The sequence below is a fragment of the Oncorhynchus clarkii genome, chromosome 20 (genome assembly GCF_045791955.1).
Source record: "Oncorhynchus clarkii lewisi isolate Uvic-CL-2024 chromosome 20, UVic_Ocla_1.0, whole genome shotgun sequence".
NCBI lineage: Eukaryota > Metazoa > Chordata > Actinopteri > Salmoniformes > Salmonidae > Oncorhynchus > Oncorhynchus clarkii.
Genome location: NC_092166.1, coordinates 30,525,868 through 30,670,046, shown reverse-complemented (window position 1 = coordinate 30,670,046; position 144,179 = coordinate 30,525,868). Strand labels below are relative to the sequence as shown.

At 41.3% G+C, this 144,179-nt stretch overlaps 1 protein-coding gene across 2 annotated transcripts; it reads left to right on the top strand.

The window, feature by feature from the left end:
• The first annotated feature begins 38,034 nt into the window (after window positions 1–38,034).
• Window positions 38,035–140,025, top strand: LOC139376183 (corticotropin-releasing factor receptor 2-like). Of its 2 annotated transcripts, XM_071118461.1 has the most exons (13): window positions 38,035–38,501; window positions 50,661–50,754; window positions 60,969–61,088; window positions 108,295–108,380; window positions 117,020–117,126; window positions 117,554–117,671; window positions 117,779–117,932; window positions 128,044–128,104; window positions 129,068–129,140; window positions 129,300–129,385; window positions 133,170–133,305; window positions 134,847–134,888; window positions 135,612–140,025. In XM_071118461.1, the coding sequence occupies exons 1-13, from the start codon at window positions 38,460–38,462 to the stop codon at window positions 135,750–135,752; spliced, it is 1,260 nt and encodes a 419-aa protein (XP_070974562.1). In that variant the 5' UTR covers window positions 38,035–38,459; the 3' UTR covers window positions 135,753–140,025. The 2 variants fall into 2 exon arrangements, with proteins under 2 accessions (XP_070974562.1, XP_070974563.1); XM_071118462.1 differs by lacking the exons at window positions 38,035–38,501; window positions 50,661–50,754 and adding an exon at window positions 60,513–60,857 and having other exon boundaries at window positions 135,612–139,099.
• The last annotated feature ends 4,154 nt before the right edge of the window (window positions 140,026–144,179 follow it).

Below are 144,179 nucleotides of genomic sequence, written 5' to 3'. Positions count from 1 at the left end.
CATTCTGTATACTTCTGGCCCTTCTTTGGACACTGTGTTAACAACCCTCCAGGCAAGCTTCAATGCCATACAACTCTCCTTCCGTGGCCTCCAATTGCTCTTAAATACAAGTAAAACTAAATGCATGCTCTTCAACCGATCGCTGCCTGCACCTACCCGCCTGTCCAACATCACTACTCTGGACGGCTCTGACTTAGAATACGTGGACAACTACAAATACCTAGGTGTCTGGTTAGACTGTAAACTCTCCTTACAGACCCACATCAAACATCTCCAATCCAAAGTTAAATCTAGAATTGGCTTCCTATTTCGCAACGAAGCATCCTTCACTCATGCTGCCAAACGTACCCTTGTAAAACTGACCATCCTACCAATCCTCGACCTCGGCGATGTCATTTACAAAATAGCCTCCAATACCCTACTCAACAAATTGGATGCAATCTATCATAGTGCAATCCGTTTTGTCACCAAAGCCCCATGTACTACCCACCATTGCGACCTGTACGCTCTCATTGGCTGGCCCTCGCTTCATACTCGTCGCCAAACCCACTGGCTCCATGTCATCTACAAGACCCTGCTAGGTAAAGTCCCCACTTATCTCAGCTCGCTGGTCACCATAGCATCACCCACCTGTAGCACGCGTTCCAGCAGGTATATCTCTCTGGTCACCCCCAAAACCAATTATTTATTTGGCCGCCTCTCCTTCCAGTTCTCTGCTGCCAATGACTGGAACGAACTACAAAAATCTCTGAAACTGGAAACACTTATCTCCCTCACTAGCTTTAAGCACCAACTGTCAGAGCAGCTCACAGATTACTGCACCTGTACATAGCCCACCTATAATTTAGCCCAAACAACTACCTCTTTCCCTACTGTATTTATTTTATTTATTTATTTTGCTCCTTTGCACCCCATTATTTTTATTTCTACTTTGCACATTCTTCCACTGCAAATCTACCATTCCAGTGTATTACTTGCTATATTGTATTTACTTTGCCACCATGGCCTTTTTTTGCCTTTACCTCCCTTATCTCACCTCATTTGCTCACATCGTATATAGACTTGTTTATACTGTATTATTGACTGTATGTTTGTTTTACTCCACGTGTAACTCTGTGTTGTTATATGTGTCGAACTGCTTTGCTTTATCTTGGCCAGGTCGCAATTGTAAATGAGAACTTGTTCTCAACTTGCTTACCTGGTTAAATAAAGGTGAAATAAATAAAATAAGTAAAAAGATAGCAGTCGGTAACACACACACACACACACACACACACACACACACACACACACACACACACACACACACACACACACACACACACACACACACACACACACACACACACACACACACACACACACACACACAATGGTAGTTATGATTAACCTAGTGGAACCAACCTGATTACTCTGTTGACCTTTTTATTTGACTTAAGATATCATAAAATGTGAAGTGAAGTAGAATGGTGAACACTGGCTGGTATCAAATGTATGAAAGTAATGAAGTGATGATCTGTATTTATACAAATTATGAGCCTGTGAAAGCTGTCACCGTTAACAGGTGAAGGTTGCTGGCCGGATACAAGTGGCTGACTGTTCCATTCATAGGAACGCTCACAGCAAGGGCACGTATGCACGATGCTGATCTTGTCTATGCTGCATGTTTGGCTGCAAACTGGACATCTCTCGAACAACTGCAGCAAGCAATCTTATGTGGTGTTGACTGGGAGGGCATGTGACAGGGTGATATAATAGACAGCCAAGTGGTAAATTGCATTTTGTACTAAAGAAAGGACAAAGCTTTTTGCTAATGCACTTCAAAACCTAAATGAATGTACTAGTTGTATCGACTTAGATAGGGAAATAGACAGTTTTCTTTTTTACTTTTCACATAACACACATTACCTGTTGTTGTTGAGGAAGCCGTCTGTGTCATCAGGGCAGTAACTTGGGTCAAAATCAACGGTCTCATGATGGGAGACTCTGACAACAACGGCCAATGTGTCAAAAGGGTACTTGTGTCACATAACATACTTTTATTCTGAGGTCTTGCCTGACAAGTTGTAAAATAGCAAGTGAACAGTGAATTAAGTGATTTTGGAGGTTACTAAACCATTGCAATCACATTGCTGGACATGTTGTGATATCCAACTTTGCTCCTTCTGGTAGGTCCCAGCATTCGTTCATGACCAGGGGATAAGTCTGGCACCCAACTGTACACTTTGTCAAACAGAAAAAAAGGGTCAATGATTGTCATCATGCCTCAATTATCAGCATAGTTCGAGAAATAACGTAATCTCATTTGGAAGCTAATTCTAATGCTTTACAGATGTGGACTGACTGGCTCAAGATTGGATTAGATTCAGGCGGGTGACACCGTTACCCTTTTCAACCAACTGTGATGTTTTGCTTTGGTCCTGGGTTGGTTTGAATTTTTGCTGATAGCTACAGTGCCTTGCGAAAGTATTCGGCCCCCTTGAACTTTGCCACCTTTTGCCACATTTCAGGCTTCAAACATAAAGATATAAAACTGTATTTTTTTGTGAAGAATCAACAACAAGTGGGACACAATCATGAAGTGCAACGACATTTATTGGATATTTAAAACTTTTTTAACAAATCAAAAACTGAAAAATTGGGCGTGCAAAATTATTCAGCCCCTTTACTTTCAGTGCAGCAAACTCTCTCCAGAAGTTCAGTGAGGATCTCTGAATGATCCAATGTTGACCTAAATGACTAATGATGATAAATACAATCCACCTGTGTGTAATCAAGTCTCCGTATAAATGCACCTGCACTGTGATAGTCTCAGAGGTCCGTTAAAAGCGCAGAGAGCATCATGAAGAACAAGGAACACACCAGGCAGGTCCGAGATACTGTTGTGAAGAAGTTTAAAGCCGGATTTGGATACAAAAAGATTTCCCAAGCTTTAAACATCCCAAGGAGCACTGTGCAAGCGATAATATTGAAATGGAAGGAGTATCAGACCACTGCAAATCTACCAAGACCTGGCCGTCCCTCTAAACTTTCAGCTCATACAAGGAGAAGACTGATCAGAGATGCAGCCAAGAGGCCCATGATCACTCTGGATGAACTGCAGAGATCTACAGCTGAGGTGGGAGACTCTGTCCATAGGACAACAATCAGTCGTATATTGCACAAATCTGGCCTTTATGGAAGAGTGGCAAGAAGAAAGCCATTTCTTAAAGATATCCATAAAAAGTGTCATTTAAAGTTTGCCACAAGCCACCTGGGAGACACACCAAACATGTGGAAGAAGGTGCTCTGGTCAGATGAAACCAAAATTGAACTTTTTGGCAACAATGCAAAATGTTATGTTTGGCGTAAAAGCAACACAGCTCATCACCCTGAACACACCATCCCCACTGTAAAACATGGTGTTGGCAGCATCATGGTTTGGGCCTGCTTTTCTTCAGCAGGGACAGGGAAGATGGTTAAAATTGATGGGAAGATGGATGGAGCCAAATACAGGACTTTCTGGAAGAAAACCTGATGGAGTCTGCAAAAGACCTGAGACTGGGACGGAGATTTGTCTTCCAACAAGACAATGATCCAAAACATAAAGCAAAAACTACAATGGAATGGTTCAAAAATAAACATATCCAGGTGTTAGAATGGCCAAGTCAAAGTCCAGACCTGAATCCAATCGAGAATCTGTGGAAAGAACTGAAAACTGCTGTTCACAAATGCTCTCCATCCAACCTCACTGAGCTCGAGCTGTTTTGCAAGGAGGAATGGGAAAAATGTTCAGTCTCTCGATGTGCAAAACTGATAGAGACATACCCCAAGCGACTTACAGCTGTAATCGCAGCAAAAGGTGGCACTACAAAGTATTAACTTAAGGGGGCTGAATAATTTTGCACGCCCAATTTTTCAGTTTTTGATTTGTTAAAAAAGTTTGAAATATCCAATAAATGTCGTTCCATTTCATGATTGTGTCCCACTTGTTGTTGATTCTTCACAAAAAAATACAGTTTTATATCTTTATGTTTGAAGCCTGAAATGTGGCAAAAGGTCGCAAAGTTCAAGGGGGCCGAATACTTTCACAAGGCACTGTATTACACTGTTTTAGTCAGATATGAGTTAGCTAGTACCACCATAGCTGCATCCAATATTTATTTGTGCCCTTGACATGGATTGCACCTCGGAGGCTAATGGTTCTGTTTTGTCTAAATTACACAACCTAGTGTCATGGAAATACGATGACATTGTTAAAGTAGGCAAATAATTAGTAGGAAACAACTTTGCCATATTATGATGTAGTCAACTTTACTTTAGAGAAATGGCAATGTTACCATTAATGTAACTAGCAAAGTTAGTCAAAAAGAACTAGCGATGCTGGCTAAGGTTGTACTGCATCTCTAGTCAATCTGGCAAGATCACAATCATGACAAATGGTTTTCCTACTAATTATTTGTCTTCTTTTGAAATGTTATTGTGTTTACAAGCTAATTCTGAGTTGTATTGAGGTAGGCTAACGTTAGCCAGCTAGATAGCTAGGTAGCTAATGCCAGCTATGCTAGCGATGATAGTGATAATAATTATCAAAATATACATAAACAGATACATAACCGTCAGTCTATAGTCTAGCGACCGGTATACTCACCACCAATGGAGACCAACGAACTCTAACCACCTATTTCAAATGATATGGTTCTTTATCAGGGCATGCAAACCATAGTTGTTGTCTGTGCATCCTGCTGGAAGCATGCATTGCATGGTCAACCCTTATAGCTAGGGCTTTTCAGTCTCAAATGGCTGTGATCCTTTGAACGCATTGGTTGGGGGGCGATGAAACAACGGAGCCCAATTCAGTGAAGGAAAGTGAGGAGCGATTTGCATGTGGAGTTTGGCAAAAGGTGCCAAAAAATTATCCAAAAAAGGATCCTATTTACACTTTGTAGTCAATTGTGACACTAGATTAAATGTTTCTGACTCATATTGATGCCACATAGGCCGTTTTCAAAGGGATTAATTGTTTTTAGGGGCAGTCGCTCTTTAAAAACATACAACGGTGGTTATAAGAGTTCCACTGTCGTGTGCCAGATATTGTCATCCAGTCCTTGCCTTGGTTAGTTGTATTTGATCGTATTTAAATTGTTAGTGTATTCATCAGGTTTTTAGTGAACCTGAAACCTTGTTTGTGAAGAAGGAACTCTATCCATTCTATAATGAAATAATAGCTCCTACTCATCAACAGCATCCATCAATCCATTCAGGGAACATCAATGAGCACAACATGACATTTGTATCTGGACGGAACACAAATAACAACCATTAGCTTTCAGCTATACTCAACTTGAGCTGCTTCATAAAAACAAAAGTACTTTGTTGTGTGCCACTAATCATTCCCCTTCCTTACAAAATGACAACAACAGTATTCACATCCCTGTAAGAAAAACATACATTTTTAAAAATATGTGGTTGGCTAGAAATGCCCCACTATTGTGATCAAAATCTAGGCTTATTGGCTATGAATTTAACTTCTGTGACTTCATACTCCAGGAGCTCTTTCGTGATGATTATGAATACCTTCTTCATACAAATGGCAGAAAGAAGAGTTCTGTTTACTCTGCCAGTGAATAATTAAACCGACTTACTCTCTCATGTTTCGCTTTGGAAGTGGGGTGGCAGTGCTACAACACTAGGCATTGGAGTAGATTGAAGCTCACACACTGTCTCTGTGTTTCTCTCTGGCTATGCCACTGATTGCTCCCATAAAAGAAAGAGACGTTTCAGAGCCGAAGGTAAAATAAATCACTATCTGACTGACATGATGAGGGAGGAAGGTGGTTTCTTTCAGATGAGTGCATGGCGAACTGCAGGCAGTGTATCAGCCGGTGTAGAGAGTCAGAGTAATTGTACAGAAAACCACTATCTGGTAGGCGTACATGCCCCTTGTGGCTCAGTTGGTAGAGCATGGCGCTTGCAACAACAGGGTTGTGGGCTGGATTCCTATGGGGGACACGTATGAAAAAGTATGCACTACTGTAAGTAGACTGGATAAGAGTGTCTGCAAAATGACTCATGTGTGGACAAAAGACAATTAATAGTGATATTAAATAATGTAATATAGAATAATGCGATCAAATCAGTACATTCTGGGTAGTTTACATTTAGGATAGGCATATGGATAGTTTATTGGTATGTTGGACAAGATGGAAACTTTTAATGAATAACACAGCAGGGTTGAGAGAGAAGGAGCTTGGAGAGTGATGATAGCAGTCATGGTTGGTTGACGGTGGCCCGTTTGGCAGGAGAGATAATTGGATCGTAAAACAGGCCTAACATCTTCCTGCCAGAGATGCTAAAGACACTGGGCAAATACAGAGATGCTAAAGACACTGGACAAATACAGAGATGTGCAAATGGCTCTAGACCAACAAATCTGTGACCTGTGGTAAAGCAACTGCTAGTACTCCTTTCCATAGACACAGCAGTTACAAATTGACACAGTAGTTACAAATTATCAAATGAATTACGTATTTTGATTGCAGACTCTATTTAATTCATATCGCACTTCCACACAGCAAAATGTTAATACATACTGTAAACGAACAATCTATGTTGAACATTTTACAACTTTGAACCGATACCCAGTCCCCATACAGATAAGGACAGTTCTATTTCCAATGTCTGTTATTTCACCTGGTTTGCCAGTATTGGTATTTCACTTAGGTATACTGGATCAAACACTGATAAGAACAATCACTCTGAGTAAACTAAAGTTGAAGCTTCTTAAAGTTTAAGTAGCTGTTACATTGCCTGTTAAAACATCCTGATATGGTTAAACTCAGCTTGCATAAAATAGATACAAATGATGAGTGCATTTTTCCCCTGGTATTTGACTTAATACAGTTCCTCCACTGCCAGCCAGGCTAGGCATAGACGGGTCTGAAGTTTACAAATAATTGGGTAATTATCAGGATGAGAGCTTTGCTAAGCTTATCTCAAAATAAATCATTAGCATGTCATTATAGTCTCCAGAGCAAGAGGAGAAAATTGAGATCATTAGAAATAAAGTGTAAGAGAAAGTGAGATGCAGAAAAGAGAACCTGGAAAAATAATTTGTACAGTAGCCTAACTTTCACGCAATGCTCCTGATCCCCCTCTGGCGCTCGAGGGCGCCACGCTGCCCATCATTACGCACACCTGTCACTATTGTTACGCGCCTCAGAGCTTCATTGGACTCACCTAGACTCGATCACTTTCTTGATTTCCTCCTCTTTATCTGTCTATTCCTCAGTTTGATCCCCATGTCAGCATTAACGTTGTTATGTTTCCCTTGTCCAGACGTTGCCCGTGTTTTATTTCATGTCTGTTATTTATTAAATATTCACTCCCTGTACTTGCTTCTCGTCTCCCAGCGCCAAATTCATAATTTATGAGTGGCTGTTTATTGTCCCCAGCACAAGGTGCACCTGTGTAATGATCATGCTGTTTAATCAGCTTCTTGTTATGCCACACCTGTCAGGTGGATGGATTAAAATGCTAATTGACAAGGATGTAAACACATTTGTGCACAATATTTGAGAGAAATAACCTTTTTGTGGGTATGGAACATTTCTGGGATCTATAATTTCAGTTCATGAAACTTGGGACCAGCACTTTGCATGTTGTGTTAATATTTTTGTTCAGTGTACATAAGACCTACATGTTATTAGAAGGGATATCCAACCCTTATTTTAAATCATTTAAGACAGTCTTGTTGATAGTTCAGTCCAAATGTCTAACCTTGCTTTTGTTTTCTAAAGAATGTGATTGACACAATGATTCCCTGGGGACAGGAAATCTGCTTAGTGAGTCACTAGCCGTTGTTGGATGCCTCAATTAGGGATTTAGCATAGTTGGGGATAAGCTTTTAATTAGATTGCCTATCTGGAGCAATTGCTATGCATACCAGATGTTGTCTTGAGATTTCAAGGGCATCGATGATAAAAGGATCAGTTGGTGACAAAGGATCTGCAATACTATTGATTTGGTCATGTATTCCATTATTTACATATGCTGAGTATACAAAACACTAGGAATATCTACCTAATATTGAGTTGCAAACCCTTTTGCCCTCAAAACAGCCTCAATGCGTTGGGGCATGGACTCACAATGTGTTGAAAGTGTTCCACATCGATGCTGGTCAATGTTGACTCCAGTGCTTGCCACAGTTGTGTCAAATTATCTAGATGCCCTTAGGGTGGTGGATCTTTCTTGATACACACAGGAAATTGTTGAGCGTGAAAACCCCAGAAACGTTGCAGTCCTTGGTACATTCAAACCGCCTTGCCCATACTACCATACCCCGTTCAAAGGCACATGAATCTTTTGTCTTGTCCATCCACACTCTGAATGGCACACAATCCACACAATCCATGTCTCAATTGTCTCAAGGCTTAAACATCCTCACCTAATGTTTTGTACACTCAGTGTAAATAGTATAAAGATCTTCTTCATTGAAATGTACAAAGCATTGGACTCTACTGACATAAATGGTCTTATCAGAATTCCAGACATCCTCTGCTCCTCTCCTCCATCAGACAACTCTCTATTTCTTCTTTATTGTGTTCTGCTGCCTCTATGATCTGTTGCTGACACATGGGACTGCAGAGGGGAATATTATTACGTGTGTCCAATGACATAAAACAGGTTGGAACACACGTTTTACAACAACAAAAAAATTACTACTAGCCAAAGAAGAGCAGAGTGACTGATATCCCATCTAAGTGTGCATAAATTGGTAATGATGACCAAATGGCCAAATTGTTTTGATGATTTTATAATTTGTTGAATCATTTTTGCAAATGATTCAACATGTAATGTACTATAATAAGAGTCAAGCTAGCATCTGCTATTCTATATCTTTTCAGATTTAAATTGTAGTGTTTGTTTTTTTTGGGGACTAATACTAATATAGGTTTTTTTGAGATATAGTATACATCAGCCATCTCCCACACATCACACCTCCTCCTCCATGCTTCACAGATCATCCGTTCACCTACTCTTTTTCTCACAAAGACACGGTGGTTGGAACCAAAAATCTCAAATTTGGACTCATCAGACCAAAGGACAGATTTCCACCGGTCCACCACCCATTGCTCGTCTTTCTTGGCACAAGCAAGTCTCTTCTTGTTATTGGTGTCCTTTAGTAGTGGTTTCTTTGCAGAAATTTGACCATGAAGGCCTGATTCACACAGTCTCCTCGGAACAGTTGATGTTGAGATGTGTCTGTTACTTTGTGAAGTAACATATCTGTGAAGCATTTATTTGGGTTGCAATTTCTGTGGGGCAGTTAACTCTAATTAACTTATCCTCTGCAGCAGAGGTACTGTAACTCTGGGTCTTCCTTTCCTGTGGCGGTCCTCATGAGAGCCAGTTTCATCATAGAGCTTGATGGTTTTCGCGACTGCAGTTGAAGAAATGTTTAAAGATCTTGACAATTTCCTGATTGACTGAACTTCATGTCTTAAAGTAATGATGAACTGTCATTTCTCTTTGCTTATTTTAGCTGTTCTTGCATAATATGGACTTGGTATTTTACCAAATAGGGCTATTTTCAATATACCTTCCCTACCTTGTCACAACACAACTGATTGGCTCAAATGCATTAAGAAGGAAAGAAATTCCACAAATGAACTTTTAACAAGGCACACCTATTAATTGAAAAACATTCCATGTGACTACCTCATGAAGCTGGTTGAGAGAATGCCAAGAGTGTGCAAAGCTGTCATCAAGGCAAAGGGTGGCTACGTTGAAGAATCTCAAATATAAAATATATTGTAATTTGTTTAACACTTTTTTGGTTACTACATGATTCCATATGTGGTATTTTATAGTTTTGATGTATTCACTATTATTCTACAATGTAGGTGTGTCCAAAATTTTGACTGGTACTGTACATGTGGTGTCACATGGAGATTTGCTCTTTAATTTCCTGTCCCTCTGCTTCCTTAGTCCCAGGATGCAGCACAGAGCTGTTTTCCAAATCATCCCCACAGATGAAACTTCTTACTGCTTTTCCTCTGGTGGACCCAGTCACTCAGACGCTTCCTTTCTCAGAATACAACATAGCTAAAATTCTAGTTGATAAACCTTTACATAATCAGAATTGCTTATGTCATAGTAAACTAATGTCAACAAATAGTGATTTCTGGGGAAATTTGGTGACATTTTTTTAATAATGTCACCACTATATGTACAACATAATATGGCTGTACCAATAGCAAAACACTTTTATGAAGGTACGCTTCAAATTGGAGATACAGATGTGTTCATTTTTTTTATTTTTAAGATATTGATCTCCAAATCGAGCACTGCACCTGTACACAGCCCATCTGTAAATAGCCCACCCAACTACCTCATCCGCATATTGTTTTAATTTTTTTGTTCTTTTAGCACCCCAGTATCTCTACTTGTACATCATCATCTGCACATGCATCACTCCAGTGTTAATGCTAAATTTATTATTATTATTATTATTATTTATTATTATTATTATTATTTTGCCACTATGTCGTATGTATTGCCTTACCTCCCTAATCTTACTACATTTGCACACACTGTACATAGATTTTTCTATTGTGTTATTGACTGTACGTTTGTCTATCCCATGTGTAACTCTGTGTTGTTGTTTTTGTCGCACTGCTTTGCTTTATCTTGGCCAGGTCGCAGTTGTAAATGAGAACTTTTCTCAACTAGCCTATCTGGTTAAATAAAGGTGAAATATATATTTTTTTTTATTAAAAAATGATAGATGGTTTTGTAATATATTTCAGCTTCGATATTCATAGTGTTAGCTAACAGTATAACATATCAAATGTATTTACTCGATTATTCTACCTGTTGTACAATTATGTCAAGTGAAGAGATTTACTTTGTTAGTAGTTTGATGTAATAGAGTATTATAGCATTAACAGTGTGAGCCAACAAACACAGTCCCCATTTAATGACTCAGTCCTGGCAGGCCTACCAGTTATCAGTGTAGTGGGAGATCTCTCCAGCAACTTCCATGCTTCTACCTGACCTCTAACCTTTCACTGTTCATGGATATTTGTGTCAAATACCCTGTTACCCTACACACTTGATTTCTACAGCTTGAGCTAGATTTTCATGTATCTGGCCATGCTCTTAATCCATTGAAATCTGACTCTACCTTCAATACTACAGAAAACCATTTATAAAAGCTTCCAATATTTGATAGGTGAATTGCATACAGGGTTGGAAAGTAATTGATTATGTAACCAGCAAAATGTTGTAATCAGATTACAGATACTTTTGAAAAACTAGATGTTTGCAAAAAAAAATACAAAATGACACCTTTCTGTTTTCTCAATAACATTCAAATCAGCATTGTAAAAAAGGCGCAAGTTTAAGTTTGTTCCACCTGAGCGAGTCTTGCCACAAGTCAGATACCACTATGATGACACACCAAATGTGTTTAAAATATTACAATTATTTATTTGAATTGCGCGCCCTCCAATTTCACCGTACGTGTTCGGCTGGTGTCCCGCTAAGGGGAAAGTAATCCAAAAGTAACTGAAAGAACAGTACAATCCAAAAATCAACTGGTCACATTCAGGACATAATGTTGTAAGGACTGCTTGTGCAAAATGATTCAGTGAAAAAACAGTGTGGCCAGCTCGAATGCTGACTGTTGCGTCAATCATAACTGTTCCAGTCACACAGGTTTGAGTGTGCATTGCAGGGACAACTGCAACGATCACACCTGTGTGTTCTTACGTGTCAAAGATTTTTTTATAATAAAATAAAAAAAATTAACCTTTATTTAACTAGGCAAGTCAGTTAAGAACAACATCTTATTTACAATGACGGCCTACACCGGCCAAACACAGGCCAATTGTGCACCGTCCTATTGGACCCAATCATAGCCGGTTGTGATACAGCCTGGATTTGAATCAGGGTGTCTGCAATGACACGTTTAGCACTGAGATGCAGTGCCTAAAAACACTGCACCACTCGGGAGCCCTAGTTAAAGTTAATCTGACTATTCTGTTAACATTGATTTAATTGACTTATTTCAGCAATTTGGGGGGTTTTCTGTATATTTGTCCAATGTAGGTGGGGCATATTATTCTGTTTTACTATTTCTCCTGAATCACTATAAGAAATACAATAGTTTTTCTTGAGTGCATATCTAACAAAGCCAAAGTTTAGGAATACAGGTGAAATCAGTTATAGACATGTTGGTGTAGCAGGAATATCAGAATGCTGTGAAACAATAGGTTGTAAGATCAAATTCCAGGTGAGGACATGTTCAATAATAATGAATGTATAAATAAACACAGGCAATGTAGTCATGTGTGTCAAATACACTGAACAAAAATATAAATGCAACAATTTCAAAGATTTGATTGAGGAAACCAGTCAATTGAAATAAATGTGTTAGGCCCTAATCTATGGATTTCACATGCCTGGGAATACAGATATGCATCTTCTGGTTACAGAAACCTTAAAATAGAAACCTTAAAATAGAAGATAGGGGCGTGGATCAGAAAACCAGTCAAAACGATCTTTTGTGACACCATTTGCCTCATACAGCGTGACACATCTCCTTCGCATAGAGTTGATCCGGCTGTTGATTGTGGCCTGTGGAATGTTGTCCCACTCCTCTTCAATGGCTGTGCGAAGTTGCTGGATTTTGGCGGGAACTGGAACACTCCCTCAAAACTTGAGACGTGTGGCATTGTGTTGTGTGGCCTTTTATTTTCCCATCACAAGGTGCACCTGTGTAATGACCATGCTTTTTAATCAGCTTCTTGATATGCCACACCTGTCAGGTAGATGGATTATTTTTCCAAAGAAATCCTCACTTACAGCGATGTAAACAAATTTGTGAACCAAAATTGAGAGAAATAAGCTTTTTGTGTGTATGGAACATTTCTGGGATCTTCTATTTCAGGTGAGGAAACATGGGACTAACACTATACATGTTGCATTTATACAGTATGTTTGTTCAGTATATGTATTTTGTTCCTGTCATGACTCTTCTTCTTATTGCCCTCTCATTTGTCAGTACTCTATCTATCTCTAGGTTGTGTGGTTGGTTCACTAGATAGAGCTCTCTCTTTTTCTACCATCATCTTTCCCTCTCACACCCCCTCTCCCCTCCTCTCTCTCTCTTCAGCCAGGCCACCACTTCTCCTAATACCCAGTATTAATCCCCTCCCTGTAGCCTTGGCAACAGATTCCTCTGAGGTGTTGACATTAATATGGATATTCCTCTGTTTCGCGAAACCACTCTGCCCTCACCGCGTCTTACTCCACCCTCAACCCCCCCCTCCCCAAAACCCTGTTTAGACTGACAATTTACAGTATATTTCGTATTCTCTCTTGTCCTCTCTGCCAGATTGTGCCTTCTCTTTGTAAAGTGTTGTCTCGATTTTGTTGTTTTGCCGAAGCAATTTGGTGTTCCTCCCTCTGCTACATTTTGGGTTTGGTCAAGCACAGCATAAGTAATGTAGAGCCCAAAGACATCTGACGTCAGAATCACCTTTATTTGCTAAATACATTTGCATGTACAGGAATTTGACTCAGTGAAAATGTGCTGCTACAGAGTTACAGACAATAAACAGACAGACAATAGACAGAAAATGATTATAAAATATATAGTCGCAGAATTTACACAATCCACTACAGACTATACTATAAAAACTATAAGCTACACCAGTGGTCACGAACCTTTTCTGATTTTAAATATTTTTTACATTAACCTAATTAAAACTGTTCCGTAGGAATGAGGTTTGTGCAGTAGGCCTAATACATTATCACGGCATATTGGTTTTATGCCTGGCCTGCCAATATTGCTCTTCTCAGACCATATTATATTTCAATACTCGAGCTTTGATAACAGTTGGTGTTGCACTTGTGAGGCACAGCTGAGCATAAATTGAAATAATATTCAAATAGTTCACTTTTGTTTTATTTTACTGGACTGATGCTACATGCATTTGATGGTCATAGTGCTTTTGAGACAACTGTGGACTCAAAAAGACATAGTGATCTCAGTGATCTTCAGGTCAGATATTGAGAGCTCTGGAAAGTTGCCAAAATTTCTGGATTGGAATTCCGTGTTGGGTGACCATAAAAAAACAATTCTTGTTTTTTTTCCAGAGTTGTCCGAGTTCCCAGTTGTTTTGAAAATGTCGTGGAAATTACCACCAGGGACTCAACGTCAAGTTTAAATTAAATCATTGTTTATTATCAGCAAGCTGGAGAGCTTACAAACAAACTTAATGCACCATAGTACACTTCGGTTGGGAACTCTGCCGGGACAGTCCCATTAGTTCTGTTATATGCGGCTATACAAAAAAGATACATACTGCAGGCATGGTTCATAGGGTTGGTTCCTGCATGTGAGTGGCACCGTCTCCTATCTTAACTTATAGAACATATTCTGGGCGTTATGCCAAAAGGTCTGAGGAAGGGGTCATGACCTCTTTGATGGGGCCCATGCCCACCTCTCTGATGGGCAATTTGTCCACAAGCTATTTGATTTCTTCCTCTCCCTTGCTGTCTATCCTGAACCATGTTGAAAGAAATTACAAGTTTTCACACACACCCTTTGACCAATTGTGGTTACCACTATGTGAAATCAATTAGCAATGACAAGTAGTCATTATGTATGGCTATAATTTAGATGTTTATACTTTACAAACTTGTGCTTTTTCTGTAGTTCTGTGATTAACCATTAAGCACAGTTGGATTAGGTGAAAATGTATTTAAACTAATGAGAAGAGAATCATATGAAATCTATTGTGAGCATTGCATTGTGAAAGGCAATTATTTTATATGAAAGGTATTTCTAGATGAAACACTGATTATGTTTGGTGAAAAAGATGCTATGTGATTTTGTGTGTTGTATTTAGTCAATTCAAAAAGTGCTTAAAGTTTTGGAAAAAAATGCCTTTTTGATTATATATTTTCTGCTAACGATGCCTGCAGTACCACGGTCGGCTTTGAACTTCCACGGCTTCAATGAGAGGGGGCAGTAGTTCTCCCCTGGTTGGTGGGCAGGATGGGGGGTGTGGGGGGTAGTTTGTAATTTGTGATCTTCTAAAGACCCCTCCAGACAGAAGAGCAGTCGTTAGTGGAAAATTGTGACCCGTTTCAGGAATCTAGGCATATGTCGCAGGTCACTACGTCACACGAGAACATAACGTGTTATTTGGCAGAATGCCTTCTGGAACATGTGAACTTTCATGTGCCTTAATAACAAACTTGTATTCAATCTGTAAATATGAATAAAATTGTTAAATTACGAGCCTAGTAGGTTTAGCCACAGAAAAAGCGATCAACCTTCCCGCTAGCCATGATTGGCTGATATAACGAGTTGGCTGGACATGCAGAGAGATTAGTTCAGATTGGTCTGCCATATAGCATGCTTCTGTCTATTTGAGTTGGTTAGTATGTGTAGGTAATCCTGTCTAATGCAGCTTTTTTTAAATGTATTGCTTAGTAGAACTGCATAAGTGTTGATCTCCACTTTCTGGAGGACCGAGTTTTGAAATCAGTGGAATTAGAGTATGATAGCTAAAGAGATGGAGAAAACACCTGTCTCCGGATTACATCTTCAAACTAAGGGCAACCATGGCATCCGTGACAGGGAGAAGCATCCAACCATAATCTATACAGGTACGATAGCTAGCTACATTTTAAGATATTACACGTTTCTAACTTTGACAAAGTTGTTTTAATTTCAAGTTAAAGTGTACTGTTAGCTAGCTAGCTAACGTTGGCTGGCTCGCTAGCTAATGTCAAATGTATGATCTTATTATTCGTATCTCAGAGCCATTTGCTTGGCTAGTTATAGCCTAATGTTAGCTAGCTAACATTGAACCTGGTTTGTTAGCTACCCGCAGATTAATGCGGGGTAGTAACATCATGAGTTGGGATTATGGTTCATTGTTTAGCTAGCTAGCTACATGTCTTAACAAAAGACTCCACTATGCAAGTATCGATTTCAATAGAATGTCACTGCGACAACTGTTCATAGACATAGCTGGTAAATTCGCTCTGGCTATTTAGTCCGATTTCAGACCACCGGTAATATAGTCTAGATAGCGACATTTTCACATATTACACGTTTCAAATTTTGACAAAGTATTTTAATTTCAAGTTAAATTGTACCTTTAGCTAGCTAGCTAACGTTAGCTGGCTAGCTCGGTAGCTAATGTTATGTGTATGATCTTATTATTTGTATCTCAGCGCCATTTGCTTTGCTTGTTATAGCCTGATGTCAGCTAGCTAACATTGAACCTGGTTGGTTAGCTACCTGCAGATTCATGCAGGGTAGGAACATCATAAATTGTGATTATGGTTTATTGTTTAGCTAGATAGCTAGCTACATGTCTTAACAAAAGACTCCACTATGCAAGTGTCCATTTCAATAGAATGTCACTGCGACAACCTTTAGCCAGTTTACTTGGGTGCTTGACTGCTGTTGTAAGGACAGAACGCTGGAATCTATTCTTAAAGAGATTGGTGGAGCTAAAGCATAAGAGGGCGAGAACGATGCTGAATGGGTGTAGATGAAGAAGAGCTCTCTAGTAGGTACCAAAACGTTCAAAGAACATTTTCTCAAAAGCGAGGTTACAAGTTCATCAACTTTCAAAGCAGAATTTGTTCCTCAAATGCAGTGCATGATATACCACTTTGCAGCTCTGTTTCTCTGCGTTTATCCAATGTAAAAAACACAATTTCAAATTTTGTGCAGGCATAGATGTAATCAAAATAATTAACGAACAAACAAAACCTTCCTCCCAAGGATTCAACACTGCAACCTCCTGAAGTGTAGAGCTTTTTGTTACACAGAGCAATGAGGGGTGGCAGGGTAGCCTAGTAGTTAGAGCGTTGGACTAGTATCCAGAAGGTTGCAAGTTCAAACCCCCGAGCTGACAAGGTACAAGTCTGTCATTCTGCCCCTGAACAGGTAGTTAACCCACTGTTCCTAGGCAGTCATTGAAAATAAGAATTTGTTCTTAACTGACTTGCCTAGTTAAATAAAGGTCTAATTAAAAATGTAAAAAAAATGAGAAAATGACTTTGAAATGAAATCTATTGAGATGTTTGAGACTCTGTAAAGGGTTTATGTCATTATAGTGACATAAAACAAGGAGTGATTTAGTATCAAAAGTGACATATAACTAATATTTACGTTTATGTAACTACAATGACAGTATACTGTCATATTCTAATGAGACCATTTTGCAGCATAGATAAGGAATAAATAAGAAATGTAAAGGTTAGCTTTGTACTCTTTACAGAGATCTCCGGCTTTCTAAGGCATCAGGGTCTGCCCTTTGTCTTACACTGCATCCTTATAGGGTTTAAACACGAACATGGAAAGAGTGGAAATGTGGAAAAGGAAAAACACTTTTGTAATTTTCCTTCTGCTTTGATGGTAAAGGTGAAGTGTGGTTTGTTTTTAAGTGCTGTTGTTTGATTAGTCATTATCTTCTTTGACAGATGGCAGTCTTTTCATTTACAGAGGCCTCCGATCAATGTTTTTTTTCCCAGAAGTCCTCTATCCTCCATTCCCAAAGTCAGTCAACACTTCAATTCGATAGAGAGGTTTTGGATTCGAGATTATATGTTGTTCAGTTTTAATGCCATCCAGACAGACAGCACACATGACTATAGTACCAGGTGAGTCTTGGTGAAATGATGCAGACAGGCGCATCACAGTTTCAAGGCAAGAGTCTTGTGAGTGGCAAAACTCACTTTGATCTTTGAATACACACTGGATTCCTCTATACTTGATGCACTAGAAAATGTAATACTAATCCAGATGGAGACTTGATGTAAGAGACAACACAGTTTTAATTGGTAACTAAATTGGCTGCACAGAAGTTAATTTTTTTTAGAAAAGCTATCGACCTTGAACATGAAAAAGTTTAATAAAATAAAAGTATTACTTCTACAAAAATCATAAACGTTTCTTGTGGTGCACTGCTCTCTGAACCACTCTTCAGAACCCACACAGTGATGTACCCTTGATTGAGAGAAGTGTTTCTATGTTTAATAAGCGCTGTCGTTATAGTGGACCCAGACTGCTGGAACACACGCACATGTGCACGCGCTCACACACACACACGCGCACACACGCACACACCACACACCCCAGTCTGTCTGATGATGTTACTCTGATGAAAATGCCCTCTAACTCAAAGGACTGTGCCTGGTCCGGAAAATGGGCTATCGATTTCAGGCTTGAAAAATAAACATTGAATGAACTTCCACATCATTGGTTGCTGTAATGTAAGGAGTTGTGAGAAAAAATTGTTAAGGACATTAGATGTTAGCTGCCTCCCTGATCTTACGTTAAGGGTTTTCTTCCACTTTTCTAAGGACTACCACTTTCTTATAAGTACATACAAATGGTTGCACTTGTTGTAGGTGAGCTGTATTGTATTATCTTCAACCTGCTCTCCAACCCCATTTCTCTAGCTCTACAACCTGCCTCCACTGTGGTGGAACCTGCCCCTCCAGTTTTGGGCTCCTCAGTCACCTCCAAAATAACCCACTGTATTTGACTGCATGCGACCACTGCTGATTATCTACGTAGGAACAACAGAGATGATCCCATCAAAGAGAACAGAGATAAGGTACCACCCCTCAATCACAGCAATACCCCCAGCCTTTAACTTCCAACCTGACATCACACTCTTACACGCTGCCCAAACCGGAAGCGCCGCGTGTGCGAGTGTTGCAAAATCAATGTACACATACAGGTTATTCAATCATTACACCCACACTGCGCGCACGCGCCAACAAGTGTCTGCGTTGCCGGGCGCTAAATAGAAGTTGCTTCTATTTGTGACGCAGAACGCGATGCAAGTCCTACCTCTTCCATCTCTTCATTGGCTTTTAGAAGCAGATACCCACGTGCCATCTCCTCATTGGTTATACCCACGTAGGTGATTGAAAGATGAACTGAGGTCGGTTGTGGTAATTCATTTTATTATCAAAGTTAGTTGCCAATCGCCATGTAAAGTCAAAAGAACAAGAAAGCCTGGAAGGTGGAGAGATGGACTACAAACAATTTGGTTGACCGTTTTGTGTGGATTAAATGTCGGAGTAGAGGATCTTGTTCATTTTCGGGTAAAATAACAACTCAATATTTATATCCCAGGACAAATTAGCTAGCAACAGCAAGCTAGCTAGCTAAATAGGACAAATTAGCTAGCAACTGCAAGCCCCAAATTAATATAATTGGTTCAGAGTTTGATATTTCAACCTGTGTGTCGTGATCGCGTCTGGTTTTGGGGGACAAAATCAATTTGTGCACAATGGCGCACACGCCCGTCCAGTCTGGGCATGGTGTTAGGGTTAAATCCTCAGCCAAATCTGATGTGCTAGGAGTCATAACGATTTTTTGTTGAGTCTTGAGTTTTTAGAATATACAGCAAAAATAAATATACCACATTGGAGAATTCTGCTCAGAAAAAAACATTGGGCCATTGCTTTGTGTTGGGCCAGTAACCAAAAGGTCATTATGTATCCCCAAGCTGACTAGGTAAAATATATGTTGATGTGCCCTTGAATATGGCACTTAACCCTAATTTGCTCTTATAAGTTGCTCTGGATAAGAGTGTCTGCTAAATTACTAAATTGTCAATTTAATAAATAGACAATAGAACAAGTTAAAAACACAACAACATTTCCATTTACGTTTCGGGATACTTAAAGAGTTGTGCTAATTAAGTGGCAAAAAGTAAGGTATGAGGAACTGTTTGTATCGTTCAGACCTGGCCTGTGAAATAGAGAGCAGGTTTGCATTTTGTACAACGCCACTGCCACAACCACACAAATGGCTTGCAGGTGCATGAAATTCCAAGATGTTTGCGAGCGAAAACAACTTTTAAGTTCATAATCATAAACTGACTGGAAAGCAGCAAAGCCTTGAAACTGTTAAAACTCGGCATCTGTTCACGTGTCAAAGTCCTTGGATAAGATAGAAGAAAGTTGTCAAAACTGTGGGAAATGCAATTTGCATCTTGAAAATAACTTTTTGAGGATTTATGAAATAGTAATGTAATCTGTCTGGGGGAATGATTTAGCAGAGTCACACTACAAATCAAATCAAATCAAATCAAATTTTATTTGTCACATAAACATGGTTAGCAGATGTTAATGTGAGTGTAGTGAAATGCTTGTGCTTCTAGTTCCAACAATGCAGTAATAACCAATGAGTAATCTAACAATTACACAACAACTACCTTATACACACACGTGTAAAGGGATAAAGAATATTTACATAAAAATATATGAATGAGTGATGGTACAGAACGGCATAGGCAAGATGCAGTATATGGTATAGAGTACAGTATATACATATGAGATGAGTAATGTAGGGTATGTAAACATATAAAAGTGGCTTTGTTTAAAGTGGCTAGTGATACATGTATTACATAAAGGTGGCAAGATACAGTAGATGGTATAGAGGACATTATATACATATGAGATGAGTAATGTAGGGTATGTAAACATTATATTAAGTGGCATTGTTTAAAGTGGCTAGTGATACATTTTACATACATTTTTCCATTATTAAAGTGGCTGGAGTTGAGTCAGTATGTTGGCAGCAGCCACTCAATGTTAGTGGAGGCTGTTTAACAGTCTGATGTCCTTGGGATAGAAGCTGTTTTTCAGTCTCTCGGTCCCTGCTTTGATGCACCTGTACTGACCTCGCCTTCTGGATGATAGCGGGATGAGCAGGCAGTGGCTCCGGTGGTTGATCTTTATGGCCTTCCTGTGACATTGGGTGGTGTAAGTGTCCTGGAGGGCAGGTAGTTTGCCCCTGGTGATGCGTTGTGCAGACCTCACTACCCTCTGGAGAGCCTTAAAGTTGTGGGCGGAGCAGTTGCCGTACCAGGCGGTGATACAGCCCGACAGGATGCTCTCGATTGTGCATCTGAAAAAATGTGAGTGCTTTTGGTGACAAGCCAAATTTCTTCAGCCTCCTGAGGTTAAAGAGGTGCTGCTGCGCCTTCTTCACCATGCTGTCTGTGTGGGTGGACCAATTCAGTTAAACCGTGATGTTTACACCGAGGAACTTACTACCCTCTCCACTGCTGTCCCGTCAATGTGGATAGGGGGGTGCTTCCTCTGCTGTTTCCTGAAGTCCACTATCATTTCCTTTGTTTTGATGACGTTGAGTGTGAGGTTATTTTCCTGACACCACACTCCGAGGGCCCTCACCTCCTCCCTGTAGGCCGTCTCGTCGTTGTTGGTAATCAAGCCTACCACTGTAGTGTCGTCTGCAAACTTGATGATTGAGTTGGAGGCGTGTGAACAGGGAGTACAGGAGAAGGCTCAGAACGCACCCTTGTGGGGCCCCAATGTTGAGGATCAACGGGGTAGAGATGTTGTTACCTACCCTCACCACCTGGGGGTGGCCCATCAGGAAGTCCAGGACCCAGTTGCACAGGGTGGGGTCGAGACCCAGGGTCTCGAGTTTGAGTTTGGAGGGTGAGTTTGGAGGGTACTATGGTGTTAATGCTTGGCTGTAGTCGATGAACAGCATTCTCATGCCCATATTCCTCTTGTCCAGTATTCCTCTTGCGTCGTCTGTGGACCTATTGGGGCGGCAAGCAAATTGGAGTGGATCTAGGGTGTCAGGTAGGGTGAAGGTGATATGGTCCTTGACTAGTCTCTAAAGCACTTCATAATGACGGAAGTGAGTGCTACGTGGCGGTAGTCGTTTAGCTCAGTTACCTTAGCTTTCTTGGGAACAGGAACAATGGTGGCCCTCTTGAAGAATGTGGGAACAGCAGACTGGGATAAGGATTGATTGAATTTGTCCGTAAACACACCAGCCAGCTGGTCTGCGCATACTCTGAGGACGCGGCTGGGGATGCCGTCTGGGCCTGCAGCCCTGCGAGGGTTTGAAGGAGAGTCCACAGGTTTTGGTAGCGGGCCATGTCAGTGGCACTGTATTGTCCTCAAAGCGAGCAAAGAAGTTGTTTAGTCTGTCTGGGAGCAAGACATCCTGGTCCGCGACAGGACTGGTTTTGTTTTTGTAATCTGTGATTGACTGTAGACCCTGCCACATACCTCTTGTGTCTGAGCCGTTGAATTGCGACTCTACTTTGTCTCTATACTGACGCTTAGCTTGTTTGATTGCCTTGCGGAGGGAATAGCTACACTGTTTTTATTCGGTCATGTTTCCGGTCACCTTGCCCTGATTAAAAGCAGTGGTTCGCGCTTTCAGTTTTGCGGAAATGCTGCCATTAATCCATGGTTTCTGCCTTGGGAATGTTTTAATAGTTGCTGTGGGTACGACATTGCTGATGCACTTGCTAATAAACTCGCTCACCAAATCAGCGTATTCGTCAATGTTGTTGTTTGACGCAATGCGGAACATATCCCAATCCACGTGATCGAAGTAATCTTGAAGCATGGAATCAGATTGGTCGGACCAGCGTTGAACAGACCTGAGCGCGGGAGCTTCCTGTTTTAGTCTCTGTCTATAGGCAGGGAGCAACAAAATGGAGTCTTGGTCAGCTTTTCCGAAAGGAGGGCGGGGGAGGGCCTTATATACGTTGCGGAAGTTAGAATAACAATGATCCAGGGTTTTGGTAGCACAATCGATATGCTGATAGAATTTAGGGAGTCTTGTTTTCAGATTAGCCCCAGCTGTGTAGCACCCACTTGGGTGATTCTTCAGCAGCACTGGGCACCAGAAAGTTCACCAGACAAAGTTCAGAAAAGTAGCCAGTCTTCCTCACTATGAGCGCTCTGCTTCAGCACTGCTGTATTCCTCCATCTCACATTCCTCTCACTTTTCAGGTGACTTTTCGAATTGGCAGCCAAGTGAAACAAAAAGCTAGCTCGCTAGCTAGCCAGCCAAGCCAAAAAGTGATACCCTGTCAGTCAATCTGCAAATCCATGGCTCAAAAACACCAAAGGTTATAAAACGTTATACATGTAATCTGCACTGACATTTGCAACACAGTAACACAACAAATGTAATTCTACATTTCAAAGGAAAACTATATATCACACCTGGGATTCGAACTTTCCGCAAAGAGCAACATTTTGTTAGATATTTTGGGAATTTTCTTTCTTATTGGTCTATTAACTAATTTACCGCCTGGTGACAAGTTTTTGACTGCACTGGGCCTTTAATAGGGACGCTTTCATTAAAAAAGTGTGCTATGACTTAAACTACATATACATTTATTTCTATTTTTTTTTATTTAACCTTTAATGACGTCCTACCGGGGAACAATGGGTTAACTGCATTCTTCAGATGCAGAACAACAGATTTTTAATTGGCTGATGCGGAATTTGTTACAGGGAATAATAATGTACAGTTGGTGTAGTTAGCATAGGGCAAAGTGTGGCAGGTTATCTGATGGGAAAAGCTAACATTTAACTTTTTATCACGTTTTTAATTGGCTTAATTGGATTTTGAGACAGAGAAAAACGTTTTCTAATGTTTGCAAGTATGGACCCCAGGTGACAGGTGTCATGTGAGCAGCTGAATTTGATGGCTGTTGTGGATTGGATGAGTATGTTGGACATTGGTGAATGGACCCAAAGAGGAAGACAGTGCGCAGCAGCTGTTGCCTAGCCTATCCAAAGGAATTGATGAATGCCCTGCCAACTTCATATTCCAACTTAATCTTCTGCTTCATGGTTCAGTTAGCACACTGATACTTCTTTTATTAACAGTATTTATGTTTTCATCCGAATGAAATTTTGTGGCTTATAATGACGTTTGATATTCTTCAACTGGGCGGCACATATGAAATTCTAGACTGATTTTGTTGTTGATGTAAAGCTGACATCCAATTTCCCACAAAGCTGTCATGAAGCATGTTGCATCACTTCTTAATAAATTAGCTACACTGTAAAACTTTTCTGTAATTTCAACAATAAAACACTGTAGAACTAACAGTAAAATACCTTAAATGTGTTTTAAAGAATGAATGCTGAATATTGTGATATGATATGGGGCGGGTAGTTAGGCAACACACTACCAGGTTAACCTTCCACACTCAACACTCCATCCCCTTGAATAACCGGGTCAAGGGCGGTGCTCTGCCAGGAATCCTTGATATATGCTGTTGCAGTGTGGCTATGTATTCAAGGCAGAATCCAAAATGGCAGCATGGCAAGTCATTTGTCTGTGACTAGCACTTTTTAACCTACTAATATTACTAACAACCTATTCATTTATGGTGGAGCAAATCTCCAATTTTCTTGTTGTGTGGTGCAAACTATTTAGTTTTGCTGGTGTAAAGATCACGGGTCACCCTCAACTCTGATATTTGTTATCACTATTTGCACTTCCTTACTTGAAGTTTACCAAAGTAACCCTCTCTCTGGCTGGCCTGGGTTCTATTCTCAGCTTTCCCTCGGCGGAATGTCTCGTCCAAGCTGCTCCTCTTCGCTCTCCGCCTGGCTGTCAGCTCAACAATCCCCAACCTGTTCTCTCAATCGACCCCTACCCCCAATCTACTCACTACTCATCCACTCACACACTCACATACAGATCCATACATACACACAGTCCTTTTGTACCCTTATCTTCCTTGGCCTCTATTTCTTACATCTCTCAGAGAAAATGACACATTTCATGGTATTGCTTTGTGCACTGACTTTACTGAACTCTGGAAAAAACGAACATTGTCGCTGGGTGAGTACATCTGACAATGTGCTCTCCCGTCCATTAGACATGTTGTCTGCGGGAAATCGCACTTTTTCACTCGGTCCACTCTTCCAAGTGCCGATGCATTTCTGGCATGATGTGAACAGTACAAACTTGTGTCACTACCAAAGTCTATTGGTTTTAAATGTTTTGTATTGTCTGGAAACTCACTTGTAGAATTCGTTTGCAGTAGGTCTCTTAAAAAAGAGAAGCCGTGCAAGGTTATTAAACAGAGGTGCCTAGTTATTCTTCTTTTGTTGATATCAGGTAACGTGCAACCTAACCCTGGACCTGATATGCAATGTCTCCAAACCCCCTCTGATTTTAAATTTAGATCTGGTTTTGGTATTTTTCATTTAAATGTACGCAGCCTGTTGTCTAAAATTTATGGGGTTAGGATTTGGGCTAAATCCACTGATGCTGATGTAATTGTGTTTTCTGAAACCTGGCTCAGCAAGTCTGTTCTTGATAGGGGTAATGTATAAATGGTTACTGATCGAGTTAAGAAAGGTGGGGGTGTGGCTATGTATGTACAGACTAAATTCCTTATAAGTGTGGCAAAGTCTGGAACTATTTGTAAACATTTTTAATTTCTTGCTTTGAATCTTGGGGTTTCAAAGGGTCTTTCTATAACTGTGATTGGCTGTTATAGACCCCCCCCCCCCTCTGCTCTCTATAACTGTGATTGGCTGTTATAGACCCCCCCCCCCCCCCCCTCTGCTCTCTATAACTGTGATTGGCTGTTATAGACCCCCCCCCTGCTCTCGGTGATGTATTTTCTTCTCTGATGCACCTTATGTCTAAACTTCTTTACAGTGAAATTATATTGATTGGTAATCTCAACTGGTGTTGGTTTAAGCTGGTGTCTGATGATTTTAAAATATATTGTAATTCTATGTATCTTACCCAGTTGATTAACTCACCCACCCGCCTAAATCTCATATGTCCAGAGAAATCTACCCTGATTGATTTGATATTGACAAATGTGCCACATAAATATTCTGCAGTTGGTGTTTTCTGTAATGATTTAAGTGACCATTGTGCTGTTCTTGCTGTTAGAAACACCAAGGTTCTGAAAACAAGCCCACACTTTATTCGTAAGATACATTTTAAGAGTTTTAATGAGCAGGCTTTCTTTCATGATTTGTTTCATTTTGACTGGAGCAAGATTGAGTTTATTCCTGATGTGGAAACTGCCTGGAAATTATTTCATTGTGTATTTTTTTTCCCAAATAGTAAACAAACATGCCCCATTCCACAGGTTCAGAGTTAAAGGGAGGGATAATCCATTGTTCTCTTCTGAGCTGTCTTGTATTATTCACAAACATAATCTAGTCTGGGCTAAAGCAAGGAAATCATGTTCTGATGCTGAGTGGCTTCTTTTTAGGAAACAAGTGTTCTTCTCTTCTCAGGAAGGCCAAACTGAAATGCTAAATTGTTTCAATGAGCCCTTTGTATCATCTGGAAGACATTTTTGATTAAGTATCCTCTGTTTATGTACAGTCCTGTGTGGATGAACCAGTGAGAGCTGGTCAAACTTTTAGCTTTTTGCCATTCTCAGTGCAGGAGGTACATCAAGCCATGAAATTCTTAGATCAGAGAAGGCCTACACGTCCTGATTTTCTTGATCCCTGCTTTTTTTTAACTGGCAGCTGATTTCATAGCTGAACCACTTACATATCTGTTCAGTTTAACCATGGAATGTAATGAAATTCCAAAGATCTGGAAATCAGCATTTGTCCTACCACTTTTAAAAGGGGTAGATCCAACTCTTTTAAACAATTATAAGCTGATCTCAAAGCTGTCACCCCTGGCAAAAATACTTGAAACCCTTGTTAGTGAACAGCTAAAATAGTTTTTATATACTAACTCTATTTTATCAATGTACCAATCGGGCTTCAGGAAGAAGCATAGCAGAATAACAGCAGCCATGAATGTTTTAAATGATATCATTTCATAGAAAGTTAGCAAAAAGAAGATAAGATCTTGCTACCATGGAAAGGAAATACATGTTTATTTGTGGAAAAATCACACTGTTTATCTCTTTAGTCATATCCCTGTATCCCAGTTTACCTTGACAGGAAGTATAAAATATTAAAGCATTAGACCTCTCATTAAAGGCTTCAGTCTTATAAAAGTTATACTTAAATCTGAACGGGTTTCTAGCAGAATAGTAAGAATGTCTCACCCCATCTTCAAGAATGCCCTTTTCCCCTTTATTCAGACTACAACCTCTCACTTTTGGAAATGAAATAATCTCCTAAATATCGCTATTTTTTAAACAAGCCAAAGAAAGTTAGTTGCATTTTCAGTTTAATCCACCAGACAAGACAGAACAAATAATAACACAAATATTATGGTTAAACTCGAATACACGTGATATGGGTTCCACATCTTTTATTTGTGAAACGCACAAAAACAATAAAGAGCAAACGACACGTGAAGCTATGGAGTGCTCACAGGCAAATACACATAAACAAGATCCCACAAAAAACAGTGGGGAAATGGCTGCCTAAATATGATCCCCAATCGGAGACAACGCTAAACAGCTACCTCTGATTGGGAACCATACCAGGCCAACATAGAAATACAACAACCTAGATTACCCACCCTAGTCACACCCCGACCTAACCAAAATAGAGAATGAAAAGGCTCTCTATGGTCAGGGCGTGACAGAAGAAGAAAAAAACGGAATAATCTTTGTAGATGGTATTATAACTTGGACTGAGGGAGTTATGTCAGACATGCAGCTAACTAAAATAAAATATATTGAAATTGCAAGTGGAAGGGGGAGAAAGTAAGGATCTTGTCTGTCGGCGCTGCAATAAAGACCAAAATTGATTATTTAAGCCTAGGGGTTCCATTCGCTGAAAAGGCAGAGCGTGAAATTCTAAAATATTTGAAAGAAATATTTAACTGTCATACATTCACAAGTGAATTCAGAACACGAATGTAAAAGTGCTTGATTGGCCCAGCCAAAACCCAGACTTGAATCACATTGAAAACATGTTTTCAATTTGTCATTATCGGGTTGATTGATTGATTGAATTTATTCGACTTAAAACAAAAATACATACATAAGGGTGCTCCAGCTGGTGAGGCCTCCACATACAATTTAAGAAAATCATCAAGGACAACACAAGTAAGTTTACAAGCTTATTTCCAAAGCTTGTGGTCCTTTATTGTGGCTAGATGGGTGGGAATTAAAAAAATATTTAATCAATTTTGCATTCAGGCTCTAACGCAACAAAATGTGGAATAAGTCAAGGGGTATGAGTACTTTCAGAAGGCACTGTATGTATGTGTGTATGCCCACACGTCAGCCTCTCCTACACCGCCTTTTTCTTTTCCGAATCTAGGGCCGGGTCCTGTGCCTCCGACTCATTGAAGATCTTTTCAGTCACAGGAAGCGATGGAGGAAACATTATATACAAAAGAAGTGGAAGATCAGGACATAAAAACACACAAATACGTCAGGCGGCTGCGGCCACTGTTGATGAAGATGAGGAGAAGGAAATGTCAACATGTCGAAGCCGGCTGGTGACAACTCAGAGGTTACCAGTTTCCTTGATCAGACTTTTGTAAAGTCAGTTAAAGTTTTTTTTTTTAATGAAGATACATTTGTGAGGTCAGCTGCAGTTTTGCAGAAGACTGTGGGGTTAGACAAGTTGAGTGAGAATAAGCGTTTCCGCTCGATTAAACATGTTGCAGCAGTTACATCAATCAAAAAAAGATTGGAAAACACGGTTAAATGAAGAGGGAAACAAAATGGTCCTGCTTTGAAAGACGTGCAGGTTGTAAAGGCTTCGTAAAGCCTTCATAAAGCCATAATCACAAAATAGTTGTGTTACAAATCATCTATAACCTTATGTTTTGCTTTATAAAAAGTTCATAAATGTGTCACAAATATGGCATAAACCTGTGCTTTATACTGGGTGGTATAAGCACCGCTTAATAAAGGCCTTATAGGTCATATTAAACAAAGCATTCAGAACCCTGCCATTCATCTTGGTAGAGCATTGCAATGACAGGATATTGGGTTCGATTCCCGGGACCACCCACACGTAAAAAGGTATTCACGCATGACTGTAGGACATTTTGGATTAAAGCGTCTGTTATTTGTATATATTACATTTCACTCAAAATATTTCTAGCACGGCTGAGTCACTTTCCCTTATTGGACCTGACCTCAACTTTCCCCAAAATGCTATGCTGCAGGATGACACACTCCAAAGTGCAGTCATGCACAGCAAAAAACTTCGTTAGGGCATTTGTCAAATGCATTTGTATTTTTTGCCTAATTGTTATTTTCCCAAATTCCATTTTATTGGTTTTGTTTTTCTAGGTTTCGGATTTCCCGACATTGTTTCTGTTTTCCAACAGTTTTTTCATAGTTTTTACTAGAAAAACAACATTGGATTTTCTGTGTTCACAACAATGCTTAAACCACACCAGGGGATGACCTTTGAGGTCTGGAAAAAATCAAATAAACTTATATTTTTTTGTGTAATTGCCCTTTAATTCAGTGAGAATGCCCTGCACTTTTATTTGGTTAGCTGGTTTTCTTTAGTGCAATAGGCGCACATGATTCGACCACCAATGAAATGGGTGGAGTAAAAGACCAGCAACACCCCATATTATTCAGAGCCCCAAAAAATGACACATTATGTACATTCTACAGACCCTAATGATATACTTTTACTGCGGCACCCAGAATAGTTCTTGCTCTAAGGCAATATACAGTGGGGCAAAAAATATTTAGTCAGCCACCAATTGTGCAAGTTCTCCCACTTAAAAAGATGAGAGAGGCCTGTAATTTTCATCATAGGTACACTTCAACTATGACAGACAAAATGAGGGAAAAAAATCCAGAAAATCACATTGTAGGATTTTTTTATGAATTTATTTGCAAATTATGGTGGAAAATAAGTATTTGGTCAATAACAAAAGTTTATCTCAATACTTTGTTATATACCCTTTGTTGGCAATGACAGAGGTCAAACGTTTTCTGTAAGTCTTCACATAACAATAACAAGGACATATACAGGGGGTAGGGTACCGAGTCAATGTGCGGGGATACATGTTAATCGATGTCATTTGTAAGTGGCTATGCATAGATAACAAACAGCGAGTAGCAGCAGTGTAAAAACAAAGGAGGGGGGGTTCACGTTGTCCGTGATCAGGCCTACCACTGTTGCGTCATCAGCAAACTTAATGAAGGTGATGGAGTCGTGCCTGGCCACACATTCGTGGGTGAACAGGGAGTACAGGAGGGGACTAAGCATGCACCCCTGAGGGGGCCCCGTGTTGAGAATCAGCATGGCAGATGTGTTATTTTCTACCCTTACCACCTGAGGTTGGCCCGTCAGGAAGTCCAGTATCCAGTTGCAAAGTGAGGTGTTTAGTCCCAGGGTCCTTAGCTTAGTGATGAGCTTTGTGGCCACTATGGTGTTGAATGCTGAGCTGTAGTCAATGAACAGGTGTTCCTTTTGTCCAGGTGGGAAAGGACAGTGTAAATCTTTTGAGGTGGTATGTGGTATGCAAATTGGAGTGGGTCCAGAGTTTCTGTCCTGATGGTGTTGATGTGAGCCATGACCAGCCTTTCAAAGCACTTCATGGCTAACGACGTGAGTGCTATGGGATGGTAATCATTTAGGCAGGTTACCTTGGGCACAGGGACTATGATGGTCTTTTTGAAACATGTAGGTATTACAGACTCGGCCAGGGACAGGTTAAAAATGTCAGTGAAGACACTTGCCAGTTGGTCCGCCATGCTTTTAGTACATGTCCTGATAATCCAACTGGCCCCTCGGCTTTGTGAATGTTTCCCTGTTTAAAGGTCTTGCTCACATCGGCTACGGAGAGGGTGATCATACAGTCGTCCAGAACAGCTGGTGCTCTCATGCATGCTTCAGTGTTTCTTGCCTCAAAAGGAGCATAAAAGGCATTTAGCTCGTCTGGTAGATTCGCATCACTGGGCAGCTCGTGGCTGGATTTCCTTTGTAGTTGGTAATAGTTTTCAAGCCCTGCCACATACGACGAGCGTCAGAGCCGATGTAGTAGGATTCAATCTTAGTCCTGAATTGACGCTTTGCCTGTTTGATCGTTTGTCTCAGTGCATAGCGGGATTTCTTTTAAGCTTCCTGGTTAGTGTTCTGCTCCTTGAAAGCGGCAGCTCTAGCCTTTAGCTCGGTGCGGATGTTGCCTGTAATCCATGGCTTCTAGTTGGGAAATGTACGTACCGTCACTGTGGAGACGATGTCGTAGATGCACTTATTGATGAAGCCGGTGACTGAGGTGGTATACTCCTCAATGACATTGAATGAATTCCAGAACATATTCCAGTCTGTACTAGCAAAGCAGTTCTGTAGTGTAGCATCCACGTCATCTGACCAATTCTGCATTGAGAGAATCACTGGTACTTCATGCTTCAGTTTTTGCTTGCAAGCAGGAATCAGGATAAAATAATGGTCAGATTTGCCAAATGGAGGATGAGGGAAAGCTTTGTATGTGTCTCTGTGTGTGGAGTAAAGGTGGTCGAGATGTTGTTTTTACCTCTGGTTGCACATGTGACATGCCGGTAGAAATGAGGTAAACGGATTTAAGTTTGCCTGCATTAAAGTCCCCGGCCACTAAGAGCGCTGCTTCTGGATGAGCATTTTCTTGTTTGCATATGGCTGGTTGAGCGCGGTCTTAGTGCCAGTATCGGTTTGTGGTGGTAAGTAGACGGCTATGAATAATATTGATGTGAACAATCTTGGTAAATAGTGGTTTACAGCTTATCATGAGGCATTCTACCTCAGGTGAGTAATACCACGAGACTTCTTGAATATTATATTATTTAATATTATATCCACCAACAGCAGTTATTTGCAAATAGACACACACCCCCGCCCCTCATCTTACCAGATGTAGCTGCTCTGTCCTGCTGAAAAACGGACAAGCCAGCCAGCTCGGTATAATCCATGTCGTCGTTCAGCCAAGTCTCGTTGAAACATAAGATATTACCGTTTTTAATGTCCCGTTGGTAGGATATTCTTAATCGTAGATCGTCCAGTTTGTTTTCCAGTGATTACACGTTGGCCAATAATACAGAGGGTACTCACTCAATGACGAATTCTCATGAGGCACCCAGATCTCCACCCCCTGTATTTCCATCTTTTCTTTACGAGAATGATGGGGATGAGGGCCTGGTCTCCGTGAGGTAGTATATCCTTTGCGTCGGACTCATTAAAGAAAAAATCTTCCTCCAGTTTAATAGAAAATTACTTAAGTAAATGTCTAAAAGTATTTGGTTTTAAATATACTTAAGTATCAAAAGTAAATGTAATTGCTAAAATCTAATTAAGTATCAAAGTAAAAGTATACATTTCAAATTCCTTATATTAAGAAAACCAGACATCTCCATAAAAGCTCCAACACTCAGACATTATTTACAAACGAAGCATCTGTTTAGTGAGTCTGCCAGATCAGGCAGTAGGGATGACCAATGATGTTCCCTTGATAAGTGTGTGAATTAGATAATTTTCCTTTCCTGCTAAGCCTTCCAAATGTAATAAGTACTTTTGGGTGTCGGGGAAAATGTATGGAGTAAAACGTACATTATTATCTTCAGGAATATAGTGAAGTAAAAGTAAAAAGTGTCAAAAATGTAAAGAGTAAAGTACAGATACTCAAAAAAACTACTTAAGTAGTACTTTCAAGTATTTTTTACTTAGGTTCTTTACACAACTGCTCCTTTCAAAAGTACTGGCTGAAATTATACAAAACTTCCAGAAAATATTTTTAACTGTGTGTTCTTTGGTCAACAGATGGCTGAGACAAGGACTGCCAGACCATCAGACAAACGAGCACAGTCAGTGAAATTTAAGTCAGCACACACAAATCTTTTGATGGGAAGCTACAGGTGGAAATCTTCAAGTTCCTCTGAGTACACATCATTGACAAACTGAAAATGTCCATCCACACAGACAGTGTGGTGAAGAAGGGGCAACAGTGCCTCTTCAACCCCAGGAGTCTGAAGAAATGTGGCTTGGCACCAAAAACCCTCACAAACCTTCACAGATGCACAATCGAGAGCATCCTGTCAGGCTGCATCACTGCCTAGTACGGCAACTGCACCACTCGCAACGACAGGACCCTCCAGAGGGTGGTGTGGTCTGCCCAACGCATCACAGGGGGCAAACTATCCTGCTCTCCAGGACACCTACAGCACCCGATGTCACAGGAAAGCCAAAAAGATCATCAAGGACAACAACCACTCGAGCCAATGCCTATTCACCCCGTTATCATTCAGATGGCGAAGTCAGTACAGGTGCGTCACATCTGGGACAGAGAGATTGAAAAACAGCTTCTATCTTAAGGCCATCAGACTGTTAAATAGCCATCACTAGCACCTTAGAGGCTGCTGCCCTATATACTGTATATAGACTTGGAATCAATGGCCACTTTAATAATGGAACACTAGTCATTTTAATCATGTTTACATATTTTGCATTACTCACCTCATCTGTATATACCTTATTATATTCTATTCTATTGTATTTTAGTCTACGCTGCTCCAATATTGCTCGTCCAAATAGTTGTATATTCTTAATTCCATTCCTTTACTTTAGATTTGTGTGTATTGTGTGTGGTGTTGTGAAATTGTTAGATATTACTTGTTAGATATTGCTGCACTGTTGGAGCAGAAACACAAGCATTTCGCTATACCCGCAATGACATCTGCTAAACATCTGTATGTTTAATACAATTTGATTTGATTTCGGCAGGATCATTGAACAGCTATCTACACATTTATGGTGAAATGAAGTCACAGCGGTTTAGCTAACTATCCCCTCAGGTGCTAAAGATCACATCACGTTACAGCTCTTCATCATGCACTGTACTGTATTTGCCCAAAAGTGCCAACAATTGGAAAAGATCCACTCAATTAATATTTTATATCAATCTTAGTCGCTAATAGCAAATGGTAATGATGGCACTCCATCCCTGTGGTTTGGTAGATTTTACTTCAAAAAATATTATTATTCAGATTCCTGGTAATTGCCTGGTCTTGCATGGGCAGGTTTAATTATACTGATAGAGGAACCAGCAGCCTAGTTAGTTGGATTTGGAGTAGCAACATTTGAGATGGAGTATTTGTTCAGGTACAAATATGGTGGAATTTTTTATAAAACATTTACAAATTTCCTAGAGAAACTTAATAGTACAACAATAAACTTGGCCAATAGCAAAATATTAGGCCTAACAATAGCAATAGATAGACCGCCAATATATAACTCACTCATCTGAGTGCCTTCAGAAAGTATTCATACTCCTTGACTTATTCCATATTTTGCTGTGTATCAGCCTGAATTCAGAATTTTTTGCAAATGTATTGAAAAATAAATACTGAATGATCTCATTTACATAAATATTCACGGGGCGGCAGGTAGCCTAGTGGTTAGATTGTTGGCCCAGCAACCAAAAGGTTGCTAGATTGAATCCCCGAGCTGACAAGGTAAAAATATGTTGTTCTGCCCCTGAACAAGCAGTTAACCCACTGTTCCTAGGCTGTCATTGTAAATAAGAATTTGTTCTTAACTGACTTGCCTAGTTAAAATAAAGGTAAAATAAATGCACACCCCTGAGTCAATACATGTTAGAATCATCTTTGGCAGTGATTACGGCTGTGACTTTTTCTGGGTAAGAATATTTGTATTCTGTATAGTGTTCCCTCTTTTCACTCTGTCATTTAGGTTTGTATTGTGGAGTAACTACAATGTCGCTGATCCATCCTCAGTTTTCTATCACAACCATTGGTGAAAATTCCTGATTGGTTTCCTTTATCTCCGGCAACTGAGTTAGGAAGGACGCCTGTGTCTTTGTAGTGACTGGGTGTATTGATACATCATCCAAAGTGTAAGTAACTTCACCATGCTCAAAGGGGTATTCAATGTCTGCTTCTTTTCAAGGCATTGTGAAAACCTCCCTGGTCTTTGTGGTTGAATCTTTTTGGAATTCACTGCTCAACTGAAGGACCTTACTTAATTGTATGCCTGGGGTAGAGAGATGAGGTAGTCATTTGAAAATCATATTAAACACTATTATTGCACACATGGTGAGTCAATGCAACTGATGATGTGACTTGTTAAGCACCTTTTTACTCCTGAACTTGGTTAGGCTTGCCATAACAAAGGGGTTGAATACTTATTGACTTATACACTAAAACATAATTCCACTTTGAAATTATGGTGTATTGTGTGTGTAGGCCTGTGACACAAAATTACAATTTATTCAATTTTGAATTCAGACTGTAACACAACAACATTTTGAAAAAGTCAAGGGGTGTGGATACTTTCTGAAGGCACTGTATCTGGCAGAACTAGTATAAATGTTACCTGAACGAGCAGCCCTCCCTGAACGATGAAAATGGGAATCTTGAAAATGTACAAAAATGTATGCACTCACTACTGTAAGTTGCTCTGGATAAGAGTGTCTGCTAAATTACTCAAATTTAAATAAAAATATGTGCCATAACCTGGCAGAATCCATTAACACCTTTAAAGAGGCAAATTCTCATTTAACTTTTATATTACACTTTACAATAGGGTCGATCAGGGTTGGTTGTGTCACAGTGCAAATTACTCCCAATCTAAATGGTGCTGTATAATCAGTTTAAGGTTAAAATGTGTGAACTATTTGAAAGAACTCATCCACCTGGTCAATTCATGTCACCATGACAAAATGACATTGAGGTGAGGGGAATTTGTGGTTTTCATAGGTGAATGCGGAAAATATATATATTGGTATTTTCTTTGTAAATGTTTGAATTATGTGAGTATCCATGTACAATGATGTGTGTTGAAAATAGGAAATGGAGAGCTATATTTCAAACCATTTGGTCAGGGAGGTGACCAAGAACCCAATGGTCACTCTGACAGAGCTCGAGAGTTCCTTATCGCTGCAGCACTCCACCAATCAGGCCTTCATAGTAGAATGGCCAGGCGGAGGGCACTCCTCAGTAAAACGCACATGACAGCCCACATGGAGTTTGCCAAAAGGCACCTAAAGGACTCTCAGACCATGAGAAACTAGATTTTCTGGTCGGATGAATCCAAGACTGAACTCTTTGGCCTGAATGTCAAGCGTCACGTCTGGAGGAAACCTGGCACAATCCCTACGGTGAAGCATAGTGGTGGCAGCATCATGATGTGGGGATGTTTTTCAGTGGCAGGGACTGGGAGAATAGTCAGGATCAACAGAAAGAAGAACAGAGCAAAGTACCGAGAGATTCTTGATGATCATCTGCTCCAGAGCGCCCAGGACCTCAAACTGGGGCGAAGGTTGACCTTCCAACAGGACAACAACCCCCTAAGCACACAGCCAAGACAACACAGGAGTGACTTTGGGTCAATGTCTAAATGTCCTTGAGTGGTCCAGCAAGAGCCCTGTCTTGAACCCGATCTAACATCTCTGGAGAGACCTGAAAATAGCTGTGCAGTGATGCTCCCCATCCAACCTGACAGAGCTTGACAGGATCTGCAGAGAAGAATGGGAGAAACTCCCCAAATACAGCTGTGCCAAGCTTGTATCGTCATACGCAAGAAAACTCGAGGCTGTAATCGCTGCTGAAGGTGTAAGTACTGAGTAAAGGGCCTGAATGCTTATGTAAATGTAATATTTCAGGCATTTACATTTTTCAGACATTTGCAGAAATGTCTAAAAACCTGTTTTTGCTTTGTCATCATGGGGTATTGTGTGTAGCTGGATTATGGGTAAAACGATTTAATCCATTTTAGAATAAGGCTGTAACGTAACAAAGTGTGGAAAAAGTCAAGAGGTCTGAATACTTTCCGAATGCTCTGTATCCGTTGATTCTTGAAGAATATACCTTAGAAATGCCTCATGAGCTTAGTTCAACTGTCCAACCCTATCAGAACCCAAGACATAAGCTTGTTGTACTCCACTGTTTGTTAACAATGCAATTGTAAACAAACACTGAAAAGCCTCAAAACATGGTTAAATGGGTACTGAACTTCCTTATTTAGCCTCTGTTTCAATTCTCCGCATTAGGAAATTTGACTGAAAATGAGATTTGGGTCTTGATGAAATACTTTGATGTGTGTGCCTCTTGTGTGTGTGTTCGAACCTTTGTACTTTCACTCTGCCAAAACAGTACACAGTTACAGGCACTCACCTTTCTAGATAACTTGAAACAATCTAACCAGGTCTTGTGTCTGGAAGTAATCTAATAAGCTAGCCAACTTATTTTGCCAGTTAGCTTCTGCTGGCCGGTGTGCATCAGTAGCAAAATTGGTTTGACTTTGGATAGCCTATCTCAGGGTCTAGTTAAGAACTGTCAATAAATTACACAATGTAAATGGGACATTTTCATGTTTCACATATTTTAGTTCTCATTAGATGCTTTCAATATTCATATATGAATTTCTACAATTTATAGTTGGTTTGAGGTTTTTAAGTCATTGAAATATAGAGTTATTGGCATTTTAAAATATTGTCCCATGTACAGTACGTTGTGTAATTTGATCCCTAATTGGCCCAATAGGGATATCGGGTCGCATGCAACTGTGTTCCTGAATTGATGATTACTTGGGTGCTGTGGTGGGCATGTGGGCAGGATTGAAATAAACCCAACCCAAAGAAAACTGTTACGTACCCCTCATTCCGTCACATACCATTTTTTCCTAATTCTCACAAATCTCCGTTTTGGACGAGACAAAATTATCTTATTTACACTTTCTAGTACATTTTTGACAATACAATAAATGTTTCTGACTAATATCAAATAGGTGGGTTTCCATCAGAGAAGTTGTCTATTGACTTCCTTTGCTCTTTAAACATGATGTCATTCACAATTTGCTTAGTGTGATTACAACATTTAGGTGGGTCTCTTGAGTCTCTAATTATGATTTGTTCGTTTGTATGTTGTTACAAGACAAGATATGTAGCTCTACAATGTGATCTATTGAAACAGCTTCTAGCGAGATTCTCCCACTGGTTTAGTAGTAATGGATTGTATTACAAAATCAAACCCAAATCCTTAAACCCAGATTAGTTTATCCACTTCAGCTGCTCACCGCACAGCAAGAGAAACCCCTGGAGTTATTAATCACTCTGAAACAAACACACACACACTCACACACACACACACACACACACACACACACACACACACACACACACACACACACACACACACACACACACACACACACACACACACACACAGAAAGCAAGCAAGCAGACAAACACTGGAGGCTAAAAAATTGTGTGCTGGACTTTGGAATGTCGTCTTTGGCAGAATGTCCCAAGACCAGCTGATCACTGAGTGGTAGGTGAAAGCTGGGATAAATGGGAGAGAACTATTTGGCCTCACCAGTTGATCTGATGGACTCATTATACTAGAGCTTATTTTTTTCCCAAGGATTTACTGTCTCTGCTATTACTTTCTGTTAGCTTTGCTCTGCTCCATGTCTGAGATAACAATCTTTATTTGTGTTTTTTAGAAGCCAGTTAGATCAGATTCTGATCCCTGACAAGAGAGTACATGGCGGCATGAGGACATTCATTTTTCAACAGTTAATATCTCAGTCTTTTGGTTGATCTTTTCTCATCTTTTATTTGTCCCTTTCTGTCTATGATACAATTGAGATTTCTGTCAATCAGAAGTAAGTGATTCAGATTTGAGGTGTGACATAGACCATGGAAGATCTGCCTCTCTTTTTTGGATTATGACATCTCCTAACATGATTTCAGCATCAACATGAATGCTGCACATATTTTGTTACTTCTGATACTGTTGTATGTAAGTATTTCAACACTTTCTTAACTTAATTTTCCTGGGAGTTTCCTGCATTTCAATAGTTACACTTTATTTGAAATTAAGCTTTTACATTGACTGAAGGCAGTACAAAAATGCCTTGGAATTATTTGACTCTTCTTCATTTGTATTCCATTCCTCCTACCTTAAGCTTCTAAATTGCTATACACACATTCAGTACTTGAAAACAAACCAGGTACATGTTGAGGGACCACATGGATCACTATCTGACAATCCACTGCCTGACCCTCTACTTCAGAGTGAGATCTTCTACTTCAGAATGTGACTTTAATTTCCATGTCCATGGTTTATCTATTCTACCTGCATGGCATGCAATTCTGTTTGAGTTTGGAGAAGTATACTTTTGTGAGACAGCATGCTGTCCAGATATTATTCATCAAAACTCAACTTCATGTTTGAATCAGATCGGAATTGAATATACGTTATAGGCCTACATACATGTATGGGGTTCATTCTTACTAATTATGAATGGTTTTAAAGAACTGTAACTTACAGTAACTATAACATACAGTAACGTATTCAAACTTCACAATGATTGCGCTATACACGTGCAAATACACACACACATACACACAAACACACGCACGTCATGGAAAATAAAATGAAAGTGTTCCCTAAGGAACTGTGTGGGAAGGTTTTCTAGAATTTATGGGGCATATCGTGGACATTTCCTACATCATTTTGCAGGTGGAGTAGAATCATTTTAAAAAGGGGACAGTTTCCCAATGCACTTTTAAAGTACAGGTCAATGAGTTCTTTGTTCATAAAGTTATTTTTGGGGGCTTCAGATGAAAAGGTAAATAGTAATTATATAACGTAAGTGAAACCTGTGCATGGCTAATTAGTGTTTAACAGTGTGTTCCAGATCCAGGTAATGATTTAAAATGCAGTGAAACCATTATGAAACACGAGTGCAAAGCGTATCTAAAAATACAACACTGGAGTTTCTTTTCTTGACACTTTTGACAGGAGCAGCAGAGTCAATTGAGCATTCTAATTGGGATTGCTGTGCTGTTTATTGCAATCCCTTAAAACCTCTTAAAGGATCCGCCCCTTTTTTAAAATGTCTGTCTAAAATGACATACCCAAATCTAACTGCCTGAAGCAAGGATATGCATATTCTTGATCAAATTTGAAAGGAAACACTTTGAAGTTTGCGGAAATGTGAAATGAATGTAGGAGAATATAGCACATTAGATCTGGTAAAAGTGAATACAAAGAAAAAAAAAACAGTTTTTTTGTATGTTTTTTGTACCATCATCTTTCAAATGCAAGAGAAAGGCCATAATGTATTATTCCAGCCTAGATGCAATTTTGATTTTGGCCACTAGATGACAGCAGTGTATGTGCAAAGTTTAAGACTGATCCAATGAACCATTGCATTTCTTTTCAAAAGTTTGTATCAAGACTGCCCATATGTGCCTAACTGGTTTATTAATAACTTTTCAAGTTCATAAATGTGCACTCTCCTGAAACAGTAGCATGGTATTCTTTCACTGTAATAGCTACTGTAAATTGGACAGTGCAGTTAGATTAACAAGAATTGAAGCTTTCTGCCAATATCCGATATGTCTATGTCCTGGGAAATGTTCTTGTTACTTACAACTTCATGCCAATCGGATTGGCCTACGTTAGCTAAACTGTCCCGTGTGGGACCCACCGATCCTGAAGAAGTGTTAATGTGACAAAGAAAGACTGTAAATTATGATGACTCCACTACGTGTGAAACAGCCCTGGCCTGCACTGTAGTAGACCCTGTAGACAGAGTCTTTAGAATGGCTTCCTCCTCCACAACCTCCCAGAGGTCTCAATCTAACCCCAGAGGAACTCTGCAGCTTCCCTCCTACCATCAGCTTCCTCTGTGCCCCAGCATGTCCTGTCCCCCGCTCCCTCCAAAAAGGCCATTCATTGTACAGAACACAGCTGGCCCTCCAGCTATAACATTAGGGCTTCCCTTGCCCACTGTCTTATCTGAGCATTAGGTTAGTGCCTGTCAAAGAGGGATGGATAGAAGAGAGGTTGTTGTTGCTTTGGCACAAACACAAATGCAACCATCTGTAACCTCTTGCTGCCACAGTTGCCACACTGTCATATCTGACCACCAGTCGTCACATGTAAGCGATTACAAAAAAACAGTAACTGTAATACGTTACGTTACCAGCAAAAATATAGTAATCAGATTAGATACTTTGAAAAAGTAGATGATTACTTTGAGGACTACTTTTAAATTCAGAAAGGATGCTTGCGTAAAAAAATATTTGACACTTCTCTGTTTTCTCAATGACATTCAAATCAGCAGTGAAAAAGGTGCAAGTTTATGTTTGTTCCACCTGAGCGAGTCTGACCACAAGTCAGAGACCACTATGATGACACACCAACATTGGTTTGATGGATTGCAGGAACAGAGCAGGAGTAAGCTACAGTCCAAGCTATGTCTTCCAAATTGTGGCATCCAAAGATTACCCAACTTGAATAAACGCTTGGAGGTAAGGATGACAGCAGTGGTGTAGACTACGGCGATATGGATATCACTTATTATTAATATCTACACAGGGCATTGATGTGAATCACACTGCTGCTCTCTCATTTAGCTATTTGCGCCTTACGGATTGTGGTTGTTGTGGATGGCTGTTCACAAATCTAAATGTGTATTTGAACCCAATAATGGTTGAATTCAAGAAGTTTAACCCTTGTGTTGTGTTCATCTTTTTGTTATTCACCCAATGTTTGCGGGCCATAACAATTTATGTAAAAATACTTAACACTTAGATGTTGACTTATATTGATTACAAGCAATATAGACAGCATACATGGTTAATATTTGCCATTTACCTCTGCGAGATCACATTTATCAATAAATCAAATCAAGACATGGGTGGAATAAATCATGTTTATCTTGAACAAATATAAATTAAACAAGGTTTTCATCACTATTGATGTTCATTTCTTTGCATTGAACAAATTGGACAAATTTTACATACAGTATTTTATGGAAATTATAAATGAGCCCCATGTAACATAAATTAAGGCTGGTTTTACACACCACATGAGCGACAGTGTTTCACTGTGTGTGTTACAAATGTATTTCTTCCACTTGATGCATGTGTACTGTGTCTTCCTGTCCTTCTTGGGTGCACATTTTACTAACATCTCACTCACTCAGTCACATACATAAACTCAGCAAAAAAAGGAACGTCCCTTTTTCAGGACCCTGTCTTTCAAAGATAATTTGTAAAAATCCAAAGAACTTCACAGATCTTCATTGTAAAGGGTTTAAACAATGTTTCCCATGCATGATCAATAAATAAACAATGAATCAACATGCCTGTGGAACGGTTGTTAAGACACTAACAGCTTACAGACGGTAGGACACTAAAGAGGCCTTTCTACTGACTCTGAAAAACACCAAAATAAAGATGCCCAGGGTCCCTGCTCATCTGTGTGAATGTGCCTTAAGCATGCTGCAAGGAGGCATGTGGACTGCCAGGGCAATAAATTGCAATGTCCATACTGTGAGACGCCTAAGACAGCGCTACAGGGAGACAGGATGGACAGTTGATCATCCTCGCAGTGGCAGACAACGTGTAACAACACCTGCACAGGATCGGTACATCCAAACATCACACAACATCATACAATTATGATCAAATCGGAGGGCCTGTTGTGCGGACCTCTGGCAGATTCTATGGTGGTGCCACATGGTTCAATCCTCGGGCCAACTCTCTTCTCTGTATACATCAATGATGTTGCTCTTGCTGCTGGTGATTCTCTGGTACACCTCTACGCAGACGACACCATTCCGTATACTTCTGGCCCCTCTTTGGACACTGTGTTAGCTAACCTCCAGACGAGCTTCAATGCCATACAACTCTCCTTCCGTGGCCTCCAACTGCTCTTAAACGCAAGTAAAACTAAATGCATGCTCTTCAACCAATCACTGCCTGCACCTGCTCACCCGTCCAGCTTCACTACTCTGGACGGCTCTGACTTAGAATATGTGGAAAACTACAAATACCTAGGTGTCTGGTTAGACTGTAAACTCTCCTTCCAGACTCACATTAAGCATCTCAAATCCAAAATTAAATCTAGAATTGGCTTCCTATATCACAACAAAGCATCCTTCACTCATGCTGCCAAACATACCCTCGTAAAACTGACCATCCTACCGATCCTCGACTTCGGCGATGTCATCTATAAAATAGCCTCCAACACTCTACACAACAAACTGGATGCAGTCTATCACAGTGCCATCTGTTTTGTCACCAAAGCCCCATACACTACCCACCATTGCGACCTGTACGCTCTCGTTGGTTGGCCCTCGCTTCATACTCGTCGCCAAACCCACTGGCTACAGTCACCATAGCAGCACCCACTCGTAGCACATGCTCCAGCAGGTATATCTCATTGGTCACCCCCAAAGCCAATTCCTCTTTTGGTGGGTCTTTCCTTCCAGTTCTCTGCTGCCAATGACTGGAACGGACTGCAAAAATCTCTGAAGCTGGAGACTCATATCTCCCTCACTAGCTTTAAGCACCATCTGTCAGAGCAGCTCACAGATCACTGCACCAGTACATTGCCCACCTGTAAACAGCCCATCTATCTACCTACCTCATCCCCACACAGTATTTATTTATTTATCTTGCTCCTTTGCACCCCAGTATCTCTACTTGCACATTCATCTTCTGCACGTATACCATTCCAGTGTTTAATTGCTATATTGTAATTACTTCGCAACCGTGTCCTATTTATTGCCTTAACTCCCTTATATTACCTCATTTGCACTCACTGTATATAGACTTTTTGTTTTATTTTGTTCTACTGTATTATTGACTATGTTTTGTTTCTTCCATGTGTTGTTGTATGTGTCGAATTGCTATGCTTTATCTTGGCCAGATCACAGTGGCAAATGTTCTCAACTAGCCTACCTGGTTAAATAAAGGTGTAAAAACCTGCGGGACGGGTACAGGATGGCAACAACAATTGCACGAGTTACACCAGGAACGCACAATCCCCCCATCAGTGCTCAGACTGTCCGCAATAGGCTGAGAGAGGCTAGACTGAGGACTTGTAGGCCTGTTGTAAGGCAGGTACTCACCAGACATCACCGGAAACAACGCCGCCTATGGGCACCGTAGCTGGACCAGACAGGACTGGCAAAAGGTGCTCTTCACTGATGAGTCTCGGTTTTGTCTCACCAGGGGTGATGGTCGGATTGGTGTTAATCGTCAAAGGAATGAGCGTTACACCGAGGCCTGTACTCTGGAGCGGGATCAATTTGGAGGTGGAGGGCCCATCATGGTCTGGGGCAGTGTCACAGCATCATCGGACAGAGCTTGTTGTCATTGCAGGCAATCTCAATGCTGTGCGTTACAGGGAAGACATCCTCCTCCCTCATGTGGTACCCTTCCTGCAGGCTCATCCTGACATGACCCTCCAGCATGACAATGCCAACAGCCATACTGCTCATTCTGTGTGTGTTTTCCTGCAAGACGGGAATGTCAGTGTTCTGCCATGGCCAGAGAAGAGCCCGGATCTTCTTTGTGTCTCAGTTGTTGAATCTTGTTGTGTTCATACAAATATATATGCTGAAAATAAATGCAGTTGACAGTGAAAGGACATTTCTTTTGTTGCCGAGTTTAGTTACTTACAGCAGTCCAAGGTGCCCGAGTCAGACACACACACACATGCGACAACATCACTCACACTTATTTCCGGTATTGGAGTTGTTGGTTCTGTGGGTCGGGCGGATCGGGCACCAGCATCCTCCTCCTGAATACAACTCACAACGGATGCAGAAGCTGGGGTTCTTGGGATTTGTTGCCTCCTCTGGATTTGAGGTCTTACCAATCCCTTGCCCAGCTCCTCGAGAAAGAGCCGTCTTCTCTGGAGCTTCCCTCTGTTCAAATCTGTGTTCCACACCATCCAGATGACAAACGTGATGCACGCCGAGATGTCCAAGATGAGATGTCACCAGCTTGTCTAAATTGTCCACCCCTCATTTTGTGAAATTGTAATCCATTATGATTTCTGTTTTTTGTGTTCCTGGCCACAGATTCTCCCATCTCTATGCAGCATACTCATGAGTACCACATTTTTGCCGTTCTTTGGCACGTAGGACACTAGGGACATGTCGGGCGTGAACACAAACTTAGAGGAATTGATAGGCCTGATCCGCGTATTCAACAGCTGAGGTGGGAGCTCTGGCTTGTTTTTTTGGTACTGTTCGTACCATCGACAGCTTACTCTTGAGGAGCTCCTGTCCCATCTTGTGCGAAGTTAAAAAGTGTTTGCATGTGATGTTGTAACCCCGGAGTCCCTGTGTCACGTCCAGGACAACCTGCATCCCTTGGTTCTCTCAGGGGCTCCTTCATCTGGCTTTCCCATATACACTTGCAAGTTCCACTCATATGATGAAGCAGCATCACAGGCAGCCCAGATCTTTATTCCATATTTTGCGGGTTTAGACGGTATGTAGTGCCTGAAGGGGCAGCAGCCCCTAAGTGGCATAATCTGCGCATCAAAATAAACGTTGGGCCCAGGGTTGTAAAACAGGGGAAGGCGGTCCACCCACTCCCATACTGACCTGATTGCAGCTACTGTAGCTTGTATCTCTGCTGCCAAGCTGGTCTAGTGTCTCGGTTATCGAAGCGGATAATCCTGGAAATAATGTGGAAGTTTTCAAGAGACATTGTTGCACGAAAAAGTTATCTGCCAGTTTCCGCATCTCACAGGGATTCATTCCTTGGGCAAGAAGACCATTCAATTTCACAATTTTTTGACATCCATATTTCTCCTCCTGAGGCTGTTGATGAGCTGGTTGCTGATGGGTTGGTCCTGAGACTGGCTGCTGATGGGCTGGTCCTTGGGCTGGCTTAGGGTGAATCTCATCCTCTTCTTCCAACTCACTGTCAGACTCCGAATTTACAGAGACATGATCCTCATATTTAGAAAATTCTTAATCTTCCCCACTAGCCTCTCTCACTAAGGCCCTCTGAGCAGAGATGATTTTTGACATACTGATTGATTGTGGTAAGGAGCCATACATGTAAAGCTACTTATTTGTTGCGTCCATCCCACAATTTGCACCAGCCTGGGGTAGAGTGTGGGCAAATACAGGTACTTTTTTTTTTGTTTACAATGTGTCAAAATAATGTATTGAAATAATGTATTGTAATAATATTTGTGCACGTTCCCGCAAGACATTGAGTAGTTTCACACACTACAATGGGTAAAGACTGCGAGAAAAGCGAGAGACAGGCAGACAGGCAGGGAGACAAACCAGTTCTTGGTGCTGTGTTGAAACAGCAGGCCCAGTGAGGAGGAAGACAGAGTGAGGCACACAGCAAACCTTTTTGTTTCATTTTTACTTGTTTTCACCTACACACACACTTTTCCACACTTTTATTACTCTTGGGACCCGAACACCATATATGTAATATATCAAGGTAAATGTGCTATTTTACATGTTCTACACAGAAAATGAGCCAAGGCCAATGAGTTTCAGGTTGAATAAATAATTAATTGTATTTGAGTAAACATTGAAAAGCAGGAGTCATTGCATTACGTGGGGACAGTAGGGACACACTGTTGACCGCCTCTGATTAGAACCACTGTTTAATTAACCTTCAGGCCTAACTACCCTTACAGAAAAACCACATGATTTCATATGTGGAAAATCCCATTACTTCACAGGTGATGCCCTGCATAATTTTTTTTTACATTAGGATGTCCCCGGAATGTCACAAAATAGTCGGCAGTGTTTTCAACATACATATTTACATATTTAACACGATAACATTGCGTATGTTCAAAACAAAAATCAAATGTAATTTGTCACAAAAAACAACTGGTGTAGAATTTACAGTGAAATGATTGCTTATGAGCCCTTCCCAACAATGTAGATAAAAAATAAAATATATATTAACACAAGAGGAATAAAATAAAATACACAAGCATAGAGCTACAGTATATACAGGGAATACCAATACCATATCAATGTGCAGAGGTTTCGAGGTATTTGAGGTAGATATGTACAAGAAAGCAAGGTAAAGTGAGTAGGCATCAGGATAGATAATAATAAGAGTCAAATAAAGAACAGAGCAGTAAATGATGAGGGTAAAAGTGTGTCGGTCTGCATTATGTGAGTCCAAATGGGTTAATGTGGTATGTATATACAGTTGAATGAGTGTTGCATGTATGTTTATTTATACAATATTTATTATTCAACATGTCCTCACCTGGGATTTGAACTAACAACCTATTGTTTCACTGCATTCTGATCTTCTAGCTATACCACCACGTCTGTGACATTGACTGATTTCACCTGTATTCTACACTGGACTTCAAAGTAAATGCCAGCCTTGTTAAAAATACCCTCAAGAAAAACTATTATATTTATCATAGTGATTCAGGAGTAACATTAAAACAGAATAATATCCCCCACCAACATTAGACATCTATACAGAAAACCCTCAATTCGCTGAAATAACTAAATGAAATCACTGATGAGAGAATAGTGAGATTAACTGATGACTAAAATAGCAGTGCAGATATCAGTCTTTTGTTAATTGCAAATCAAATCAAATCCAATTTTGTTGGTCACATACACATGGTTAGCAGATGTTAATGCGAGTGTAGCAAGTAATCTAACAATTTCACAGCAACTACCTTATACACACAAGTGTAACGAAATGATTAAGAATATGTACATATCAATAAATATATGGATGAGCGATGGCCGAACGACATAGGCAAGATGCAGTAGATGGTATAGAGTACATGAGATGAGTAATGTAGGGTATGTGAAAATTATATAAAGTGGCTTTGTTTAAGTGACTAGTGATACATTTATTACATCGAAATGTTAATTATAAAAGTGCCTAGAGATTGAATCTGTATGTTGGCAGAAGCCACTCAATGTTATTTATGGCTGTTTAACAGTCTGATGGCTTTGAGATAGAAGCTGTTTTTCAGTTTCTCGGTCCTAGCTTTGATGTACCTGTACTGACCACGCTTTCTGGACGCTTTTATTTTCAGGCTTTTCTTTTCAGTTTCTCGGGTGGTTGTTGTCCTTGATGATATTTTTGGCCTTCCTGTGACATCGGGTGGTATAGGTGTCCTGGAGGGCAGGTAGTTTTCCCCCAGTGATGCGTTGTGTAGACCTCACTACCCTCTGGAGAGCCTTACGGTTGTGGGCGGAGCAGTTGCCGTACCAGGCGGTGATACAGGATGCTCTCGATTGTGCATCTGTAAAGGTTTGTGAGTGTTATTGGTGACAAGCCAAATTTCTTCAGCCTTCTGAGGTTGAAGAGGTGCTGTTGCGCCTTCTTCACCATGCTGTCTGTGTGGGTGGACCATTTCAGTTTGTCCGTGATGTGTACACAGAGGAACTTCAAACTTTCCACCTTCTCCACCACTGTCCCGTCGATGTGGATAGGGGGGTGCTCCCTCTGCTGTTTCCTGAAGTCCACGATCATCTCCTTTGTTTCGTTGATGTTGAGTGTGAGGTTATTTTCCTGACACTACACTCTGAGGGCCCTCACCTCCTCCCTGTAGGCCGACTCGTCGTTGTTGGTAATCAAGCCTACCACTGTAGTGTCGTCTGCAAACTTTGGTCAGTCTGAATGGCATAACCAGATACACATAGTACCTGCTAGCTATGTTGGCTGTGTCTTCCATTTGCCTCCTTCCCGTATCCGAACCAGATGGTAGGCATTCCGAAGGTCCAACTCTGAGAATATAGTCGCACCTTAGAGAGGCTTGAAAGCCAAGGAAGTGGTAGTGGGTAACGGTTCTTTACCGTGATGTCATTAAGGCCCTGGTAGTCCATACACGGGTGCAGGGTCTTGTCCTTCTTCTTAACAAAGAAGAACCCTGCACCGGCAGTGGACAAAAAAGGACAAATGAACCCTGCCCACAGAGAGTCCTCAATGTACCCTTCCATGGTCTTGGTCTCCGGACCAGACAGGGAATAAAACCACCCCCGAGGCGGTGTAGTGCCAGGGAGGAGGTCAATGGCGCATTCATAGGGTCGATGTGGAGGAAGAGATGTGGTGCGGAGGTCCTGATACTCCGCAGGAACAGTGGAGAGATCAAAGGCTTTACCAAAGGAGAGTCCAGGGGCTACGCCACCTTGAGGCAATGCACATGGCAGAACGGGCTCCAAACCAGGATAGAACCCCTAGCCCAGTTGGTCAGGGGATTGTGCCCCTGAAGTCACTAACATTCCAAGACAACAGGTGCATGAGGAGATTCAATGAACAGGAACCGCATGGACTCACTGTGATTCCCTGACACTCGCAAGTTGATAGGAATCGTACTGCAAGTGACCCTGACAATAGAGCATCCGTCCAATGCTCTGGCGCCCATGGGAACGGAGAGGAGTTGTGTGGAGATACTACCCTGGTGTCGGAGCTGGGTATCCATAAAGCTCTCGCCAGCCCCAAAGTCCACGAGCACCCGAAGAGATTTAAACCGGTCACCCCACAACAGTATGGGATGGAGAGAAGTATTAGTAATAGGAGCTGGGAGACTCCCTGTATGGCCCTCCAGCGTACTCGTACCTACTGATGAGCCGGGGCTTTTTACTGGACAGGTGGAAATGTAATGTCCTGAAGTTCTACAATACAGACAGCTTTTAGAGCTCAGTCTGCGTAAAGGATCCTCAGGGGACAATCTAGCTCTGCCCAGCAGCATGTGCGCTGGAGGCAAGTCGACAGTCTTCAATGATTTCTGAGTGAACTCGAGTGAAATAGAATTCTCTCGGGAATGCAGGCATCGGGGATTTCCGGGGTTCTTCGGAGGCAAGGGGAAAACCGTGGACAGGCACATCCCTCCCTACTGCGTTCCCATAGTCGCCCATCAATCCTTATGGTCAAGGCTATGAGACAGTCAAGGTCCAAAGGCAGCTCCCGGGCTGCGAGCTTGTCCTTAATTCCCTCCGATTATGCATGAAGGAACGTGTTGAGATTCCGGGTTCCAGGCACTCTCGGTGACTAAAGTGCGAAAGTCTACTGCGTAGTCTGCCACACTATGGGAGTCTTGACGCAGTTGAAGTATCTTCTCTCCCAGACAACGGAAAGTCGGACATCTTCCTTACTTCCACCACAAAATCCTCCAGACTAAGGCAAACGGTGGATTGTTGTTCCCACAGCGCCGTAGTCCAGGCGAATGCCCGACCAGGACATCAGCATTATAAGATACGCTGTCGGTCCGAAGGAAACGAAGAGGGCTGCAGCTGGAAAATGAGGGAGCACTGGGAGAGAAAAGGCAGGCAGTTTCCCGTGCTCCTCGGCGTAGCACTACGGAGGAGGTAAGCGGGGTTCTCGGGAAGCAGAGGTAGGTTGGAGAGAAGCACCGTTGGTAGCTGGGTTACTGAGAGTCTGGGAGGTTTCCATTGTGGCTTGCTGCCTAATAGATAGTCTGCGGAATTGTTCCAACAATACACTGATGGCATGGTCATGTTGTTCCCGCAAGGTGTGGAATCCTTCCATAAGGTTATGTAGTAACTCCTCATGTCTTCCAATGGTTGCTCCTTGTGAGGAGACAGCGTTGCAGAGCTGGTCCGAGTCTGATGGGTCAGTCATGGCCAGTTCGTACTATCACGACTCAGGATATGACCCAGATGCAAACACAGGAGGCGGATAGTACGATTCACAGAATATTTATTATAACAAATGGGCAGGCAAAGGGCAGGTCGAGGGCAGGCAGAGGGTCGTAACCAAAGGCAGAGTCAATCAGGGACAGAACGGCAGACGGGCTCAGGGTCAGGACAGGCAGAAAGGTCAAAACCAGGAAGACTGGAAAACAAAACTTAAGAACAGGTGAAATGGGGAAAATGCTGGTAAGACCAGACATAACAAGACAAACTGGCATAAACAAACAGAAAATGCAGGTATAAGTACACACCTGGTGGGGGGTGGAGACAAGCACAAGGCAGGTGAAACAGATCAGTGTGTGACAGTATCACTTTGTTAACATTGTTCATGTAATAGCAGATTTGATGCCAGATTTTAAATATTTATAAAAATAATTCTGCATTTAGCTGATTAAAAAAGCCTATTTGCATCATTATTCAAATTGCTAACATTGCACTCTAAAATACTTTTTTCTTCTTCTATCCAGCCCAGTACATTGTCTGAGCAGCTCTCCCAGCTCTCTCTGCTTTCACTTCTACAGAAATACTGTGAGGCTCTCTCCACTCTCTACAATGTCACAGGTAATGTAAAATATTAATGAAACTGAGGAACACAATGAGTGTTTGTTCTTTCCAGCCTGTTAATTACTTTACTTGATGTATTTACTGAAGAATTAGAGTGCTGCTCAGTCAGAGTGCATACCAAAATGTAGCTTCATCATGCAACCAGCCAAAAGTAACACTCATTTGTGTGCACAATGGGCTGATTTTGAATGACAAGCACTGCTTAAGCCAAAGCAGATAACTGAATTCGAGGATGTGTATTGGCATAATTAGCTAGTATAAATAATCACATCCACTTTCTCAGTCATACCCATTAAGATACTTGAGCAGCACTTACTCCAAAGCATTGGATGTGTGAGGTTTTACGTACACTTGGTGTTCATTTGAGAGCATGAAATTCGACAAGCTCCATAATGATGTGAGGAGACCCCAACAATTGTTTTGTGCGATAAAAACACATTTTCTTTGAACAGCAGAAATAATAGGTGCAGCTGCAGCATTCTTTTAGGGAATACGGGAATAGTCTGGCCTCCTTGCACAACATGCAAGGGATAATCAACGAGGGGCTATGCGTTCTATAGAAAATAACGAACGATGTGGAAGGTGTGTTCTAAAGCGACAGTAGTTGTCATGGTATCCGAACTAACAGACTTGTTGGTTTAGCTAACCAAACCATCAGTCCTAGCTTGCTATTATGAAAAGCGAACCCAACAACACCAACACTGTTTTCAATTTGACTTTTGCTTTCACAAGCACCTCAAAACAAAACATGTAAAAATGAACTATAGCCATTGAATTCTACTGTGCAAAATAACCATGCGTTATAGGGAAATAATGTACACCATAATACCCTTCAAGCCAATCAGAAAGGAATATTCAACAATGTAATGTGCCTTTGGAAAGTATTCAGACCCCTCAACTTTTTCCACATTTTGTTACGTTACAGCCTTCTAAAATGGATTAAATATATAAAATCCTCAGCAATCTACACACAATACCTCATAATGAAAAAGCGAAAACGGGTTTTTAGACATTTTTGCACATGACAGCCCGCTTGGAGTTTGCCAAAAGGCAGCTAAAGATTCTCAGACCATGAGAAACAAGATTCTCTGCTCTGATGAAACCAAGATTGAACTCTTTGGCCTTAATACCAAGCGTCACATCTGGAAGAAACCTGACTCTAAAGGGGAGGGTCCGGGTGGGTCTTCTTTACAGCTGCGGCTCGGGTGCAGAATGTGGACCCCACTCCACCTCAGTCTTGGCCCACTTAGGTGTGAAGGGCGACTCTGGCAGCTCCGGAGTGAAGGGCGGCTCTGGCAGCTCCGGAGTGACGGGCGGCTCTGGCGCCTCCGGACTGACGGGCGGCTCTGGCGCCTCCGGACTGACGAGCGGCTCTGGCGCCTCCGGACTGACGGGCGGCTCTGGCGCCTCCGGACTGACGGGCGGCTCTGGCGCCTCCGGACTGACGGGCGGCTCCGGAGCCTCCGGACTGACGGGCAACTCTGGCGCCTCCGGACTGACGGGCGGCTCTGACAGCTCCGGACAGGAGGGCGGCTCTGGCAGCTCCGGACTGGAGGGAGACTTGGTTCTGGGAACAGGTACAGGACTCACCAGGCTGGGGAGACATACAAGCGGCCTCTTCCTTGGCCGAGGCACCGGATACACAGGGCCGTGGAGGCGCACTGGCGGTCTCGACCGCATAGCTGCCCCTCCCGTTCTGGCTAGATGCCACCCGGCAAATGCTGGACGCTGGCACCGAACACACCGGCCTGTGAATACTCGGCCGAGACACAGTGCGCATCACCCCATAGCACGGGGCCTGACCTGTCACCTTCTCACCCCGGTAAGCACAGGGAGTGTGGCGGAGTCAGGTTGGAGACCTGGTTGGTGCCACCCCAAAAAATTGTTTTGGGGCTGCCTCTCGGGCTTCCTTGCCAGCCGTGTTCCCTCGTACCGCTGGTTCCCTTCTCCTGCTGCCTCTGCTCTCCTGGCTGCCTCCACCTGTTCCCATGGGAGTCAATCCCTTCCAGTCAGGATCTCCTCCCATGTGTAGGATCCCTTCCCGTCCAGAATGTCCTCCCATGTCCATTCCTCCTTTTGTACCTCGCTGCTTGGTCCGTTGGTGGTGGGTAGTTCTGTAACGGCCGTTGGTGGAAGAAGATGAGGACCAGAGTGCAGCGTGGTACATGTTCGTCATGTTTATTCGAAACTGAACACTAAAATGCAAAACAAAAAAGAGACAACCGAAACAGCTCCGTCAGGTGCAACACATACTAAACAGAAATTAACTACCCACAAAACCCAGTGGGAAAAAGCTACCTAAGTATGGTTCTCAATCAGAGACAACGATTGACAGCTGCCTCTGATTGAGAACCACACCCGGCCAAACAACAAAGAAATCCAAAAGCATCAAAAAAGGAACATAGAATGCCCACTCTAGTCACACCCTGGCCTAACCAAAATAGAGAATAAAAGCCTCTCTATGGCCAGGGCGTGACACCAATGTTGATCAGTCCTTACCGCGGGTGCTTCCTGCTTAAGTTTCTTCCTATAGGCGGGGAGAAGCAGGATGGAGGCATGATTTAATTTGCCCATAGGAGTGTCTTGTAGCTGTCCTGGAAGGGATAGTAGCAACGGTCAAGCTTGTTTTCTCTGCATATAGCACAGGAGATGTGTTGCTAGATTTCAGGAGCATTATCTTCAGATTTCCTTTATTAAAGTCCCCAGTTACAATAAATGCTTTCTTAGGATATGTGGTTTCCAGTTTGCACAAAGTCCAGTGTAGTTCCTTGAGAGCGCTGTCGGCTTGGGGGGGAATATACACGGCAGTGACAATAATCTCAGGTGGTAATCATCGGTACATTTTATTGCAGTTACTTTTTGTTGTTCTAAATAGAGACAGCTAGAAGGGCCATGGGTCGTATTGGATTGTGTAGAAATGTAGGAAATTAGCTTTAGATGCCCCCCATAAATCTGGGGGAGAACCCTCAGACCCCCTGAGGTTTAGATGTGTCCCCCCCACTTTATGAAAGTTGCCCAGTATACCCTTAATCTTGTAATAAGTCAAATCTAGTGATACATAACTTGACATTTCTGCCATCCATTGGGATGTTGTGTGAGGATAGTATTTGTATTTCTTTTTAACCTTTATTTAACTAGGCAAGTCAGTAAAGAACAAGTTCTTATTTACAATGACGGCCTACCAACCTTCCAATTAATAGCAATGTTTTTCTTAGATGCTTGGTTACACAGTTTTGTTTGATAACAGTCTCCAGTATCAACATTTAGAAGCAAGCAAAAACAAGGAGAAGGGAGAATCTGTAGACATGCTGAGATAAAATACATATTCTACCAGAATTCAGCCAGCCTTCACAAGACCATAACATATCCTGCGCCGGCTCTGCGCACTGTGTCTCCGGTGCGCTGTGACTGCTCAGTGCGTCCTATGCCTGCGCTCCGCCCGTGCCGGGATAAAGTGGACATGTCATGCCCTGGCCATAGAGAGGTTTTTATTCTCTATTTTGGTTAGGCCAGGGTGTGACTAGGGTGGGCATTCTAGTTTCTTTATTTCTATGTTTTCTTTATTTCTTTGTGTTTGGCCGGGTGTGGTTCTCAATCAGAGGCAGCTGTCTTTCATTGTCTCTGATTGGGAATCATACTTAGGCAGCCTTTTTTCCTTTCGTATTTGTGGGTAGTTGACTTTGTTAGTAGCATGATTGCCCAAGTTAAGCTTCACGGTCGTTTCCTTGTTTTATTGGCGACATTCATTTCAAATAAAAAGAAATGTACGCTCATCACGCTTCGCTTTGGTCCAGTCATTTCCAGGAAGACGGTCGTGACAGACATTTCTGAGTGCATGATATTCATTTTCACTGGCATATAGTAAGTTCTATGGATGGTCTTAAACTGCAGTAATTTATGCCTGAGATTATATGAACATGACTGGACATTCAAATACATCTGTATCCATTCATCATCAATAGCTTCTACCAGGTCTTCCTCCTCAACTATGAAGGTTTGTCAGACTACCTTAAAATAGTTTCAATCTTTGAAGCATCTGGCTTGTCCAGTGTTTGCTGCACTGAGAGAATAAAGTGCTGGATCTGCAAAAATGTACCTATGCTCCGTCACAGACTAGCCTTCCCTGGCTGGCTGACCCTGTTGAGAACCGTCAACATCTGATCCTCCGAAGTAAGATGAGGCATGACAAAGAATTACCTTGGTGTATATTTATACATTATACTTTTCAAGAATAGAATCAATGGTTCAATAATTGAAATGACCATTATTCCCAGGTCCCAGACTGTAGCTTCAAGATAGAACTTTGTATCATTCACTGATATTGCTAATATACTGCAAAATTCACCTCAGCTCCTTAGAATGGTCTTCCCTGACTGTCTGACCCTGCTGGTATAAAGCACGTCACGCTGCTTGCTTAGCGAGTAACACTTCTTCCCGATTCGACCCATACCTGGCACAAACTCAGGACCTATGAGCATGTCCTCAAGCATCTTTGCCAATTGCACCACCTCAAAAGCTAGCTAATAAGGCGACACAAGTGGGACACTTCAGGCTGAGGAGTACATTTCACACATCCCCATGTGCTACACTGGGACACTTGTCACCATCTGATCCTGCTAAGACATGATGATCATAATGTTGTTTACTGACAAGTGCACCATGACAGTGAAGCACCATGACAGTGCAGCATGTAGAGCTGTTTATTATTGTGTCAATGTGAAAAGCAGGGAAATAGCTAGGGTAACTGACAGGTCAATAACATTACATTGCTATTATACTGACTAATAAAAACAAAAAAAACATCAGAATTATCGGTCTTCAATCGTTTGGATGCTGGTTTCATCGTTTGATTCAGGTCTTGTGTGAATGAGGCAAAAATTATACCTACTTTTGGCTAGCTCTCTCTCTAACGGTACATCAACTAGCGAAAGCTAGCTGCGTTTATTTATATGTACTTCTGTGAAACAATTAAAAAAGGCCACAAAACATTTCCATACAAACAACAGCTGTTAGATAGTGATTTGACGTGTCTCCTATTATTACTATCTGAGCTAGAGCTGAACTGGCTGTTATAGCCACTAGCTAGCTAATTAATTCACCTTAATTCAAGAGGGGATGAAACATTAGCTAACATTACATGTCAGTTATACTACTAGCTCAGCACTGGGAATAAACATTAGTCTACATTTTTTTGTTAAATTAAACAGCAGTTACCTTGCCAGCTACATCAGTCAACTAAAGAGTAGCCGGTTTCTGCTCTGCTTGCTTTACACACTGACAGCAGCTGCCTCTGTTCAACTCTCCCATGCTGGTTCAGCCAGTCTTTCAGAAGCTTTGCATTTACACAGCATGTCCGCCCGCTCTGTGGTGTCCGCATATTCCTAAAGCACACAGATGCCATTTTTGGTATCACAGCGCAATGATAAAACTGGAGGGGGGAAGGGGGAATGCAATTTATGAATGTGGGGTATCATGACCCCCGTCTCCAGTGAAAGTTGCACCCCTGAAGATAAGGTAATTTTGTCGGACTTGTGAGCAAACTCATTCATGAGTTGCTCATTCAACATATTCACTGCTACTTCATTCAATCCTATTTTAAGTCTCCCTAACTAACGGTTTTACATTCCCTGAGACCCACAAGAAATGTTTACTTGGCCACATACTCCCAGATTTATATAACAGCCCCACATGTCATGGTATCTCATTTCTTCAACAGAAAATATTGTGCAAGGTAAAAGAATAGGCTAGGTACGCTAGGTACGCTAGGTACGCTTCAAATAGCTCATTCGGTGGAGCAGGAGCAGTGCTGCCTGAGCCACCAGATCGTCACACCACCACTTCTCACAACTGTGCCTGTTTAGTAAAGTTACATCAAAGGTTAATGAATGTCTTGGAAGAACTCATAATGATTCATTCGTATTCTACGTAACAGAACCAAATATAATAGTATGGTATAACATTACTGTTAGACAACAACAATAAAAATCAGCTAATTTCCATTTTACAATGGTTAGTTGAATAGTAAAAAACAAAAAAAGAGAATGTAACGACGGCGTGCGCCACTAGGCAGAGTGTGTTTGGATTGAAACTAAATACAGGATTTAGTTTGTTAACACCATCTGTTCTGCCCAGAAAACAGTAATTCAAGAAGATCTGAATCCATATTCCCATGAAATCCATTGAGATCAAATGATTGGCATGCAGATGCAGTTTGGAAGTTTCACCGGTAAAATGTGTTTAATTATCATTTACGACTGACAGTGGCCTATTTTGAAATTACGTTTGCCTAACTTGACGTTTGAGGGTATTAAAAATATAACCTTTTCGAGACAATATGTGTGGGCATAGACAAACATTGCAATTGGAGGATTAATATCAATAGGCTACACTTGTGGGCAAAAACCACTGGTACAAATTTTGAGAAATGATGACATTGTTTCAATTTGTATTGCGCTCCAGTACCTGGGGGTATTTTAAATGTGGTCACCCTAGCTACAGATCATTTCATCATCACTCCTGCCTCGTCGTGATTATTTGAAACAGGCAGCTTCTGCTCCTGTATTCTCACTATCATTGCAAACTAACAGCTCCCTCTCCCTGCTTATTTCAGATCAAGTCTAAAACGTGAGACCAGATGCATCATGATAAAACAAAATCTTGCTTTCAGAGAGATTCTACCAGTAGATGTCCATTACAAAAGAGATTAAGGACTGTGAAGCGAACAATAAACTAACATACGGCAGGAAAAAAATAGAGCATTTTCCAATTATAGTATCTGACATTAAGCCAAGTGATACCAAACAATGACAATAACTCCTTCAGCTGCTTCTTCTTACATCCTGCATGCTCCCACTCTTTTTTCCCGCAATCTGTTTTTCCAGCTCCTTGTGCCATTGCTCTGAGCAACACCTCACTGAGGGAGAGTCTGCAGCTTTTTCCCTGTCTGCCGGGCCTGGCAGACTCAGTCTTTGTCATTCAGACAATTAAAGCAAACTTGTCTCTTTGAACCAGCACAAACATGGTTGAACTGGGCTTGCAGAAATGATAGTCAGTGTTTAAAATTAGGTCAGACAAGTTGACTTCAGAAGGAAGAATATATTATTATATTGCTAATATATTTTGTTGTCCTCACTTTTATGATGACATATAAAGAGTAAGGAGTGAGGATACAAAAGCTACCAGAAAGTCAACACATTCAAGTAACCTGTTGTAGAATGTCCATGGCTGTGTAGTGGGTTAATGGGTAAATGCAGTCAGCATCTGAAAATATGATGCTATGAACAACATAACATGATGTGCTACAATCTCTCAGATCACAAACCAGATCGAACTGCACTTATTCACATGCAGCAAAAATACTGCATCAATAAGCAATTATAGAAGCTTCCAGCTTCAGTACATGAGAGGTGAAAGCCTTACAGGCCTTGTTGAGAGCCTTGGGGTCTCAAGACAACTCTGGCATCCATTGTTCTCCTATTTGCTAGTCTTTGAATCCACGTTGCAACCCTGATGTGATGTCCCTCATCTTCACTTCAAGACTTCTGAAACAGAAAGCCCAGGACGGGTTTACCTTTAACGTACTTCAGTAGGAACAAAAATGTGTAGAACAAGGTAGGCTTCTAAAGTTACTGCTGTAAACTATGCCACCAAACTCCATTAGAGCACAGATAATTAATATTTTATTGGACCTGCACAGCCTACATTAAGGATGCAAAGATGTGATGACTGCAGGTCTAGCCTATGGTCCCAAAGTTTACAGACCAAAATCCTTTTGAGGAGACAGAAGTTCAAAACGAATTATTTTTACTCCAACATGCTCTTGAAAAAGCAATCAAATGCATTAGTATTAGGCCCATTAAAACTGAAAGATAATTGTCTTATGCCACAGCCACTTTATTTTCTGTAAAGCCATATCAGTCAATATGCATAAAGCCTTCTTGATTCACTGTTTTGCATTCAGGGAATAACGCTGTCGAACTCAAATTAGCGTTCACTTGGCAGTTAAATAACTCTCAAGGAAATGCCTAGGAAATAGCAGGCCATTATTAAGTCTCGCATGTAGTTAACTGATATGTGATGCCCCTGCTGCGCAAACAATTGAGAGTGGAGTGTAAAGATTAAGCCAAAGTTCAGCATCTTAAAGACGGTCTTCTTTCTGAATTTTGAAGACTTCCTTTAAAACCAGTCTGAACCTTCCACAGCAGAAGCACATGATATAGTATCACAGCCAATACGTGATTACTGTCCCATAGGTTCATAAATTGAATGTGCAGTCAGCACGATTCTGTTATTTACCGATTTGTTTACTTATCTGCTTCCTTCATCAGCCAGATGGAATATGGAGCACAAACATGTAAATGAATAATAATCATTATCATCATCGCGGTGATAATGATACGCCAGTCTAATTCCATAGCTGGTAGGCTTTAAAAGCTTAGCACAGAGTCCTGCTCTAGGGTAGTAGATTCAACTTTAGCCTCGCCCCGCTGCGTACAGAACGTCAGCATTTATCCCTTACTAAATCCCCTTTCTAGAATGATTCTGATTCTAGCCAATCAGGAATGAGTATTCAACAAAGCTGTGGGATAGATTTTTGATAAAGGTCAGGAGTCTAATTGAACACATAAACAGATCACTAGTCTGTGATGACATAATAGGGATACACACGTGGGTATCACAGAAAGCATTGGGAAAAGTGTGGCTTTACAGGACATTTATCAAAAGCTATCAAAAACGATATCAAAGTTTGATCAAAAGTCACGTGTTAAAAAGTTTGTTTGAGGTTAATTTTCAATACAACTTCATAACCGTTTTTTAAATTCATGTTATGGCCTGGGAATAGGCTATACCATTTACTTTATCAATTAAACAGCTTCTTCATCCACCAAAAAATAGATAGGCCAACTTTCCCTTTTTCCATCTGGATGGATAATATTATATTAGGGAATTCCTGCCATAACTCAGGGGTATGGAAAAGCTATTGTGACAGATGTCTGACCAACTACTGTTGGAAAAAGTATCTAATTTGTAAAGGAATACAATATTAGACATGGTCCCTTTGAGGGGGTGCTGAGAGGAAACCTGACAGTAGTTACTTTAAAACCATTGTCCTCAATTTCCATTTGTAAAACACATTAGAAATGTTAAATCGTCTGTGTTTTGGATGTAGCCTACATACAGTGGGTATTTATATACTGTATTATCTAGGCTACATGCCACTGAAGGCTATTTAAAGCCACATTTTAGTCACTCACAGCAAGTCTCAGACGTATGGCGCGTTCACGTGCAAGTCAGAACTAGGAAATGTTCAACTTGCTAACTGGTTGAACTTGGCACGTGTATAACTACAAACAGTTAGCACGTAGGACATTTCAACGTTTCCTAGTTCCTGACTAGCACACAAACGCAGCAGTAGGCTATCTATAACCCGTTTTAATCTTCATCTCTGTAGCTCTCTCCCTACCTACCTACAGAAAATAACTAATATTTTTACTTCAACATTTACGAGGGTAAAAAATGAAAATATTGTTTCCAACCCCCATTCGTCTCAACAGTACATTGGATCAGTAGTTTGCTTACCAGATTGTTGTTCACAAAATTAGATAACGGCTGCAAGAGACAGAACAGATGGACAATGGTTAAATTAAAGTATTTTTGGTATTAATTTAACTCACTTTCATAATTGTTGTATAATTCCATAGAGGGATGATGAACGTGTATAAATAGGCTGAGGCTCGGTGTGTCAATCTGATTGTACAGGGAGCGGTGCGAGTAAGAGAGAGAAGCGCTCGAGCACTTGGAGTCACTTCTGCGTGCACTAGTTGGACGAGACGTTTTTCATGGGTTTGAAAGGGCACACTCTTTCTTTCCGTTATAGCTTGGATGAAACACATGCACATACTGTAGTGGGCTTCGTGTAGGGAACCTATTGGACTTCAATCCCAGTTTAAAATTATTTTAATTAACGTATCAATTAACCATGGATGCTACCATTTACCAAATCATCTTTGGGGAGTTTGGAGACCCAAACTGCAGTGTGATGGATTCATTTCAAGACAGTTTCTATGAAAACGCATCGTTCTCTTTGATGGATTTTGACGGTACGATTTGGGGTGATTTTGACACGGTCATCAATGGTTAGGCTAATGCTCTTTCTTGACAACTTTGACGAATAATTATCATTATTTAAACGTCTTATTATTTATTTAAAGGTTTGTATTGCAATGCCACAACGGATGAGATTGGAACATGTTGGCCAAAGAGCAACACCGGACGGATGGTGGAGAGACCCTGTCCGGAGTACATCAATGGGGTGAAGTACAACACAACAAGTAAGACATTAAACCATTTAATTCTGTTAACGTTTTTTTCCCCACCGTTTATGTTTATGGGGTTTGTCGCTGTCCATGTGTAATTGGTTGGCGATACTTTTCTGGTGGTAATGTTGCAGATCACATATTAAGCAGTAACTCTAAACTGTGCAATCGAAACCAATCTTCTAATTCTAGGTAGAGTAATAATATCATATTTAGTTTTCACGTGGGTTGCTGGAATAGAGTCAGAAAACTCAAGCACCATTTTTGCAAATGCAAATACATTTATTCATGCAGTTTTCTCCAATTGCTCTACCAAGATGTGTGATGATATAGTAACACATTCTTTAACAGGAAACACTGTATTGAAATGAATTGTCATATTCTAATAATTTTGTAATACACCCAGTATAAATTTGAACGGAAATCTGAAATCAAATCCAGTGTGATTTGATCCAATTTATGTTATTTTTATATTGAATACTGAGTCCAGTTATGTCTACCAGAACCATCCTGTTATGACACATGATCAACAATGTCAAAATAAGCAACACTATCTTTCCTCTCTGTTTTGGCTCTCTGACCTGCCCCGTGCTTTAGGTAGACTCGGTTTTCATCACCATACCTAACCTGCAAACATCCATTCATTCATTCATCTTTCATTCATTTCTCAAGATGGATTATTACACATGGGTGAACAGCAGACTGATTGATAATGTAGAGAAACACCTGTGTCACTCGATGCGTCATTGTTCACATCCCGAAGAGTAGTTATTGATGAGAGTCGCTAATTAAATAATAGTGGCAGATGTCATAATGAAAATAATAGATCACAGATGATGGTGGAGCTGTCAACTCCAGAGATAGGGATAGAGATAGACATATTGCTTATTTATGAAGTCTGACGGGGTGATTTGAGCTAACGAATGCAAAAAAACAACATATTTGAACTGTACTTGTGCACGTGACAATAAAACTTCAAACTTGGATCTTATCTGTCATATGGTGACTGACAATAACTTCAGATCAAAGTTGACTACAAACACAAAGTTCCCAATAGGCCTATTTCATTCATATTGAAATACATTTCATGTTTAAACAATTGAGTTCTATTTAGCTTCTCTCTATAGTTTTTCTCAATATGTAGCCTAATATGTGTGCAATGCTGTGCCAAATCTGTGATTTAGTGTATTTTTATTGGGTAAGCATTGGTAATTATTCAGTGCATTCGGAAAGTTTTCAGACTTCACATTTTGTTACGTTACAGCCTTAATCTAAAATGGATAAAATCAAATAAATCCCTCATCAATCTACACACAATACCCCATAATGACAAAGCGAAAACAGTTTTTTAGAAATGTTAACAAATGTATAAAATAAAAACAGAAATACCTTTTTACAAAGGTATTCAGACCCTTTGCTATGAGACTCGAAATTGAGCTCAGATGCATCCTGCTTCCATTTATCATCCTTGAGATGTTTCTACAGCTTGATTGGAATACACCTGTGGAAAATTCAATTGATTGGACATCATTTGGAAAGGCACACCTGTCAATATAAGGTCCCACAGTTGAAAGTGCATGTCTTTCAAAACCCAAGCCATGAGGTCGAAGGAATCGTCCTTAGAAGTCCAAGACAGGATTGTGTCAAGGCACAGATCTGGGGAAGGTTACCAAAACAATGTCTGCAGCATTGAAGGTCCCCAAAAACACAGGTGCCTCCATCATTCTTAAATGGAAAAAGTTTGTAACTACCATTACTCTTCCTAGAGCTGGCCGCCCAGCCAAACTGAGCAATCGAGGGAGAAGGGCCTTGGTCAGGGAGGTGACCAAGAACCCGATGGTCACTCTGACAGAGCTCCAGTGTTCCTCTGTGGAGATGGGAGAACCTGCTAGATGGACAACCATTTCTGCAGCACTCCACCAATCAGGACTTTATGGTAGAGCGGACAGACGGAAGCCACTCCTCAGTAAAAGGCACATGACAGCCCACTTGGTGTTTACCAAAAGTCACCTAAAGACTCTCAGACCATGAGAACTAAGATTCTTTGGTCTGATGAAACCAAGATTGAACTTGTTGGCCTGAATGCCAAGTGTCATGTCAGGACGAAACCTGGCACAATCCCTTCGGTGAAGCATGGTGGCGTTAGCATCCTGTTGTGGGAATGTTTTTCAGCAGCACGGACTGGGAGACTGGTCAGTATCAAGGGAAAGACGAACGGAGCAAAGTACAGTGAGATCCTTGATGCTCCAGAGCACTCAAGACCTCATACTGAGGTGAACATTCACCTTCCAACAGGACAACAACCTAAGCATACGGCCAAGACAACACAGGAGTGGTTTCGGGACAAGTCTCTGAACTTCCTTGAGTGGCCCAGCCAGAGCCAAGCGATGCTCCCCATCAAACCTGACAGAGCTTGAGAGGATCTGCAGAGAAAAATGGGAGAAACTAGTGTGCCAAAGAGAAGAATTGGAGAAACTCGTGTGCCAAACTTGTAGTGTCATACCCATGAGGACTTGAGGCTGTAATCGGTGCCAAAGGTGCTTCAACAAAGTACTGAGTAAAGGGTCTGAATGCTTGTGTAATTGTGAGACTCAAGTTTTTTATTTTTCATACGTTTGCAAAAATGTTTAGAAACCTGTTTTACTTTGTCATTATGGGGTATTGTGTATTGATGAGGTAAAATACTATTTGATCCATTTTAGAATGGGACTGTAACACAACAAAATGTGGAAAAGGTCAAAGGGTCTGAAAACTTTCAGAATGCACTGTATCTCTTCACCATCCGGTAGTCCGACTGACGAAACTGGGTTTGGCGATTTCTAGAACGCTACCTGCCCGAATGCATTGTACGAGCTGTAAAGTTTGGTGGATGAGGAATAATGGTCTGAGGCGGTTTTTCATTGTTCAGGCTCCTGAGTTCCAGTGAAGGGAAATCTTAACGCTACAGCATACGATGACAATCTAGACGATTTTGTGCTTCCAACTTTGTGGCAACAGTTTGGGAAGGCCCTTTTCTGTTTCAGAATGACAACGCCCCCGTGCACAAAGTGAGGTTTATAAAGAAATGGTTTGTTGAGATCGGTGTGGAAGAACTTGACTGGCCTGCACAGAGCCCTGATCTGAAACCCCATCGAACACCTTTAAGATGAATTTGAACACTTACTGTGAGCCAGACCTAATCGCCCAACATCTCTGAGAGACCTCACTAATGCTCTTGTGGTTGAATGGAAGCAGGTCCCCGCATCAATGTTCCAGCATCTAGTGGAAAGCCTTCCCAGAAGAGTGGAGGCTGTTACAGCAGTAAAGGTGGACCAACTCCATATTAATGCCCATAATTTTGGAATGAGATGTTCAACGAGCAGATGTCCACATACTTTTTGTCATGTTGTTTAAATAGTCTACAGTATAGGCTATATAGGCCTATATCATTCAATACTATTTAAATAAATTTGACATTCATTCAATTAAGTAAACATTTTGCTTTTGTAAGCTAATGTCTGTAATTTTACTTCAATATCCACCGGGAAAAAATATACATTCAACATACAAAATGTTGGTCCCACATTTCATGAGCTGAAATAAAAGATCCCAGAAATGTCCATAAGCACAAACTTATTATTTCTCTCAAATCCCTGTCCGTGAGCATTTCTCTGCTGCCAAGATAATCCATTCACCTAACAGGTGTGGCATATCAAGAAGCTGATTAAACAGCATGATCATTACACAGGTGTACCTTGTGCTGGGGACAATAAAAGGCCACTCTAAAATGTGCAGTTTTGTCACAAAACACAATGGCACAGATGTCTCAAGTTTTGAGGGAGCGTGCAGTTGACATGCTGACTGCAGGAATGTCCACCAGAGCTGTTGCCAGATCATTTAATGTTAATTTCTCTACCATAAGCCGCTTCCAATGTCGTTTTAGAGAAATAGGCAGTACGACCAACCAACCGGCCTCACAACCGCAGACCACGTGTATCCACTCCAGCCCAGGATCTCCATATCTGGCTTTTTCACCTGTGGGATCGTCTCAGACCAGCCACCCTGATAGATGATAAAACTGTGGCTTTGCACAACCGAAGAATTTCTGAACAAACTGCCAAAAACTGTCTCACGGAAGCTCATCTGCTTGGCCGTCGTCCTCACCAAGGCTGTACCGGGCAGATGGCAGACTGCGTGTATGGCGTCGTGTGGGCGAGCGATTTACTGATGTCAACATTATGAACAGAGGTGGTGGTGGGGTTATGGTATGGGCAGGCATAAGCTACGGACAATGAACACAGTTGCATCAATGGCAATTTGAATGCACAGAGAAACCATGACGAGATCCTGAGGCCCATTGTTGTGCCATTCATCCGCCTCCATCACCCCATGTTTCCGCATGATAATGCATAGCCCCATGTTGCAAGGATCTGTAAACATTTCCTGGAAGCTGAAAATGTCCCGGTTCTTCCATGGCCTGCATACTCACCAGATATGTCACCCATTGAGCATGGTTTGGACTGAGTAAAACCTTTGAAATTGTTGCATGTTGCATTCATATTTTTGTTCAGAGTATTTCATGATGTGTTACAACATGTGCTCAATAATGTGCCAAATCTTGATTTAGTGCATTATTATAGAGTAAGCATTATAATAACCACCCTCAATATTTGCAGCCGTAGATGAGGATATCTTTTTAGGAGCTGATCCGTCATCTGTATTGTGGAATAATTCTAATGTTAAGGTAAGATTTGAATGGAGAAAGCTGTTCTGAGAGCAGTGCTGTCTTTCTTTCGATCCTATCAGTATCAACACATGCCTCAACGACGCACGTGGCCAATGTTCTCTCTCCGTGGTGTTTTGGAAAACGCATGTTACGTCTTCTGCCATTGTAGGAAAGATGCATCTTTGAAACACTCATAAGCCTAAATTCCGTCGCTATCGGGAAACCGGGCCCAGGAGATCTTGTGCAGGCTCTGCAAGCTAATGCCTAAGTTTTGGATCTGCAGGTTAAACATCTTTGTGGTGTGCAGGAAACCAAGATTTGAATCCAGTCTGTCACATTAGGCCCTCTATTGAAATGAACACGATGGTGTCTTGGGAGTCGTCTGAAGTCGGTACAACCAATCTGCTAACTTCTGTCTGTAGCGTCCGAACAGTTTATGCGAGATTTGAATGGAATAAGCTCATGTGAGAGCAGTGCTGCTTTTCTTTCAATCGTTTCAATATCGACGCGTGGTCTAACGATGCACTTAGCAAATGTTCTTTCTACGTGCTTTTTTTGGAAACACTCATAAATATCGATGCATCTGATACAATCATCGTAATTTTTAAGTTAAATCCAACTGGGAAACAAGGCCCAGACCATTTAAATAATCAACAGATCGTCATTGAGATATAACTAGTAATCCCTGAATGTCTAGCTATGAGGAATGTGTGTGTGAAATCCCAGGGGTCAGAATAATAAAAAAAAATCACACAGTGCATCAGGGCATATAAATAAAAAATTAAATAAAAAGCAGCACACTGCAAAAGATAACAACACCAACATTTTAACTTGTAATCACAGGTAATATTAACAGTTCATGTGCTAAATCAATTCAAGAAAAACCAACCAGAATTGTTTTTGTTGTTGAGAGACCATCCTCTTAGAAAGGCAAGAGAAATGTCATATTGAAAATTAGCTCCCTGGATGCAATCCATATGGCTTCCACAGGGTCTCAGCAGTCTATGTTCAAGGTTTCAGGCTCGTAACTTCAAAAAACGAATAAGAAATATCAGTTTTAGCAGAAGTACACAGTCTTGGAAATGTGTGTTTGCACGCGCCATGAAGACATTAGGCACCTGCTAAAATAGTTTCCTATTGAACATACTTCTTTCCATAAGAAATATTATATTTTGATTACATTTTAGGGTATCTGAGGAGTAAATAGAAACATATTTTTGACTTGTTGAAACAAAGTTTAGTGGTAGATTTTCAGATTCCTTTCTCTGCATGTTGAACGAGTGGATTACTCAAATCGATGGCGCCCACTAAACATACTTTTTGGGATATAAAGAAGGATTTTATCTAACAAAATCGTTTGAATATTTAATCGTTATATGTGAATTTATGAAACCTGTGCCGGTGGAAAAATATTTTGATGTGGGGCGCCTTCCTCAAACAATCGCATGGCATGTTTTCGCTGTAATAGCTACTGTAAATCGGACAGTGCAGTTAGATTAACAATAAGTTAAGCTTTCAGCCAATATAAGACACTTATATGTACATAAGTGTTTAAAATCAATAATATTTATGATTATTTGTTTGAATCCAGTTTCACCGGAAGTTTTCCAGCTAGCGGAACTCCTATCACCTAAGAAGGTTTACAATTCCCAGCTACAATAAATGCAGCCTCAGGATGTTTGGTTTCCAGTTTACATAGAGTCCAGTGAAGTTCTTTCAGGGCCGACGAGGTATCTGCTTGGGGGGCGGGGATATACATGGCCGTGACTGTAATCGAGGAGAATTCTCTTGGAAGATAAATTGATTGTAAGGAATTCTAGGTCAGGTGAACAAAATGACTTGAGTTCCTGTATGTTGTTGATTACACAATGAGTCGTTAAATTGTAAGGCATACACCCCGCACTTCTTCTTACCAGAGAGATGTTTGTTTCTGTCAGCGCGATGCATGACGAAACCAGGTGGCTGTACCGATATCCCGAGTGAGCCATGTTTCCGTGAAACGGAGACGGTTACAATCTCTGATGTCTCTCTGGAAGGCAACTCGTGCCCTAATTTCGGCCACCTTGTTACCTAGAGATTGGACATTGGCGAGTAATATGCTCGGAAGTGGTGGATGGTGTGCTCGCCCTCTGAGTCTGACCAGTAGGCCGCTCCGTCTGCCTCTCCTGCTGCGACCGCGTTGTTTTGGGTCGGCATGTCCAGGGTGGAGGTCCGAACAAAGGATCCGCTTCGGGAAAGACGTATTCCTGGTCCTTGATGTTGGTAAGTTGACATCACTTTTATATCCAATAGTTCTTCCCGGCTGTATGAAATAACACTTGAGATTTTCTGGGCTAACAATGTAAGAAATAATACATTAAAAACAAAAACTGCATAGCTTCCTAAGGACCATCATTTCCTAAGGACCTGAAGCGAGGCGACCATCTCTGTCGGCGTTAGGCTGTTAAAAGCTTTTGGGTATGGAGAGATGCTGCGTGTGTGGTTTCTTTGTCTCAATACTGTACCTTTTTACATTTATTCCCTAAAATGCTCTTGTCACAAAGTTACTAAATAATGCTTTTAATAGAAAAGAAAAAGCCAGCCATTACAGCCTTTAAAGACAAGAAACTAAAAGACAAGTGTTCTCAAATAATTGAGTGTGCTCAAATAATCTTTGCAATATCTGGGTAATATTACAGTCCCATTCTTTCACCATCTTGAGAGTCATAGCAATACAGATATTCAAGCTCAGAGACTGTAGGGAACAAAATCAGTGTGTGTGGATGAATGTATTTCATAGATTCATGTTAAACATGCTAGAGATATCGTTGAAAATATAGGGAGGGTTACTTTACTCACCGCAAATGGCGATCAGTGTTTACCCACCTATTTTTTTTACCACTACATCATTGCTTACAACAGTACTCCTAATACGTTTTGTCCAAAGACAAAACATGGGCCATTAATATCACTATCCACAGCCAAAATAAAGAAAACACCAACATAAAGTGCCTTAATAGGGCGTTAGGCCACCACAATGCTCCAGAACAGTTTCAATGCGCCTTGGAATAGATTCTACATATGTCTGGAACTCTATTGGGGGGACGCTGCCCCATTCAGTGTTCAAATGGGTTGAGATCTGCTGACTTAGACAACACACACACACACACACACACACACACACACACACACACACACACACACACACACACACACACACACACACACACACACACACACCTCTCTTTCAAAGTCACTGAGATATTTTCTTCTTGCCATGGTAGCCAAAATAATGGGCAACCGGACATTTTTATACATGACCTTAAGCATGATGGAATTTTAATTGCTTAATTAGCACCTGCTTTCAATATACTTTGTATCCTCATTAACTCAAGTGTTTCCTTTATTTTAGCATTTACCTGTATATTTAATCCACGATAGAGACTTGCATTATATTTATTTTGATATGCCTTGCCTAAAAACGCAACTTTAAAATCAGGAACTGTACAGTTCTACTTTAAAAATAACTTTAATGACTGCTAATTTATGCGTAACTATTTATGTTAGACGCGTTGTAAAGACCAATAACAACTTCGACACTCCTAGGTGTTAACTTTTTGTGATTACACCCCGTTAACACACTTCTTAACTGTATCTGGCTTTAAATAGGTCAAGATTAAGCAAAAATTGCCTTGATATAAACGATACATATTCTGTCACTGTAGATGCTCCATACACACATATGGCATATGGAAGTCATAATGATTTCTATTCACTGAGAGATTGTCTCCTTGAGATAACAGTACTTTGAACAATATCAGACATGGAGTTACTGTAGGCCTGCAAAGTAGAATTTGGGTTCAAATTCAGGTCATTGAATTGTTACTGGGAAGATGGAATCAAATCAAGTTTATTTGTCACATTCTTCTAAACAACAGGTTTAGACTAAACAGTGAAATGCTTACTTGAATATACTGTATGCCTGGCCTCACATAATCTTTTCCAGTTCTAAAGATACTACTGTGACTGTCAAGTCTTGAGTTTGACCTTATTGCACTCAAATGAACAGTTTAGTGGGCTCAATGCCTGGGTTACGTGAGTTGGTTTTGGCAACAATTGAACTCAAATCAGATGTTTCCCTTGGCACTGCTGTACAGTAAATGGCTTCCTTCCTTTACTTTTAGAATGTATAAATATTAATGTAAACTCTTTAAGAGGTTTATACATTTTTAAAATTCCTCTGTCCCTTCTTTTCTGTGAGTATTCATCCAATTCCATGGCTTATTTAAAACATGCTTCACCAGGCTGTTTGGAAGGAGTTGTTGAGTGTGCTCAAAGGTCCTTCATTGTCTGTCCCTTGCGTGTCACAACCGTGTGTCACGTTCTGACCTTTATTTCCTTTGTTTTGTCGTTATTTATTATGGTCAGGGCGTGAGTTGGGGTGGGCAGTCTATGTTTGTTTTTCTGTGATTTTGGGATTTCTATATTTCGGCCTAGTATGGTTCTCAATCAGAGGCAGGTGTCATTAGTTGTCTCTGATTGCGAATCATACTTAGGAAGCCTGGGTTTCACTGTTTGTTTGTGGGTGTTTGTTTCCGTGTCTGTGTTTGTTCACCACACGGTACTGTTTTCGGTTATTCACGTTACGTTTATTGTTTTTGTATTTTAGTGTTCAGTTTGTCTTTAAAATAAACATCATGAACACTTACCACGCCGCATCTTGGTCCGATCCATGCTATACACCTCCTCTTCAGACGAAGAGGAGGAAAACCATTACACCGTGTCATTCAGTAGCTGTCCAGCCTCTAGGGCACTGGATGTTCCCGTGACCTCTAGAGAGACAAATATATGAACACCTTGGTGTCACAATCGTGTGACCTCTCCCAGGAGCCCCATTTACTTTCAGGCCACTCCTTTGTTGCCTCATGTGCTTTGTCAAATTCAGTGAAATCAAAACTGGAATGTGTGTAACTGGTTAGTTAGAGTGAATCATCTTTCCTCTCCCCTGCCAAACCCATCGTTCCACCCAACGCTTTGCCCCTTTTATGTGTGTCCAGTGAGGCAAAGCATCTGCTGTGTCTTATAGGGTTCATAACCTTTTAAAGAGCAAACCCAAACTCTCAAGATTGTACCAATGGAAGTGCTGCTGATTACTTCAGCTGCTAGCAATTAAGAGTCAGCGTGAACAAAATGAGTTTTGATCGTGGAAGTAAAAGTTCAGAAAACAAGTTTGCTCGCCATTTAAAAATAAATAGGAGAACAGGCTAAAGTATGAGAAATAACAGCATTTTGGCTCAGATACTGTCATCTAGCTAGCTAACATTAACTACATATTTTTTCTTGTATGAATCGATACTTAAAAATCGGCAACAATAATATTGTGATACTCTACTGTTGTGATTTTTCCTCCATCACTATTAATAACCTGGTATGCTAAATATTCAAGTCAATTACGATAATAATTTTTAGCATTTGGTATATCGCAACAGTGTCCTCGAAAAACTGACTGGAATCTATAGTTTGCCGTGTATTACATTTGAATGAATGTGAATTGATGTAAACCTACATCGGACCATTCTACCTCGTAGGTACCAACAAGGCACGTCTCACTTGGGTGGCTGTTTAATCTTTTGCCACTTAAGCAAATTAGTTACTATCATTTGACACTTATTGTGACTATACTTCAAATGTACCCTGCTCTCCTCTCTCTCCCTCCACTTGTCAGTAAGTAAATCCGGGTCGAGGTGTGTTGTAATGCTTCACGGGCTTCCCTGGCCGCACAATCTGCCTTATGGGATTGGCTGTCTAATCAGCACCAATCTCCCTGTGCTGACCGCTGAACGCGGAATTCTGAATACTGCCAGTCTCACTGTACTTTAACAGTAAACACTGAATACTAAACACTGCCACAGCCTCCATGTACATTAACACTGCCAGCACCCTGTACTTTAACACTGAACACTGACATAGTGAGTGCTGACAATCCACCGTATAGTGTCAGGACTCCACAGGCTGATGAGGTTTACCAAATCCTCCTTCAGCACTCAGCAAACACGGAGATCTCCCATATAATAGTATTACTCCTGGAGGAAGAGACTGTCATATTCTAAATTAATCTTTTTTTTCTCCCCAATAATGAATGAAGAGATGCTAGTCTCAAATGAAATGATTTTCTGCGTTTGTTTTTTATTTTTATCCCCAAATGTAATGGAGAAATCCTATTTTGTTGCAAACAGAAATGAATGCATCTTTTATTAATGTCATTATACCAGATTCTGGACATAGGGGGGCAGGCCCGAGTTTGGGAAACCCCATGATAAGACTATGCAATTCATTTGACACATTGCCTAGACTGTCTGCTTTGCATCACCATTAGTATGTTTTTATTGCCTTTGCGATTGTAGGATTATTTTCTGAGATATATTATTTTCTAAGCCACTGTTGGAATTTGAATAATAATTCATTTTCTACCTTGCAACTACTTTTCTCTATTCTGAATGGTTAGATGTGTGTTAATTGTTGGAAGAGAACAGGAAGTAGGGTAGTTTATGCATGGATGTTTTAGTGGTCAGTTGATAATTAAATCTACAAAACAGGAATCAGTCTCGATCCAGTTTGTATCCACATAGAAAGTCATCCACCATTGAAATAACCCTCAAACTATGATATTTGTTGGTAGTTTCTGTTTTTTTATGGTTATTTTCCATTGGCCATTGTGGATACCTTCACCAGCTAGCACACTGATAAAGGACCTGTCTGGACAACTGGTTAGAGCTACTAGCTTTTTCTGAGAGCTTTTGAGGATTACTGAAGTTTTTTGTTTTCTGAACTTTTTGTTACTTTCTTGGAACAACATGTCTGAAACTGAATCTCTCTGAACAATGCTAACAATGACCCCAAACCTCTGCCTAATGCTAATCAAGCTGGATCTTTGGACAATGCAAATGACTCTGTAGTCCCAAATCTCTTCTCAGGGTGCATGAAAATTGACCTACCACCAGCTTTTCAGGGAGATGGCACTGAGTCGTTTGCTTACTGGTCTCGTCACTTTGAAGTGACTGTGCAGGCTATGTGAAATGTGCCATATATGGAGTTGGACCCTGTGCTAGCCTCTGTTTTTCCCACATGTCTAGCTGATGCAACATTCATCTACTCGGACAGCCTTTCACCAATGTTTCAGAAGACCTACTCCATTGTAAAGACCAAACTCTCTTCCATTCTTTCAGACACATGTAAATGCTTGCCCTAAGATCCTGGTAAGGGCTTAGACATCACTTCTGACATCACTTCTGTATTTCTGGAGGTCTTCCCAAACTGTGACCACAAAACACAGGAGGGGGAGAGGTTTTGCCACCTCGTGTACGGTTGTTCTGTGTTTTTGACACATATCAGACATACAGTGCCTCCCCAGCTTCCCCGGCGAAACAACTTTGTAAATATGACTTGACCATGATAACCGAACCATTCAATGTTACTCCTAGGAGTTCAGCTTCTTCAATTTGTTCAATGGTCACACCCTTTATGCAGAACTCCAATTGAGGTTTAGGTCTAAGAGAACGCTTTGAACCGAATACAATGCTTTTGGTTTTTATATGTATTTAAGACCAGTTTATTGTTAGACCCATTCTGACACCGACTGTAACTCCTTGCTAAGAGTCTCAGTGAGCGCACTGACTGTAAGTGATGATGTGTAGAGTGTGCAATCATCAGCATACAGAGTCCTTTTAGCTTCTTGTAAGACAAGTAGCAAATAATTAGTAAAAAATAGAGAAGAGTAACGGCCTAAGGCAACTGGCCTAAGAGATACCGCACTGTACATATTCGATGTGAGAGAAGCTACTTTTGAAGAATACCATGTGATGGCAGGTGATTTAAAGCCATAACAAGTGAGTTTTTTTCAATAACAAATCATGAACAATAACAGTCTGCACTGAAATCTAACAATACAGCTGTAACTATCATCTTGTTTTTCATTTATTTTAGCCAATCATCAGTCATCTGAGTCAGTGCATTACAAGTTGAGTGTCCTTCCTATATGCATGCTGAAAATCAGCAGTTAATGTGTTCTTTGAAAATTTTTATTTGTTTTAACACAATTTTCTCCATCGGTTTACTAGGAACAGGCAGAAAACAGATTGGGTGGCTGTTAGAGTCGGCAAAGGGTGCTTCACTGTTTTTAAGTAGTGGAATTACTTTAGCTTCCATCCACTCCTGTGGGGACACTCCTTTAGGCTTTGGTTAAAGACATGGCAAATAGGGGTGGCAATACAGTCTGCTACCATTCTCAATCGTTTCTCATCTAGGTTGTAGCCATCTGGTGGCTTATCATTATGGATGGATAACAATTGTTTTCCCACCTCTTCCACACAAATTGACCAAATTCAAAACAGCAATTTTTTTCATTATTAGATCTTCAATATGCAAATATGATGTTTCACTGTTCAATGTTGTCATTTCACTTTTCAGTTTCTTAAAGACTCGCTGTCTTTAAGGAGCAAACTTCAGCTAGTGCACCAGAGCTCCCCTGTTGACACTCAACAATAAACAAAAGTTAGGTGACAAGATGGCTTCCACAGAAGGTGTTTCAGCTAACATTATTGGCATGCTTGAGGGAATGGAAGTGTCTGCACTTCTTGACACAGGATCGACCATTTCCATCATCAGTGAGGAATGCAGAACTTTACATCCAGCTCTGAAAAAGTGCCCCATGGAGACATCCTTTGTGCTCGCTCTGTCAATGGAAAATGTTTGGACATTCTTAGGACTTTGTCAGTAGTCATTCGCAAAGGGAAAGAACTACACCAGTATGAGTTTTAAGTTGTCACAGGGGCCCACCATCCAGTGATACTGGGCTGAAATGTACTGCGACAGCACCATGCCCTATTGGATATCGGCAATGACTGCACCACTCGGTGCACCTGGGTGGTGCAGTGGTCTAAGGCACTGCATCTCAGTTCAAGAGGAATCACTGCAGTCCCTGGGTCGAATCCAGGCTGCATCACATCTGGCTGTGATTGGGAGTCCCATAGGGCAGCGCACAATTGGCCTGGCCCAGCATCGTTGTAAATAAGAATTTGTTCTTAAATGACTAGTTACATTTTTTTTTTTTTTTAAGGACAGCTGTTCTTGTGGAAGATGGAGCTCCCTCTACTCTAGAGGTCGACCAATTAATCAGAATGGCCAATTAATGAGGGTCGATTTCAAGTTTTCATAACAATCGGTAATCGGCATTTTTGGACACCGATCATGGCCGAGTACATTGCACTCCACGAGGAGATTGAGTGGCAGGCTGACTACCTGTTATGCGGGTGCAGCAAGGAGCCAAGGTAAGGTGCTAGCTAGCATTAAATGTATCTTATAAAAAACAATCAATCTTAACATAATCACTAGTTAACTACACATGGTTGATGATATTACTAGTTTATCTAGCTTGTCCTGCGTTGCTTATAATCAATGCGGTGCCTGTTAATTTATCATTGAATCATAGCCTACTTCGCCAAACGGGTGATTTAACAAGCGCATTCGTGAAAAAATCCCTGTCCAATGTGTACCTAACCATAAACATCAACACCTTTCTTAAAATCAATACACAAGTACATATTTTTAAACCAGCATATTTAGTTAATATTGCCTGCTAACATGAATTTATTTTAACTAGGGAAATTCTGTCACTTCTCTACGTTCTGTGCAACAGAGTCAGGGTATATGCAGCAGTTTGGCCCGCCTGGCTCATTGCGAACTGTAAAGACAATTTCTTCCTAACAAAGACAGCCAACTTCACCAAATGGGGGATGATTTAACAAAAGTGCATTTGCGAAAAAAGCATAATCGTTGCACGAATGTACCTAACCATAAACATCAATGCCTTTCTTAAAATCAATACACAGTATATATTTTTAAACCTGCATATTTAATTAAAAGAAATTCATGTTAGCAGGCAATATTAAACTAGGGAAATTGTGTCACTTCTCTTGCGTTCATTGCACGCAGAGTCAGGGTATATGCAACAGTTTGGGCCGCCTGGCTCGTTGCGAACTAATTTTCCAGAATTTTACGTAATTATGACAACATTGAAGGTTGTGCAATGTAACAGGAATATTTAGACGTATTTCACTGAAAGAATAAACTTTTTATTTTCGAAATGATAGTTTCCGGATTTGACCATATTAACAACCTAAGGCTCGTATTTCTGTGTGTTATTATGTTATAATTAAGTCTATGATTTGATATTTGATAGAGCAGTCTGACTGAGCGGTGGTAGGCAGCAGCAGGCACGTAAGCATTCATTCAAACAGCACTTTTGTGCGTTTGCCAGCAGCTCTTCACTGTGCTTCAAGCATTGCGCTGTTTATGACTTCAAGCCTATCAACTACCGAGAGTAGGCTGGTGTAACAGATGTGAAATGGCTAGCTACATAGTGGGGTGCGCGCTAATAGCGTTTCAAACATCACTCGCTCTGAGACTTGGAGTAGTTGTTCCACTTGCTCTGCAAGGACCGCTGCTTTTGTGTAGCGATGGGTAACGATGCTTCGAGGGACCTATTCTACCCCCAAAAGGACATTAAGTTGCTGCTTGCTGCAATGTCTCAGTGCTGACTTCAATACGGAATTCTGCTAGTAGTAAGAACATCATCACGGCTATATATGGCTGCATCTCCTGTGCCATCTCATGCCCAACACAAACCGTGATGATGTTGTGGCCCACACACTAAGCAAAGTTCAAAATGGCAGGACTGTGGTGCGTGTGGTGAACTCAACGGAGGACAACATTGAGCTACATACTGGCCAACACCTGGGGGAGTATCATGCCCTCTCATCTCTTGAAACCTCAGTTGTGGAAGACATACTGTACCACATCACCTTCCCTGGATGTTGCTGCACCTCCTGTGAAGATAGATATGACTAACCTGTCTTCCGCTCAAGCGTAGTCACCAAAATTGCTTCTCACAAATACACAGACATCTTCAGCAGAGTTCAGAAGGCCAGGGTCAAACAGACATAATCAAACATCGTATTTGCACAGGCGCTGCAATGCCATCAAACAGCGTGCCTAGTGTGTGTCAACAAACTAAAGGCAGGAATTACAAAATCAAGTTGAAGGCAGACGTGGTCGAAGAAAGTTACAGTCCTTGAGCATTCTCACTTTCAACAAAAATCCAACTATGACATCAATGTCAGGCACATTCCCTACAACCCAGGAGATCTTGTGTGGCTTAACGACCCTACGGCAGCACGTCAGAAGCTTTCACCACACTTGAAGGGTTCCTTTCAGGTAATGGAGTGCCTTAGATCTACAGAAGAGGACCCTGGTGTAAAATACAGGATCAGGTACCTACTAGACCAATCTAAGTGATCCACTACAACCTTTTAAGGCCGTACACATCACCTATACCCTGATATGGAATGAAATAGCCTGTGGAACACTTCCTTGACCTCCAACCCTGACAGCCTTATCAGGTTCCTTACCCTTTAAGCCCTCAAGGCCCTCCGAGACACGGGAACGCTACTTACATGAGCCGCCCCTGGAGCCGCCTGTGCCTCACAAGGCCCCTCTTCAGGCCCCTCGCCAGGACCCATCTGCCCGGCTCTGGCCATTGGACATTGACCCACCTGACCCTTAAGTAGGCCGGATGTTTTCACCCCCAACCAGCAGTACTGGAGCAGTATTTTTATTTAGTAGTTCTAAAATATGGTGAATCAGTTGTTTGAAATGATAGTTGATGATCTACCGAGCAACTACTTTGCTTTATTCTGATCAGTCAGATGTTTGTTAATGTTGGAAGAGAACAGGAAGTAGGGCTGTTCATGTATGGTTGTATCAGTGGTCAGTTGAAGATTAAATCTACAAAAATAACAATCGGTCTCCATCCAGTTTGTATCCACATAGAAAGTCACTCATCCACCATTGAATGAACCCTCACACTACACGATTGTAGTTTTAGGATGACTTTGTTATAATCTTGATCATGTAGCCGATTGGTATCTTAAAACAAAAAATATGTGTATGTCGGCTTGTTTCCTTGAATTCGGGGTTGTAACAAATCAGCTATTGATTTCTTTGGGTTAACAGACAAATGATCCCTAGTGCCTGGACTCACAAAGATCTGAAAGGATCTGATATAGGTTCAAGCAATATGGTAATAGTTCCACCTTGCCCCCTGATAGGATAGGGGTTGTTTTTGGACAGGGCCCTCTGTGTTGTCAGAAACAGTTGTTATCAATCATTTTCCCTTCTAAATCTACTCAGTGACTGAATTAAGAAATCCCAACATAATCATTGTTTAAAGGGACATGTGCCACCCACATTCTTCATATTGATCTGCTAGTTTAAAAAAAAATATGACAGGGTTTATCTTAATAAGCTCGACAGTACAGTACATTCAAGACAATTAAATGACCTTGTCTAAGTTTAGAATTTGTCTGTGAGGATTTGATCTATTCTTTCTGCATTTTTCCCAAAGGTAATTTCAATCTGATTAATTTAATTAAATAATATACTCTAAAATGAATTAAATGATCAAACAATAGTGCTGTTCAAGACTCCTAAGATAACATACATTACATTTTCACCTTCCATATTTCCACATCTTTGACTTTGTCTTAGTTTCAATGTGAAAGTATGGAGGCTTCTCTGAGAATAATGCTCTCCAACTTTGAGGCTTCAATGGATTCTGGTGGTACTTTGAGGCCATGATTTATTCACGTCAATAACAGCTTGTTCATAATAAAATAATCCACCATATTTAAATTGCTCTCGGTGGAATGGTTAAATGAAAGTTTTCCGACAGACGCTACACAAATAATGTGTGAATTATTTACAAAGGAGGAAAAGGCAAGCAGTTATTTCTCAAGTGAATGCGTTGATAGAATAGATGGAGCAGAAGCCTAGCAACGGAACATGTACTGTAGGTGTAAGACAAAGAAAGAGATTTGAATAGAGTACAATTTTGACAATTATGGTAGAGGCTGTTTCTATTGAAACTACTGATGACTTAGAACATCTCAGCTTTTGAATGGTCACCCATGGTGCTTGAGGCCTGGTAAACCTTCTAAAAAAGTTTGTCCCAGATACGGACATCATCTCAGCTGTGGCCATCCCTGGCCCTGTGTTTGTTTGAAGCCCGAGGTGGGAGCTTTAGACAACACACATGAGGATATTTGAATCCTTGCCCAAGTGTAATCGTGTTTCTTAATGTGCTTTGGGAACATGAAGGGGAATGGGAAGCTTATAAGACACAGCTGTGAAACAGCTTAGTGCTGCCCAACACTTCTCCAGGCTCTCAAGGTTTGTCCCTTTTTTAGTGGCCATCACAAGGCAGCAATTTCGTAAAGATATGCTCCAGTACTTACGTGACTAAGGAATTATGTTTTTTTAAACCTCTCGCTTTGGGCTGGATGTGTCAATGTGTAGTTCACATATGCATAATTTATGAGCAGAATGATTGTATTATCTCAATTAGCCACAACATCCCTAGTTTGAAAGTGACTGTTATCTTGAAGCTCTGTTGCTCCATTTCCCCTCCATTTCCTCCCCACGTGGGCCAGCCTCTAAGAATTAAAATTCTAACCAATGAGCTTCAGCTCCTTGCATTTGAGTGACACCTAACAAGAGTCCTGCCAGCGTTATCCAATTAGGTTGCAGGGCCCAACGGTTCAGTGGACACCAGAGAGCGAGAGCAGTGACGTGGTGAACATACAGTATCTGCACATACAGTACCAGTCAAAGGTTTGGACACACTTACTCATTCAAGGGTTTTTGTTAATTTTTACTATATTCTACATTGTAGAAAAATAGTGAAGACATCAAAACTATGAAATAATACATTCATCAGTTATTCTGCACCCTGGTACACTAAGATGAGAGTGCTCTGAAACAGTTGTTGCAGTGACATTCTATTGAAATGGATACGCAACACTGACCAACTCAAATAGACAGAAGCGTGCTATATGGCAGACCAATCCAAACTTATATCTCAGCCAAGCATGGCTAGGGGGAAGGTTGCTCACATTTTCTGTGGCTTAACCAACTAGGCTCTTAATTTTACAATTTAATTTGTCTTTACAGATGGCATACAAGTTTGTTGTTAAGGCACATGGAAGTTCACATGTTGGAGAAGGCATTTCTGCCCAAAAGACCGAATTTAGATTTGTTTTTAAAGTTTACGTTCAAACAGATCTCCTGTGAAGTATGCCTAGTTGAAACGGGTCACATATGTGGTAACACCTTCAAGACTGTTGGAATAGCATTCCAGGTGAAGCTGGTTGAGAAAATGCCCAGAGTGTGCAAAGCTGTCATCAAAGGAATCTAAAATCTCAAATATGTATTGTTTTTGTTTAACACTTTTTTTGGTTACTACATGATTCCATATGTGTTATTTCATAGTTTTGATGTCTTCACTATTATTCTACAATGTAGAAAATAGTACAAATAAAGAAAAACCCTTGAATGAGTAGGTGTGTCCAAACTTTTGACTGGTACTGTAAGTGACGTAGTATGCAATTTACAGGGAACACTTTTGGCTCATGATGGCTACTTTTATAACTACTGTCTAAAAAGTATACAAAAGTACCGGGTGGCTCTGGTGTGAAGTTGTTTTTTGAAGACTTGAAATTGGGGCTTTGTATATCGACTGTGTGGTTCACAGCATGCCTATTGTGGTGTTGTTTGCTGGACTTTGGGTTTCAAATAGCTAATCACATGCAGTGAGATTCCCAACACCTTCCCAGAAATGCTCCAAGTAATTCTGCTGAAATGTAATCTCTTTGCCATTGATATCACAAATACAAACATCCCAGAATTACAAGGACCGAGAACATTTCTATTTCTCAAGACTGAAACTAATTGTGTTGATGTCACTGGATATCTTACAGAGCCTTTGACTTTATTGTCTGCCTTTTAGGAACTACACTGAACAAAAATATAAATGCAACAATTTCAAAGATTTTACTGAGTTAGTGTTCATAAGGAAATCAGTCATTTGAAATAAATGCATTAGGCCCTAATCTATGGATTTCACATGACTATGAATGCAGATATGCAGATACCTTAAACAATAAAAAAAATAGCTGTGTGGATCAGATTTTTTTGTTTTTAATCTGGTGTGACCAACGTTTGCCTGATGCAGCATGACGCATCTCCTTCGCATAGAGTTGATCAGGCTGTTGATTGTGACCTGTGGATTGTTGTCCCACTCTTATTCAATGGCTGTGCAAAGTTGCTGGATATTAGTGTTAACTGGAACACGCTGTCATACAAGTCAATCCAGAGCATCTCAAACAGCTCAATGGGTGACATGTCTGGTGAGTATGCAGGCCATGGAAGAACTGGGAAATGTTCAGCTTCCAGGAATTGTGTACTGATGTACAGATGTACAGTGCATTACAATGCAGAAACATTATCATGCTGGACGCACTGACACATTCTATAAAACGATGGCGGTGGCTTTTGGTGGATAAATTAACATTATATTCTCTGGAAACAGCTCTAGTGGACATTCTTGCAGTCAGCATGCCAATTGCACACTCCCTCAAAACGTGAGATGTACAGTATGTGGCAGTGTGTTGTGTGACACAACTCCACAGTTTAGACTGGTCTTTATTTGTCCCCAGTACAAGGTGCACCTGTGTAATGACCATGCTGTTTAATCAGCTTCTTGATATGCCAAACCTGCCATTTGGATGGATCATCTTGGTAAAGGAGAAATGCTCACTTACAGGGATGTAAACAAATGTATGTACACCATTTGAGTGAGTAAGCTTTTTGTGGATGGAACATTTCTGGGATATTTTAATTCAACTCATGAAACATGGGACCAACACTTTACATGTTGCAATTATATTTTTGTTCAGTATAACATAGCCCATCTCTGAATGAGTTGGGGAGAGTTTGGTAATTGAAACATCGTTTGAGATAATGAATCAACGCTAGCTCTTACTCGAAAATAAATGCATTTTTCTGTATTGGATATAGGCTTGGGGCAAGTCTGACTCATTACTTTATAGCCCTCCATGATGTGGTATTTCCTTTATTACATTGTGCAATAGCTCATTTAATTAGGCTATGTGTTTTCATGCACGAAAGTATTTAATTATTTTAAAATCTTCACACCAACGGAAAACTTTATGTTGTGTGTTTGGGTTCTGGTTGAATGCACATGATCTCTACAAAGCAGCAGTTTTTGGGTGGCATCAATTGGACCCGACACATGCTGATGTTTTTTAAACAGTGCTTTCTTGTTGCACTGAGAGGAATGCCTTGGGGAATTGGAAGTGGAGCGATCACACTGAATACGTACATCTGTGTTTTCATGACAATGCATTCTCCAAAGACCAATTTGTAGGGTCAGTGGACACACGATAGAAAGAACTTCAAAACATTTTATTTCATTATCTCTCCGGACGCCTAGACACTATATTCTTGCGTCCCATTGTGACATAGCTACGCTGCTTTGAGACCACAGTCTGCTGGGTACGCACCTCCCGACAACGCACCTCCCCAAAATTCCTAACCAATGTGGCTCCGCATATATGTCTACTGATTTGAATGTGTTGACAGTTGGAGAAATTGGTTGAGCCAAGCTGAGAATTCGAAAAATATGAAAGCCACTATTCTAGACCACTGCTGCCCGTACACATTTTGGACTCTAATAGGCATCTGAGGGATCTATATTTGAATCTTATTGCATCACCAAGTCAAGCCAATACGTAACCTGTGAAGGTATACAGTTTGTCCCTTACTATCAGATTGTTTTTCTTATTCTAAATAAAATAAAAGTTAAACAGACTTTTAAGGGTGGGGGTTCACAAAATATTGTGTGTATGTACAGTGACTTATTGCAGTGATTCTAGACTATGTTGATCATGCTGTGAGCTCATTGTCCTCACAACTGTATGAATATCAGCATGTTGTTTGTGCAAATCTATACATGGCATACTCATCTTGACCTCAATAATGGAAGGAACATTCATGTGTGCTACACTATAAATAAAGAAACTACAAAATACAGGTTAGTGAGGGCTCGGTATAACCAGAGGTTCTACGGGTGGACCTACAGGGATGACGAATCACCTAGAGGACAAGCGTTCCAGTTAGTCCGCCTAGTGAAAGGCTAGCTGGGGTCTGCCCGGTCCATAGCCAAACTACTGGAGACAATCAAGGTTGACAAGTGCTTGAGAGAGCTGCCTCTGACCTTACTAAGAACAGTAAGCCAGAGCAACCCCCAGACAATGGATGCCCTAGTCAGGGCTATTGAGACCTGTAAGGCTACAGAGTCCCTTGTAGAGGCCGGTAGGCGTGGGAAGCCAGCACAAGAAGCCCTACTACGAGTGGAGAGGAAGAGAGAGAAGCTGCCACCAGAGAGGGAGAGAATGAGACATGAACCTGTAGCCCGCACGGTCCGGTGTTTTCAATGTCAAACCCTAGGAGACATCTCACGACACTGCCCGAAAACGGATGAGCTCATGCCCACCGAGTCCCCTAACCCGAGCCCCGGTTCCACTCAGGCAAGGGACATTCCTCGTCAAGCGCCCTGCTGGCAGGCAGAGACGGCCCCCGCCCAGCGTGTTCCGGTGAGAATAGGCGGAACTGAAACATTTCCTGGACTCCGGCAGCATGATCTCCCTCAGCCAAAGGGATATACAGGACGACTGGACAGTGCTCAAAGGGGAAGTGAAGGTATCATGCATACACGGAGACGTCCAGGAGTACCCCCGGGCCCAAGTAAAGATGACCACATCTGTGGGAAAGGTCACTATGGTGATGAGCCTGTCACCGAACTTGTCAGTTCCCATCCTCCTCGGTCGTGACTGCCCACTCTTCCACTGGTTTTGGGCCAATGCGGAGAAGCATGAGAGGGGCCGACAAGAGAAGAGGAGCTCACAGCACCGCATGGGCCTGGCACATAACCTGGTTGCCCACCATAAACTCTAGGGAAAGAAAGTAAACCACACAGGGTGATTAGACGGTCTACTAGGAACAGGAGAAGCTGGAGGAGGAAGAGGCTAAGGCGAAGAGGGATCCAGCCAGGCAGACCAGGATAGGAAGGCAAGAGGAAAGAGAACGGCTTCGACAGATCTTCGCCGAGTCCACACCAGAGAAGTCCTGGCCATGGTTTGAAATGAAGACCAACGACGGCGACATAGATCGCCCCCCCACCCCGTCCGATGGCTACAGCAGTGTCCCTTTCCGAAGACCTTATGGGTCTGTTTGGCACGGCCCAACAGTGAGATCCGGAGATGCTAAGGCTTATGGCCAAAGTGGCAGTTATTGATGGGAAGAGGCTACATGATGAGGGTGAGTTACGTTTCCCATATTTTGCGATATGTAACGGCCTATTATATTGGGTATGTAGGAGAAGGGGTGGGGAGTTTGAACTATTGGTAGTACCAAAGTCATGTCAAGACACTGCGCTGCACTTTGCCCAGTCCCATGTCTTGGGCGCACATTTAGGATGGGAGAAAACGGCTGAGAGGGTACTCACCCGGTTCTACTGGCCGGGGGTGACGAGAGATGTAGCCAAATATTGCAGGTCATGCGACAGGTGTCAATGTACGGCCCCCAAGTCCCATTTTTGCAATCCCCTGATACCTCTTCCCATTATAGAAACGGCATTTGAACGGATTGCCATGGACCTAGTGGGGCCGCTGCCATGGTCAGCCCGAGGACACCAATGCATCCTCGTAGTAGTGGACTACGCAACCAAATATCCAGAGGCTATTCCATTACGCACCATGGCGATGAAAGGCATAGCCAAGGAGCTGGTCATGTTGTTTTTGCGAGTAGGATTACCCTCAACTATTTTAACAGATCAAGGCACTCCCTTTATGTCGTGGCTCATGAAAGACCTATCTAAGCTATACAGTGTAGAGCAGATTAGAACGAGTGTTTATCACCCCCAGACGGACGGACTGTGTGAGAGGCTGAATAAAACCATCAAGAGCATGTTAAAATGTGTAGTGGATAAGTACGGGAAAAATAGGGACATACCTTATTTTTGCCCTGCACGAAGTTCCTCAAGCCTCTACCGGGTTGTCCCCCCTTCGAGTTGTTGTACTGGTGACCATGCAGAGGCATTTTGGATTTAGCAAAAGAAGCCTGAGAGAACCAACCATGTCCCTACCGCTCGTTCATTGATCACGTAGTCCTGATGCAGGATAGGATGGCCGCTATATGGCCGGTGGTTAACGAGCACATGGGGCGAGCCCAGGCTGCGCAGTCACTGTCCTATAACTGGACAACCCAACACCACACTTTCAAAACAGGAGACAAGGTCCTCTTGTTAGTGCCAACTCCGCAACACAAACTCCTAGCACAATGGCAGGGTCCCTATAAGGTGTTAGATCAGGTGTCCCTGGTGACCCACCCGGTTAGGCAGCCCGGGCGGTGCCGAGCCGTGAAGATTTACCATGTCAACTGTTGAAGTTGTACCACAAGAGGGAGGCGCAGGTATTATATGGGGGAAAGGGGAAGGACGAGGCGATGCCAGTGGAAGTCCCCATGGGAACCAAGTTAACGGCACAACAGGAACAGGACCTAACGGTGTTGGTCAGACAAAGCAGGAGAGTTTTCTCGCCCATTCCAGGTAGCACTAACCAGATCCAGCACCATATCAGGACAGACCCCAGGGCCAAAGTATGTTTAAGGCCGTATAGAATTCCCAAAGCTAGGAGCAAGATGGCACATGCCGCAGTGGGAGAAATGTTACGACTAGGTGTGGTGGAGCCGCCCACAAGTGCCTGGTCTAGCCCAATCGTGCTGGTGCCCAAATCTGATGCATCAACGCGGTGTTGTAAGGACTTCAGGGCCCTAAATGCTATCTCCCGATTCGATGCCTACACCATACCACGCATCAACGAGCCAATAGAGAGGTTAGGGAAAGCCAAGTACATTTCCACCTTAGACCTAACAAAGGGCTAAGTCCCATTAGCCCCGGAGGATTGTCACAAGACCGCCTTTGCCATGCCGGAGGAGCTCTTCCAATACGTCCGGATGCCGTTTGGTCTACATAGAGCGGCAGCAAAGGTCCAACGACTGATGGATACCGTGCTTAGACACCATTAAGCTTACGCAACCGCCTAAATTGACGATGTCATCACACACACGGAGGACTGGGACAACCACCTAAACAAGGTACGAGCTGTGTTGGCGAGCCTGGAGGCTTAGGGCCAATCCTAAAAAGTGCCACCTAGGCTTAAACGAAGCCGAATACTTGTGGTATACTATCGGCAGTGGCCTCATCTAACCACAAAAGGAGAAAACACAGGCGGTGCGGGAGTGGCCCAGGCCTGCTAACAAGAAGGTGGTGCGTGCCTTCCTGGAACTGACAGGATACTATCGGCACTTCATACCAAACTATTCCACCACAGCAGCGCCACTGACCGACCTGACCCGAATATCCAGAACCAGTGTGGGTGGTATGGACCGACAGGGCCGAAAAAGCTTTTAATTAACCCTGTTTTGAGGATGCCAGACTTTAACATGCCTTTTACTGTATTCACAGACGCATCAGACACATGGATAGGGGCCGTATTGTTGCAGGGGGAGGTGGAGGAGGAACACCCCCTTGTGTATATCAGCCGTAAGCTGTCCCCAAGGGAGTGAAACTATGCTACTGTGGAGGGAGAGGTGCTGGAGATTAAATGGGCGCTAGGGTATCTGAGGTACTACCTCCTGGGGAGAAGTTCCTTCAAGTGGATGGCGGGACAGCGGGACAACAATAGCAGGATAACCAGGTGGTTCCTAGCACTGCAGCCGTTGAAATTCGAGGTTGTTCACAAGCTCGGGAAAAACGACACGGTAACGCGGATGCGCTTTCTTTCTGAAGAGTGATTATGAGCAGGAGACTATGGTGAATTCAAGAACAGTAGGATGCCCGGTTTGGCTCAAGCTGTTGGATTGGCGTGTGGTACCAACTATTCGTTTTTTGGGGGGGGTTTTGCTTGATAGCCATTACCCTGGCCTTTGTTTGTACGGTCCCTTGGAGAGTTGAAAGAAGAACTCCCAATACAGTTTCCTTATTTTTGTTGAAGTTACGTCTCTGCGTCTCATTTCGTTCTGTCCCGCCCAGGATTTCGTCAGTGAATAGGTACGGCCTTTCACAGTACTTAAGAAGTACAGTCTGGATTGGCCATTTTTGTAGACACTGATAATTCTCCTTCCAGTTGTCCACTATTACACCCAAGTACTTATAAGAGTCAACACTGCTAATTTCTTCACAATTAATAGAAGTGGGATTAAAAACATCTTTATTTTTCCTAAAATCTACCACTAGCTCCTTGGTCTACAGTGCATACAGTTCTAAGTAATTGGCTTCACACCATTTCACAAGGGACTCTGTTATATGCCTGTGATGAGCATCTCATGACACAGGTAGTGAGCAAGGTACATTGTACCAATCCCCCTGCAGGAAGAAAACACAGAACCAACAGGTGGAGGCTTAGGGTGGTGGTTGGATGCAAGAAAAAAATGCAACCCCTTACTGTCGAGTAACCAACAGCAGTAGAGGCAGCAGAGAATGAGTGAGTAAAACTGATCAGCTAAAAAGACCACCTTATTAAGATAGGAAGTGTTTGTAGAATATGGTTGGTGTGACGTCAGCTGAGGCATCGCTGAAGCCAATACTAGGGTTACCTGTATGAACTAGCGCTGCACCTGATTGTTTTCTGTGTTAACTAAGTAATTGGATGCTAGTTAGTTATCCTGACTGATCAGTTAATATGAGAAATAACAAACAAAAAATGATATGCTGTTCATGTCTACTATTGTTCCCATTTTGCCTTTTACACCCGTAGGATGTGAGTGAATTTGCTGTAGAATATGCTTTTTCATCCCTATGGTGAAATCCACAGTCCCTGTCCTCTTTTGTTTAACCAAAGAGAGATTTTTGGTATTTTGTCAGCGGAACAATCTCTTCACACCATTTTTGTACACTCTAAAATGATTTCCTGTCGACTTCCACACAGAGGAATTGCATTTTTATTTTTTACGATAACCCCCAGTAGCCTTAGTGTGTTCACAAGAGAGAAGTAGGTCAATTCTGATTCTCCTTTCTTCTCAAAATGGCATCCTGCCTGCTCAAATTGTCACTTTTCATTTAGATTGCACCTGACAGAGAAACAATGTCTCCAAATGCCATATTCATCCACCCAACTGTTCCTGAAACCCAAATGACTAGGGGTTCAGGCTTTATTTATTTGAGCTAATCTCTAAACAGATGAGTTCCTTATCCTTTGCGATATAATGTCAACATGACAGTGGTTACTTTGAAATCTTGGCTTAGCCTGGAGTTTAATTGCAATTCACAGTTCCATCTGGGAGATGTTTTGTTGCTTTTTAAAGATCACCCTTATCCCGTCCACAAAATTACAAACTGTCAGAGATGACTGATATATTGATGTAGAAGGGATGTGCAATGTTCACTCAAAATAACCTTTTTTCAATAACCTTTTTTTAGGGGGTCAGCCAGCCAGCCTAGCCTGAGTGGCAGTGTGATTGTCCCCCAGCCATCTCTCTACAGGAGTTGGACTGTACTAAGCACCTCAAATGAACCTGTCATTTATTACAATTATGTTCATGAAAGAGACAGTCAGCAGTTGAAATATTCATTTTTCGACTTATAAATGAATGATATGTACCCATTGATTCTTGAAGAATATCATTTCAATGCCTTATGAATTTAGTCCAACTGCCGTACCCATCAGAACCCAAAATATAAGCTTCCTTTACTCCGATGTTTGCAAACAAAATATATATAAACAAACACTATATAGCCTCATAACATGGTTACACATTTTTTTATATCATGGATGCTCAGTCCTTGCATCATCGCTCTGTCTATCAATTTAAGAGTGGTTCTCATTTCTCCAGCCCCATACCTCAGTTTTTTACTGAAATAAGGGTGGGGAGTATGCTTTGTTATTGTTTCTACTGCCGATTGCCACATTAACTCTAAAATCAACAACTGCAAGACTAGATTCAATATAACTAGATGTATGTGGCATAGTCGGTAGTCTTATCAATTTATGTCCATACAGACATGCAACCTTTACTTAATGCAGCGGTTTAACAGTGTTTGCAATTCATTCATTCCTCCACATGCTCCGGTTTTGCATGTGGAGCAACATGAAGTGATTTGATGTGTCATCTTACAGAGACAGATGTTGAGACAGATTGACAGTCAGCTCTCCCCCAAGTAAAATTATATTTACTGTTCATTTGGTGGTGTTAATGTACAGATTGTGTTCAACTGCATACATTATTGTGTTTGTCAGTGTACAGTATGGCTCACATACTGTACCTTTTTCATACTTACAAGACTTATTTCTTTTTTTACTTCCAGGTACAGTCTGGAATTGCAGATGTTTCTTAATGCCCACAGATTTTTATCCATCCTTTATGTATTCATGCTTTCCTTACTTCTTTATTCTCATGCAAATATCAAATCAAATTGTATTAGTCACATGCGCCGAATACAACCTTACAGTGAAATGCTTACTTACAAGCCCCTAACCAATAGTTCAGTTTAAAAAAAAAATTATAATAATATGGATAAGAATAAGAGATAAAAGTAACAAGTAATTAAAGAGCAGAAGTAAAAAATAACAATATTATACAAGGGGGTGCCGGTAAGGAGTCAATGTGCGGGGGCGCTGGTTAGTTGAGGTTATTAATGACTAAGATGACAAAAGAGAGTGGCAGTGATGTGGACGAGGAGGGCAATGCAAAGAGTCTGGGGAGGCATTTGACTAGATGTTCAGGAGTCTTATGGCTTGGGGGTAGAAGCTGTTTAGAAGCCTCTTGGACATTGGCCCCAGTGATGTACTGGGCCGTTCTGTCGTGCCTTGCGGTCGGATGCCGAACAGTTGCCATACCAGGCAGTGATGCAACCAATCAGGATGCTCTCGATGGTGCAGCTGTAGAATCTTTTGAGGATCTGAGGACCATGCCAAATCTCTTGAGGGGAATAGGTTTTGTCGTGCCTGCTTCACGACTGTCTTGGTGTGCTTGGACCATGTTAGTTTGTTGGTGATGTGGACACCAAGGAACTTGAAGCTTTCAACCTGCTCCACTGCAGCCCCGTCGATGAGAATGGGTGCATGCTCAGTCCTTTTTTTCCTGTAGTCCACAATCATCTCCTTAGTCTAGGTTACGTTGGTTTCCTGGCACCACACGGCCAGGTCTCTGACCTATTCATTATAGGCCATCTCGTTGTTGTCGGTGATCAGGCCTACCACTGTTGTGTCATCTGCAAATTTAATGATGGTGTTGGAGTCGTGCCTGGCTGTGCAGTCATGAGTGATCAGGGAGTACAGGAGGGGACTGACCACACATCCTTGAGAGGCCCCAGCGTTGAGGATCAGCGTGGCAGACGTGAAGCTGCCTACCCTTACCACCTGGGGGTGGCCCGTCAGGATGTCCAGGATCCAGTTGCAGAGGGAGGTGTTTAGTCCCAGGGTCCTTAGCTTATTGATGAGCTTTGAGGGCACAATGATGTTGAACGCTGAGCAGTATGTGTAAATAGTCTTAACCTAGTTGTGCTAATATCCAGGACAAGCCAGGAATAACATATGCACCAATGGCAAATAGTAGTCACATTCACAGTCACATTCAATGTGCCTATCTAGCAGTGGTTCTTGACTAAACAGTGATCGGGCAATGCTCTCATTTAGTAGAGTAGAATATCATCTCATGGGAGATCATATCTGGTCAAATAAGAAGATAATATACAGGGGAATTATTTAATACACGCACTCACAAACGACCACAGTCCCAACTGCACTAGATAGATAGGTACAGTGGGAAGAAAAAGTATGTGAACCCTTTGGAATGATCTGGACTTCTGCATAAATTGGTCACAGTCTGCTTAAACTAATAACACACAAACAATTATATGTTTTCATGTCTTTATTGAACACACTGTGTAAATATTCACGGTATTCAGGGTGGGAAAAGTATGTGAACCTTTGGTTATAATAACTGGTTGACCCTACTTTGTCAGCAATAACCTCAACCAAACGTTTTCTGTAGTTGCGGATCAGACTTCCACAATTGTTTCAGTTCAGCAACATTCTTGGCATGTCTGGTGTGAACCGCTCTCTTGAGGTCATGCCACAGCATCCCAAGGTCAGGTTGAGGTCAGGACTCTAACTGGGCCACTCCAGAAGGCGTATTTTCTTCTGTTGAAGCCATTCTGTTGTTGATTTACTTCCGTGTTCTGGGTCGTTGTCCTGTTGCATCACCCAACTTCTGTTGAGCTTCAATTGGCGGACAGATAGCCTTACATTATCCTGCAAAATGTCTTGATAATCTTGATGATGATAGCAAACTGTCCAGGCCCTGAGGCAGCAAAGCAGCTCCAAACCATGATGCTTCCATCACCATACTTTACAGCTGGGATGAGGTTTTGATATTGGTGTGCTGTACCTTGTTCCCCTCACACATAGTGTTGTGTGGTCCTTCCAAACAACTCAACTTTAGTTTCATCTGTCCACAGTATATTTTGCCAGTAGCGCTGTGGAACATCCAGATGCTATTTTGCGGTCTTCAGACTTGCATCAATGTATTGTTTTTGGACAGCAGTGACTTCTTCCATGGTGTCCTCCCATGAAAACCATTCTTGTTCAGTGTTTTACGTATCGTAGACTCGTCAACAGAGATGTTAGCATGTTCCAGGGAAGTCTTTGACGCTCTAAGATTTTTCTTAACCTCATTGAGCATTCTGCGCTGTGCTGTTGCAGTCGTCTTTGCAGGACGGCCACTCCTAGGGAGAGTAGCAACAGTGCTGAACTTTCTCAATTTATAGACAATTTGTCTTACCGTGGACTGATGAACATCAAGGCTTTTCAAGTTACTTTTGTAACCCTTTCCAGCATTATACAAGTCAACAATTCTTAATTTTAGGTCTTCTGAGATCTCTTTTGTTGAGGCATGGTTCACATCAGGCAATGCTTCTTGTGAATAGCAAACTCAAATTTTGTGAGTTTTTTTTATATGGCACGGCAGCTCTAACCAACATCTCCAATCATTTCTAAATGATTGTACCCCAGATGAGCCGACTCCTGACTCCAATTAGCTTTTGTAGAAGTCATTAGCCTAGGAGTTCACATACTTTTCCCAACCTACACTGAATGTTTAAATTATGTATTCAATATAGACAAGAAAAATACAATAATTTGTGTGTTTATTAGTTTAAAAGCAGTCTGTGTTTGTCTGTCTTTGTGACTGAGATGAAGATCAGATCTAATTTTATGAACAATTTATGCAGTAATGCAGATAATTCCAAAGGGTTCACATACTTTTTTCTTGCCACTGTACATATACCGATACAATTTACTTTGCATTTAGTAGTCCAACAGCACAAGGAACGATTGAATGTTTGAACACATTCTTCTTGGCCATGGGCATTCTAAAGTGCCGGCCAGAGGGAAGCCTCTCAAACTGAGGGTGTAGAGGGTGGGAGGGGTTGGCCAATCACAACCAGTGTCTTCTTCTTGGTTGCCTTGTGGAACAGAATGCTCAAAGGTGCCTGTGGTCGACCAATTATTTTGCTGGCTGTGTTTACTATTCCGGACAGTTTGCTTTTGCTCCTCATGCTCAGATTACCATACCAGACTGTCATATTGAATGTGAGGATGCTCTCCACCAAGCTGCTGTACACAGCAGCGTCTGTCGTTTTGGAGGAACGTTTAGATTAGATATAATGCAGAAATTACTAGCCTTTAAAGCAACTTTCCAGATTTCTATGGAATATTACCTATAATAATTACAATAAGAGTGAAATGCTGCATACATTTGCTCATTTATGAGTGTATTGAATTGTGTAAATATCTATATACTGTATATACACACAAGTGCTGTATTTCTCCAGAATTGTACAGCTACCCCTTTAAGAATCTCACTCGTCATGTCATCACGGTGAAGCTTCTGGGTCAGAGGATGAAGAAGTCAATTTCATTTGATCACCAAATGCACTCACTCTGGGCACTTTTCCAAAGAGACAAATGCTTTTTGTGTGTTGCTCAGTGGCCCGAAGATGCAAAGGGCCTACCATATTACGTTGTGGCCTCAAATATACTCTTGTCTTGCTATAAGCCTCACTTTAACTATACATTCATGTACATACTACCTCAATTGGCCCGACCAACCAGTGCCCCCGCACATTGGGGACCTGTTCACCGGACGTGCTACCTGTCCCAGACCTGCTGTTTTCAACTCTCCAGAGACAGCAGGAGCGGTAGAGAGACTCTCAATGATCGGCTATGAAAATCCAACTGACATTTACTCCTGAGGTGCTGACCTGTTGCACCCTCGACAACCATTGTGATTATTATTATTTGACCCTGCTGGTCATCTATGAACATCTTGGTCATGTTCTGTTATCGCCACCCGGCACAGCCAGAAGAGGACTGGCCACCCCTCATAGCCTGGTTCCACTCTAAGTTTCTTCCTAGGTTCTGGCCTTTCTAGGGAGTTTTTCCTAGCCACCGTGCTTCTACACCTGCATTGCTTGCTGTTTTGGGGATTTAGGCTGGGTTTCTGTACAGCACTTTGAGATCAGCTGATGTAAGAAGGGCTTTATAAATAAATATAATTTGATTGGCTAACTGGGCTATCTGCATTGTGTCCCGCCACCCACCAAACCCTCTTTCACGCCACTGCTACTCTCTGTTTATCATATATGCATAGTCTCTATAACCATATCTACATGTACATACTACCTCAATCAGCCTGACTAACCGGTGCCTGTTTATAGCCTCGCTACTGTATATAGCCTCGCTACTGTATATAGCCTTGCTACTGTATATAGCCTCGCTACTGTTATTTTTCAAAGTCTTTTTTACTGCTTTTATTTCTTTACTTATCTATTGTTCACCTAATACCGTTTTTGCATTGTTGGTTAGAGCCTGTAAGTAAGCACGTGACAAATAAACGTTGATGTTCTATTTGTGTATGTATTTTTAGAGTTTCTTCAATCAGCTGAAATCAGTGACTCCTGCATTTCAGCAGATGCCTACTGAAATTAAACCAATAAAATATAATGCTGAGAAGATAAACAGTGCTCTGCCAAGTGTGTCCTTAGGCTGTTCCTTTTTTAGAACTCATGAGTCAATGTCAACGATACTATTGCGTTAGACAATGGCCAAAGTACTGCCTACTGTCATGCGAAGGACTGATACAAATGTGAAAAAAAACACTGTCTCTTGCTATTGTATTAACAGTGCACATATTTTATAGTTTAGATTAGATTAAATTAAACAATAAAATATACTTTCACGTTGTATTGAGTACACTATTTGTACTATTGTAAACAAAAAACATCTGCCCTGCCCTGTGTATCAAACACAAAATTCATCGGCTGTGGGGCAGGAATTGAGAACTGTTTGACGTTGAATCTGCACACTGATCATACTGAGGTACTTGCAAGAGAAACGCGTTCTCTGGAGTGATTATTCACGCTTCACAATCTGGCAGTCTGACGGACAAATATGGGTTTTGGCGGATGCCAGGAGAACACTACCTGCCCAAATCTATAGTGCCAACTTAAAATTTTGGTGGAGTAGGAATAATGGTCTGGGGCTGTTTTTATGGTTTGGATTAGGCCTGTTAGTTCCAGTGTAGGGAAATCTTAACGCTACAGCGTACAATGACATTCTAGATGATTCTGTGCTTCCAACTTTGTGGCAACAGTTTGGGGAAGGCCCTTTCCTGTTACAGCATGACAATGCCCCCGTGCACAAAGCGAGTTCCATACAGAAATGCTTTGTCGAGATCGGTGTGGAAGAACTTGACTGGCCTGTACAGAGCCCTGACCTTAACCCCATCGAACGCCTTTGAGATGAATTGGAACGCTGACTGCGAGCCAGGCCTAATCACTCATCATTGCCCGACCTCACAAAAGCTTGTGGCTGAATGGAAACAAGTCCCCGCATCAATGCTCCAACATCTAGTGGAAAGCATTTCCAGACGAGTGGAAGCTGTTAGAGCAGCAAAGGGGAGACCAACTCCATATTAATGCCCATGATTTTGGAAGTAGTTGTTGGACAAGCAGGTGTCCACATACACTACATGATTAAAAGTATACACAGACATCTTAGTTCCCCCTTACCAAGCGGAAATGAAGCACTGAAACTACCTCTAATACCATGCTTTGGAAAGAGAAACAGATATCTGATTAACTTAGCTTCATCATGTGTAATGTACAGATGGTTAGTCAGAGATCTGTACTCTTTCCCTGCACCAATGCTTCAAATTACTGCTGACTCAGTGGAATAGCTCACAGGCACAAGCATCTGAACCTACTCCCAATCCCTAATTTGTTCACTGAAAGAGCATACTTTACAAAGACAGTTACCATTTCTCTGTGTTAATATCATACTATCTGGGAAAATTCTCATTGTCTTACAAGTGTAGTACTGGGGGTGTTGGAGCTACCGTACAAGGCTGCCTGTATTGCTGGGAAAGTATTAGAATATTCCCAGAGTGCCACCCAATTAATTTGGATGTACTTTGTCAACTCTCGAGTTTCTAAGTACAGAGGGGGATGAATCTTTAGGGAGAGTCAATGTCCTGAAATTATACTCAAAATGTATTCAGTCAAGCTGTCATCTGTGAAACAAGGTATTTGCCGTCCCCTACAGTACTATGCATTACTTGGCCTTAGATGTGAGTAGCCGCATCAGAAGCTGCTGTATAAAATGTCTCTGTCAGTGGAGCAATGAACATGTCCAGTTAGTTTTGTTGAAAAAGGTCAAATGAACAGGTTTAATGTGTTTGGTTTGGTCATGTCAGTGATTGTTTTGCCCTTTCTCATGGGACTCATGTTGTCTGTTTGTTCCAAATGATTTAACTGAAGGTGTCCTCTGCATTCAAACAAACCATGTTTCTTGTTGATTCTTTATTGTTAAATATACATTCACTGCTAAATACATTTTGGGATTTTGAGTGGAGGTCTTACTGTTGATTAGGAAATGCCATTGAACTCAGACCAATTTGATTTAACCTGGGCTAACTAATAGTGTGATACCTGGTTTTGCATACATGTTAGCTGTAACATGAAGCGCCGGAAAGGTAAACTAGATTGCACGGTACTTCTGATTGTCCCTATTCATCCCCACTGTCACTCTTGTCCACTTACTCATCTAACCCTGCTCCTCTATTCTATCATCTTGCCAATAATTTTATAAAAAGGTCAGTGAATATTCCCAATTTTTGCATTTTTCATTCATTACCATATGAATATGGTAGTTGTATACATCATGATTTTGTATAACTTGTTATACAAAAGAGAGACAATCATACAGCAGCAAACTGTTGAAAAGAAAATAATGTGCCAGTACTGTATACAAGAGCAACTGATACCTGGTTCATTTGAAATTTACGGATATCTTTTCATTAAATGGACATGCAAATCATTAAAGATGCACTATGCAGAAATCGCTAAGCCATTTCATGGTTGCTAATATTCTAATAGTTTGCCCTAATTTCTTTTTATGTGACAAAACAAACAAGTATAGTGTAGAGAATAATTGTACCATCTAAACCGCTGTGAAAATATAGTATTTTCAGCTGTTTGAAGCTGGTGTACAAAACCGAAAGTGAAAGACTAAAAACAAAACTTAAGAACGGGAAGCATAGAAATAGTGCACATAGAACATATCTACTGCTTTTTAAGACTTGCTTTCAATGATCTATACCACACATTTCTATGTGAATTTGGTCCAGTTACCAAAAAGGTTACATATTGCAGCTTTAAGAGGATTATAAAAATAAATCAAATTCATGAAGTATCAAGGATATAAAAAAAGTACATTGAAATGTAGAAAATGTGGAAATGCAGAAGGAAAACAGTTCAAAGTCAATTAGCTACAGTAAGAGGTTTTAAAGATATGCTAATGTATTAACTGGAGGATTAAGAGGCTTTGCAAATCCCCTTTCATGAATGAACATTGTTATTCCTAAAGTGTCAAGAGTGGCAGAATTGTTTTTCAAGTGGTAAACTTTGAACTGAGGGATGAGGTAACAATCTTTTCTCGGCTCACAGGAGAGCACTAAGTGAAAGACTGTTGTGTAACTATTATCAACTTACATGGCGTTATGTCACTTGTAGTAATTATTATCTATTATTTACCTAATAAATGAAGTATTATTGTTGTATCACTATTATAAACTAAATAACTGCTACTACACATGAATGATAGTTGTGTTACTATTATCTACTTAACTTAAATACAGCACATTAATGATTACTATGTAATATTGAACTCAACACAGATGGCAAGACTAAATTCAAAGAATCAAATCAAATCAAATTGTATTTCTCACATGCTTCGTACACAACCGGTGTCGACTAACAGTGAAATGCTCACTTACGGGCCCTTCCCAACAATGTAGTAGTCCCGTGTAGGTCAGTTGGTAGAGCATGGTGCTTGCAATGCCAGGGTTGAGGGTTTGATTCCCATGGGGACCCGTATGAAAATGTATGCACTCACTACTGTAAATTGCTCTGGGTGAGAGTGTCTGCTAAAATAATACAAGGATAAAAGTGTGAGGAATCAATGAGTCATGATGGCTATATAGATGGGTACAAGGTAATCGAGGTAGATATGTACATATAGGTAGGGGTAAAGTGACTAGGCAACAGAATAGATAATAAACAGAAAGTCAAAGTAGTTTTTAGGGCCTTCCTCTGACACTGCCTGGTATTGAGGTCCTGGATGGCAGGAAACTCAGCCCCAGTGATTTACTGGGACATACGCACTACCCTTTGTAGCGCCTTGAGGTCGGATGCCAAGCAGTCAAGAAGCTCTCAATGATGCAGCTGTGGAACCTTTTGAGGATCTGAGGGCCCAAAAAAATAAATCCCCATAAAAATCCATCAGTGTAAGTTAGAGATATCTGTTGTTTTTTTTGCATTGGATGCATCTCAATCCACTTCATCCGCCAGTGTCGCACTTCCGCATCCGGTGTAAAAGGTGGCAGAGCTAGAGCAGTGTTTGACAGACCATGAGACATCCCAAAAATCTTGTCACGTAAACGACTGTAGTGTCCGAACGGTTTGACCTACAAACTCTCAGAAACACGGGGGTGTTCTCCGTTTTGCTCTCCGTCCTCCACAAGTGTCAAAAGACTCATCTGAAGTCAGTACCGTCGGTGTGCCAACTTCTGTTTGATAGCGTCCAAACCATTTGGGCCAGAAACTAATGTTGGAAAGAGGAGATTTTCAGACATGACGGTGTTCTCCGTTTTTCTCTACAACACCCCTCAAGTGTCACGGGACTCATCTGAAGGTAACCAGTACCGGTTTAAAAAACAAATAAAAGTATGAAGGTAGTTTTGTGTCTACCGAAGAAAATGGGTTAGATGTGTACAAATATTATATATTCAGTGGGGAGAAAAAGTATTTGATACACTGCCAATTTAGCAGGTTTTCCTACTTACAAAGCATGTAGCGGTCTGTCATTTTTTATCATAGGTACACTTCAACTGTGAGAGACGGAATCTAAAACAAAAATCCAGAAAATTACGTTGTATGATTTTTAAGTAATTAAATTAGCATTTTATTGCATGACATAAGTATTTGATCACCTACCAACCAGTAAGAATTCTGGCTCTCACAGACCTGTTAGTTTTTCTTTAAGAAGCCCTCCTGTTCTCCACTCATTACCTGAATTAACTGCACCTGTTTGAATTCGTTACCTGTATAAAAGACACCTGTCCACACACTCAATCAAACAGACTCCAACCTCTCCACAATGGCCAAGACCAGAGAGCTGTGTAAGGACATCAGGGATACAATTGTAGACCTGCACAAGGCTGGGATAGGCTACAAGACAATAGGCAAGCAGCTTGGTGAGAAGGCAACAACTGTTGGCACAATTAATTGAAAATGGAAGAAGTTCAAGATGACGGTCAATCATCCTCGGTCTGGGGCTCCATGCAAGATCTCACCTCGTGGGGCATCAATGATCATGAGGAAGGTGAGGGATCAGCCCAGAACTACACGGCAGGACCTGGTCAATGACCTGAAGAGAGCTGGGACCACAGTCTCAAAGAAAACCATTAGTAACACACTACGCCGTCATGGATTAAAATCCTGCAGCGCACGCAAGGTCCCCCTGCTCAAGCCAGCGCATGTCCAGGCCCGTCTAAAGTTTGCCAATGACCATCTGGATGATCCAGAGGAGGAATGAGAGAAGGTCATGTGGTCTGATGAGACAAAAATAGAGCTTCCCAACGGTGAAGCATGGAGGTGGAAACATCATTCCTTGGGGATGCTTTTCTGCAAAGGGGACAGGACGACTGCACCGTATTGAGGGGAGGATGGTTGGGGCCATGTATCGCGAGATCTTGGCCAACAACCTCCTTCCCTCAGTAAGAGCATTGAAGATGGGTTGTGGCTGGGTCTTCCAGAATGACAACGACCCAAAACACACAGCCAGGACAACTAAGGAGTGGCTCCGTAAGAAGCATCTCAAGGTCCTGGAGTGGCCTAGCCAGTGTCCAGACCTGAACCCAATAGAAAATCTTTGGAGGGAGCTGAAAGTCCGTATTGCCCAGCGACAGCCCCGAAACCTGAAGGATCTGGAGAAGGTCTGTATGGAGGAGTGGGCCAAAATCCCTGCTGCAGTGTGTGCAAACCTGGTCAAGAACTACAGGAAACGTATGATCTCTATAATTGCAAACAAAGGTTTCTGTACGAAATATTAAGTTCTGCTTTTCTGATGTATCAAATACTTATGTCATGCAATAAAATGCAAATTCATTACTTAAAATCATACAATGAGACTTTCTGGATTTTTGTTTTAGATTCCCTCTCACAGTTGAAGTGTACCTATGATAAAAATGACAGACCTCTACATGCTTTGTAAGTAGGAAAACCTGCAAAATCGGCAGTGTATCAAATACTTGTTCTCCCCACTGTATATACAGTATATATTTTCCCTGAGTTTTTTTTTTATATCTCCTAGATATAGGACATCAACTTCAAAACCTTGTTTCTTATTATTTATTTTTTAACTGTCCTTTTTTGCCATTTATGACTGTTTTATTGATTGTGTTTCTGTGGACTAAATAACCAAATCAATGTCACGTTCTGACCTTTATTTCCTTTGTTTTGTATTTATTTAGTATGGTCAGGGCGTGAGTTGGGTGGGCAGTCTGTGTTTGTTTTTCTAGGTTTGGGGTATTTCTATGTTTCGGCCTAGTATGGTTCTCAATCAGAGGCAGGTGTCATTAGTTGTCTCTGATTGAGAATCATACTTAGGTAGCCTGGGTTTCACTGTGTTTGTGGGTGATTGTTCCTGTCTCTGTTTTGCACCAGACAGGGCTGTTTTTGGTTTTCCACGTTTATTGTTTTGTAGTGTTCATGTTTATCTTTGTTTATTAAACATGAATCAATATAATCACGCTGCGTTTTGGTCCGCCTCTACTTCACCCCAAGAGAACCGTTACAATCAATACTTTTTTTTATACCTAAAGGGGTCCTAAAAATCAAACAACTAAATGATCCATAGTATGACCATCTTAAAACAATTCCATATGTTATCTTAAGGTTCTTCCTAGAATCGTCTATGAAGGGCTCTACTGAGAACCCTTTATTCTTTAGAGTTCTTCCTAGAACCCTATATGAACGGATAGAACCCACCTTTTTAACCTTACTAACCTTTAAAATGTAATTATTTATGACAATTCATTACATATATCATAAGGCCTTTGAGGGCCTAGTTACTATATACCCTAACACAGTGGTGTTAGGAGTCTCCTAGTTTATAGGCAACATCAGGCCTGCAAGTCACATTATTCTGGCTTGCAAAGTGATGTGTAATTCCTGTTGGAATCCAGCCAGCGTATACTGAGACTACCTCGGTCATCTAAACTGGAACAACCATCTCAGTAACGGGGGCAGTAAATCCAATTACAAACAGATTGGAATAGTTTTCAATCAACTAATCAATGTACATGCAAAAATACAGATATCCCCAGAAAAATGGAGCATGCTGGGAAATATTATCTATGGTTCTATGTAGATGCCTTTTTTGCCTTGCAATGAATCATCAAAGAACCCTTTCTTCCAACATTTTTTATTCTGATCAAAACAGTTCTTGGTGAAACCCTATTCCTCTGCAAATAACCATTTTTTGTAAGAGTGAACTGTACCACTGTCGTCAACAAACTTAATGATGGTGTTGGAGTTGTGCACGGCCACACAGTTGTGGGTGAACAGGCAGTACAGGAGGGGATTAAAACACACACCCCTGAGGGGCCCCTGTGTTGAGGGTCAGCGTGGCGGATTTGTTGTCTACTTTCACCACCTAGGGGCGACCCATCAGGAAGTCTTGGTTCTAGTTGCAGAGGGAGGTGTTCAGTCCCAGGGTCCTGAGTTTAGTGATGAGGGCAATATGGTGTTGAAAGCTGAACTGTAGTCAATGAACAAAATACTCACATAGGTGTTTCTCTTATCCAGGTGAGAGAGGGCAGTGTGGAGCGCAATAGAGATTGCGTGATCTGTTGAGGTGGTATGCAAATTGGAGTGGGTCCAGGGTGTCTGGGATGATGCTGTTAATGTGAGCCATGACTAGCCTTTCAACGCATTTCATGGCTACAGATGTGAGTGCTACGGGGCGATTTGAAAAACGCATACTTAACTGGAAATCAACCAATCCTTTATCGTTAACGCAATGGAAAGGGCAAACGCTTTATCTAAATGTTGAAAGTGCATGGGCGATTGAGAGAAACAAAATGGTACAGTTTGAGCCATTTGATGGACAGTGATGAGGGTGCTGGAGATGGGGGTGTGAGCAGGTGGATCTGGGCAGGGTGATGATGTTTGTGTGTGTTTATATGCTTTTGTTTGTATGTGTATATTTTGCATGGTTTTACAATACACATGTTTTACAAAAAAAGACAGTGAGATTAGTTCAGCACCCTTCATAGCAGTCCAGGTGGATGACGCCACATATCCTGCAAATGTCAATAAACAATCATAGCACGCTATGTCAACGATAAGAGTGTTATATGCGAGAAATTCCTGTTTCTTTTTGTTTGCGAGTGCAGAGAGAAACACAGAGGCGATCACTGATGTTGTGGTACAAACTGGCTGCAGGGTTGTATTTGCCAACAAACTCATCTGTCAGACTTACGACGCGGCAAGCCGCATAGGCTCCCGAGTGGTGCAGCGTTCAAAGGCTCTGCATCTCAGTGTCAGAAGTCATCGCTACAGACCCTGGTTCAATAAAAAAAGTGGTCAGATGAAGCAGATGCTAAGCTACAGGACTATTTTGCTAGCACAGACTGGAAAATGTTCCGGGATTCCTCCGATGGCATTGAGGAGAACATTACATCAGTCACTGGCTTCATCAATAAGTGCATCGATGACGTCGTCCCCACAGTGACCGTACGTACATACCCCAACCAGAAACCCTGGATTACAGGCAGCATTCTTACTGAGCTAAAGGCTAGAGCTGCCAATTTCAAGGTGTGAGACTCTAACCCGGAAGCTTATAAGAAATCCCGCTATGCTCTCCGATGAACCATCAAACAGTCAAAGCATCAATACAGGATTAAGATCGAATCGTACTACACCGGCTCTGACGCTCGTCGGATGTGGTAGGGCTTGCAAACCATTACAGACTACAAAGGGAAGCACAGCCGAGAGCTGCCTAGTGACACGAGCCTACCAGACGAGCTAAACTACTTCTATGCTCGCTTCGAGGCAAATAACACTGAAACATGCATGAGAGCACCAGCTGTTCCAGAAGACTGTCGCTCTCCGCAGCCGATGTGAAGACCTTTTCAAACAGGTCAACATTCACAGATTACCAGGACGTGTACTGTGAGCATGCGCTGACCATCTGGCAAGTGTCTTCACTGACATTTTCAACCTCTCCCTGTCCGAGTCTGTAATACCAACATGTTTTAAGCAGACCACCATAGTCCCTGTGCCCAGGAACACTAAGGTAACCTGCTTAAATGACTACCGACCCGTTGCACTCACATCTGTAGCCATGAAGTGCTTTGAATGGCTGGTCATGGCTCACATCAACACAATCATTCCAGAAACCGTAGACCCACTCCAATTTGCATGCCACCCCAACAGATCCACAGATGATGCAATCTCTATTACACTCCACACAGCCCTTTCCCACCTGGACAAAAGGAACACCTATGTGAGAATACTATTCATTGCCTACAGCTCAGAGTTCAACACCGTAGTGCCCTCAAAGCTCGTCAATAAGCTAAGGACCCTGGGACTAAACACCTCCCTCTGCAACTGGATCCTGGACTTCCTGACGGGCCACCCCCAGGTGGTAAGGGTAGATAACAACACATCCTCCATGGTGATCCTCAACTCAGGGGCCCCCCAGGGGTGCGTGCTCAGTCCCCTCCTGTAGTCCCTGTTGTGCACTTATGACTGCACGGCCAGACACGACTCCAACACCATCATTCAATTTGACATTGACACAACAGTGGTAGTCCTGATCACCGACAACGACGAGACGGCCTATAGTGAGTAGGTCAGAGACCAACCTCTCCCTGAACGTGATCAAGACAAAGGAGATGATTGTGGACTACAGGGGGGAAAAAGGACTGAACACGCCCCCATTCTCATCGACGGGGTTGCAGTGGAGCAGGTTGAGAGCTTCATGTTCCTTGGGTTCCACATCACCAACAAACTAAAATGGTCCAAGCACACCAAGACATTTGTGAAGAGGGCACGACAAAACCTACTCCCCCTCAGTAGATTGAAAAGATATGGCATGGGTCCTCAGATCTTCAAAAGGTTCAACAGCTGCACCATCAAGAGCATCCTCACTGGTTACATCACTGCCTGGTATGACAACTGCTTGGCCTCCGACCTCAAGGCATTACAGAGGGTAGTGCGAACGGCCCAGTACATCACTGGGGCCAAACTTCCTGCAATAAAATTGTCAGACTCCAGCCACCCTAGTCCTAGACTGTGCTCTCTGCTACCACACGGCAAGCGGTAACAGCGCGCCAAGTCTAGGTCCAAGAGGCTTCTTAACCGCTTCTATCCCCAAGCCATAATACTCCTGAACGTGTAGTCAAATGGCTGCCCAGACTACTTGCATTGCTCCCCCCTCCCCTTTACACCACTGCTACTCTCTGTTGTCATCTATGCATAGTCACTTTAATAATTCTACCTACATGTACATAGTACCTCAACTAACCGGTGCCAACGCACATTGATTCTGTATCGGTACCCCCCTATACAGTATATAGTCTCGCTATTGGTATTTTACTGCTGCTCTTTAAATGACTTGTTACTTTTCTCTTATTCTTATCCATATTTTTTTGAAAGTGCACTGTTGGTTAGGGGCTCATAAGTAAGCATTTCACGAAGGTCTACCTACACCTGTTGTATTCGGTGCATGTGACTAATACGATTTGATTTGGTTCGATTCCAGGCTGTATCACAACCGGCCGTGATTGTGAGTCCCATAAGGCAGCGGACAATTGGCCCAGTTCTGTCCGGGATAGGGTTTGGCCGGGGTAGGCAAATAATATTTTTTTCTTAACTGACTTGCCTAGTTCAATAAAAAATACAAATGTATAGTGGGCAGCAAGGTGGGGTTCTGTTGCTCGTGAAAACCCACTGACAATATGCCCTATTCATTCAGTGTTATGCTCACAAACTAAACCTGGTTTAAGCGCTGGGGACAACCAGTATTCAAGACTAAATGTTTTTTATTTTTTATATCTATTGACAGTTTTCATAACTTTTTTACCCGGTCATGCAAAAAGACATCCATGATTACTGAGGTTGACAATACCATTTGGGAACCAGGATTAGAGCAGTGCATGCTGTGAACGAAGGCCAGAGATCATTGAACATTGTTTTTGATCGGATCATACAGTAACTGAGCCCTTCTGGGATAAAGATTCAATTGCCCAGAGCAGTGCTCTGAAACATGTATTTAAAAAAAATTGGACTCACAGAACCACTGTTTCAGACCCTACAGACCAAATCTCTTGATGTAAGGCATTCATGTGTACGGGTTGATAGTACACTGAATCCATCAAAAGCCATCAGAAGTGATGTGAAGTTTCAAGGGATATACAGTATGACAAATGGGATGACTGTGACTGGGATGACTGAGCAGGGACAACGCGGACAACGACCCAGGCCTCCTGAACAGATACTGATGACTGTACTTACAGTCATCATACTACACATGACCTAGAGGTTTGCTGATATGACGAGCCTGGACTTCTTTTGTTTTCTTGATCATGAGTAAATTCCCGTGTACTCACAGCAAGAGGGGTTTCCTGACAGAGATTTCACACAGCTGATCCAAACGTACCCTGTCCTTGACCACCGGAGGTTTAAAAATTAGCTGCAGGTAGTCTACGCTGATACCTCCTTCCACAAACCACCCGGTGAGCAGCTGCAATTATTAGTGAAATATTACCTGACCACCACTTTACCTGAGGTATGCAAGCGCCTGAAACAGGTGCTCATCATCCATGTTACAAGTGCATCAGCTGAAAGGTAATTTTCCATTCTGAAAAGCATTCAAACTACCTTCGCAGAGAGGCACTGTCCAGCTGGTGGTGCTGACAAATAGCAGAGATGGGAGGCTACGCTCTCCAGTAACTCTCCGTGGTCCTGAATCAATAGTTAGTGTGCGTTGTTTTAATGAACATCTTGGGGTTACCACAGGTTAACATCAAATCAAATCAAGCTTTATTTACACAGCACATTTCAGACATGGAATGCAACAGTGTGCTTCACAAGAAAAAAAACGGAAAAAAAACAATGAAAACAAAAATTTAATATTTACTATGCAACAAACAAGAGGATAAAAAGCTCCATTTTTTTTTTAAAATAAAAAAATGACAAAAAAAGCACCCTAAGGAAAAAGAGTAAGAGCAACAGCCCCAAAAGGGCAATTACAGGCCTCTCATCTTTTTAAGTGGGAGAACTTGCACAATTGGTGGCTGCCTAAATACTATTTTGCCCCACTGTAAATTAGGTTACTCACGATAACCATAGTGTCATTTGTATAGAAGTTGATATGGTTTCCAAGTCCCCTGTTGCTTATTTTTACAGGAAGAACTGGAACACTACCATATCCTGTCTATCAGTCTCTAAAACAGTTTGCAATATTGCTGGAAATAATTCTGGAACCCCGGTGGTTAGGGTGAATCCGTCTCTTTTAAAAAGTGGTGGTTGCTCCCACAGCAAATCAAAGTTGTCACTAAAATCATTGCAAAGTTTCTTCAGGCACTCATTTTGGGCAAATAGTAAGTCCTGAGTCCCTTGGAGTAGTTGGCCAGAACCGTGGGCAGGAGAGAGTTGACATCATTGACACTGCTTCTGGGTGACAGTGGACCTCGGTCGGTCCACAGACCATAGGCAGGCCAAAATCTCTCACCATCGAGCTGCCCACAGTGATGGATTCTGATAGGGAAATTACCTGTTAAACTGTGGTAGCCACCAGCTGTTGGTATACATCCAGGATCTGTGCTGATTCTTGGGGTTGGTAGGTCCGTCTCAAGCGGGGCAAAGCTGTTTGATAGCCGGATCGGATCTTCTCTGAGAGCTGGGTGGTCAGACTGCCTCCCCAATGTCCTACGCCTTGCAGGTGTCCAGTCACCCATTGGCCGCAGAGATGTCTGTTGGATTGGGACAGATCAACGCCGCCCAACTTAGACAGATTTTCTATAGGAGGCATTTAAAACCGAGATTTGATTTGCCTGGGATACAGCAAGGTCGGTGTACTTTGAAAGCAGGTCTTCTTTTTTCTCTCAGCCGAGCTAACAGCCGGAGGAGCTCTTCCCTAAGATACTAGATGGTGGTGCATTTAGGGCAGACAATTCCCCGTCCAATTTCCAGTTCCACCTTATCTCTAACTTGTGATTGTGTGAAAATCATCTCACACCTGAAGCATTTGTGCCCAGCTGTGGATAAAAACACCAGTGGGCTAGCACTGGTAGTGTTAGCCTGCTCCATTCCCTTGATGTCTAGCAGCTAACTACTACTTAACAGGAAACCGGGACAAAAACTTGCAGTCCAAGCAGTAAAGGCTGACCATGTCACTGAATCAGTAGCAATACAAACTTTAGCTACGATTAAAAACAATTTAATGAGCGTTGCGCACTCTTCCGGGGGCTTCTACCTGTAGTTAGCCTACAAATTTCGCATTTGGCAATTTTAATCTTGCTGCTCCGGAAAAGTATTTTAGGAAGTTATGACATCTTGAGGATACCGATGGTGATATGGACTTTGCCAACTAACTTTAACTTACATTGGACCATGCTGTGTTGGTCATTTTAAGTGTTTGTTACATTTTTATTTGTGTACTTAAACAGGACATACACTACATGACCAAAAGTATGTGGACACCTGCTTGTCTAACATCTAATTCCAAAATCATGGGCATTAATATGGATTTGGTCCCCCCTTTGCTGCTATAACAGCCTCCACTCAGGCTTTCCAGTAGATGTTGGAACATTGCTGCGGGGACTTCCATTTAGCCACAAGAGCATTAGTGAGGTCGGGCACTGATGTTGGGCGATTAAGCCTGGCTCGCAGTCAGCATTCCAATTCATCCCACAGGTGTTCGATGGGGTTGAGATCAGGGCTCTGTCAAGTTCTTCCACACCAATCTCGACAAAGCATTTCTGTACGGACCTCACATTGTGCATGGGGGCACTGTCATGCTGAAACAGGAAAGGGCCTTCCCCAAACTGTTGCCACAAAGTTGGAAGCACGGAATCGTCTAGAATGTTGTATGCTGTAGCATTAAGATTTCCCTTGACTGGAACTAAGGGACCAAGCCCGAACCATGAACAACAGCCTTAGACGATTATTCCTCCTTTTTGCATGCTACGCGCTTCAGGATTCTTGTATGGCCTACCACTTAGCAGCTGAGCGGTTGTTGCTCATAGATGTTTCCACTTCACAATAACAGCACTTACAGTAGACCGGGGCAGCTCTAGCAGAGCAGAAATGTTATGAACTGACTTGTTGAAAAGGTGGCATCCAATGACATTGCCATGTTGAATGTCCCTGAGCTCTTCAATAAGACCATTCTATTGGCAATTTTTGTCTATGGAGATTGCATGGCAGTGTGCTGGATTTTATACACCTGTCAGCAATTGGTTGTGGCTGAAATAACTCATGTGAAGGGTTACCACATACACTATATATACACAAAAGTATGTCCAGTTTTAAATTTGATAATTTGACAAATGTCTATGGTTGAATTTATTCTGGCGCTGTGTGACACTTGTCTTTTGGAACTGTGTCTGTGAAACGATGTAGGCTATGGCTTATCGGTCTTATATTGGCTATTACGATGCCCTATAAAAGCCTTTCTAATGGCTTATAGAGCAAACAATGCAATTACGACAACAGAAGTTGTGATAATTGAGGAAGCCGTCCCGTGGATTCCCCATCGATTTTAACCACACACCCACACTCTTTCTGTTAACTCCGTTGAATGTACTTTTACTTACATTGTATCCCATAAGTAATGTGACCATAAGTTTACAATCCTCTCGCTCCTCTTTTCGCAGGGAGCGCATACAGAGAATGCATCGATAATGGAACGTGGGCTCTGAAGAGCAACTACTCCAGTTGTGAACCCATTTTGGAGGAGAAGGTTGGTAGGACTTATGTATGCAGATCAAGGTCTCCAATTTTTTTTCTGAGGTTTAGGCTGATTTCTTTTGATTTTCCAACAATGTCAAGCAAGTGAGTTTGAAAGTAGGCCTTGAAATACATCCACAGGTACACCTCCAATTGACTCAAATGATGTCAATTAGCCTATCAGAAGCTTCTAACGCCATAAAATAATTTTCTGGAATTTTCCATGCTGTTTAAAGGCACAGTCAACTTAGTGTATGTAAACTTCTGACCCACTGGAATTGTGATACAGTGAATTATAAGTGAAATAATATTTGTGTAAACAATTGCTGTAAAAATTACTTGTGTCATGCTCAAAGTAGATGTCCTAACCGACTTGACAAAACTATAGTTTGTTAACATGAAATTTGTGGAGTGGTTGAAAAACGAGTTTTAATGACTCCAACTTAAGTGTATGTAAACGTCAACTGTGTATGTATGTATGTATGCAGTACCAGTCAAAAGTGTATGTTTTACTATTTTCTACATTGTATAATAATAGTGAAGACATTGAAACTATGAAATAACACATATGGAATCATGTTGTACCAAAAAAGTGTTAAACAAATCCAAATATATTCTTCAAAGTTGCCTTCCTTTGCCTTGATGGCAGGTTTGCAAACTCTTGGTGTTCTCTTGGCATTCTCTCAACCAGCTTCACCTGGAATGCTTTTCCAACAGTCTTGAAGGAGTTCCCACATAAGCTCAGCACATCTTGGCCTCTTTTCCTTCACTCTGTGGTCAAACTCCAATCATATCATTGGGTTGAGGTCAGGTGATTATGGAGGCTTGGTCATCTGATGCAGCTTTCCATCACTCTCCATCTTGGTGAAATAGCCCTTACACAGCCTGAAGGTGTGTTGGGTCATTGTCCTGTGGGACACAGTGGGACACATGACTGTCCCACTATCGCAAACCAGATGGGATGGCGTATTGCTGCAGAATGCTGTGGTAGCCATGCTGATTAAGTGTGCCATGAATTCTAAATAAATCACACACAGTGTCACCAGCAAAGGACCTCGACACCATCACACCTCCTCCTTCATGCTTCACGGTGGGAACCACACATGCAGAGATCATCCATTCCCCTACTCTGCGTCTCAAAAAGACCTCATCAGACCAAAGGACAGACTTCCACCGGTCTAATCTCCATTGCTCATGTTTCTTGGCCCAAGCAAGTCTCTTCTTATTATTGGTGTCCTTTAGTAGTGGTTTCTTGAATCAGGCCTTCATTTGACCATGAAGGCCTGATTCACACAGTCTCCTCTGAACAGTTGATGTTGAGATGTGTCTCTTACTTGAACTCTGTGAAGCATTTATTTGGGCTGCAATTTCTGTGGTGCAGTCCACTCTAATGAACTTATTCTCTGCAGCAAAGGTAACTCTGGGTCTTCCTTTCCTGTGGCGGTCCTCATGAGAGCCAGTTTTGTTGCGACTGCACTTGAAGAAACTTTAAAAGTTCTTGACATTTTCCACATTGACTGACCTTAAACCATGCCTTAAAGTAATGATGGACCGTCGTTTCTCTTTGCTTATTTGAGCTGTTCTTGTCATAATATGGACTTGGGCTTTTACCCAAAAGGGCTATCTTCTGTATACCACCCCTACCTTGTCACAACACAACTGATTGGCTGAAACGCATTAAGAAGGAAAGAAATTCCACAAATTAACTTTTGTGAATGCACACCTGTTTTGAAATGTGTTCCAGGTGACAACCTCATGAAGCTGGTTGAGAGAATGCCAAGAGTGTGTAAAGCTGTCATCAAGGCAAAGGGTGGCTATTTGAAGAATCTCAAATATACAATATATTTTGATTTGGTTGTTACTTTTTTGGTTACTACATGATTCCATGTGTGTTATTTCATAGTTTTGATGTCTTCACTATTATTCTACAATGTAGAAAATAGTCAAAATAAAGAACATCCCTTGGAGGTATGTCCAAACTTTTGACTGGTACTGTACACTACTGTTCAAAAGTTTGGGTTCATTTAGAAATGTCCTTGTTTTTGAAAGAAAAGCTATTTGTTTTGTCCATTAAAATAACATCAAATTGATCAGAAATACAGTGTAGACATTGTTCATGTTGTAAATGGCTATTGTTGCTGGAAACGGCAGATTTTATTTTTATGGAATATCGACATGGGAGTACAGAGGCCCATTATCAGCAACCATCACTCCTGTGTTCCAATTGCACATTGTGTTAGTTAATCCAAGCTGATCATTTTAAAAGGCTAATTGATCATTAGAAAACCCTTTTGCAATTATGTTAGCACAGCTGAAAACTGTTGTTCTGATTAAAGAAGCAATAAACCTGGCCTTCTTTAGACTAGTTGAGTATCTGGAGCATCAGCATTTGTGGGTTTGATTACAGGCTCAAAATGGCCAGAAACAAAGAACTTTCTTCTGAAACTCGTCAGTCTATTCTTGTTCTGAGTAATGAAGGCTATTCCATGCGAGAAATTGCCAAGATACTGAAGATCTCGTACAACGCTGTGTACTACTCTCTTCACAGAACAGCGCAAACTGGCCCTAACCAGAATAGAAAGAGGAGTGGAAGGCCCTGGTGCAAAACTGAGCAAGAGCACAAGTACATTAGAGTGTCTAGTTTGAGAAACAGACGCCTCAAAAAGTCCTCAACTGGCAGCTTCATTAAATGGTACCCAGAAAACACCAGTCTCAACGTCAACAGTGAGGAGGGGACTCCGGGATGCTGGCCGCCTAGGCAGAGTTGCAAAGAAAAAGCCCTATCTCAGACTGGCCAATAAAAATAAAAGATTAAGATGGGCGAAATAACACGGACACTGGACAGAGGAAGATTGGAGAAAAGGGTTATAGACAGACTAATCTTTGTTTGAGGTGTTCGGATCACAAAGATGAACATTCGTCAGACGCAGAAAAAATTAAGATGCTGGAGGGAGGAGTGCTTGATGCCATCTGTCAAGCATGGTATGGGGGTGCTTTGGTAGTGTTAAAGTGTGAGATTTGTGTGAGATTTGTATATGGTAAAAGGGATCTTGAAGAAGGATGGCTATCACTCCATTTTGCAACGCCATGCCATACCCTGTGGACTGTGCTTAACAGGACAGCTCCAAACTATGCAAGAACTATTTAGGCAAGCAGTCAACTGGTATTCTGTCTATAAGGGAGTGTCCAGCACAGTCACCGGATCTCAACTCTATTGAGCTGTGTGGGAGCAGCTTGACCATATGGTACATAAGAAGTGCCCATCAAGCCAATCCAACTTGTGGAAGGTGCTTCAGGAAGCATGGGGTGAAATCTCTTCAGATTACCTCAACAAATTGACAACTAGAATGTCAAAGATCTGCAAGGCTGTAATTGCTGCAAATTGAGGATTCTTTGAAGAAAGCAAAGTTTGAAGGACGCAATTATTATTTATAACCTCGTCAACGCCTTGACTATATTTCCTATTATTTTTGCAACTCATTTCATGTATGTGGCTGAAGGTAGCCTAGTGGTTAGAGCGTTGGGCCAGTAACCGAAAGGTTAATGGATTGAATCCCCGAGCAGACAAGGTAATCTGTCGTTCTGCCCCTGAACAAGGCAGTTAACCCACTGTTCCCCGGGAGGCTGTCATTGTAAATAAGAATTCTCAACGGACTTTTCTAGTTAAAACCAGGTTAAGTAAGTGTTTTTTAAATTAAGGACATTAAGGACATTAAGGACCTTTTTAAGTGACCCCAAAATGTTGAATGGTAGTGTGTATATAGTCTAATTAAGTTACAGCTGTAAACTTTTTTTTATATACTGTAGATACACCATCAGGGGAGCCTAAAGATAAATAATCCACTTGTTTAGAGACAAATTTCCATCAGTTTTTAATAATACAGTCAAATTTAAGGTGAGTGTGTACAGGGCAACTGGCTCTAGACTGCAATCCCTCCTCCAATTGGTTAATGACATTAGTGCTTCTACACCTGCATTGCTTGCTGTTTGGGGTTTTAGGCTGGGTTTCTGTACAGCACTTTGATATATCAACTGATGTAAGAAGGGCTTTATAAATACTTAAAATGCCTTTATTAGTATGGCATGCTCAATAGAAACAAAGCTTTCAAAAAAACTATGCGTTTCGGCTGAATGGCCTTCGTCAGGGAGTACAAAAGAAAGGAATACAATGTCCTCTTTTGAACAGCTTTTCCAATTAGCCCTAATTGGAAGAGGGAGTGGTTACAAAATTGATTGGACACACCTAGTAAGCAATACTACACACATTAAAAGGTGAAAGACTGTAGCTATGTTATCATAAAAATACAACTCCAAGCTAGAAGTATCAGAACACTTAGAAAGGTAGTTCTAACCTTAAATATGACTGGGAGAAGTGTCAAGAATAAGTAAGCAATATATTCCATAGTACACTAAAACACAGCAAAACATGAACAACAACAGTCTAAACATAGCTGAGGGCAATTGAGCAAAATGTCCACTAGATGACAGCAAATGGACACATCAAGACCCTACAGGAAGGGTGAGAAATCCATTTAAACCAGGGTATTTAGTGGCCTGTAGTTTGTAAATCCAAAAACTTTCCCTTTGGTTTAACTGTTTAAGACGGTCCACTTTTCTAATAGAGGCCGGGATATGATCAATACCCATAGCCTGTAGGGAGGCAGGGTTGCCATGGTGTAGGGACTTGTAGTGCCTTGCCATGGGGTAGTCTTCATTACCTACCCGTGTGGCATACTTGTGTTCCGCTAAGCGATCTTGAAGGCGTCTCTTTGTCCGTCCAATGTAGAACACCTTGCACTGTGGACATTCCAATCTATAGATGACATGAGTGGTTTTACAGTTAATGAAATGCTTGACGTAATACTCCATTTAGGAAGCTGTGTCAACAAAATACTTCTCTGAGCAATATTACTGCAATGGTTGCAATGGTTACATTTAAAAGAGCCCTTGGGTTTGTGGTCCTGTATCACAAGACACTCCCCTTCGCAACAAGTTCTCTCTGTCAAGTAATCCAGCCCTTATACCTGCAAATTCTGCGGACTCTTTGGAATTGGCCATATGGAATGTTTTCTTAAAGCCTTTTGGGGTGAAAGCTGTCTGCCCTCAGAATGATATTCCCATCTGTAGGCTTCCTAAAGATTGATGTGTGCAAACAACCTTTAGTAAAAATGACAATGTCGAGGTCCAAAAATGAATGTTATACTTGCTGTACTCCATAGTTAGATTGATGTTAGGGTTGATGCTGTTAAGGTATTGGTGGAAGGAAATAAGTTCATCTTCTGAGCCGGACCAAAACAGGCAAACATCATCAATATAGCGTCCCCACCGTATAATCCGGTCAAAGAAATGGTTATTAGAAGGATCCAAAATGACGTCATTTTCCCATTTACCCAAGTACAAACCAGCGTAGGAAGGGCTGTAGCAAGATTGACTCCAACAAAACGCGACGTAATCTTTCTAAGACAGAGAGGGATACAGTTTAAATCATTGTCCAACAATTAACAGATTGTGGTGAAAACAGCAGACAGAGGTGGTGCTACAGTAGTGTGGAGTAAAGACAAATATGTGACAGAAGCCTACCGTCAATTAGACAAATCTTGAAAATCCCCCAGACAGACCAGTCATTAGTGGTAATGAAAGTCTGACAGAACCCATCTCTAAGTACATTGATTACTTTATTAAGCCTGTTCTGACGTCACTCCCAGCCTATCTTCAAGATACCACAGATGTGTTGAACAAAATTAAGGAGTTGAACAATATAGGTACAGCTTCCTTTTTAGTCAGCATGGATGTGGAGAGTCTCTATACACCACCATTGAGCATGAACAAGGTTGGGCAGCTATGCACCATTTCTTGAGTACCCAGCCTGGAACTGAGATGCCTCCTACAGAATTCATTGTCTCACTGACTGAATGGACTCTTAATCATAACATCTTTATCTTTCAGGACCGTATTTTTAAACAGGTGTGTCATGGGAGCTACAGCCGTTCCTATGCTGGTCATTTTGGATCCTTCTAATAACCATTTCTTTGACCGGATTATATGGTGGGGACGCTATATTGATGATGTTTGCCTGTTTTGGTCCGGCTCAGAAGATGAACTTGTTTCCTTCCACAAATACCTTAACAACATTAACCCTAACATCAAACTAACTATGGAGTACAGCAAGGATAACATTCATTTTTTGGACCTCGACATTAGTAAAAAATGTGAAAGGTTTGCACACATCAATCTTTAGGAAGCCTACAGATGGGAATACCATTCTGAGGGCAGACAGCTTTCAACCCAAAAGGCTTAAAGAGAATATTCCATATGGCCAATTCCAAAGAGTCCGCAGAATTTGCGATCAGGAAACAGACTACAGTGTCAAATCTGCTGAATTGGAGAATCGCTTCTTGAATCGGGGCTACAGCATTCAGGTCCTGAAAGATGCAGGTATAAGGGCTGGATTACTTGACAGAGAGAACTTGTTGCGTAGGGGAGCGCCTCGTGACACATCGGAGAGAGTATTTTGTTACAAAATACAGCACTGAAGTAGAGAACATTCAAATAATCATTAAAAATAATTGGGGAATCATCCAAAGTGATATGCTACTATGCCAAGTCTTTCCTGAGCCACCAGTCATAAGCTTTAAGAGATGTCCTACTCTAAATGACAAATTAGTCCACAGTTATCTTCCGGGTAACTCTCAAAAAAACTTGTCTTGACCACAAACCCAAGGGCTCTTTTAAATGTAACCATTGCAACCATTGCAGTAATATTGCTCAGAAGAAGTATTTTGTTGACACAGCTTCCAAAATGGAGTATTACGTCAAGCATTTCATTAACTGTAAAACCACTCATGTCATCTATAGATTGGAATGTCCACAGTGCAAGGTGTTCTACATTGGACGGACAAAGAGACGCCTTCAAGACCGCTTAGCGGAACACAAGTACGCCACACGGGTAGGCAATGAAGACTACCCCATGGCAAGGCACTACAAGTCCTTACACCATGGCAACCCTGCCTACTTACAAGCTATGGGTATTGATCATATTCCAGCCTCTATTAGAAAAGGGGACCGTCTTAAACAGTTAAACCAAAGGGAACGTTTTTGGATTTACAAACTACAGGCCACTAAATACCCTGGTTTAAATGAAGATATGGATTTACAAACTACAGGCCACTAAATACCCTGGTTTAAATGAAGATATGGATTTACAAACTACAGGCCACTAAATACCCTGGTTTAAATGAAGATATGGATTTCTCACCCTTCCTGTAGGGTCATGATGGGTCCATTTGCTGTCTTCTAGTGGACATTTTGCTCAATTGCCCTCAGCTATGTTTAGACTGTTGTTGTTCATGTTTTGCTGTGTTTTAGTGTACTATAGAATATATTGCTTATTTATTCTTGACACTTCTCCCAGTCATATTTAAGGTTAGAACTACCTTTCTAAGTGTTCTGATACTTCTAGCTTGGAGTTGTATTTTTATGATAACATAGCTACAGTATTTCACCTTTTAACGTGTGTAGTATTGCTTACTAGGTGTGTCCAATCAATTTTGTAACCACTCCCTCTTCCAATTAGGGCTAATTGAAAAGCTGTTAAAAAGAGGATATTGTATTCCTTTTTTTTGTACCCCCTGACGAAGGCCATGCAGCCGAAAACACATCGTTTTTTTGAAAGCTTTGTTTCTATTGAGCATGCCATACTAATAAAGGCATGTTACTTAATTATATGAAGAGTGCCTTGGTCCTCCTTTCTTTTTAATGACCAATTTACCCATTTTACCAAAGAGCGCCTTCTATCTACCAAAATGTACTATTGTGTACCTTAGTAGCGCTTCCCTTCCTCCTCTTTCTACTGGCTATATAAATACATTTGATTTGATTTAGCTACTCTCTTTTTATGTTTCTAAAGTAGCTACTTCAAATATTAGCTCAACATACAAAGCTCTGATTTATGAAATTCACAAAAAAAATTGGAAACAAATCAAATCCTATCTTTTTGGAATGTTTGTTCATTGTTACTCATCCAGTCAGCTAAAGTAGGTAATTTATCAGAATGTTCCACATTTCCATATTTAGTTTTATTGATATCTTTTGAAAGTGAATTGTGCATTGCAAATGCATGTCTCTGTCAACGTGTATGTACAGGTAACTGCCAAAATAATGGAAACACAAGTAAATTAGGTATATAAAGTACTTTGAAAGCTGGTGCTTACATACCGGTGTGGTTCCTAACTAAATTACGCAATTAACATCCCATCATGCTTTGGGTCATGTATAAAAATGCTGGGCAGGCAATTACTTTGGGCATTATTTTGGCTACCATAGCTATGCCCCCATAGGATGACAATGCCCCCATCCACAAGGCACGAGTGGTCACTGAATGGTTTGATGAGCATAAAAACGATGTAAACCATCTGCCATGGCCGTCTCGGTCACCAGATCTCAACCCGGCGCCTGAGACAGGCGTTTTCCACCACCATCAACAAAACACAGAATTATGGAATTTCTCGTGGTAGTATGGTGTTGCAATCCCTCCGATAGAGTCTCAGACACTTGTAGAATCTATACCAAGGTGCAGTTACCTGTATAATTTTGTATTAATAATTTTTTGCCTTTCGTAATTTTGAAGCATAACTTGTGATATTCTCTCCTCAGAGGAAATACCCAATGCACTATAAGATTGCTCTGATCATCAACTACCTAGGCCACTGTATTTCTGTGGGAGCTCTTGTCGTGGCCTTCGTTCTCTTCTTATGCTTAAGGCAAGTACAGAAAGGGTACCCTTCTAAGTGAATTTGCGGTACATGTGACCTCTTACAAAACAACGAGCAACATTTATTTGAACTGCAGGATTGCCCTCCATTAACACATTCAATGTAAAATGAAGAGGTCCCTCTCAGTTGAAAACACAAGTATGTTGAGTACATCTCAAAACCTTCACTAATCACATATTTAATCCAGATTATTGATTATTTTGTTGTTGTTGTGTGTCTTTGTATGTAAACTGTGTTTTGATGCTTGTTAATCTAAAAAAGGTCTAGTATATATCATCGATCAAGTAAATTGTACTCAAGAATAACATGTTGTCGCCTACCGGAGGAATATGTTTTTGATTGGAATATTGTAACTTCAGGTATGTAAAGCATTGTTGTTGTTTTTTCCAATTTCTAATGTTCTGTATATTTCTAGGAGCATAAGATGCCTTCGAAACATAATCCACTGGAACTTGATAACAACCTTCATTTTGAGGAATGTTATGTGGTTCCTACTTCAGTTGATTGACCACAATATACATGAGAGCAATGAGGTAACATTCATTACATATTTTTTTATTTTATTTTTACAATTCACATGAATGTTAAGCTTTTCATTGCACTAACACCTAACTCGTTTTGTTTTTATGTCTTTCTACAGCCTTGGTGTCGCCTTATAACAACGATATATAACTATTTTGTGGTGACCAATTTTTTCTGGATGTTTGTTGAAGGATGCTACCTTCACACAGCCATTGTGATGACTTATTCTACAGACAAGCTAAAAAAATGGGTCTTCTTGTTCATTGGCTGGTGTAAGTACTGTACATGTCAAACTATGACATGTGACTGATAGGAACACATGCTAGGAACACAATAATTTCACTACACTCGCAATAACATCTGCTAAATATGTGTATGTGACCAATAAATATTGATTTGATTTAATATCAATCATAAAACTCTTGATAGCAGCCATACACACAGCAGCATTCACACTAAATATCTAAATATGAAACATGAAATGGTAATTGTTATTTTCCCTATTTTGCACCTCTATGAGCCATTATGACAGTCTGGTAAAAAAAATATATTTTGTTATGTTAGTCTTGTTCTAAAATTGATTAAATAAAAAAAATCCTCATCAATCTACACACAATACCCCATAATAACAAAACAGGTTTTTATAAATGTTTGCAAATTTCTTAAAAATACAAAACAGAGATATCTTATTTACATAAGTATTCAGACCCTTTGCTATGAGACTCGATATTGAGCTCAGGTGCATCCGGTTTCCATTCATCATCCTTGAGCTGTTTCTATAACTTGATTGAAGTCCACCTATGGTAAATTCAATTGATTGGACATGATTTGGAAAGGCACACACCTGTCTATACATAAGGTCCCACAGTTGAAAGTGCATGTCTGAGCAAAAACCAAGCCATGTGGTCGAAGGAATTGTCCGTAGAGCTCCGAGACAGGATTGTGTCGAAGCACATTTCTGGAGAATTGAAGGTACCCAAGAACACAGTGGCCTCCATCATTCTTAAATGGAAGAAGTTTGAAACCGCCAATACTCTTCCTATAACTGGTCGCCCGGCCAAACTGAGCAATTGGTAGAGAACGGCCTTGGTCAGGGAGGTGACCAAGAACCTGATGGTCACTCTGACAGAGCTCCAGAGTTCCTCTGTGTAGATGGGAGAACCTTCCAGAAGGACAACAATCTGACCTTTATGGTACAGTTGCCAGATGGAACCCACTCCTCAGTAAATGGCACATGACAGCCCGGTCCAGGTCACATCTGGATGAAACCTGGCACTATCCCTATGGTGAAGCTGTCACGCCTTCTCCCACTCCTTCTCTCTGGCACTTGAGTGCGCCAGGCTGCCCTTCATTACGCACACCTGTCACCATCATTATGTGCGGCAGCGCTCATTGGACTCACCTGGACTCCTTCCCTTTGTTGATTGCCTCGTCTATAACTGTCTGCTCCTTCGTTTGTTCCCTGTGTCTGCATTAATGGCGTTATGTGTTCATGTCCAGACGCTGTCCTGTCCTGTTCCATGTTGGTTGCCATTAAATGTTCAGTCCCTGTACCTGCTTCTCGTCTCTACCAGCGTCAATCCTTACAGAAGCATGGTACCACAAAGCGCAAACCAGATGGGATGGCATATCGCTGTATTTTTTTGTAAACCTGCCCCTTAACCCCTGAGTTATTAACTGAAAGTTGTTGATCTATGGAGTGATCTACACTAGTTTGTGTAGTGTTTTTATTAATTCACTCCACATCACAAAGCGTGAATGCTACAGTACATGCTTGAGTAGACAAACTTAGACAATGTAGCTAAATATTAGCAAAACAACCCTTCATTCCCCACAAAGCATTTTGTGAGATTAACAGAAGTGTCTAATTTCAAGAAAAGAGAAAATGCTATTGGAGTGCGGGGAAGTCCGAGGTGGTTGTACATCAGTTCAGGCCTGCAATTGAGCGAGAGCTTAATGGGACAGGCAGCAGATGCCCCCAGTCATCACCACATAATTATCCACACTCACCTAGAGTGATGTTAGTGAAAGCACATTGCATGTTAGAAACTCCCACAATGGAGAGGCTCCTGAAACTGCACTGGAGCACGCTTCAGCTCAGCTCAGCTCAGCTCACTGCTGAGCCATTTTGACGTTTTCTTTATATAACATGCAATGTAGGACTATGTATGCAATGGCATAAAACATAGATCTGGATGGATCTGTATATAGGTCACATTTATGTGAGTCCTTTGAACATATTGTACGCTAGGGTGTAGGATATAATACAGTATAGTAGCACACTCAGTATAGGTATTAGAGTATAGGATATAGTACAGTATAGTAACACACCCAGTATAGTTATTAGAGTATAGGGTACAGTATAGTAACACACCCAGTATAGTTATTAGAGTATAGGGTACAGTATAGTAACACACCCAGTATAGTTATTAGAGTATAGGGTACAGTATAGTAACACACCCAGTATAGCTATTAGGGTATAGGGTACAGTATAGTAACACACCCAGTATAGGTATTAGAGTATAGGATATAGTACAGTATAGTAACACACCCAGTATAGTTACTAGAGTATAGGGTACAGTATAGTAACACAGCCAGTATAGTTATTAGAGTATAGGGTACAGTATAGTAACACACCCAGTATAGTTATTAGAGTATAGGGTACAGTATAGTAACACACCCAGTATAGTTATTAGGGTATAGGGTACAGTATAGTAACACACCCAGTATAGGTATTAGAGTATAGGATATAGTACAGTATTGTAACACACCCAGTATAGTTACTAGAGTATAGGGTACAGTATAGTAACACACCCAGTATAGTTATTAGAGTATAGGGTACAGTATAGTAACACACCCAGTATAGTTATTAGAGTATAGGGTACAGTATAGTAACACACCCAGTATAGTTATTAGGGTATATGATATAGTACCGTATAGTAACACACCCAGTATAGTTATTAGAGTATAGGGTACAGTATAGTAACACACCCAGTATAGTTATTAGAGTATAGGGTACAGTATAGTAACACACCCAGTATAGTTATTAGGGTATAGGATATAGTACCGTATAGTAACACACCCAGTATAGTTATTAGAGTATAGGGTACAGTATAATAACACACCCAGTATAGTTATTAGAGTATAGGGTACAGTATAGTAACACACCCAGTATAGTTATTAGAGTATAGGGTACAGTATAGTAACACACCCAGTATAGTTATTAGGGTATAGGGTACAGTATAGTAACACACCCAGTATAGTTATTAGAGTATAGGGTACAGTATAGTAACACACCCAGTATAGTTATTAGAGTATAGGGTACAGTATAGTAACACACCCAGTATAGTTATTAGAGTATAGGGTACAGTATAGTAACACACCCAGTATAGTTATTAGGGTATATGATATAGTACCGTATAGTAACACAGCCAGTATAGTTATTAGGGTATAGGGTACAGTATAGTAACACACCCAGTATAGGTATTAGAGTATAGGATATAGTACAGTATAGTAACACACCCAGTATAGTTACTAGAGTATAGGGTACAGTATAGTAACACACCCAGTATAGTTATTAGAGTATAGGGTACAGTATAGTAACACACCCAGTATAGTTATTAGAGTATAGGGTACAGTATAGTAACACACCCAGTATAGTTATTAGGGTATAGGATATAGTACCGTATAGTAACACACCCAGTATAGTTATTAGAGTATAGGGTACAGTATAGTAACACACCCAGTATAGTTATTAGAGTATAGGGTACAGTATAGTAACACACACAGTATAGTTATTAGAGTATAGGGTACAGTATAGTAACACACCCAGTATAGTTATTAGGGTATAGGGTACAGTATAGTAACACACCCAGTATAGTTATTAGAGTATAGGGTACAGTATAGTAACACACCCAGTATAGTTATTAGAGTATAGGGTACAGTATAGTAACACACCCAGTATAGTTATTAGAGTATAGGGTACAGTATAGTAACACACCCAGTATAGTTATTAGGGTATAGGGTACAGTATAGTAACACACCCATTATAGTTATTAGACTATAGGGTACAGTATAGTAACACACCCAGTATAGTTATTAGGGTATAGGATATAGTACCGTATAGTAACTCACCCTAGTATAGTTATTAGAGTATAGGGTACAGTAAAGTAACACACCCAGTATAGTTATTAGGGTATAGGGTACAGTATAGTAACACACCCAGTATAGTTATTAGGGTATAGGATATAGTACCGTATAGTAACACACCCAGTATAGTTATTAGAAATCTCATCTTTTCCTCAAAATGGAATTAACCAAAGGTTGTTCACTCACACTTGTTAATTCATGTGTGTAGTGGAGGGGATGTGGAATTTTTACAGTCCATTGGTTTCACAAGTGGGAGGTACATAGATTTCAGCAGTGGGATGTATTGGTGTCAGCAGTGGGATGTATTGGTGTCAGCAGTGGGATGTATTGCAGTGGAATGTATTGGTGTCAGCCGTGGGATGTATTGGTGTCAGCAGTGGGATGTATTGTTGTCAGCAGTGGGATGTATTGGTGTCCGCAGTGGGATGTATTGGTGTCAGCCGTGGGATGTATTGGTGTCAGCAGTGGGATGTATTGCAGTGGAATGTATTGGTGTCAGCCGTGGGATGACCGAAGGAGTTGGTTTTGTACCTTCAAGAAGATGTCTTTATTGTGCATAAGTAAATAACCTTGCACAGTCAGTTGGTGCTATCTACACAATATAGAACATCTTCCAAATATTGAGTTTACCCTCAGAATAACCTTAATTCGTTGGGGCATGGACTCTGCAAGTTGTCGAAAGTGTTCAACAGGGATGTTGGACCAGGTTGATTCCAATAGTTTCCAGAGATATGTCAAGTTGGCTGGATGTTGTTTGGGTGGTGGACCATTCTTGATGCACACAGGAAAGACTCAGCAGCGTTGTAGTTCTTGAAATAAACTGATGTGCCTGGCACCTACAACCATAAAGCACTTAAATATTTTGTCTTGCCGATTCACACTGAATGGCACACATACACAATCCATGTCTCAATTGTCTCAAGGCTTCAAAATCTTTAACCTGTCTCCTCCCCTTCATCTACACTGATTGAAGCATATTTAACAAGTGACATCAATAAGGGATCATATCTTTCACCTGGATTCACCTGGTCAGTCTATGTTGAGGAATGAGCAGGTGTTCTTAATGTTTTATACACTCAGTGTCTATCTGTTACAAATTAATATTGTAGCCTGATGTTTTGGTTTTAGGGATGTCCTTGAGTACACCCTTCGGTAATTTACTCAGTCCATCACAGTTTCCACTGATGATCAAGTGGTTTTCAAGCGCAGGTCTCACCTTTGAAGTGGAATCCTATTTACAACATTGAAGTATGATCTCTCATTTCAGACATTACAGTGACTAGATGTGGTTCTTACTCTCGAGCATCATCAAATCAAATCAAATCAAATTTTATTAATACACATGGTTAGCAGATGTTAATGCGAGTGTAGCGAAATGCTTGTGCTTCTAGTTCCGACAATGCAGTAATAACCAACAAGTAATCTAACTAACAATTCCAAAACTACTGTCTTATACACAGTGTAAGGGGATAAAGAATATGTACATAAAAAGATATATGAATGAGTGATGGTACAGAGCAGCATAGGCAAGATACAGTAGATGGTATCGAGTACAGTATATACATATGAGATGAGTATGTAAACACAGTGGCATAGTTAAAGTGGCTAGTGATACATGTATTACATAAGGATGCAGTAGATGATATAGAGTACAGTATATACGTATACATATGAGATGAATAATGTAGGGTATGTAAACATTATATTAGGTAGCATTGTTTAAAGTGGCTAGTGATATATTTTACATCATTTCCCATCAATTCCCATTATTAAAGTGGCTGGAGTTGAGTCAGTGTGTTGGCAGCAGCCACTCAATGTTAGTGGTGGCTGTTTAACAGTCTGATGGCCTTGAGATAGAAGCTGTTTTTCAGTCTCTCGGTCCCAGCTTTGATGCACCTGTACTGACCTCGCCTTCTGGATGATAGCGGGGTGAACAGGCAGTGGCTCGGGTGGTTGTTGTCCTTGATGATCTTTATGGCCTTCCTGTAACATCGGGTGGTGTAGGTGTCCTGGAGGGCAGGTAGTTTGCCCCCGGTGATGCGTTGTGCAGACCTCACTACCCTCTGGAGAGCCTTACGGTTGTGGGCGGAGCAGTTGCCGTACCAGGCGGCGATACAGCCCGCCAGGATGCTCTCAATTGTGCATCTGTAGAAGTTTGTGAGTGCTTTTGGTGACAAGCCGAATTTCTTCAGCCTCCTGAGGTTGAAGAGGCACTGCTGCGCCTTCTTCACGATGCTGTCTGTGTGAGTGGATCAATTCAGTTTGTCTGTGATGTGTATGCCGAGGAACTTAAAACTTACTACCCTCTCCACTACTGTTCCATCGATGTGGATAGGGGGGTGTTCCCTCTGCTGTTTCCTGAAGTCCACAATCATCTCCTTAGTTTTGTTGACGTTGAGTGTGAGGTTATTTTCCTGACACCACACTCCGAGGGCCCTCACCTCCTCCCTGTAGGCCGTCTCGTCGTTGTTGGTAATCAAGCATACCACTGTTGTGTCGTCCGCAAACTTGGTGATTGAGTTGGAGGCGTGCGTGGCCACGCAGTCGTGGGTGAACAGGGAGTACAGGAGAGGGCTCAGAACGCACCCTTGTGGGGCCCCAGTGTTGAGGATCAGCGGGGTGGAGATGTTGTTGCCTACCCTCACCACCTGGGGGCGGCCCGTCAGGAAGTCCAGTACCCAGTTGCACAGGGCGGGGTCGAGACCCAGGGTCTCGAGCTTGATGACGAGCTTGGAGGGTACTATGGTGTTGAATGCCGAGCTGTAGTCGATGAACAGCATTCTTACATAGGTATTCCTCTTGTCCAGATGGGTTAGGGCAGTGTGCAGTGTGGTTGAGATTGCATCGTCTGTGGACCTATTTGGGCGGTAAGCAAATTGGAGTGGGTCTAGGGTGTCAGGTAGGGTGGAGGTGATATGGTCCTTGACTAGTCTCAGTTACCTTAGCTTTCTTGGGAACAGGAACAATGGTGGCCCTCTTGAAGCATGTGGGAACAGCAGACTGGTATAGGGATTGATTGAATATGTCCGTAAACACACCGGCCAGCTGGCCTGCGCATGCTCTGAGGGCGCGGCTGGGGATGCCGTCTGGGCCTGCAGCCTTGCGAGGGTTAACACGTTTAAATGTTTTACTCACCTTGGCTGCAGTGAAGGAGAGTCCACATGTTTTCGTTGCAGGCCGTGTCAGTGGCACTGTATTGTCCTCAAAGCGGGCAAAAAAGTTATTTAGTCTGCCTGGGAGCAAGACATCCTGGTCCGTGACTGGGCTGGTTTTCTTCTTGTAGTCCGTGATTGACTGTAGACCCTGCCACATACCTCTTGTGTCTGAGCCGTTGAATTGAGATTCTACTTTGTCTCTATACTGACGCTTAGCTTGTTTGATAGCCTTGCGGAGGGAATAGCTGCACTGTTTGTATTCGGTCATGTTACCAGTCACCTTGCCCTGATTAAAAGCAGTGGTTCGCGCTTTCAGTTTCACGCGAATGCTGCCATCAATCCACGGTTTCTGGTTAGGGAATGTTTTAATCGTTGCTATGGGAACGACATCTTCAACGCACGTTCTAATGAACTCGCACACCGAATCAGCGTATTGGTCAATGTTGTTATCTGACGCAATACGAAACATATCCCAGTCCACGTGATGGAAGCAGTCTTGGAGTGTGGAATCAGCTTGGTCGGACCAGCGTTGGACAGACCTCAGCGTGGGAGCTTCATGTTTTAGTTTCTGTCTGTAGGCAGGGATCAGCAAAATGGAGTCGTGGTCAGCTTTTCCGAAAGGAGGGCGGGGCAGTGCCTTATACAGTGCCTTGCGAAAGTATTCGGCCCCCTTGAACTTTGCGACCTTTTGCCACATTTCAGGCTTCAAACATAAAGATATAAAACTGTATTTTTTTGTGAAGAATCAACAACAAGTGGGACACAATCATGAAGTGGAACAACATTTATTGGATATTTCATCTTTTTTAACAAATCAAAAACGGAAAAATTGGGCGTGCAAAATTATTCAGCCCCCTTATGTTAATACTTTGTAGCGCCACCTTTTGCTGCGATTACAGCTGTAAGTCGCTTGGGGTATGTCTCTATCAGTTTTGCACATCGAGAGACTGACATTTTTTCCCATTCCTCCTTGCAAAACAGCTCGAGCTCAGTGAGGTTGGATGGAGAGCATTTGTGAACAGCAGTTTTCAGTTCTTTCCACAGATTCTCGATTGGATTCAGGTCTGGACTTTGACTTGGCCATTCTAACACCTGGATATGTTTATTTTTGAACCATTCCATTGTAGATTTTGCTTTATGTTTTGGATCATTGTCTTGTTGGAAGACAAATCTCCGTCCCAGTCTCAGGTCTTTTGCAGACTCCATCAGGTTTTCTTCCAGAATGGTCCTGTATTTGGCTCCATCCATCTTCCCATCAATTTTAACCATCTTCCCTGTCCCTGCTGAAGAAAAGCAGGCCCAAACCATGATGCTGCCACCACCATGTTTGACAGTGGGGATGGTGTGTTCAGTGTGATGAGCTGTGTTGCTTTTACGCCAAAAATAACGTTTTGCATTGTTGCCAAAAAGTTCAATTTTGGTTTCATCTGACCAGAGCACCTTCTTCCACATGTTTGGTGTGTCTCCCAGGTGGCTTGTGGCAAACTTTAAACAACACTTTTTATGGATATCTTTAAGAAAAGGCTTTCTTCTTGCCACTCTTCCATAAAGGCCAGATTTGTGCAATATACGACTGATTGTTGTCCTATGGACAGAGTCTCCCACCTCAGCTGTAGATCTCTGCAGTTCATCCAGAGTGATCATGGGCCTCTTGGCTGCATCTCTGATCAGTCTTCTCCTTGTATGAGCTGAAAGTTTAGAGGGACGGCCAGGTCTTGGTAGATTTGCAGTGGTCTGATACTCCTTCCATTTCAATATTATCGCTTGCACAGTGCTCCTTGGGATGTTTAAAGCTTGGGAAATATTTTTGTATCCAAATCCGGCTTTAAACTTCTTCACAACAGTATCTCGGACCTGCCTGGTGTGTTCCTTGTTCTTCATGATGCTCTTTGCGCTTTTAACGGACCTCTGAGACTATCACAGTGCAGGTGCATTTATACGGAGACTTGATTACACACAGGTGGATTGTATTTATCATCATTAGTCATTTAGGTCAACATTGGATCATTCAGAGATCCTCACTGAACTTCTGGAGAGAGTTTGCTGCACAGAAAGTAAAGGGGCTGAATGATTTTGCACGCCCAATTTTTCAGTTTTTGATTTGTTAAAAAAGTTTGAAATATCCAATAAATGTCGTTCCACTTCAGGATTGTGTCCCACTTGTTGTTGATTCTTCACAAAAAAATACAGTTTTATATATTTATGTTTGAAGCCTGAAATGTGGCAAAAGGTCGCAAAGTTCAAGGGGGCCGAATACTTTCGCAAGGCACTGTATGTCTGGCATGTGGGTAACCTTAACATAGACTATCTTCTCTTTTTGTTGATTATAACAACTATGCGTTGTCTAGGTCAGTTGGTGAAAAGATCAAATTGTCATGCGTTTCATGTAGTCTTTTCGCGTCATAGTATTTTTTGGGGTTCTCGAGAGGTTCATTTGGAAGTGAATTGTAAACGGATTACTGCCATCCTCTTAATAATCCAGTAAATCAAGTAAACAAAAAGCTAATTAAATATTTTATCCTTCACAGAGAGGAATTGCTTTGGTGGATTTTGTTCTTTGTACTAACAAATATTAAAAAACATTGTTTTGAGTAGTCAGGGTGGTTAGTTTAAGTTAAATACTAATTGGGTCATGGAGTTTACCTGTTGGTCTTCTAGGAGATAATGAACACATAATACCATTTTTAAGTAGATCCACTCCAGCCAGTTATAAAAGTTATCAATGTCATCAGTGCCCAGCTTCTTCAGATCCTTTAATGATCACTTATTAAGAAATGTAGAAAGTAGAACAGATTTCACTTTATCTGTCCAACACTGGGGACCAGCAAGATAAGAAGTCCTTAAGCCAGATCAAAGTAGAACTGGAAGGATCCAACTGGCCTCAATGGATCCCTTTATTTCATCTCTGTAATAGCTTCTAAATGCAGCAGTCTGATTCTAATTAGCCTAGTTTACACTGCACAGCTCAGGGCTAACAGCCTCTTTATCCCTGGGCTAAGATACATTGCTCTGGAGCAGGGTTAGCACCGACTTTCACAATATTGGCAAATATGTCAATTCATTTTTCTATTTCTTTCAGGCATTCCATGTCCTATTATTGTTGCTTGGGCCATTGGGAAGCTTTATAATGAAAATGAACAGTAAGTGCACAATTTCAATTTAAACAACAATGAAATCTCAAGCATTCATGAATTGTTTGTGTTGTAAGTATTTTGTTGTATCTGACTAACCATTTTAAAAGCTGACAGTCCATCAAAGGTGAAGGTTAATGACCTTTGATAGAGTGCAAATAAACCTATACCGTTGTAGAATCTTAATTTGAGCCAGTTTGCTACAGCAGAAAAAATTATCCTTTAGCAACAAGAAATGTTGATTATTATTATTTTGTCCATAATTAATGGACATTTCAATACAGATTGATACAATTTTCATAAGAGAAAATCAAGTCTGACATTTCAAAGTGGAAATGAAAACTACACTTTTTAAAACTACATGTTTAAAATGTCCTGCATTGCAGAAAAGCTGCAACAGGGTGATCAGATTAAGATCCTACACCTGTACATGTATGCCATTTGTACATTTGTTAATCACAGATAAACCTTGAAATATGTCTCATACCCTTTGTAGTACAGTGTAGGACTTGAATCCTTTTAGTATTGTGGCACCACTACCTGTACGAATTCAAGGTGAATCAGCAATTTACTGTATTGTAGGTGTCAACGGGGCATGCACTGTAACATTTACAAGAGGTTATGAAAAGGTTATGAAAAGGCCATTGATAGCTCAGTTTATTTGAAAATGCAATTGCTGTCCTTTTGAATAGAATAAATTCCGACTTCAGTTCAATAGTTAAAGGTCATGTTGTATATGTTTTGACCGTGATGTTTATGCCACTATTATCAAGGCACTTCTTGGCTACCCAAAAGAGTACATTTCATCTCCAATTTAATTTCAATTATAGCAATTTCTAACTTGGAAACTCTGGAAAGTCTTGATAATGCACCAACATTGTTTAGCTAATAATGGAATACAGATTCATACTGTCATATGTTGTTTAATATGCAAACACTTCAAAAAGCCATTATTTTAATGTGTGTCAACAGATGCTGGTTTGGGAAAGAACCTGGAAAGTATATTGACTACATTTATCAAGGGCCGGTCATCCTTGTGCTTTTGGTAGGTAACAAGACAATTGTCTCTCACTGTTTTATTTCTTAGCTGCCCTAATGCAACCGCAACAAATTTCACTTCCTTTAGTTATTTGTTCATTACTAAAACATCATGTTCTACATAATGAACTCTTAATGAAAGTTTTCCATCTCTGTTCTCTGCTAGATAAACTTCGTTTTCCTCTTCAACATAGTAAGAATCCTTATGACCAAGTTGAGAGCTTCTACCACATCAGAAACTATACAGTACAGGTGAGTCACTACTCCTGTGGGGTTGTTATTTGAAATATTGCATGCCATATTAAGATTACTTGACCTCCATTTAATATTCACTCGGGGGGGGGGGCTCCCGAGTGGCGCAGCGGTTTAAGTCACTGCTTCTCAGTTTGATTCCAGGCTTTGAGTCCCATAGGGCGGCGCACAAGTTTGATTCCAGTTTGAGTCCCATAGGGCGGCGCAATTGGCCCAGAATTTGTTCTTAACTGACTTGCCTAGTTAAATAAACGTTAAATAACGTCTTTCCAAGAACGTTATCACCACAGAACACCCGTATCTGGTTTTCTAACATGTTGTTATTCCCTCTGATGCTGGTGCCTTGAAGACAGTCTGGGGGAAAAAATAAGAAAAAAACCCACCTGACCTTAACCAATGCCTTACACTATAGGATTCACTAAGAGTTACACTAATTCATAGATAATAAGGGAACGTCCGCTCACTGTTTGGTTGCTCCATACGCAAACGTTTTAATAATAAAGGTGACACAATAACATTTCAAAAAACATGGTCTTCGTCCTCGGTCTGGTACATTGTATCGTGATGTGAGACTGCCAACCCACAGTTATTGCAGTCATTACAACCTCCCCTCAACATTCACAGTTGATGGAGCAATTAATGGGGCATTTGTTTAACAAATCCCTCCTACTCAACGAAGTGATAATAAGGTCAGCTGCTTTATACGGGGTGAATCACTTCAATCTGTACTCGACTTGCACGCATCATTGCATAACATTCCTGTGAAGATATGGCCCCCCACACACACACACAGACACACACACACACACACACACACACACACACACACACACACACCATTTTCTATGACGATCGTTTCTGTTTGAAATAGAACCCCTCTTTTTCTTCACTAATGATCTGCTGATGTTGCGCAGTGAGAATAGCCTTGCGTATCTCATTCCTGGAACAACTTTCATCGTCCTCCATTCACATTGAAGCTTTTATTCATAGTGGATTATTTGAACACTCAAAAGGGGACATCTCAATTCCCAGCAAAGCCTGCAGACCTCTGTCCTGTAGAATAGGCCTCTGTCACTCCAATGCTGATATTGCTGACATTGGGTTCCCTACTCAAAGTCAAACAGTGGATTTATGTCATACAATAGGTGCTATTTGATGTGTAAGCAGAGCCATCAGCTACTTCACTGCTAAGGTAGATGACCTAAAATTCCATCGTAATTTGAGGAAATGAGGAATGAAAGACTGTGTCCCAGAGAGATTTTCCATTTTCAACCTGATACTCAAATGGACCTCTTATATTGTCAGAGTTTTGTTTTGGCCACAAAACCCTAAGCAATAAACCCCTTTCTATCATCAACCTGCTGGAGTCAAGCCCAGTTTTAAGAAATCTGCATTTTTATTTTATTTATCACATTTTCACTCTGAAACAAATACCTATTGCTAGCACTCCTTGAGTGGCAATCTGATTATGTGGACTCACTATAAAATATCTGACCAATAGGTGATATTTTCCAATATTGTACATCTCCCTCCTAGTTGATCTGATAGAAGGAGCCTAGTGAGGAAGTAGTCTTATAGGATGGGGTTCTAACTTTACTAGCTATGAATGTGTATCTAAGATATTCATTGTTTGGGGTCATTTATCAACATCCTTTGTGAGAAATGGTAAGTAGCAAACAATCTCCAAAAATACAATTTAGGTCTTGGAGTGCTTTTTTGTATTGACATATACTACTGGTCCAAAGTCTTAGAACATCTACTCATCCAAGAGTTTTTCTTTATTTTTACTATTTTCTACATTGTAGAATAATAGTGAAGACATCAAAACTATGAAAACACACATATGGAATCTTGTAGTAACCAAAAAAAGTGTTTTTATATTTGAGATTCTTCAAATAGCCACCCTTTGCGTTGATGACAGCTTTGCACACTCTTGGCATTCTCTCAACCAGCTTCACCTGGAATGCTTTTCCAACAGTCTTGAAGGAGTTCCCACATATGCTGAGCACTTGCCTGCTTTTCCTTCACTCTGCGATCCGACTCATTCTAAACCTCCTCAGTTTGGTTGAGGTCGGGGATTTTGGAGGCCAGGTCATCTGATGCAGCACTCCATCACTCTCCTTCTTGGTAAAATACTCCTTACACAACCTGGAGGTGTGTTGGGTCATTGTCTTGTTGAAAAACAAATGATAGTACCACTAAGCCCAAACCAGTGGCAAAATGCTGTGGTAGCCATGCTGTTTAAGTGTGCCTTGAATTCTAAGTAAATCACAGACAGTGTCACCAGCAAAGCACCCCCACACCATAACACCTCCTCTTCCATGCTTCACGGTGGGAAATACACATGCAGAGATCATCCGTTCACCCACGTCTCACAAAGACACGGCGGTTGGAACCAAAAATCTCCAAACAGGGCAAGACCCAGATGAAGACATGGGAGGCAGATGGTTCACGTCTCTGATTATTTATTATAATCCAAGGGGCAGGCAAGAGAATGGTCGTGGACAGGCAAAAGATTATAAACAAGGTCAGAGTCCAGGAGGTACAGAGTGGCAGGCAGGCACGAGGTCAGGGCAGACAGTATGGTCAGACCAGTGGGTTCAGAGTCAAGGCAGGCAAGGGTCAAAATCAGGAGGACTAGCAAAAGAGGGATAAGAAAAAGCAGGCGCACAGAAAAACACGCTGTTGACTTGACAAGACGAACTGGCAACAGACAAACACGGAACACTGGAATAAATATCCAGGGACTAATGGGGAAAACGGGTGACACCTGGAGGTGGGTGGAGACAATCACAAAGACAGGTGAAACAGATTAGGGCGTGACAGACTCCAGACCAAAGGACACATTTCCACCGGATGAATGTCCATCGTTCGTGTTTCTTGGCCCAAGCAAGTATCTGCTTATTATTGGCGTCCTTTAGTAGTGGTTTCTTGGAGAAATTCACCCATGAAGGCCTGATTCACACAGTCTCCTCTGAACAGTTGATGTTGATGTGTCTGTTACTTGAACTCTGTGAAGCATTTATTTGGGCTGCAACTTCTGAGGCTGGTAACTCTAATGAACTTATCCTCTGCAGCAGAAGTAACTCTGGGTCTTCCATTCCTGTGGCGATCCTCATCATAGTTTCATCATAGTGCTTGATGGTTTTTGCAACTTCACTTGAAGAAACTTCCAAAGATCTTGAAATGTTCTGTATTGACTGTCCTTCATGTCTTAAAGTGATGATGGACTGTTGTTTCTCTTTGCTTATTTGAGCTGTTCTTGACATAATATGGACTTGGTCTTTTACCAAATTGGGCTATCTCCTGTATACCCCCCTACCTTGTCACAACACAACTGATTGGCTCAAATGCATTAAGAAGGAAAGAAATTCCACAAATTAACTTTTAAGAAGGCACACCTGTTAATTGAAATGCATTCCAGGTGAGTACCTCATGAAGCTGGTTGAGAGAATGCCAGGAGTGTGTAAAGCTGTCATCAATGCAAAGGGTGGATATCTGAAGAATCTCAAATATAAAATATATTTTAACACTTTTTTTCATTACTATGTGATTCCGTATGTGTTATTTCATAGTTTTGATATATTCACTATTATTCTACAATGTAGAAAATAGTACAAAAATTAAGAAACACCCTTGAATGAGTAGGTGTTCCAAAACGTTTGACCGGTAGTGTACGTACATTGAAACATTTACACATCTTCCCTTTAGAAGCAAACACTTTCACCAATTTCCTTTGTAACTAAATTGGAGTACTGCTGTTTTTCTGTTATTTCCTTCACAGAAAAGCAGTAAAAGCGACATTAGTGCTACTGCCTCTGCTAGGGATCACCTACATGCTGTTTTTTGTGAATCCCGGAGAGGACGACATCTCGCAAATAGTTTTTATTTATTTCAATTCATTTCTACAATCATTTCAGGTAAGATCATGGAGTCTTTTTTTTCTTTACCAAGATGCTCCTTCCCAAGAACACACAACTTTTAAATCTTTATAATTTTCTTTAGCTTTAATATGCTGTTCATTTGAGGTTTTATAGCCTGTGGAAGAAGGACCCTTTGTACTAATGTAAGACTTTGCAAACCTGTCCCTCGTTGCCTTACTATCAAGTCTTCTGAGCTGTCAGGAGAATGTATGTGGGTGTGAGTTTGTCCACATTGAGTATTCTCAGTGTAAATCTTTGCTCCACAATGCAAGGCTGAGTTGGTGGGGAGCAGGTACTGCTGTATGTATGCTGTATGTGTTAATGGTGCTCAGTGAAGGTGTGTAGAGAATAAGGGTCAGTTTTAGACTATTCTTAAAAGGCTTTTCCATCATGAATCAGTACTTCTATTATTGCTATGTTGAAATGTGAAATACAGACTGCCCTGAATGTGAAGTGCAGTGCATAATTGTTCTCATACGTTTGTGAATCATCGATTCAATTGCTTTTTCCCCCATATCTAGTTACTCATTGGGGCAGAAAATATGTTGTAAACACCAGTTTACTGACTGTACACTGTAACGTTACTGCACGATTGTAGCGGGTTTACTAACGTGTTAGTTCCATACGCTATGTTGACTTTACATTAGCTAATACATTGACAACTACTTTAGGCTGTGTGTAGCGGTTATGATATGGTTTGGCTTGGAAAGCTTTTTTAGCCTAATGTGTTGTGTGTTGAAGTCCACAAGCGAAGGGAAAAGGTGAGAGGAGAGAGCATAGATGCGAGAAGGAAAAGAATGTGGCTGCTCTGAAAGTGAACTGTGTTTACGGGTGATCAGGGATGTATTCATTCTGCCGATTCTGTTGAAAAACTTTTCTTAAGCGTAAGCAAAAGGATCAAAACGGGGATAAACATACCTGAATTTGTCCAATTGAAACTCTCATTTGCAACTGTTGGGCTAATGATTATACCCTACAGTATATCATCTGTCACCTCAAATTGTTTTCTCAACCTGTACCTACTGTACATTGTAAACGTTCATTCATAGGCTAGGTTGGAGCAACCTCATGATGGGTATAAGGAAAATTAGAGTACTATTATTATGTAGTAGCCTAAACCTATCACTGTTACATTGAACTGGAAAAATGGATATGAATGACAGTCATCCAATGCTTTCATAGAAATAAGGCCATGCTCATGAAAAACAAAAAACGTCACTGACCGCCACTGGTAAACACCCACTTTGCAGTTAGTGGCATTTTTATTACTTGAATCACACTTTGACTCTGAAAAGAATGCCTATTGCTAGCCCACCTTGAGTGGCAATCTGATTATTTGGACTCACTATAAAATATCTGACCAATAAGTGATTATTGTCCAATATTGTACATCCCTATATGAGTGACTTCACCCGTATTTGAGTGAATTGATTATTGTACATCCTTATTTGACTGAATTAATAAAGATCTATGAAAACAGATTTTACATATGAAGTTACATTCTGTACATTCTAACATTGTTCTGTCTTGTTTTCCAGGGGTTCTTTGTCTCAGTATTCTACTGCTTTCTTAATGGCGAGGTTAGTCAACAATGGCCTTTTCACTCGTGGGCTTCGCTGTGTGGCGGACCGTTATGAGAGGCAGTGGACAGAAAGTCCTTGAGACCCTACTTTTAACATCACTATCCTGCAGGCTATTTTCTTTTAACAAACGTTAATGAAGATGTGCTCTATTTTTCTAGACCTATTTCCTCCTTACTTTAGTGGTCAATCATTGCTGAAATTCATTCACGTGCCATAAAAAAGTGTTGTGAAAAATGTGGCTCCCTCCCGCTTCTGCTGTTCTCAACTGCATCTATGAAGCTTTCGTTGATATATACACATGAAATGAAAGACACTGATTGAAGTCTACTGTGGATACTTTAGAAGCTATTCACTGTATCTGAAATGTGTGGTTCTGTACCGTTTTGTAAAGATTGTTTGTTGACCGAGTGGCGTAGCGGTCTAAGTGACTGCATCACAGTGCTAGATGCACCACTACTGTCACAGAGGGCCGTGTTCGGGAGCCCCATAAGGCGAAGCACAATTGGCCTAGCGTCGTCCGCGTTAGGGGAGGGTTTGGCCTGGGTAGGCCGTCATTGTAAATAAGAATTTGTTCTTTAACTGACCTTACCTAGTTAAATAAAGGTTCAATAAAATATGTCAATTCAAGTTCAAGAGATTTCCTGTACCCTAGATATTGTGTGTCCTACCAGATAGACTGGCTGCCCACCACTAATACAGTATTTCATTGTCATCGTCCAGGTGCGCTCAGCAGCCAGGAAAAGATGGCATCGTTGGCAGGACAACCATGCCCTGAGAGTGCGCGTGGCACGTGCCATGTCCCTCCCCACCTCACCCACCAGGATCAGCTTCCATAGTATAAAACAGACCACAGCCGTTTGACCAAATCCAAAGGTCCCCTTTGGAAATGTCATTTTTTTCTAGGGAAGAGACGTGTCTTGAAGCACCTCTCCATAAATGTTGTCTATTTCCTTTATTTCTTACCCCAGCTGCATAAGGACAGACACAGAGGGCTTTGAGGAAGAGCCCATTAGGATTTCCGAATTACAGTAATGTAACACAACCTCCTTGGACGTGTGGCAAAGAAGTAAATTCAGAACAGATGAGCAATGCCGCCTCTCCAAATTAACTTTGTGAAGTGATTGCAGAGTCAGAGTCTTACTGGCAATGCATTAATAGCTGTTTTCATACTGTATTACACCAGGTTGGATTTTAATAGGTCAGGAATGTCGACCTGTCAAGGACCAATCCTGACGAGGCAAAAAAAAAAATCTGCGTTAATGTCAAAAGAGACCCTAATCACTCTCAGTACTCTACTATACTTGTAGCAGCATTTATTTCCATAACCTTTAATTGTTTCATGTCTATGAGAGGGCAGGGATAAGCAGGAATGTGCATAAACAGAGCAGACACGGGATGAAAATGCGTTCTGTGTCTGTTGCAGACTGAGCTCGAGATGCAATGAGAGTGATCAAATGATACTGTTAATCACCAAGGTAATAAGGAACGTGCAGACTCCAAGTCATATCGTTTGCGTCGTCAAAATGTCACCCTAAGAGCTATTCTATTGTATAAATGTTTTCAGGCTCATTTATTTTAAGATTGTTCCCTGCCAATCATTCTCAAATGCCTTTGAGCAGCACAACATCAATGATCTGTTTTTCTCTCTTCTGTATAAAAAACCCTAAGGCAGCTCTTATTTGGATGAGTAATCATAAATCAAAGCTATCTTTCACTGGGTTTGAGTTCAGATTATATCCATCATCTTATTATGTAAATAATGGAGATGGGACTGTGATTCTGAGACTTTTACATAACACTTATTTAAACACTGAACAGACCCTGACTTCAGTCCACGCAATGACACAGCTGTCCCAAGTCAAGAGAAATAGGAGTAATTTAAAGGTACAGTACATTGTGGATACATGAAATCCTTTTCACATAGTTATTTTCTCTCTTTCAAATCCCAATGTGCCATACTTAATCAGTGTCAGTACTAAACTGTTGGGTCGAGGAGCCAGAGAGAGATAGAGCCTGACTAGTGAGATCTTCATTTGGCTTCCTTAATGCTTTGCTCTGCTCAGGTCAACATGCCAAGCTCTGCCCTGGTGACTGACCGACAGGCTGACCTGCATGGGTGTTATCCTCATCTCCCTCCAGGCCCCCCCTGCAGTATAATACAATTTCCAGACACATAGGCATGCCTTTTTATTCAGGAAAATAGAACAGTAGAACCCATGCACCCAGGGAATTAAGTTCTTAAAATGTGGAATTGTAGAAATTATGCAATTAGATGGGTATTGAGTACAAGCTCACTGATCTGGGGTATTTGTTTAATGCATTGTATAAATCTATTTAGGTTTATAAGCAACCATGTACCTCACAGTTGAGTTACTTTGAGAGTATACAGCTCTCCCAAGTTGTGCAGCAGTCTAAGGCACTGCATCGCAGTGCTTGAAGCATCACCACAGACCTGGGTTTGGTCCCAGGCTGTGTCACAGCTGGCCGTGAGTCAGAGTGACTCCTTGTGGCAGGCCGGGTGCCTGCAAGCTGACATTGGGTGCCTGCAAGCTGACATTGGTTGCCAGCTGGATGATGTTTCCTCCGACTCATTGGTGCAGCTGGCTTCCGGGTTAAGCAAACAGTGTGTCGAGAAGCAGTCCGGCTTGACAGGGTCATGTTTCGGAGGATGCATGGCTCTCAACCTTCGCCTTTCCTGAGTTCGTAGGGGAGTTGCAGCGATTGGACAAGACTGTAACCACCAAGAAGGGGTAAAAGTACAAAAAAACTATACTTTGGGAGTATATAGTAAGCAAGATGCTCAAATTAAAATATATAACATCGGTTGAGAGTTGCTGTTTTTAAATATAACGTAGGTACGGCTCAGTGACAGTCAGAATTAATTATTGCTTTACACATTTTCCTGGCATTGAAATTGGACTAGACCCACATTTATGTTGTAGAATAGCCAATTATAATTTATCAAATTGCTTGTAATGAAAGATTTACTTCTGGAAGGTCAGTTATTTTTCTCTTCACCATTCGACAATTACTGTGAAAATAATGTGGTACCATAGAATAAATGATGAACCTGTCATGTCCATTAGAGTTTGCACCCCTTGATTGCTTTATGTATAATTTTCTGAAAGAGTTGGCTTTGTACCAGTTTCCTGTGTTATATTTTCATTAATGTGAATCACTCCATATGCGCAATTCCTCTCTTAAATACCACCAACTTTTCAAGCAAATAGTTTTCACGTAAACAGTACCAAGATCTAAATAAATTGCCAATAAAGTACTGTATGTGAAAAACTGTAAATATTTTAGCTCTTTTCTTGTCCTAAAACACTAAACCCTGTTGGTTGAACATCATTTTGTTATTTATGTTTGGGAGGTGCCTCCAAGTTGAATGTTTATATTGGAGCTGTTTTAATCATATCTAGGGGTTCTAGTTGAGAAGGTCTAAAAAATAAGATAAAATCTTCAAAGAGTGCGATAAAACATGTATAACAAAAGTGTTAAGCTGTACTGTACATAAACTATTTTAAAGTTTGTTGTATATTGTAATTAATACAGTATTTGTACACATTTTATGAAGTAAATATGTTTTTTTTCTCTTTTACTGTTAGTGACCGTAGTAATTCATTAAGAAAATTCAGAGCATTCAGGTTACATGAATACCTACAACCATCCAAAGCAATCATAGAAAGGTATGAATATGTTGTTTTACTTGTTTGTATCACCATCTCTCATTTTACAGTTTAAATTGTACTTTCCATGATGTGTTTAGTCTATTGAAGCCATCACAATTCTGGACATACAGTACTCCCATGAATGTTAGTAAAAGGTAAGCAGAGTTTTAAATTCACCAATGGAAATCCAACTAAAACTTGAGATTGAACATTTATTTTTTATTTTTCATGATTAATTCATTCAAAATGTAATATTCACCAAAGATGTGAAACGTGTTTACTTGTTGTCAGTGCACTTTTTCCAACCTTTTTCATACTATGTAAAATTTCACCATTCTCTTATGTCCGTTTGAATTAATGACGTATTAATGTACATAAATGCATTTTGGCTTTTTGTTGAAATACCAATGTTGCCTTATAGAAAAACATTGTGTAAAGAGCAAAAACTATGTTTCTACATTCATTGTTGTACTGATATGTGTGATTGATATGCATTTATACAAGTACATGTGGTAAAATCTTCAGATTTGAAATAAATATTCTCTCTGGTTTGTAAGGCTGCTACCTACAATCTTGTCCAGCATTTCCAGACTTAGTCAGACTCATTCAATAATCAGTATTCACTGAGGAGACAATGAGGAGAAGGATTGCATTTTGTGCATTGTATTCATTCTATTTCATTATACCAGTGCTCAATTTGGATTAGAATCTCTTTGACCCAATAAGGGCTTAATAACGACTTAACATCTCTAACCACAGACTGCCATTAAAACTATTGAATAGAATAAATATTTGAAGGATGCTGGCTACACTGACTCCATGGCATGCTAACCTTACAGTGCAGATGCTAGACTCATTGGAGTATCTGAAGATGGCCTAAGGAAGAGTGCCATGTTAAATAGACTGTATATGTGGATTGGGTTTCCTACTATTCTTACTGTAGTTGGATGGAATGAGGTGTAGCAGCACTCTCACTGTTAGTTATATAGCCCTAACAATTAGCTGCATCTCTGATTCAAGCAAATAACAGCTTATTGTGACAATTAATGCTCCTGCTGCTTGACAGACGATTAAAAGGTGTTTTGTGGATCTGATGTGCCTCTCGGGCTATAGCTGCATATCCTCCTGGGTCCTCCTACAACTTGTAATATGTCCCTCAAGTTCCCAGTGACTATTTTCAGTCGCATTTCACCAATCATTAACTTGGCTAATAATAAATGATGTCATAACTGCATGGTGAGTAAAATTTTTTACATACTGTATGTTATGATTCCCGGTTTTGACCACTGCCTGACTCTGGACTACTTTCCCACCTGCCTGATAATCCTGCCTGCCTGCCCTGACCTTGAATCTGCCTTCCCTTCGGTACCTATTGGACTCTGAAATGGTTTTGACCTTTTGCCTGTACACGACCATTCTCTTGTCTACCCCCTTTTGGATTAATAAAAATTGTAAGACTCCAACCATCTGCCTCCTGTGTCTGCATCTGGGTCTTGCCTCATGCCTTGATAGTCACTTTCGCTTAAAGTGGAGCGAAGGGGCATCAACAACGCATCTCCATCAAACTTAACCGATCATTTTGGCTACTATTATGAGTTGTGCAGATAGGAAAAGTTGCCCTAAATATCTACATGACTGAAGCTTATCTGAGGATGCTTAGGACCTTCAATCAGCTCAATGTCTTCTGGAGCAACATTTCAGATTAATATGAATGTAGCCTCCTAACATTGGTTACGCAAAAAAATAATATACAGTTGAAGTCGGAAGTTTACATACACTTAGGTAGGAGTCATTAAAATGTGTTTTTCATCCACTCCACAAATTTCTTGTTAACAAACTATAGTTTTGGCAAGTTGGTTAGGACATCTACTTTGTGCATGACACAAGTCATTTTTCCAACAATTGTTTACAGACAGATCATTTAACTTATTATTCACTGTATCACAATTCCAAAGGGCCTACCTTCACACTCAGTGCCTCTTTACTTGACATCATGGGAAAATCTAAAGAAATCAGCCAAGACCTCAGAAAACAATTGTATGCTTCCACAAGTCTGGTTCATCCTTGGGAGCAATTTCCAAATGGCTGAAGGTACCACGTTCATCTGTACAAACAATAGTATGCAAGTTTAAACACCATGGGACCACACAGCCATCATACCGCTCAGGAAGGAGACGCATTCTGTCTCCTAAAGATGAATATATTTTGGTGCAAAAAGTGCAAATCAATCCCAGAACAACAGCAAAGGACCTTGTGAAGATGCCGGAGGAAACAGGTACAAAAGTATCTATATCCCCAGTAAAACTGCTATAAAAAAGCCAGACTACGGATTGCAACTGCACATTGGGACAAAGATCATACTTTTTGGAGAAATGTCCTCTGGTCTGATGAAACAAAAATAGAACTGTTTGGTCATAATGACCATTGTTATGTTAGGAGGAAAAATGGGGGAGGCTTGCAAGCCGAAGAACACCATCCCAACCATGAAACACGGGGGTGGCAGCATCATGTTGTGGGAGTGTTTTGCTGCAGGAGGGACTGGTGCACTTCACAAAATCGATGGCATCATGAGGATGCAAAATTAGGTGGATATATTGAAGCAACATCTCAAGCCATCAGTCAGGAAGTTAAAGCTTGGTCACAAATGGGTCTTCCAAATGGACAATGACCCCAAGCACAATTCCAAAGTTGTAGCAAAAGGGCTTAAGGACAACAAAGTCAAGGTATTGGAGTGGCCATCACAAAGCCCTGACCTCAATCTTATAGAAGATTTGTGGGCAGAACTGAAAGTGTGTGTGAGCAAGGAGGCCTACAAACCTGACTCAGTTACACCAGCTCTGTCAGGAGGAATGGGCCAAATGTCATCCAACTTATTGTGGGAAGCTTGTGGACGGTTACCCGAAACGTTTGACCCAAGTTAAACAATTTAAAGGCATTGCTACCAAATACTAATTGAGTGTCACGATCGTTGTAAGAAGCGGACCAAAGTGCAGCGGGGTGTGAATGCATCATTTAATAGATGACGACAAAAAACACGAAGTAAACTGTACAAAAACTGTACAAAACCAAATAAACAAATAACGACCGTGAAGCTATCCTATGAACTGTGCTGACACAAGCAACTAACATAAACAAACAGTGAAACCCAGGCTACCTAAGTATGATTCTCAATCAGAGATAACTAATGACACCTGCCTCTGATTGAGAACCATACTAGGCCGAAACATAGAAATCCCCAAAATCATAGAAAAACAAACATAGACTGCCCACCCCAACTCACGCCCTGACCATACTAAATAATGACAAAACATAGGAAATAAAGGTCAGAACGTGACATTGAGTGATTGTAAACTTCTGACCCACTGGGAATTTGATGAAAGAAATAATAGCTGAAATAAATCATTCTCTTTACTATTCTTAAAATAAAGTGGTGATCCTAACTGACCTAAGACAGGACATTTTTACTTTGATTAAATGTCAGGAATTGTGAATAACTGAGTTTAAATGTATTTGGCGAAGGTGTATGTAAACTTCAGACTTCAACTGTATGATGCAAGATGCTGGGGAAATGAAATGATGATGGTGATGATCTAATGTTTCTCAGATGAGAAAGGAAAAGATAGCCAAACAAGGTCAGGAGAGGGAGCGAATCAACCTTTTTGGTGGAGCAAGAAGTGGTAAGGGAAGAAAGGGTTATGACATGACTCCTCCTTGCTGTCCCCAGTCCACCTGACTGTGCTGCTGCTCCAGTTTCAACTGTTCTGCCTTATTATTATTCGACCATGCTGGTCATTTATGAACATTTGAACATCTTGGCCATGTTCTGTTATAATCTCCACCCGGCACAGCCAGAAGAGGACTGGCCACCTCACATAGCCTGGTTCCTCTCTAGGTTTCTTCCTAGGTTTTGGCCTTTCTAGGGAGTTTTTCCTAGCCACCGTGCTTCTACACCTGCATTGCTTGCTGTTTGGGGTTTTAGGCTGGGTTTCTGTACAGCACTTTGAGATATCAGCTGATGTACGAAGGGCTATATAAATAAATTTGATTTGATTTGATTTGGTTATGACACAGTGCCTTGCAAAAGTATTCACCCCGCCTGATTTTCTTCCTATTTTGTTGCATTACAACCTGTAAATCAAATGGATTTTTTTATTTTGATTGCATGTAACGGACATACACAAAATAGTCCAAATTGGTGAAGAGAAATGAGAAATATTACTTGTTTGAAAAAACGGAAAAGTGGTGCATATGAACCTTTGCTATGAAGCCCGTAACTAAATCTGGTGCAACCAATTACCTTCAGAAGTCACATAATTACTTATATAAAGTCCACCTGTGTGCAATCTAAGTGTCACATGAACTGTCACATGATCTCAGTATATATACACCTGTTCTGATAGGCCCCAGAGTCTGCAACACCACTAAGCAAGGGGCACCAACAAGCCAGCGGCACCATGAAGACCAAAGACCTCTCCAAACAGGTCAGGGACAAAGTTGTGGAGAAGAACAGATCAGGGTTGGGTTATAAAAAAAGATTTTAAAAACTTTGAACATCCCACAAAGCACCATTGAATCCATTATTTAAAAATGGAAATGAGGCCTCCCGGGTGGCGCAGTGGCTAAGGGTGCCGTACTGCAGCGGCAGCTGTGCCACTAGGGTTCACGCCCAGGCTCTGTCGTAACCGGCCGCATCCGGGAGGTCCGTGGTGCGACGCACAATTGGCAGAGCGTCGTCCGAGTTAGGGAGGGTTTGGCAGGTAGGGATATCCTTGTCTCATCGCGCACCAGCGACTCCTGTAGCGGGCCGGGCGCAGTGCACGGTGTTTCCTCCGACACATTGGTGCGGCTGTTTTCCGGGTTGGATGTGCGCTGTGTTAAGAAGCAGTGCGGCTTGGTTGGGTTGTGTATCGGAGGACGCATGACTTTCAACCTTCGTCTCTCCCGAGTCCGTATGGGAGTTGTAGCGATGAGACAAGATAGTAGCTACAAACAATTGGAGAAAAAGGGGGTAAAATTAAAAAAAACATTTGAAATAATATGACACGACAACAAACCATACCATTCGCAACCAAAGCTGGCTGGCTTAGTTCTATAGTTGACGCAGAGTTTTCTATAGTTTTAACGCAGAGTACTTGGAACAGGAGGTTATATTGTTGTCAAGGCTTTATATAGGAAGGAGGGTGTGTTTCAAAAGTTTTATAACCAATGTCCCTTCACAGGGGCGGGCCACTGATTGAGCAGAGACCTAACCTTATAAAAACCCAAATCTCTCATTTGGAAGCTAAAATGACATTTCATCACTTCACCAATAATATTATATTCAAGCATTTAAACTGAACAACAATTCCATGTGAATCCGATAACTACAATGTGCAGACTTTCCACTGTAGAGTTTATGTCATCTTATCATTGATGAGAATGTCTCAGATGACAACCGAACTGATATCATTTTCATTAAGTACCACCGCATATGTTCAATTGGTAGGATGACCAGAATATAGTTAATTTCCCCCCACCTTCTGATGCTCCCAGAATCTCTATGTTAACCAAGGGGTTTTCAAATGTCACATCAGTAGGGTAGAGAGAGGAAACATTTATGACTGTCATAAACCTACCC

Coding starts and splice junctions, on each gene's coding strand:
- LOC139376183 (XM_071118461.1), top strand. CDS start 38,460: ATGAATGCTGCACATATTTTGTTACTTCTGATACTGTTGTAT. Junction 61,089..108,294: donor GGTGAAGTACAACACAACAA/GTAAGACATTAA, acceptor CTCTTTTCGCAG/GGAGCGCATACAGAGAATGC. Junction 108,381..117,019: donor AACCCATTTTGGAGGAGAAG/GTTGGTAGGACT, acceptor TTCTCTCCTCAG/AGGAAATACCCAATGCACTA.